At 36.6% G+C, this 123,481-nt stretch overlaps 3 protein-coding genes across 5 annotated transcripts; 2 read left to right on the top strand and 1 right to left on the bottom strand.

Moving 5' to 3' along the window:
- The first annotated feature begins 18,820 nt into the window (after positions 1–18,820).
- EED (embryonic ectoderm development) lies at positions 18,821–48,229 on the top strand. Of its 2 annotated transcripts, XM_081064956.1 has the most exons (13): positions 18,844–19,421; positions 24,189–24,341; positions 26,120–26,212; positions 27,953–28,018; positions 29,146–29,271; positions 29,930–30,011; positions 33,321–33,412; positions 35,140–35,273; positions 37,269–37,374; positions 38,683–38,757; positions 46,300–46,458; positions 47,193–47,266; positions 47,825–48,229. In XM_081064956.1, exons 1-13 carry the CDS (start codon positions 19,308–19,310, stop codon positions 47,949–47,951), a joined length of 1,401 nt encoding a protein of 466 aa, XP_080921082.1. In that variant the 5' UTR covers positions 18,844–19,307; the 3' UTR covers positions 47,952–48,229. The 2 variants fall into 2 exon arrangements, with proteins under 2 accessions (XP_080921083.1, XP_080921082.1); XM_081064957.1 differs by lacking the exon at positions 38,683–38,757 and having other exon boundaries at positions 18,821–19,421.
- Positions 48,226–64,749, bottom strand: LOC308504422 (N-alpha-acetyltransferase 10-like). The gene is made up of 3 exons (XM_081064960.1): positions 64,620–64,749; positions 63,929–64,049; positions 48,226–51,916 (listed from the first exon to the last, which is right to left on the bottom strand). Exon 3 carries the CDS (start codon positions 51,731–51,733, stop codon positions 51,044–51,046), a length of 690 nt encoding a protein of 229 aa, XP_080921086.1. The 5' UTR covers positions 51,734–51,916; positions 63,929–64,049; positions 64,620–64,749; the 3' UTR covers positions 48,226–51,043.
- Positions 64,750–64,831: 82 nt separating this feature from the next.
- HIKESHI (heat shock protein nuclear import factor hikeshi) lies at positions 64,832–104,549 on the top strand. 2 transcript variants are annotated; one of them, XM_081064962.1, is made up of 5 exons: positions 64,832–65,079; positions 69,511–69,748; positions 94,229–94,380; positions 100,722–100,840; positions 101,718–104,549. In XM_081064962.1, exons 1-5 carry the CDS (start codon positions 65,050–65,052, stop codon positions 101,770–101,772), a joined length of 594 nt encoding a protein of 197 aa, XP_080921088.1. In that variant the 5' UTR covers positions 64,832–65,049; the 3' UTR covers positions 101,773–104,549. The 2 variants fall into 2 exon arrangements, with proteins under 2 accessions (XP_080921088.1, XP_080921087.1); XM_081064961.1 differs by lacking the exon at positions 64,832–65,079 and adding an exon at positions 65,583–65,819.
- The last annotated feature ends 18,932 nt before the right edge of the window (positions 104,550–123,481 follow it).

Consider the following 123,481-nt stretch of genomic DNA (forward strand, 5'->3'; position numbering starts at 1 on the left):
GAGCTAAAATGGTGGCGCCAGCGGAGAGAGAAGTCCACAGCCTAAAGCCCCAGCCCACTTCCACATAACTCCCTCCAAGCCACACCCCGAGCTAATCACCAGATGACACCTACCGCTTCCCTGACTCAGCGAAGTCCCCAACATATAAAAACCTGCTCAAAACCTTGCTAGGGGCTCAGTCTTCAGGAAGGATTGCGCTGAGCCGGCATAATAAATCTGTTCTCCCTGATCTCTGCGTGCTGCTTGAGTTTCTCGGTCCTTGCCATTTTTCTGCAACAACCCTATTAAGAGTTTCTTATAAGTTGTGGTACATATACACAATGGAATACTATTCGGCGTTAAGGAAAGATGATATAGGAACATTTGTGACAACATGGATGGATCTCGAGAGAATAATGCTAAGTGAAACAAGTCAGACAGAAAAAGCAGAGAACCCTATGATTTCACTGATATGTGGTATATAAACCAAAAAGAACAAGACAAACAAATGAGAAACAAAAACTCATAGACACAGACAATAATTTAGTGGTTACCAGAGGGTAAGGGGGTGGGGGGTGGGTGATGAGGGTAAAGGGGATCAAATATATGGTGATGGAAGGAGAACTGACTCTGGGTGGTGAACACACAATGGGATTTATAGACGATGTAATACAGAATTGTACACCTGAAATCTATGTAAATTTACTAACAATTGTCACCCCAATAAAATTAATTAAAAAAAAAAAAAAGAGTTTCTTATATTTTCTTTCATACAAGTAAGTGCATATTATACACTGAATTCTACAACTTGTATTCCCATTTAATGTATTTTGGAGATTCATGTAGATACCCCTTATTCATTTTAAAAGCAACTATAAAAATATACTGTAATTTATATAATCAATACTCCATTGATAGGTTTATATTGTAGTCTTTTTCTATTATAAACAATAAGTCTGTCTGATTTGAAATCTTCAAAAAATCTATTAGGTGGAACTGCATCCTAGGCCTGCAAACTTAAACATCTATTAGTCCTTTTAGTCTTGGGGACAAATAAACCTGAAAACAGCCACTTGGAAATAAATATGTTCATAAGAAGAGAAGAATCTGCCTGGAAAGGGTCAATGTGGCGGAAAGACCAGCATGGAAACTCAATTCAAAATGATGGAGATTATAGAGGGCCTCTGATAACCTAAGGAATTGAACCTCCTGAAAGATAATGCAGAGTCACTGACTAGTTTTAAGCAGAATGACAATGACATGATTATAGTTATGTTTTTACTGTAACAACAATGAAGAGAAGAGATTAGAAGGCAACCAGAAAAAAGGTGGAAAGACCAGAGGAACTATTCAAGTAATCCAGAAAATAATTTAAAAATAATTTAACTAAGCGATGGCAGTGAGAATGAACAGGAAGGGATAGGATATTAAAGACCTATTAAGAGAGTAAAATCAGTACTTCGGATTGATTGGGTAGGGGCGTGATTGAATGAGCTGAATCTAAGATAGATAGCAAGTTTGAAGCTTGGCCCATTCATTGAATGGTGGTATTAGTCACCAAAATAAGATGGAGCAAGTACGGGGAGAAAAATGATTAGCTGAGTTTTGAACATTTGACCTTGACCTGGGGCATGTACGTGGTTATATCATATAGGCAGCATAATATACAGGTCTAAAGCTCAACAAAAGCACTGTACACCAATAGCAGACACTAGCATATATTTAATAGTTGAAGCTATGAGCATGAAATAGGTCACCTGAGAGTTACATATTCATTGATATGGGAAGAAAAGGAAGAAATGCAGAACCCTAAGAAAAGTAGATAGGTGATAGAGGGAGGCAAAGGAGCCCAAGAAAGATGTAAAGAACAGACTTTTCATGAACATTGGAAGATTTTTACTGGCATAACAAAGAATTCAAGTAATTTTATCTTATTTGAAAACCACGACAGCCCCAAGGTATTTAAGGTAGATGTTACTATGAGTGTCCCATTTTATAAGCAACTTAAGCTCATTTAGATGACTAGCCCAAGATTTCACAGCATTTATTAAACATCAGAGCTGGAATTTTAACTCAAGTCTTCCCCACATTCCAGACATCTTCCTCCCACCAGGCTGGCTCCAAATTTCTCATGGTTTGTAGATACACAGACTAGCAAAACCAGAAAAGCAGAAGTAGGAAAGAGATGATACTAATACAATATCAACCTCCCTCAATACACTTTATTCCCCAGCTTTTTACACAGCAATAAACTAAGGTTCAGAGAAGTTTAAAAAACATCTTCCCTTAAAATTCCAATCCTTACCAAAACTTAACCTAAAATTCCAATCCCTTCCTTTAGCACTCACAGGCATAAGGATACCTGTGTTCAGAACTTCCATAATGAAGGCATCAAAAACTAAGTGGTATCTTTTCTGTACTGGTATCATTAAAGAGAAAACTGGAACAATTTTTTTTTTTTTTTTTTAAAGGAGGGTGCAGCTCACTGGCCCACGCAGGGATCAAACCCGCAACCTTGGTGTTATCAGCACTACGCTCTAACCAACTGAGCTAACTGGTTACCTACCCTCTGGGACTTATTAAGGCCTTGCTCTACCCCACACAGTGTTCTTTATTTTATGCAAATGTACTGGCTGTGGCAGATGGTCCATGTAGTTTTCACAAGTATGACATGAATGAGTGTTAGAAATAAGTAGATCATCTCCTTATAAAGATATTAGCCAAACATTATTATTATGAGCCTGCAAAAGCTTAGAAATATTTTCACTATAATCCATCTCGTGATAGTGAAACCTGTTTTACCGGAATTTGACCTGAAAAAATAAAATTTGGTCATCAAGTTTCAACACAAATCTTATTGAAAGAGTACATTTATCCTGCTGACATGAACAGGGATTTAATAAAAAATTGATATGTATGCTATAAAACCAAGTTATATAAGTGTGTTGCATTTAGATAGATTCCAAATGCAAGTTTGAACATGATTATTTCAATGTCCCTTCCCATTCCCTCTCCTAAGGAAACAGAGATGGATATAAACATGTATGTGCATTTATATGAAAAGATCAGAAACAATTTAAATGCTGGAACAATTTGGTTAAATAAATTGTGGCTATCCTTATGACATAACACTATGCAGCTATTAAAATGAAGTTTTAGGAAAACAGGAAAATAGTTACCAGATGCTGTTGTAAAAATTGCTTACAAAACTATAACTGGTATTAGTTATATTTTCCAAATACGAATATATTCATGTTTGTGTGTGCACAGAAAAACACTAGAACAGAAGACTCAAATATTAATAGAAGTTATCTCTGGGTAGTAGGATTACAGGAGAGTTTTCTTCTTTGTGGTTTTCTTGTATTTTCCAAATTATCCAAAATGTACACGTGTTACTTTCATTATTTGAAATAAATTACATTTTTAAAAAGAAAGACCAAAAAGTAGTCTACTTCTTCCTATTTTGTAGCTCCTTTTGACAAAGAAGTTTCACCAAATTCCCCCAAGGACTATAACAGAAAGCCATTTTCGTGATGCCAACTGTGCCAACTCAAAACATTACTCACAGAACTTGTATCTAGACCCAAAGAAAAGTGTCACTTCCCACCCTGTCTGGGGCACACTCACTATTAGCTACATGGAGTCTTCTTACATCTCTTTTTTTTAATTAACTTTTTAATTGAGGTATCCCTTGGACCTCACAAGCAAAGCCAAAGCCTTGGCCAACTTTTCAAATATACTAGGTGGCTATGTGCAAACAGGATTATTGATGGCCTGCAGTATTATGCCAGAGTTTCTGAGACAGGCAAGTAAAATAGGTCCTGTTTGGAGATAGAACAGTATATCAGTTAGGACCACAGACTCTGTCATCTAACAGACCCTAAAAGTAGCTAGACTCCTAACACTGAAATGTATGAATTGTGTGATCTTGGTACATTACTTTCTTTGTCTCTCAATTTCCTCATCTGTCAATAAGATCGCAATAATCACTACCTTATAATGTGTCTATGACAATTAAAAATTATAATGCATGTTACGTACTTAACACAGCATCTGGCACATAGTACGTCATCAATAAATGCAAGCTACAATGTTACTATGATAAATACAATAAAGAGATAAAAATAAAGTGTTATGGGAGATCGAAAAAGGGCACAATTACTCCTGGTTGAGAAGATTACAAAAAGCTTTGTAGAAGGAGAAAACTTAGATATCTGAGATGAGAGGTAGAGGCATTTCAGATCATGAACATTAGGGAAGAGAGGTGAGAAAGCCACAACAGAGTTAAACAATTTTCCTGGAGCATCACATATACAAGTCTTGAGGAGACAAAAATGCCAGGTAAAGAAGCTTAGACTTATCTTGTGGATAGTAAAGACATGTTTCTTCTATTTATCATAATTTTATCCCCTAGTGATTTTTGCAATATCACACAGGAATCTCTTTTTGCAATTCACCTGAGTATTTGTAGGAGTACTTCGTCTGCCCATCCTCATGGCCCTCTACATTCTCTAGTTAAAACCAAGTTTTGGCTATTGGTAAGTCAAAGAGTCTCTGGCCAAAACATAAAATGGTCTCTTGGGGCAGAGGAAGAAACTAGAAATAACAGGAGAGAAAGCATGATCCTTTCTTTTTTATAGCTATATAGACACTTTAAGGCTAAGGGGATATGAAAGTTGCAAGGTTATATTTGATCTTGGTGAGTAGGGTCATCTCTGGGATGAATATTTAAAGGACATACAAATATATGTAGAAAAGAACAAAAGTTCAGGATAGCTAATACCTGATTTCAAGAATTACTATAAAACTACAGTAATGAAGATACTATTATATTGGTAAAAGGATAGACATACAGATCAATGAAATAGAATGAAACGCAGAGGTAGAACCACACATATGTGGTCAGTTGATTTTTGACACGAGAGTCAAGGCATTCAATGGGGTAGGAAAGATTTTCCAACAAATGGTGCTAGAACCACTAGATACACACATGGAAAAAAAAAAAACCTAATCCTTATTTCATATCATATATAAAAATAACTCAAAATGTCAGATAGATTTAAATGTAAAAGCTAAACTATAAAAGTTTTAGAAGAAAAATCTTTGTGACCATGGGGTAGGATTTCTCAGACTGAAGACAAAAAAGAAGAAATTTCTTTAAAATTGACCATTTGAACTTCATCAAAATTAAAAAGTTTTGTTATTTAACAGACATCATTAAGAAAGTGAAAAGACAGTCATAGACTACAGAAAACATTTTATATATATCAACCGAAAGACTCGTATTCAGAACATATAAAGAACTCTTACAACGCAATCAAAGAAAGGCAAACAATCCAAAGGAAAAAAATGGACTAAAGACTTGGACAGACACTTCACCAAAGAAGATCTATCGATAATCAATAAGTGTTCAACATCATTAGTCATCAGGGAAATGCACATTAAAATCATAATAAAATACTGTTACATAGCCACCAATATGGCTAAAATTAAAAGGACTGACAATACCAAGTGCTGAGAAGGATGCAAAGCAAGTTAACTCTCATGCATTGCTGGTGGTAATAAAAATATGGTACAACCACTTTGAAAATGGTTTGATAGCTTCTTATAAAGTTAAATATATATTAGCCCTATAATCCAGAATTCCACTCCTAGATGTTTACCCAAGACAAATTAAAACATGTCCACATAAAGACTTCTCCATGAATGTTCAAAGCAGCTTTATTCATAACAGCCCCAAACTGTAAACAACCCAATTATCCATCAACAGGTAAAAGGGTAAACAAATTATTATATATCTATACAATGAAATACTTACTCAGCTATACAAAGAACAATGCAATTCCAACTGCAATTTATGATGATGATTTCTGTGATGAAGAGAATATAGGATGTCGTGAAGTTCATTTGTGTGGTTGACAATGGCTTTCTGGAGAAAAAAACATCTAAGCTCATATCTAATGAGTGAGTTTTCATTAACCAAAACAAAGCTAATTGTCATCCCAGAAATGCTCCCTTTCAGTATGGATGGTGACATACAATATCTTCATGTATATTGTTTTGGATGAATGTTTCCCCAACTAATCAGCTTTTCAAAAAGTTTTTCAAAATTGGGAGGTAATTTATTCATGCTTTTAGTTTAATACCCAAAACTCACACATGTGAGTTTTTGATATAACTGAAATCCCTACCCAACTTTGTACATTATAATTTGTCATACTATTCGAAGCTTACATTTTAAACCTTATTTTAGGTAGCATAATTATATATTTACACATTATTTACAGCAAAATGGTCTGATAAAATTAACTATGCTGAAAATCAGGGAAAAAAAAGAGGGAAAGTAATAGTCTACGTATAAGATATGGTAAAAAGTAACCTTAGTAAATCTATTTCCTCCTTTAAAAGAGAGTAGAGGATAATTCTTAATGAAGCGTGTCACCTCCACCCTAGAGTATTTGGAAATCTGCAGGATGGTTTTGTGGTCGTCACAGTGAATTGGAGAGCTATTTGCATTCAGGCGTTAGGACCAGGGATGCTAAATGCCCTGCAATGCTCACGACAATTCCCAACATACGAAAATTACTCTGCCTCCAGTGCTAATAGCATCACCACTGACAAATACCATTATATGGTCTCCAGTGGCCTTTTCAGCTCTAAAAGTTTGTCAGTGAATTCTATTCATTCATTTGAACTGGCATTGCTAAGTATTCTAAATGTCAAATTTAATAAGCAGACAATATCAGCCCACTAGGCATCTATGATGATTAATGTGTCAACTTGGCTGGGCCATGGTGATCAGATATATGGTCAAATATTATTCTGAATGTGTATGTGAGGGTGTTTTGGATGAGATTAACATTTAAGTCAGTAGATTTTGAGTAAAGTAGAATTGCCCACCATAATGTGGGTGAGCCTTATCCAATCAGTGGAAAGCCTGAGTGGAACAAAAGATTGACCTTCCCGAAGCAAGAGAAATTCTGCCAGCAAATAGACTTTAGATTTTCAATGTTCCAGACTCCATAACTGAGGAACCAAGTCCTTAAAAGAAATACCTCTCTGTGTCTCCATATATATGTATATACTCGTGTGTGTATACATATATACTATACACACACACATACAAAAAAACAAAACAAAAGCTGTTCTGTATTTCTGAAGAACACTGACTAATACAATATGCTTGCCTATTCTTGGCCATAAGATTAGAAAACATGAGATAGAGAAACGCAATTAATGAGTATTATCACATTTACCCTGGATATGGATAGCCATGGTCTCATTAAGTACACACCTTAAATCTTAAGCATTTCAAGTATTTGAGTTTTAGAATGTCTCTGAGCATTTTATTGAACACATTTTCTTCTACACTTTTAAACTCATGTGCAATTTAAGGAGTGTAATCCATATATTTCTGATGCATTTATACTTAACTCATCAAAATCTATTTTCACAGTTGTCACTCTGAGCCTTCTGAATGCTTGAACTAGCTCTATTAAGTCTTTGTTCTAAGAAACACAGGTCACCTTTTTCTCTCTCAAAGAAATGAAATAAAGAATCTAAGTTAGAGTAAATTTAAAATGTGCAATTACTAATTTAACTCTTTACTCCCCTTTTTTAAAGCATATTTATTGATGAGACAAGTAAATAGTAGGAGCGGGCTTGTGAGCTGGCAGGTTGGGACAGGCAAAGAGTTAACAGCAGCAAGCTCATAACATTAACCGCTTGGTTCTAACTCCCCTGACTAGCACTGCACCTGCAAGCTGACAAGCACCTTACATCCATTGCACCGTGTTTCCACAAAAATAAGACCTAGCCAGACCATCAGCTCTAATGTGTCTTTTAGAGCCAAAATTAATATAAGACCCAGTCTTACCTTAACATAAGACCGGGTCTTATATAAGACCCAGTATGATATAATATAATGTAATGTAATGTAATGTAATGTAATGTAATGTAATGTAATGTAACATAATACAATACAATATAATATAATACAATAAAACACTGGGTCTTATATTAATTTTTGCTCCAAAAGACGCACTAGAGCTGATGGTCCAGCTAAGTCTTATTTTCGGGAAAACACGGTAGGTGGGAACAGAACAGTTCCCAATCGCAACAGCAACCCCCTGCACACTAACAAACACCCATCACAGATGGGAGCAGAACAGTTCCCAATTGCAACAACAACCCCCTTGTAAACTGACATCCATCATAGATGGGAACAGCACAGTTCCCAGGAGAAGACAATTATAACAGCAGCCCCCTGCAAGCTGACAAGCACCCTACATCCTGCATGGAAAAATATAAAACCCCTGCAGTCCTCATCAGTGCAACTTGTCCCCCATTGGACTCTGTCTTGGCTAAACTCCATTTGCCAGTATCTCTCTCTTACGCCTCTGTCTCTGCAGCTCTCTCTCTCCGACTGCCCTGGCAAAACTCCTGCCAGTTCCAAACAGAACTCTCTCTCTCCCTCTTTGACTTTCAGTAAATCTTTGCTTACTTTTGTAGAGTCTCATAAATTCTTTTTACATTCTGCAAATGACCAGGGGTTAATTCTACACAAAGACATTTATTTTTACTTATCACATCTTCATTTGTAAAAAAAACAAAAACTGTCTGGTATCTGAAATCTATTCAAAATTCTTCCTCAGACATATTTTAAAAACATCTACACATCTTCAAACCAAAAGCAGCAAGTAATTTTTGCATAAAATAAGTATATTTATTTTCTTGCCTTGGTAAGATGTACTGATGGTGGATTAGTGTCAATGTCACTGGATCCAAATGCAGCCTTTTTATTTTTTATTTTTATTTATTTTTTTAAGATTTTATTGGGGAAGAGGAACAGGACTTTATTGGGGAACAGTGTGTACTTCCAGGACTTTTTTCCAAAGTCAAGTTGTTGTCCTTTCAATCTTAGTTGTGGAGGGCGCAGCTCAGCTGCAGGTCCAGTTGCAGTTGCTAGTTGCATGGGGCACAGCCCACCATCCCTTGGGGGAGTCTAACCGGAAACCTTGTGGTTAAGAGGACTCGCTCCAACCATCTGAGCCATCTGATAGGCAGCTCAGCTCAAGGTGCTGTGTTCAATCTTAGTTGCAGGGGGCGGAGCCCACCATCCCTTGCGGGACTCGAGGAATTGAACTGGCAACCTTGTGGTTGAGAGCCCACTGGCCCATGTGAGTATAGAACCAGCTGGTTCTATACTCACCAGCAAACTTCGGAGTTAGGAGCACAGAGCTCTAACCCCCTGAGCCACCGGGCCGGCCCCCAAATGCAGCCTTTTAAGAGGCTGTTTTTTGGTTTTGGTTTTCCCATGAGTGCCTCATATTGTTTTACAAAGTCCCTGTAATGTAATATATGTAATTACCCTTTCGACATAAACACCTCCCTGAGGTTGCCTTATTCCAACAAAAACAGCACTATCCAATCCAACAGACTAATACTCCTGAGACATCACACAACAACAAACCAATATGGGCACAGGGAAAAGGAAAACCAAATATTGACCAAGAAATTAGAAATGCAATTTTGCACTTTTAAGGGGCTAACCTCACAGTTCTAAATTAAACATCAGGACTATATGGGCGCTGACTTTTAACTTACATGTAGGAATAAATTTCTTTCTTCTTCCTTTTTTTTTTTAATCTAACCAAAATTTTTTTAAATTAGTTTCAGGTGTACAAAACAATGTACTAGCTAGACATTTCACCCCTCATATAGTGATAACCAACACCCCAATCTATTGGGGAGTAAATTTCTTATTGCTGAATAACAATCTTTCAGACAATTTAAAGATTACGAATGTTTAGAAAAACAAAACAAACAAACAAACAAAAACCTCCTGTTTCTCTGGTTTTGATAGCCTAAGTCTTATTTCAGAATTGCGAAGTTACCGATAATATTCCAGACCCTAAGATAATGACAGTTAATTAACCTGTCAATAATTGTAGTCTATTTTTCAGAGAATTAAGAGCATAATATGAACCATGCATCAGACAAAACTTTGCCTTCGAACAATAGCAGATTTAATGCTTAAAATCAACTTAGATACAGAGATATTCTTTTCACAGAACGAATGAGAATGGCCTATTTATTATAAAATAAATTATCTGATTGCTTTTTAAATTCAAATAATCTTTTTTTTTTTTTCCTCAACCCACAAGTCACACATGCTTACTACCAAAAATACAGAGAGGCAGAAAGAAAGAAATAAGGAATATACTCAGGTCTACCCATCCGGAAATAAATATGTTGACAACTCACTATAAAGCCATATGGTACAGAGCTGAGAACTGTGTGCATTCAAACTAAGCTCCACTGCTTACCACCTCTGTGACTTTGAGCTAGTAATTTAACATCTCTATCGCAGCTTTCTCATCTGTAAAATAGAGGTGCGAGGATGTCATGAAGATTAAGTTAGATAAATTGCTCAATGTGGTTGGCATAGAGTCTTCAATGACTGTTAACTCTTAGTTCAACTTTCCAGATCCTTTTTTATTAGTGTTTTTTAAATAGGGCATTGCCGGTTTTGATCTACATTTGGAAAGCCTCTAAGAATCTCAGAAAATAATCATGTAATCAAAACATATTATTTGCATACTTTAAAAAACAAACCTGTAGAAGAGGAAAATAGTGGATAGTATTATTATTCCTAAAATTAAGACTGGTGATTTTAAAACAAGAGCAATGTTTCGTTTCAAAAACCAAAATAAATTTATCATTCAATAATTTTTCACGCACGAATAAATGTCTTAAGCTCTTCCACACGTATTATTTCATTTAATACTCACACAAACCTCTTCTGGAAGAACAAGACATTGGAATGGTGGACAAAAAGGAAGTCCTAAGCAAAGTAACCTTATAGAGTGATCTGATCATAAATTCCTAACTGGGCAGGTCATGGTGAGTAGTCATACCCCAGGCATACAATATACTTCTTTAGTAAAAGTTGCCTTACATTGTTTCTGGGCAGCCTCCATGTTTCCCCGAAAATAAGACCTAGCCAGACAATCAGCTCTAATGCGTCTTTTGGAGCAAAAATTAATATAAGGCCCGGTCTTAGTTTACTATACGGCCCCATCTTATAGTCATTCTTCTATTAATTTTTGCTCCAAAAGGAGCATTAGAGTTGATTGTCTGGCTAGGTCTTATTTTCGGGGAAACACGGTAGTGTTAACAGACCATAGAAAAGCTTCTTTTCAGATCCCTCCTTCTAAAGCCCTCATGAGAGGACATAATTTTGTTAACAATCTGTAATCGAATCCTCACCTTGCTTTCTTCCACCTTTTTGTAATCTTCCTTACATTCCTTCCTTAATTCCAAATGCATAAAAGCTGCAAACTGTCATTTCTTAGAAGCATTTTTCTGTCTGTTGAGATCTTGCTTCCAAGCGGATCCTCTGTTTGGCTCAAAGAAATTTTCATAAAAATACTCAGGAGGTTTGGACATTCTTATGTAGATATTATAGAATTGTCTCCATTAAAAAAACAAAAACAAAGCTCTTCTCTTAGGTTAACGATAGTCACTGTCATTTGCATTTATCCTTGAAGACCATATTTGGATTTGGGAAAAAGTAAAATTACATCAAGTCTATTTACTCCACACTAGAAGTTAAAAATTTCACCTGTTTCTCCTATTTTCCCTATCTTAGAGAGATAATTATCCAGAAATTTGGCCCAGCTATAAACCCAAGTCATCCTATGCCCCTCTCGCTTCAACCCTCACATACCATGTCTTGTTGATATTATTTCTGAAATACCTCTGGAAATAACCCCTTACTTTCCACCTTTGTTGGCACCACCTTAGTTCAGATCTGCGATGTCGCCAACAGCTTTGAAACTCATCTCGCTGTCTCCAGTCTTACGCCCTGACGTCTACCAAAGGAAAAAAACTCTTCTTTGGCCACCCATTACTTACAGACCAATGACATAAGGCTTTTCATGATCCATTCCCTTTCAGATTAGTAAGACACCTATTTACAAATCATATGCCAAAGTCCTAAAGTTATGCTGTGGAATATACCTATCCAATGACTAAAGTAACAAATGTCCACTCTTCAGCACACTTCCTTCCTATTACCAAGGAAACAAGAAAAGTTAACTAGCAATAAGAAGGCAGTTCTTCGTAAGCAAAGGCATTCCATAATCATAAAGGCAGATTTTATTTACTGAAATCTACAATAGATTTCCATACACTTTCCTTAATCCACAGTAAAGTGTACTTTTTCTAGTGTTTGTAAGACAGCATTTACATCCACTGGATTATCTCTGCCTCTCAGATTCTACTAGGGAAACACTGACCAAAAAACAACAAAAAAAGTGTGTGTATATATATATATATATATAATATATATTATATATTTATGTATATTAATTATTATATACAATATATTATAATATATATTATATATATATATTCCGATCTAATTCCCACCTCTTCATGAAGACTTCTCATCTTTCCACCCAGTTAAAATTATTTACTTCCCTACCCATCCTGTCCTAGTACCACATTCTGTGTTGAATATTTCTATTACAGGAGTTATTAGTATTTCTAGCACTGAAATTATTTATGAAGGTTGCCTTCTTCTAGAAAGCTTCAAGTGTTAGTGATGAAAAGGACCAGCAGTTGCATCAACTAGATCTGAATTTGAATTCTGCTTCTGCCACTGTTGTAGGGCCTTTGTCTAGTCCCTTCACCTCTCTGAGCTACAGTTCCCTCATCTGTAAACATGTGGATAATATGGGATCAGCTTCATGGAGTTAGAGAGGATTAAATGACATGCTGTATGGGAAGCCCTTTGCACAGTGTTAGATACAATAAAACTCTCCCAATAAAGTACATCTTACTGACCACCTTTGCATTCAGCTTGGCAGTAAGGAATCCTGTATGTAAGAAGGGATCCATTATACAGTCTTACTTTTCATCTTAAAAGCAAGTATTTTATCCAGTTTGGAAAACAAGAGCATTTTCTCTTTTTAAAGCTTTTTAAATGACTTTCTAGGACAACGAGAATCGCTCGTTTGGTTTACCCCTGTCTTCCCTGACCAGACTACAAGACACTAGAGGAAAGCCATGATGTTTTCAGGACTTTTCAAATCCTCAGTAGCTATAATAGAAGTGCCTGGTACATAGCAGGTACTATTAAAATAATGTTTATTAAATGAATAGATAAATTCGTAAGACATTTCTGATGTTATCATCTAGGCCAGTGGTTCTCAAAGCTCAGCCAGGATAGCATCGCGTTGAGTTGGTGAGAAATGCACATTGAATTGGTTAGAAATGCACATGCCACCTAGAATATCTGAGAATGGGACCCAGCGAACTGTGATTTAATGAGCTAACCAGTTGATTCTTATGCCTGTTACACTTTGAGAACCACTGATTTAGACAGCATTTTTCTTTAAAAGTTAACACCATTTTTAAACCTCAAAAACGTTATGCTGTGGGGGGAGGGGAGTTCACAGTGTGAGGGATATAAATGATGAACGTCTAAGTATTACCTTGTCTTGTACACCTGAAACTAATAAATTAAAAAAAAATAAGATAATACAAAAATTAAAAAAAAACACAAAAGAAAAAACGTTATGCTGAACAAAAGAAGCCAGAGACAAAAGAGCATACACTGAATTATTCCATTTATTTGAAGTTCTAGAATAGGTGAAACTAATAGAAGGTCCAAGAAACCAGAATAGTAGTTGCCTGGGGCGGGGAGAAGTTTGAATAGAAAAAGGCAAGGGGGGACTTTCTAAAATGCTAGAAAGTTCTATCTGTATCTTGATGAGATATAGATTACCTGGGTGTATGCCTATGTCAAAACTTATCAAACTATACTTAGGATCTGTTCATTTCACTATTATAAGTAAGTGAAATTCCAACAAAAAATTGAAATAAAATAAATGCCATTCTAATTCCTTCTGTGTAAGTTTTATCTAATTCTTTCTGTGCAAGACATATATTTTTACATCATAATCTTAAGATGGTCTACAAGGTCCTGCATGATCTGACCTCTACTTTTCTAGCATTACCTGTCACCAAGCTCCTGTCACTTTTTCAGTCCTTTACCAGCACTAACCTTTCAGTTTCCCAATGGCATATATTCCTACCCAGTCCCAGAGCCTTTACTCGTGCTGTTACCACTCCTGGAATGTTCTCTTTCTCTTCCCTTCCACCTGGTTAACTCCCATTCTTCTTTTAGTTCTAATTCTTCTGTCTGTTCCTCAGGGAAACCCTCCCAAATCTCACTTGATTATGTGTCCACGAAACTGTTTGTAGAGCTGCTATGTATGCTTGTGTAAGTTGTTCATCTAAACAAGGGTTCCTAGCTGAGGTGATAACAGCTGAAATCTAGCTTGTGCTGTACACACAAAGCCTTGCACATGGAGCAGCCCTGTGCCAACCTAGAAGAAGGGCTGCCTTTTTCTAATTCATCAAAGGCATTGTCTGCGCGCCACATACTGCCTACTCTGGATTGTTTCTATGGGGGCACCTTTTTAAAAATAGTAGAAAGATACAATGTTGGCAAGCAGCAGCCTGACCTTGTACTTCCCCATCATATTATAGTACTCACCACAGTTATAATTGTACATTTATTTGTGGGACTATTTGGTTAATGTTTGTTTCCCCCAGTGAACAGTAACCTATGAGTATATGACAATAGGAAACTGTCTGGTTTTGCTTATTATCAAGGATTCCCAGCACCTTGAATAGTGCCTGGCACAAAGTGGGTACTCAGTAAACATTTATTAAATGCATGAGGCATTTGTAGTGCTGGAGGAATATTAGGTTTTTTGAAGGTACTAGGGACTGTGTCTAATTTTCCCTTTTTATCTCCTCCGGTCCCCTGCAATTACCATACTGCTTTGCACATAAATGACATTCAGTAAATTCCTTCTGATTGATTTAAAAATGTTCAAAGAAGCCATATGATGTTCTGTTCATATGCTCACAGATCCACAGAAAACTGGATCTGCTAGCATATGATTACACACTGCATGAGTGATGATGAACAGCTGCTAGGAAGCTGAAAAGACAAAAAAATGTTGAGTGAATGAGAAATAGACTTCAACTAAAATGGGAAGGATTTAGTTTAGCTTTTGAAACTCATTTCCTAATATGAAGCTTAAAAGATACTAGAAGACAATACCGAGGTAGGCTGTGCATTTTCTTTTTCTTTATAAATAATTGATCTTTGAAAAATTTCCAAGGTAGAACAACCATTTATTTAAAGGCTAAAAGGCATTTCTGACTAGAGGTCTCAGCAGTCTAATATTAGATCCACTTAAAAAAAAAACAACTAAAGAGTTTTTTTGGGGGGGAGAGATAATTTTACAGAAAAGCTGCAAAGATAGTAGAGCTCTGTATACCCCTCACCCAGTTTCCCTCATTGTTAACAGCTTACATTGTCATGGTACATTTGTCAAAATTAAGAAATTGAAATATATACGTAACTATTCACTAAGCTGCAGACTTTATTTGGATTTCCCGTTTCTCCAGATATTTCCTCTTTCTGTCCCAAGCAAGACAGTTTTTATATGACCTTTGATAGTGTATGAAAGATTACATGGTCTAGAGATCAAGCTCTGAGAGTAGAATTCCATAAACCTAGAGCTGACTGGGTCCATCTTGAGGCAAAAGTACTTTGGTTTTCCAATCAATCACGCTTCAATAAGATCCCCAGCTACTTTGAAGAGCTGAGTTTGGGGGCTAATTGATTGATTACACTAAGCCATAGTTCACACATTTGTGAAATGTGGGTAGTTAATACCTCTCCAACGATGATGGCTCCCAAAATCCTTTACAGTAGAATTCAGTGTTAAAAATTTACAAATTTTTAATAGGTAATTAAGCTTTTGTGTTTATTAAATTAATACCATAAAGATAGCATGCCGAATAGGAAACCTGCGGTATTTTACATATGCGAAATTAGTAACAAAGACTCTCTCCTTGAACAAACTTGAGTCAGGCTCCTCTGAGTTCTCCTCTCAACTAGGCGTTGTGCCTGAGTCTTATGCCTGCCTAGTCCAGATATAGAAAGAATTCTGCTAAGTCAGTTTAGAGAATCATTCCCTCTTGTTATCTGATCAAATTCCTCATCCCCCACCCTGGATGTATCTGATCACCCAGGCAAGTTGGTTTAGGAAGAAGCCCCCTCTCCTTGATGTCTCCTCTAGTAAGTTTCCACCCACCAATCCCTGTAAGGGAGGAAAGTTTCCCTTTACCCCCTGAGGTTTGATAGCAGGGTCTATGAGATAAACTGACAACAGGCAGGTTACCAGGAGGAAAGGTATACAAATTTATTAATTTTTAATATTGCACGTGCAGGACCATCACAGGGGGAAAAAGTGAATAGCCAAAAAAAAAAAAAGCAGTGAGATTTGAGAGCTCATACCATCAAAATAGGGGAAAGCAAGGGATGTATACCACGTAAGGGAGAGTAAATGACATTTTGGAAAGACGAATGGGCCCTTAGATGAATGGGTGTGGTATGGACTTCTAATCTCCTCTTCTGTGATAAGAGTCAATTTTCCGTTTGATGAAATTCCTGGGGAGGGGATTTATGACAGTTGAGTTCCTTTTGGAGAGTCTGTGTTTAGGCAGATAAGGGGAGTTCAGAGCATACTTGTTTTTCAAGTACCTTAAGTTCAAAATAATCAATATCCAAGCAGCATATTGTGGTGGCACGTCCTGAACTCCTTCATCCCCGACTCTGCTCCTGGATTAAAAATCCTCGCCTTTCTGTATTCAGAGTAGAGCCTTATCTCTCTCTCTCTCACTGTAATAGTCTTGACACTTATTACAATAGTCCCCGGTAAAATTCCTTGCTGTTTTAATAAGTGTCAGAATCATTTTTTTAACGTTAGTAATAATGAATATTAACTGATTTCCACTTATGATCCCTGACTCATCAGAAACATTTAAAAATATCCAAGTTTTAATAACAATAGTTAAAAATATTTTTGCTTTGCTACCGATAACATGCTTGCTGAAAGGCATTATCCTTCCATATGTGTCTTTTACCCAAATATTCATCACTTTTCTAACTTTATGGCTAGAAGTTGTTTCCTACTTCCCAGCTCCCACTGATCTCACATTTTAATTTGGTTTGGAAATGCTTTAGTTGACTATCCTTTATTTGTAGAGATATGTTCACAAACATTCTTCTCAACAGACAAGGGGAGTATGTTTCTGTTTCTCTGCATGAAAATGTCATACAAAGGCACATTTTACTTTCTCAAAATTAAGAAACTATACATGTCATACGAGTCTGACACCATACCAGTCAGTCTCTCTCACCAACTGAGGAGTGCTTTGCAGTAACATTACTAAGACTTGAACTTTCATTTGTTTTTGCTTCCTTGTTTTTCTTGAGTCTTCATTGAAAAAAACCTCTTATTCTGCCCTGCCTTTGCTTCACCTTCCTTTTCTCATTCTTAACTGAGTTCTCTTAGCTCCAAAAGGAAGAATAACTTGCAATGTGCAGCTATTTTCTCTATTAAGGCATCTTGCAGAAGTGATTCAGCACCCTAGAATTTTATGGCTGGGGTACTCTATACTGGTTATCCTTTGGGCGATGTAATGAGGTCTAAAAGAGAAAAATATATATCCAACTGGGTACCTCCAGGAGGTCACTCCCAGGGGCTCTGTCCAAGTGGCGTAGGGGAACATAGGGCTCTGCCTCATGATGTACAGTCCCTTTCCACAACGTTGGAGATGAAGCTGAGCCTTGAGTCTGTGCCTGCGTATTCCTACAGCTTCTCAGTCTTGTGGACGATGACTGAAGAGACAAACCATGTGGGAAACATCTAGCATTTAAAAATAAATAAATAAATAGATAGATAAATAAATAAATAAAATTTAAAAAAAGAAAAAAATATAGTATCAAGTAGGTGCTCCAAGAAATGTTAGGTCCCTTCCTGTCTTCTCATTTTTACAGATGAGGGCAATGAGGCCCCCCAAAATAGTCACAACCAAATTATAAAAAAAGGGAGAGGGGTTCGTGTTTGTCATTTTCCTTTTCCTGCTGTTCATTCGGTTTTGTGGCTTAATGACCCATCTAACCAATCCACGAGGCTCACCAATGTCCTTGGCATCTGTCAAGCGCCTAGACGTGGTAACCTTTAAAGATAAACTTTTTTGGTGAATAGTTTCGTTGCCTACTTCTAAAATTTTATTGTATCTGGTGCGCCCAAAAACAGTATCCGTCGTTTTAAGTCTAACAGTCTCATCCGTAGTTGGAGATGAGCATTGATTTTTAGGCCTGGGCCTCGTTCAAGGCCTTGATGATCCCGTAACAGTTAAAAAGAGCCCTTTGGGCTGTAACTCATTGGAGTCTAGAATATAATTTTTGGATATTCCTCCTTAAACCATACCCAATGTTGGCACCAACGGGGTGAGGGCAATCATTCACCGCAACACACAGTCATCAGAATAAATATTCATCAAGAGTTTAGCCTGCGTCCATAGACTATGATTCGGCAGCGCTTTGAAATCCACCGCAGGCTACGGAAACCCGGTGGAAGACTACCTGGTTCAGCGAGGCTTCCAAGAGGAGGGGCTTGAAGGAGGCGGGTTCGGACAACCCAGCGCGAGAATGCGCCCCGGCGCAGGCGCACATCTTAGCGGGTAACTTCCATTTGCTAGGCGGGGGAGGCACAGGAGAAGCAGTCTGTAGTTTTTGAATTTCTATTCTTAACAAAAAATTAGGTAGTAAACAAGACCATGAATAACGTGAGAGCGTTATCCTCCGAGTTCAAAATTAAGGACACTCGACATACACCGTGAAAGCAAGAGGTGACTTCTCATATCTTCCCCGTCCCCTGGGACATTGGTGGTGCAGTCCATTCCACAGACTTTCGAGTCCTTGCAGCGGGTCGGGGATCGAAGGATTGGGCCAATTGCGGCTGAAACGTCTTTGGAAGGAGGAAGGGGGTGAGGGGACATCCCTTTGAGTTCCACCTCTCCTTTTTCGAGGCGGTAGTGGGGAAGGGGGACCTACTAAATACTGCCCTCGAAAGCCAACGGGTCACACCTCTCCGTGCAAACTGCCGGGAGGGCGGCGGGAAAAGGGCAAGACGGGAATAGGGAGAGGGAAGGAGCCAGGAAGCCGCGTGGGAGGGCGCGCGAGCGCGCGCCCCTTTTTCAGCAGTGTGGCGGGGTCGCACGCACGCCCGCCTCGGCGGCTGGGCGCGGTTTGCGACAGTGGGGGGAGCGGCGGCGGTGGCGGCGGCAGTGGCAGCTTTGCGGCCAGCTCCGGCCGGGCTTGCTTGACGGCGGTGTGGCGGAGGCCCCGCCCCAGGCGGCAGGAACCTGGGGGGAGGCGGAGGAATATGTCCGAGAGGGAAGTGTCGACAGCCCCGGCGGGAACGGACATGCCTGCGGCCAAGAAGCAGAAGCTGAGCAGCGACGAGAACAGCAACCCGGACCTCTCCGGGGACGAGAATGTGAGTAGAGCCCCGAGCAGTCCGGATGGGACTCTGGAGTGAAAGTTTTACGTTCTTTTTAAACTGTGGGAGCGGGGGCGGGCGGCTGTGGGGGGAGGGAGAGGTGTCACCGTCTCCTCGGGAAAACGCGGGCGTGGAGGAGCACAGCGGACTTGTTTCTGCGGGGGGCTTGAGTCGGGGCCGAGAGCCAGAAGAAAGTTGGCGGAAAGACCCTTTTGCGTGGACGGGGAGTGTTGGGGCCTTTGGGGCATTTGGGGCGAGTGCGGGGCTGAGATTCCCGTCGTTTAAAAGGCAACTTAGGTTTTCTGAGAAAGTTAGGAGGAGAGGCCGGGGTTGTGACGGACTCTTTTAAAGGCGTTTGGGGACCGTGCCACCCCTGGACCCTGGCAGACAGCTGCCTGGGAAGAGGGGCTCTTAGGGGGGTCGGTGGTGGTTTTACGGGGGTTTGTGTCTGCGCCGTCCTGCCGTGGAGGGAGCTCAGCCGGCGGGTCTAAGGAGGAGCGGCGTTGGAGGGTCGTCTCCGGCCTTTGCGGGGGGGAGCCTCCTTGAGGAGGGAAGGGGAAGGGTCCGCCAGCCTTTGAAAGCGTTCACCACGGTAAGATGTTAGGCAACGGTGGTGGAGGGACACGTCTTCACGCGTGGGCTCGTGGGTGGTTCAACGCGAACGCGTGCAGTCACCTGGGCCCCGCGGTGTTCAGGCGAGACGCAGGGAATACACGAATCGGCATTAATTTTCAGTTGCACGTTTTAAGTTTATATCCGATGAAGTCGGCAAAACGTCTTGACAGTTCGTTCAGAGAGGTTAATGGCTCCAAAAGGTGAACCCCTTTTCCCAATACATGGCGGTACTGTCTGAGTATCTGTTTAAAATCTTTTCAAGTGTTACAGGAGGGTGGTGGCCAAGTTCTTCATTTTCTCAGTTTGGCCAGTTTTCGGAATACATGTACCTAGCCTCTTACGCAGTCTTTAAATTCCGCGTCTCAATTACATCACTGGTGGAAGCATGTGTGTGGCCCGGTGGCGTGACCAGAATTTTCACTGAAGACGTGGAAAAGAATTCCTTTTGTAAATAGAAGAAAGCTATGTAGGGGATTGTCAGTTTGTGGGATTTGGACTTGAAATTTCTGGAAATCTTAGGCATTGAATGTTAAATTTTGTTTGTTTTTCCCAATTTTATATATGTATGTAATAAATAGCATTTATTTTTTATGCCTTTCATTCCAGTCCTTGGAGCCTGTTGTATTTCTGCCTTTTTAGGCAATTAGGTGACTAATTAGGAGCGCACACTGGATCCAAATGTTAAATTAAAATCTTAACTGGGCTACTTACTGGTTGCTTGACCTTGACTTGAGCTAGTTCCCTCGGTTTCTTAAAAATGGAGATAATGTGTTTACCTCGTGGAGTGTTTCTGAGGATTAAATGAAGTTAGTATAGGTAAAGTGCTTAAAAGAATGCCTCTCACAATACGTTTATAGAAGTGTTATTTAATTACTATTAGTTATTTTGTGATCACAAAGTATAGACTTCCACATAACAAATGATCAGGCAGAAATGTAATTCAGAAGTCAAAGTCAGACTGAGGAAAATTTCCAAGGACCAAATAAATTGAAAGTTTACTCTCTTTACACCTTAATGAATACTGTGAAGCCTTCTCAGAATAACATTTTTAAGTGTGTAAAGTATATAAGGTTACATACATACAAAATCAGTAATAAAATTTTAAAATGTTATAAAAATATTTTAAAAACAAATTTAAGATTTGTTTTAATTGAACTACTTTCATATAAAGTGTTCAGAGTGCTTCTAGCACATTAACTAGATCTAGCGGCACGTCTGATAGTAATGGGGATACACAATTTTTTGAGATCTGCAACAGCTTTATGATATAAAAATACCTGGTTTCCATTGGTGAGAGAGTCACAGCTACAATAACATTAGCATGTATGTTACCTCCATTACAATAGAAAGTGCTGAATTTCAGATAAAGGTGGTGAAAATTAAAATGCCTTTTTTTTTCTTTTGGATCATTTCAGTTCACAGGCCCTATGAATTTATCTAAGGACCACACAGATTTTGGACACAGATTAAGGGAAGGGAATAGAGAATGCTGTATAAAAATGACTTTAGGGGCTGCCGGTTAGCTCAGTTGGTTAGAGCACGGTGCTCTTAACAGATTGCTGGTTCGATTCCCACGTGGGCCACTGCGAGCTGCGCCCTCCACAGCTAGATTGAAACAACTACTTGACTTGGAGCTGATGGGTCCTGGAAAAACACACTTAAATAAAAGTTAAAAAAAAAATGACTTCGGAAAAAGCTAACAAGGGCAGTTTTACTCTTGAGGGAGCTGAATGATGACAAGAAGACCAAAAGCAAGTGGGGAAAGGATGTGGTGTTTTTGAGTTGGAGGTAAGGTAACCTGAGCAGTTGCTACTTTAAGTGAATCAGAATTAAAAGGACATTGGTTTTTTTGAGGTGTAATTGGCATATAACATCAATTTTGGGTATACAGCATAATGATTTGATATTTGTATACCTTGTGAAATGACGACCACAATAAGTCTGGTTAACATTCAACATGTTTGTTTATTATATATGTATTTGCCATTTCATTGAACTTTTTAAGATCGTATGACTACGGAATAGTTAGCTCTCTGGAAGAGAACTGATGGTTGCCTGGTGGTATCAGAGGGCTAAGTTTGAAGACTTGTCTTTTGCTTAAATAATCTGTGGCAAGATTAAGGGACAAATTACTTCGTTTCCTTGTTGGGCAAATGAAGATGATAGTGCTGTATCTGCTACACAGTATCATTTTATACTTTCAAGAGGGGCTAAGGTGAAAGTCAGCCTGTATACATACTAGACACTCAACAAAGGTTTGATTTTAATTTAAAGATAAAATGAAATGGTTGTGAATACATTGCATTTCCATTTGATTCCATCTTGATATGCCTTTGGAGAAGATGGGTAAATTAAGCGCTCAAAAATAAAGGAAGAAAAAAAATGCAGCGTGCCTTGTTATTGACAGTGTTTTGTTTGGCTTCTTGATTAGCAGTTGAGTTTAGCCAGAATGTAAAGAAGCTGCTGAAAAAATTTGTGCTAGTTTTATTATTTCGTTTCTGTACTGTTAACAGATAATTTTCAGAAAAAGGTAAGTGAACATGTTAAAATTTTATTTTATTCTTGAGGGAACCAGGCAAATGTAAGTCAAACAATACAAATTTACATGGATTAAAAGAATGTAGATGTGAAATTCCAAATGGAGACAAAACTAAATTTTTTTTAAGAGGAAGGGAAGACATTTTGAACCTCTACCATTAGAGAGAAAATTTGCATTACCAGTTATCTACAACTTAAAAAGAGATGAAAGATTGTTCAAAGGCATCTAAGAGGGCTATAATATAACATGGCCCTCTTATATAGATAATGCATAATTTTCCATTGAAATACAAAATTGTTTTCTACATTCGATTTTAACTGTAAATAAAATTGAAAGGTAGGGAGAAATTGGGAGAGAAAAACAGTGATTTCAACCTAGAAACTTTAAAATTTTACATTTACATTAAATTACAATTCAGATTTTTATTGAGCAGCTATCGTGTGCCATCTATCCACTTTATTCCTTTTTTCACCCCAGATTGTATGTTCCAGAATAATGGTGTATTTTTTTTTTAAGCATGTTATTTTGGTAGGTACCATTTGCAGTTTTGAAAACCACCCCAGGAACTACTGTATGATAACTTTTTGTTTTTAAGTAAAATTTTTATGTACTTTTGGCCATTCTAGTTAATTTTAACCTTTGTAATATAAAACCAGCTTTAGGAAGCAATAATTTAGAAACAGCTCCAAAGGCAGTGGTTCACAGGCTGTGTTAGCAGGCGCTCCATGAAAAAAACGCTACCTTCCGTAATAAATTTAGTAACTACTGCCCTAAGGTAATAGGTTTAAATAAATCTCTATTCCAAAGAACACATTGGAATATGTAATCAAAGGAGGTAGTGAAATCCTCTTCAGAGATTAGAGGGCCATTAATATATCTGGACTGGAAGATAAGGTGTAAATTAGGTGAAATATCCAGCGTTTTCTGTAGCCCTTTCTACATTTGGAAGGAATTTATAGAGTTTCTGGACTTCTAATATATTTAGAAGTATCATTATTTTAGAGCGATGAGTCAGATTTGGCTTGTACAGAATACGTAGGACTTTTAAAAAAGTCTAAATAGTTTGAGTGTTTTAAATAAACATTTAAATGATAAGAGGATTTTCAGAAGCTGCATCTAAAGTAGGAAGCACTAACACTCCAGTCTCAAATTGCCAACCCCCCACCCAAGGCTCCAAACTGAGCAGCAGTCAAATAAATTATGAATACATGCAGTTAAGTCAGATTTAGGAGTCACAGCTTTGCATTTGAATCCCAGCAATCCTAACTAGCAAGAGGCCACCTACGCCCTCTTACAAGTCCTCATCCAGCAGTACCTCTGTGAAGAGCTAGGGAGGACCAGGACCTTGTTATTTAAAGGAGGCATTTGTATTACTGTTATCATTCTGATTAGCTTTTTTTGTTTATATTTTTGATGAAATGTCAAATATCCACAAATCCTAATGTGTGGCTGGTTTGCTTTTTATCCTTTGGAAACAGGAATAAAATTTTCCATTTCTTGCAGAATTTATTCTTTCTTTTTGATGAAACAGCAGCTGTCCAGTACCGTCATTTGCTGCCTAAGTACAGTATTGCTGTTTTATGTAATTTTTTCTAATTTACTGCTTACAGGATGATGCTGTCAGTATAGAAAGTGGTACAAACACTGAACGCCCTGATACACCTACAAATACGCCAAATGCGCCTGGAAGGAAAAGCTGGGGGAAGGGAAAGTGGAAGTCAAAGAAATGCAAATATTCTTTCAAATGTGTAAATAGTCTCAAGGTATGTGCAGAAAGACAGATCCTGTGGGCTGAATGCTAGTATGCTTCAGAATTATTTCTCAGTGGTAAATATTTTATGCTCAAGATACCTTGTCAAGTTAAAAATATTTTTAAATTATAGTACTTTGAAATTTTTTTGTAGAGCAGAATGCATATTTATAATCCATTAAACATTTATTTAGCTTGTTTTGTTTTGTTCTAACTTATATGGATAATACTTAGTACTGCAGGCCGGTTTTTCTTTATTTGTATTCAAATAGAAGATTTTGGAAAATGTTACTCTTCACATTTTGGTAAAACTTAAAAACAGGCCACTTCCTGGTACCTGTTATTAAAAAGAACTTAATGTGACTTTGAACCAGCGTAAATTGAAACAGATGTCTTAGTTTCTGCAGTTTAAAAAATTTAACTGTTATCCTTTATTTGTAATTGTTTTCAAAGAAAGGGGTATATAAATTAAAACTTTTTTTGAGTATTCAATATTTGTGGAAAACAAGTGGTTGGAGTTAAATTACTGCTTCTCAGTAGTATTTTTACTTATAAAAAGGATTACTGGTATTTACATAAAATGTTTTCCTTTACATATATTCATTTTCTGTTTTAAATTTAGGGGTATTTTCCCTATGCTGACCAGAAATAGACATTACATTATCTTATATGTAAGAATCTTTTCTAAATATCTAAGTATACTTTTAGATAGTCTTCAGAAAGCATAAACGACTATAGCTATGTGGACATTATTTTTCTGTTTGTGTAGCAGAATTCATTGCTCAGTGTGTCAAACTATACTCTTAAAAGGAAGGAAATTAATCTCAATATATATTTTTTGAAAAGGCAGAGTGTCCATTATAGTTTCATGTTACTATTTAGTTATATTAACTTGTTTTTAGATAATATGTCTGGAAGGTGGTTTTAACTGTTGGCTAAATATTTCCATTAAATATTTCAAAGCTTAAACTGTGGCTTTTCAAAGAATAAGAAATGAAAGTTGCTACACTTTGAAAGTGAAAACAGTACCTTAAAGTGAATATGAAAATTAGTGTTAAATGCCAAGAGATTGCCAGTTAAATCCTAAGGTTGAAAAATAACTGTGAACAAAGCTTGAATACCTGTTTTTAATTCACTTCTTCAGAGCCTCCTAGTAACTGAAATTACATTGTCCATCGCCTCCACTGGTCCCCACTATTCAATTACAAAACTTGTTCGTTATAAAACTTCTTGGGATGTTTTACTTTTTGGACCCAAATTCAAGCTTATTTAAAATTACATCTTACAGGACTAATAGAAAGCAGTGATTTGAGTGGAGTCTGATATGTGTCATTTTACAAGGGAAAAACTAAACCCAATAAAGTTTAGTGAGTGCTAGAGAAGCTGTATTAACTCTTAGGTCATTTGTTAGTGTCCTCTTTCAGAGAAATAAATTGTGTCCTTATGTCCTGAGAGTAAATGCATCTACTACAATTACCCAGTTTTTGATTCAGAAAGATATGGTTGAGTGTAAGAAAATAGAAGGCAAATTTCAAAGTATTTTCATACATAAGTACTAGTTCCTAACTTATGATTTAAGTCTTTGGTTGTTATAAAACTTTACTATACACCAGCATTTTAAAATGTGAAAACTGGACTAGTATATAATCTTTTTAGTGTCAAAAATCAGTGGATGTATGATATTACAAAATAGTAGTGGTTTGAATTTTGGAAAAATTATTAAGGGGGTGGTTAGCGTACTACCATCTTTTGGTTTCTAAATTCTATTTTTATTTCATGATTATTTTTTAGGAAGATCATAATCAACCATTGTTTGGAGTTCAGTTTAACTGGCACAGTAAAGAAGGAGACCCACTAGTGTTTGCGACTGTAGGAAGCAACAGAGTGAGTGTTAAGGGATCTGTTTGGCATTTGGCTTGATTATCAGACTCGCGTGTTAATATAATACTTAAGTGTAACGATTTTGAAATAAATTTTGTATAGCTGATGTGACAGTTTTCCGTTATGTAAAAATGAAGCATTCTAGAAGTTGACTAATTAAATCCAGTATTCGTGACTGAAAACAACAACTTTATTTCATGTTATTCCCAGTTGTTCACAAAACAGGTTTCTATTTATATTTTATCTTCATATTTTGTTTTGAGAGGTAGAAATAATTGACTTTGCTCTTTGGAAACGATTGTAATAGTTGTTTATTATTCTAACTTGGACAAGAAGTCTGATGTCTTAAAAATAAATGTAATTAGTGGCTCTATATAAATGCAAAGCATAAATCCAGTGGATTTATTTAATAGTTATTGAAAATATATTAATTATTTGCAGTAGCATTTGTTTGTTTTTATTTAAGGAAGCCAAAAATATCTTGGAGAGAAGTGCATGGAAAAAAACCATGTCGGGCACATTTTAATGTAAACCATTATTTAACTTTTTAGTTGTACCCGAGGCTGAACACGTGAATTGCAAAGACTTACGTATTCCTTCCATTTACTTCTAAATAAATGGAGAACAGGAAGACTCCCTAGTGCTTTCTAGAGAGTCTCAGGAGTTTTCTATTAAATTGAAATCACCTCAGAAAAATTGTCCTCCTAAGTCTTTATTTACTAGGTAACATTCTGGGTATCCATCAATACTGTACTAGGAGTTATGAGGAATACTATAGAAATAGATTGGTTGTATTTAGAAAAAGAAAGATGGAGGAAACAGACTAATTGCATATGTATCGACAAACAAATCCAAGTTACTTACTCTACCTTCAGCCTAAGAAGGGAAGAGGGATTAATCTGAGAGATGTTTCTTTTTATTGAATAAAACAAAATTTTATGCTTTAGTAATTGCTAAATTTTCTTAGAGAAATTAAAAAACGTGATTTTTAATTCACAATGTTTCCTGTTACCTAATGGTGGAGCAAAGGTGTAATGGCCACCATAAAAAGAAGGTAAGCGCAGACCGAAAGATGAAGCAGACAACTCCGTAGAATATAACAAAATTCATTATATGATAACTTAACTTAGGAGGATTGGGCGAGAGCGGACAGCTAGCCCAGCAGTTTTGCACAAATTAAATTATTCTCTACTAAAGACTCCTGTTGCTGTACTGTTTTTGTAATATAACTCAGGTACTATTGATCAGTCAGATAAAGGGGCAAAGTGTATGCAGTAGTGCGGGGGCCATACCTCCTAGTGGTCAGTGCTATCATCAGTTTGGTATTTATTTATGGTTAAGATTTAGGGAACAGATAATCATTGACCAGAGGGCTTTGATATGTTTACTAAGGACAGTGAGGTCAGTCAAAGGTCACAAAATGGGGATGGTTTTCACATCTACGTTTATGCACCTATATTTGTTTTCAGTTTCTTAGTGTTGGTATTCTGTTCTCAATCAAAATTAACTTGATAACAAGGGAGTTGTTAGTATTACAGTATTTAATATATTCTGGACATTATATATATTATTATATATGTATATTATAAACACAGGCTTTTATAATAGCTTTCTAAAGTTAAAGTAGCTATTTTAAAGCAGTAGTTTGTGTAGTATCTTGAAGATACACTTGTGACTAAAATATTTGAAAGCTAATGTGTTTCTATGTTTGAGATGAAAGTCACTATATTTTGTTTCCACTAGGTTACTTTATATGAATGTCACTCACAAGGAGAAATTCGGCTGTTACAATCCTATGTAGATGCTGATGTATCCTTTCCTGGATTTTCTATGTCTTTGGCTAAAGAAGTTGACTTTCAACACGTATACTGAAACTTTTCTAAATTAATTAGTTCCCTAAAGTTATATTGTTGTTTCTTAATCTTAACCAATACTCTTTCCTTCACTACCACCCAGGAGATTTCTGGTATCTATCTATCCAGCTTTTCTGATCCCTAGAAATCCATTGTAGTGTAGATACGAGGGAGGAGGGTGTGGGTGGCTTGAGATGGGCAGTGGAAATCCAGTAATAGAAAATGATAAGCGAGTAGCCAAAACCTGTTTTTTTGACTTTGCTTAGAATTTGATCATTTCAGAGTAGTTACATTGACGAACTTAGGTTGATGAAAAGCTGTTGCTGGCAGTCATACCAAGTATATGATCTACTAAGCCTACAGGGAAAAAATAAACGTGCAGTTTGTTTAGGGAATAAAATTTTGCAAAACATGGGTTCATAAAAGAAAAAGATTAAAAAAGCCAAAAGGTTAGATAACAGTCAGCGCTTGGTAATAAGATGTTTCTTCTAGATCCATTTGCAAAACTTAATAAATGGGAAAACACAAGGATATTCAGTCTTCCCTAGATGATATGGAAGGAAGTGACCCATAGTGATACTGGGAAGGTCTCATGCAGGAAAGGTTGCAAAAACTGAACAGTTCTTCATTTTTATCTAGAAGCACATTGTCAGAGGTATTGGGGTATAGAGCAGGGGTCTGCAGAGTACGGTTGGTGGGGATGGCCATCATTTTTGTTTTTGTTTGTGAAGTCATGGGCCACCTGTTTTTGTAAATAGTTTGATTTGGACACAATCGTGCCCATTCATTTACATATTTACATATTGTAAATTCATTTACAATTTACATATTGTCTGTGGCTGCTTTGTAAAAACAGTTATACAAACAGTTAACTAGTAATCAAAATTCAGTGGAAGAACTGGTTTTGTGTGATCATTTGTTAATAGATTTTAGACCTAAAAATCTCCATTGTTTAAATCGGGTAACATAAAGGAAAAAAGGAAGTTCTATGTCAAAGACTTCAGCAGCAGTTCTTTGGAGATGTAATTGTTGATGTGTTTACTTTTCAAAAAAAAATTACATTTCTTAACTGGCATTTCTTAGGCTGATGAAAACTTTTACACTTGTGCATGGACATATGATAGCAACACAAGCCATCCTCTGCTGGCCGTGGCTGGGTCTAGAGGCATAATTAGAATAATTAATCCCATAACAATGCAGTGCATAAAGGTGGGTTTTCTGGGAAATTGTACTCTGCTTTTGAATGCACACCTGTGAAAACTTGGAAGTTGAATTTAAAACTAATGGAATCAATGTCTGTAAATTTCTAATATGATTTATACTTTGCTTGTTGCATCCCTTAGACGGTTGTTTGAGAACTTTTGTCACATTTAGGTAATGGCAATTAAGGAATAGTGGGAAAATATTATTTCCAATATTTTCTTTTTAAATTATTTCCCTCCTTCTGCCTTGCTTTATTCTAAAAGGCTCTTAATGAACAATAACAGAAAAGTGAGTCCATTTTCCAAGATGCCATAACTAGGCGTATAGAGTCAAGGGCATGTTGTGGAGGACTGAAAGCTGAAGCTTTGCAAGTTTGATACTATATTTTACAAATCACTTTCATTAAAAGTTTTGAACCTTGGGGGCACAATAAAATACAGGAGAATCTTTTAAAGCTTTGCCTTGCCTCAACCAATCCAATCAAATCAGAACATCTGCAGGTAGGACTTGAGCTTTTTTTTTTTTTCCTTCAAGTTTGTTGAGTGACTTAATATGCAGGGTTGAGAACCACTACTTTAAGTGAAACTCTTTCCATTCTCTTAAGATGAATGAAAAATAATTTATTATTTTTATATGAAATATATATATTTTAAATTTATTGTAGCACTATGTTGGCCATGGAAATGCTATCAATGAGCTGAAATTCCACCCCAGAGATCCAAATCTTCTCCTGTCAGTCAGTAAAGGTAAGAGAAGCAAATGTTACTTTAGTCCTATTTCTTTGGAAATGGCTTTTATTTTTTTAAGGGACAAACTGTTCTAAATAAAAAAGCCAAATTTATAAAGAATTTGTAACAGTAAGTTTTACTAAAAAAACACAGGCAATAACATTAGCTTCCCCAAACCAAGAATTGCGGAAAGGGACCATGAAATACACTTTTTTTATAATCCTTTATAAAGTATTATAAAAAAGTCACATGTAAATAAAATAATTGGTACTGAGGATTAGTTGTGTTGCTCTTCTTATTTATTATGTTGCATTATGATAGTTCTAGAACTTTATCCTCAACTGAATTATTATGTTAATCTTCATTGATTTTAAGGGGCAGATCACCAAAATTAGTGATATTTTTAAGTTTTTAAGGTAGTTTTATAAGTCAACTTACCACTCTGTCCAATCGTGTAATAAGAAATAATGCATGTGAAAATCCATATTGCCTTTATATGTGTCGCGTCCAGTGCAACATGGGCAGTGAGGGAACGAGAAGGGGCGGCATTAGGTTAAGTTTTTAAGAAAGAAAGAAACAGACTTAATGCAGTTAAATCACAGAGGGCCAAGGGTCTCACAGTCTTTTAAGGACTGGAGCCCCAAATCGGGCCGACTGGTGGCTTTTATTGATCATACAAGGAAGTAACATTGTTCTTTTCACGGTCTGTGAGTCTCATACATCATACAAGAAAAATGACTTAAACCAATCATCCTTGCCTGCAAACAGCCGAAGCAGAAAGTCCCATGATGACTTAATCAAGGTATGCACCCTCCTGGGGACAAGTCTCTCAGGTTGAAACCTTATTGTTGAGCTAAACAGGGAGAGCTGATGTTATCATGTTATCGCTCTCCTCACTTCTCTCACAATCAGAAGAGAGGGAAAGCCAGTGTCAGCAGTGGCTCTCTTTGAACAGGGGAGAGAGATAATGCCCCAATGCCCCTTTCCATAGTTTTCATGGTAGCTCATGGGGGTCCCCACATGGTTCCGCCTGTCTTAGGTTGTCTCTCCCGTGAGAAATCCTACCCGTCCTTGGCTGGCAAACCATCTTTTGGGGGCCAAACAGAGAGACATAAAGCATAAGCATAAAGATGAAGCAGGGTCCCAAGAATGCACAGTCTCACAGACTCTACTTTCCTTAAGGAAAGGCACGAGGAGACAGTCGCTAGGCTGCTGCCTGACAACATTTACGTATATTTTTAAAACTTTTGTTTTATAAAGGATTCCCTATAGAATGCCTTAAAATGCTAAATTCTCCTGCATAAGCCTTTGAAAGGTTTCCCATACTTGTGGTATTGCCTTGCTCTGCATGCTGTAATAGCATTATAAGTTCATTCTAGTTCAGACAGGCCTCTTAATAATTTCTGAGCTCTCTGAGATGATTTGGGTTGATTTTATAGCTACATTCTGTTCTTGATTGCCCTTTGTCTCATTTCTACGTTCTAGTCATCTTATTTCTACATGATTATTCAAGTTAAGTTTATTCTTAAAGACTTGTCAAGTCTGTAACTTCCCCCTACAGTCTGCTAATATAAAAAGATGTCCTCAAATTAAAATACTTACATGAAAATGTTTATGTTCGGAAATCAGCACCTAAGAAGAGCTGGCAACTTTTCCTTTTCTTGATAACAGTTGTTGGGCTCAGGTATTTACAAGTGACAGAGGCAGTAATGCCCCACTTATTCTAAACATTACAACTTTTTAACCCTGCTGTCAGCAACAGCATTTTGGGGGGGTGGGGAGGCATATTGGGGAATAGTGTGTTTTTCCAGGACCCATCAACTCCAAGTCAAGTCCTTGTTTTCAATCTAGTTGTGGAGGGTGCAGCTCACTGGCCCACTGGGAATACAGTGAGCTCACTGGCCTCACTGGCCCTGTCGGAATACAACCGGTGCCCTTGGTGTTATGAGCATTGTGCTCTAACCAACTGTGCCAACTGGCCACCATCATTTTTTTTTTTCAATCAAACAGCTTTACAAAATGAATAGGAATTTTTCTGCACAGCACCATTTAGAAAGTGAAAAGACAGCTTACGGAATAGGAGAAAATATTTGCAAATTGTATATCTAATAAGGGACTTGTATCGAGCTCTTACAGTTCAACAATAAAAAGACATCCAAATTTAAAAATGGGCAAAGGTTTTGAATAGACACCTACCAAACAACATACACAAATGTCTGATAAGCACATTAAAGGGCACTCAGTATAATTAATCATTAGGGAAACACAAATCAAAACACAATGAAATACCACTTCACACCTACTTAGGATGGCTATAACCAAAAAAGACTACCAATAATATGTTGACTAGAATGTGGAGACATTGGAACACTGCCCCCTCCCCACCACCACCACCATATTGCTGGTGGGAATGTCAAATGTAGGCATATTGAAAAACAGTTTGGCAGTTCCAGAGTGAAAAATACTTTGGCAACAAGTTAAACATAGAATTACTACTCCTGGGTATATGTTTATTCAAGAGAAATGAAAATAAATGTCCACCTAAATATTTGTACACAATTAGAATCAAGTAATCGTTTTGTCATGGCCATGCTAATTTCTAGTACTACTAACACAATGTATTATAATGTATTTAGTGTAATATGTATATTGTAATTAGTAAGTACATTGTAATTAGCATAAATGTACATTGTAATTGCTGTAATATGTAATATTCATGTACAGTATGAACATTGTTAATAGTTCAAGTTCTGCATGGCATTTATATTAATGCTGCATACTATTTTGTTGCTAATGTTAATTGGAAAATGAGATTGTTCAAGTTGTAGTTATAATTTTTAAAAGGCCTGTAATACTATATACAATTATGGCACGATGTATGTAAGTTTCAGCCCTGTTTTTGGATTTATTGTAGAAATCTTACAAATCTACTGAGTCTTCTTCAGTCTGTCAGTGTGGATGTGGTGGAGGACAGGAACCTCTAGTATCTTGTCCTGTGGCTCAGTGTAAAACTTAGGTCAGATCCCTAAGTGTTTTCTTATCTCAATAGCATATCTCCACCAAATTAGGAGATTTAAAGGAAATTGTGTGAGGTAAATAATTTATTTTAAGACCACATACATATTTCTTGAAAGTTAGAGCTCATACATGGCTAAATCTATATATAATGTAAATATTTTAAGTTGCCGTATAATATGGATTCCATTCTTAGTCTTTACTGCACATAAGTAAGTCCAAACTTTTGTAATATTTACTTTATTCAAGAGGTTTTGAAAGTCCACAGTAAATGAATGATATAAATTCATCTTATTTTTTTGTCTATACTAGATCATGCTTTAAGATTATGGAATATCCAAACGGACACTCTCGTGGCAATATTTGGAGGTGTAGAAGGGCACAGAGATGAAGTTCTAAGTGCTGTAAGTTGAAAGCTACAGGGCAGTAACTTCCATGTTCTCATAGTTGTGAATGATCCCAAAGGAACTCTTTCCTTATAAGACAGCATGTGCGTTTTTGTCATATAGCCTGTTAGACAGCCATTTCATTTACTTGTGACATGCAGAGTTTTTATTTTACAGGTGAAAGAACAAAGCAAGTCAGACTCTTTGTCTTTTATCCTTACTCAAGCACTTTTTTATACCAGCGCCTGAATTCTCATGACAATACTATGAAATTGTTCTTTTTCTTTACTGATCTAAAATCACCAGGTTACCCTTTGTTTTGCTGTTTCTCAGTTACTAAAAGGTTAAACTAGTTAGCAATTAAGGAACTTTGCATCTTTTCTTTGAACTTGAAATACGTTATCCATTTTTAGTAAGTGTTTTATTGTGCTCACACTGAATTTTAGGTAACTTTTTCTTTGATGGTATGGTGTTATCTTTATATTATAATCTTTATATTGTAATGATACAAATATTTCTGCTCGCATTTCTTTTTATATACATTATATTAACTTATGTTCTGTGTATAGCTTATTTAGTAATTTTACAGGTACACAGTTCTGTTTCATTAAACTATTTAAATAGGCACCATATTTTGAAGCTTATAGCATTTTTCTGTAGTTGGGATTTGTATGCTTTCGTGAGAATCATACCTACCTTAAGATACCTGCCAACTTGGATTTTATAGAAATTGCAGTAGCATTCTCCATCTGGCTCGATGTGGGAAAGCCAAAACTACCATCCTTTATTAAAAACCTCTAAATCAGCTAATGGCTCTAAGGTTGCCATGTTGCTGTTGATAGGTAGTTAGGAAAAGTAGCAGAAACCAGACTTGTGAATTCAATAAATACCAACCAAAAAGATCTTAGGCTCTTGCAAAATATTGTTCATGATTATTTCAATGGTTGAATTAACAGAATATTTAGATTACTAAGGAAAATTTCTTTAAGTATAGCTCTATTGTTATTTCTTAAAATGAGCAGAGACGGTCTGTATGTCTTCATAATACAGGAGGTCATTGCTAAAATAATTGATGCGTGAGATTTCATTAACACTGTGCACTAAATTAAATAGTATCTGTGTCTCAGTGTCTTATCTATGAAATAAAGTGGGATAAGGTTAACAATAGAACACCTATTAGGTGCCTTGTTAAAAACTAGTAAACAGCAAGTGACAAACTTTACATTATTTCCTTTCAGACAGTTGTTTTATTCACTTAAAAAGCGAACTCTGAAGCTAATGTACCTGAAGTTTTTGACATAGATGTACAGATAAAATTAAATTTCAGTTGTGTAAGGATTCATTGTAGTTTCACATATAGATGTCAGTTTCATTGTTTGATCAGGGCTAGACAAAGGAAAGTAATATAACTAGAACTATTCAGATTTTTGTCATACCTCAGCATTCTATCTACCTCCAAGTTCAAGCAAAACAAATATTTTAAAGATAACTGAATAGATAAAATGAAATTCAAACAGGATACTTTCTTGCCTTCTGTAGTATATAAGCTCATGTACTGTGGTGATGACAAAATCTTGAAAGCAGTAAAAAGTCTGTTTTATGTCCCACATAGATGAAACCCAAAATGTTAGTGTTGTGATTTGAAACCCAGTTTTCACAATACTATGCATCAGGTGAAATTTGGATAGTATAATTTGGAAAAATAATTTAAATATTTAATTTAAGCTTTTCTGTTTTACATACAGGATTATGATCTTTTAGGTGAAAAAATAATGTCCTGTGGTATGGATCACTCTCTTAAACTTTGGAGGATCAATTCAAAGAGAATGATTAATGCAATTAAGGAATCTTACGATTATAACCCAAATAAAACTAACAGGTAACATTTGTGGTATTTAAAACAGTTTTCTACCTCATGCTGTTGAATAAATGAGTTTACTTTTCCTGAATTATTATGTAAGTCCCCCACACTGAGTTTAGAAGCCCTTCTTTTAAACTTTAAAGTATAATTTACATATCATAAAATTCACTGATTTTCAATAGAAGTCATTTACTGTTAATCTTTTCGTGGTTCATTTTCAAAATCTTTAAATTCCATTTTTACTAACTTATTAGCACATTTATTTTTATTTGGGTTTGCATATGCCCCGCCTTTTAACATAAAAGTTGTAAACCTCTTAAACTTACTGTGGAATAGAGCAAAAGACCCTTCAGGATAATATTAGCATTATGTGTCAGCACTGTACATTCTAATTCAAAACAGTAAATCTTGTTTTTTAAATGGGTTTTTAGCTCTTAATGATATGATAATATAATAATTTCCCTTAATTGGTGCTCATTTCATTAAATGGAGAACATTCAAAAGCAGGAGCCTTGATCCATGGGACTAAGAGGTGGGAACTTTGCAGTTTTCTTAATGTATTTTCCCCCCAATTTATTGGGGTGACAATTGTTAGTGAAATTACATAGATTTCAGGTGTACAATTCTGTATTATCTTAATGTATTTTTGAAATGCCTCAATTCTTCTCTATCTTTTCTTAACTGTGTTTTCAATTCTTAACTATCTTTTCGGAATCTTACCAGATTATCAAGACTTTCACTGTAACTCATATGTCTATGTACGTTAACTTGTTTGCACTTTTATTTGAAGCAAAGAGCTAGAGTTTATTTTCTGGTTATCAGGCCAGATAATTAATAGATTGTTAGTTAAATTTGTAACCATCAGTAGAATTTCAGTACACTAATATTCATCAGACCTCAGTGGTCTCTAAGGTAGTACAACTTTCAAATTTTTATTTTAAAACACCAATTTATGTTTTTATATTTTCTGGAGCTCTGGAATACATGGAAGTTGTATTTTATGCAGTTTACAGAAAATAACAGTGAATTATGCTGGTCTTCTTGAGAGGTCAACCATAGATTATGCTATGTATTTCATTTAAAAGCAGTTAACATAATTATAGCAGAGTTAAGAGTTTATATCAGATCATTAATAACATTTTAATGTTTTAATAAGGAAAGGACCCCAGAATTTGAATTGGAAGGAATGTTTGAAATGATTCAGCCCAGCATCCTTTTTACATATGAGGGAAAAGTAAAGAGAGGACATGTGAGTTGCCCAAGACATAACTAATTCATGGCATATCAAACTTCTACAGTCATTTCAGAATAACCACTGAACTGCTTACAAAATGTTAGGTATACTTTTAATAAACTACAGAATTATCTGCAACTTCTACTTTATGATTTTTTCCACAAACATCTTTAAGGGAAAAAAAGTGGCACCATATTTTACTTTTCCTAAATACAGGAAAAGTCTTACAACTATTTATGTCAAATTCCTGTCAGATACTATTTTCAAAAATTGTTCCTCAAGGCAGGGCTCTCATATAACTCTCTCTAGCAGTAGCCTTTGGGTTGATGTGTCATTGTTCCTAGAAAAATGACTTATCTTTTGAAATAACCCAAGTGTGTTGACTTTCACAAACTAATTTTAAAGAACTGAGTAGGTAGCTTTGTATTTTCCGTATGAGAAACTTTTAGCTCTATAATCAGATGTCTTTGCTTCTCAATTGTTAGCGTAGCCAGAATTGAAATGATTAGATTTGGCCTACATATAGTAATGTAGGAAGCTGAATTTCTATAAGTGAAAGTTCATGGGATTAAACCAAAATTTAATTGAGAGCCGATGATGGAATAAAATATAGAAACAAAAATGGAAGGAGACTTCAGCTCTCAATAAACACACAAGGTATTCAGTTTTCTAGGAACACAAAAATCAACAGTTATATATTTAATTTTTCAAAGTTCTGTAAATCCAAAAATCGATTCTACGATACTTTTTTCTCTTAACTTTTGACATTTCCATTTCAGGCCGTTTATTTCTCAGAAAATTCACTTTCCTGATTTTTCTACCAGAGACATACATAGGAATTATGTCGATTGTGTGCGATGGTTAGGTGATTTAATACTTTCCAAGGTATGGTAACTGCTATTAAGCTGTAATTCCATTGTTTGTGTAAGTTAGAACTTTTTTTTTTAATTAAAGTTTATTGGGGTGACAATTGTTAGTAAAGTTACATAGATTTCAGGTATACAATTCTGTGATACATTATCTATATCTCACATTGTGTGTTTACCACCCAGAGTGAGTTAGACCTTTTTAGGGAGCACAGTTTTTTATGCAGTTTGGTAAATTGGATGGCAGATGGGAAATTGCTTTTTAAAAAAGTCTCATGATATTTTGATAGATTTGGAAACTTTGTTTTAAGCATAAAAACATCCCAATGGATTATTAAAATTTGTGTTCCAATAAAATGAAAAATGTTAATTTGTAAGATGATACTGTTCTCTCACATCAGTGTTAGTGTAAAATAACGAAGATCTAAAGCCAGTAGGGTTTTTTTTTCATGTTTGTGTCCATTTCATGAAAGTGAACTTTTATGTATAAAACAGACAGCTGGAGTTGGCTCATGGGCTGTAGTTTGCCAACCCCTTCTCTAGCATGTTTATATATATATATGTGTGTGTGTTTGTACATGTATAACATATATATACATATACGCACATATATATATATATATATAAATATTTTTTTTCTGATAATTTAGAGAAGTTGTTGGTGATGTCATCTGAACATTTACTTGGGACTGTCAAATTTGGAGAAATTGGTACCCAGTTTCTTTTCTTGTGTGGATTTCAGAACATTTCACATTTTCTTGGTCAGAGCCTAATTTATTTTTTTCTTGTAGATACAGTTTTACCTTTTTTTTAAACTTTTGATCTAGAGATTAGGTTCACAGGAAGTTTCAAATACAGTGCAGAGAGGCCCTTCATCCAGTTTCCCCCAATGGTTACGTCTTACATAACTAATGCAATATCAAATCCAGGAAATTGACATTGTGCGATGTGTGTGCGTAGTTCTGTCATTTTATCACATGTGATTTTGTCATTTCAAAAATGTTACAGTTTGGGGCCTTAAAGATTTGTTTTTTTCACTTAGTATAATGCCATCCAAGTTGTTGTGTGTATCAATTGTTTTCCCTTTTTATTGCTGAGTAGTATTGCATGGTATGGGATGTACCACAGTTTATTTAGCCATTCATCTATTGTAGGACATTTTGGTCAGATTGGGGCTATTACAAATAAAGCTGCTAATGAACAATCGTGTACAGGATTTTTGTGGACTTAAGTTTTCATTTCTCTGGGATAAATACCTAGAAGGGCAATTGCTGGGTCATGGTTAAGTTTGTTTAGTTTTTTAAGAAACTGCCAAACTATTTTCCAGAGTGGCCGTCCCATTTTACATTCCCACCAGAAATGTATGAAAGATCGAGTGTCTCGGAATCTTCGCCGGCATTTGGTATTGTCACTATTTTTTATTTTAGCTGTTCTGATAGGTGTGTAGTGATATCTCATCGTGGTCTTAATTTGCATTTCCCTGATGGCTAGTGATATTGAACATCTTTTTCATGTGCTTATTTACCATCCATATATCCTTTTCGATGATGTCTTCATATCTTTTGCTCATTTTCTAATTGGATTGGTTTTTATTTTCATTTTTATTGTTGAGTATTGAGAGTTCTTAATATATTCTAAATATGAATCCTGTGTCAGATATGTAGTTTGCAGATATTTTCTTCAAGTCTGTAGCTTGTCTTCTCATCCTCTTCACAAGGTCTTTTGCAGAGCAAATACTTCTAATTCTGATGTTCAATTGATTGATTTTTTAAAAAATTGTTTTATGGATCATGCTTTTGATGTGTTTGAATGCTCTTTACCAAGCCATAGATCCTAATGATTTTCTACTGTGTTCTCTTCAAAAAGCTTTATAGTGTTATGTTTTATGTTAAATATATCCATTTTAAGTTAATTTTTGCATGAGGTTTAGTTAGAAGTTTATTTTTTACTTAATAGATATCCAATTGTTTTCAGCACTTTTTATTGAAAGACTATTCTTTCTCCTTTGAATTGCTATTGCACCTTGGTCACAATTGTTTGGCCAGACTTGTGTGAGGTTGTTTCTGGTTTTTCTATTCTGTTCTCCACCAGTACTATATACACAGTCTTGGTTACTGTAGCTCTATAATTAGTCTTGGAATGGGTAGAGTGAGTTCTTCCATTTTATTATTATTCTTCAAAATTATTTTTAGCTATTCTAGTGGCTTTGCCTTTCCATATAAATTTTAGAATAATCTTGTCTACGTTTATAAAAAGTCTTGCTGGGGTGTTTTGGGGGGAGGGAGGATTTTGACCCGAATTGTGTTAAACCCATATATCGATTTGGTGGGGCATTAATACCTTGACTCTGCTTAGTCTTTTAATCCTTGAACATAATATGTCTCTCCATTTATTTAAGTCGTCTTTGATTTTTATTAACGTTTTGTAGTCATTAGCATACAAGTCCTGTACCTGCTTTGTTAGATTTATACTTAAGTATTTCTCTCTTTTTGAGTGATTGTAAGTGGTATTTCTAGTTTCCATTTCTATGTTCACTGCTAGTATATAAGAAATACAGTTGATTTTTGCATGTTAATTTTGGGTCCTGCAACCTAATAGAACGTATTAAGTTCTAGAAGTATTTTTAGTTAATTACTTGGGGGTTTCTACATAGACCATTGTGACATCTGCAAATAGGGATAGTTTTATATCTTATTGTTTATCTACATGCTTATTTCCTTTTTTTACCTGATCACGCTGGCAAACTTCTAGTACTGTGTTGATTAGCAATGTTAAGCCGTCTTTGACTTGTTTCTGTTATTTATGAGAGAAAGAAATTCAATGTTTCACATTTATGTTTACTAGTAAGTTTTTTGTAGATCTTGTCTATCAAGTTGAGAACTGTTCCCTTTTCCTAATTTTTTGACAGTTCTGTCATGAATGGGTGCTGAATTTTATTAAATGCTTTTTCTGCATCAGTTGATGTGATCATGGGGTTTTCTTCTTTAGTCTGTCAATGCAGTGGGTTGCATTGATTGGTCATTGAATATTGATAGAGTCTTGTATCCCTGGGGTAAGTGTATTTGGTTATACTGTGTAGTTCTTTCATAAGTTGCCAAATTCTCTTTGCTAATATTTTGTTTAAAATTTTTGTGTATGTATTCATGAGGTATATTGACCTGAAGTTTTCTTTTTTGTACTGTTTTGGTCTGATTATGGTATTGATAATCATGGCTGACTTCATAAAATGAATTAAATAAATTGCAAGTCTTCCCTCCTGTTTGCTGGAAGAGATTGTATGACATTTAAATGATTGGTAGAATTTTCCAGTTAAACATCTGGGCCTAGAAAATTTTAAGTGGAAGTTTTTGAAATCACAAATTTAATTTCCTTAATAGTTAAAGGGTTATTTAGATTAACTGTTTCATATTGGGTGAGTTGTAGTTGGTGCTGTTTGAAGAATTGGTCCATTCTATACAATATAAAATTTATATGTATAGAATTGTTTATAGTATTCCTTTATTATCCTTTTGATATGTGCAACATCTCTAGTGCGGGTTTCATTCCTGAAATTAGTAATTCATGTCTTTTTCTCAGTTCTGCTAGGGGTTTGTCAATTTTTTAAATCTCTTTTTATCTTTTGTTCCTTTTGTTTGCTATGGGTATATTTGCTCTTACTAGTTTTTTAAGGTGGGAGCTTATTGAGTTGAGATTATATTTCTTAGATTATTCAATTGAGACTTTTCTTAATATAAGCATTTGGTGCTATGAATTTCCCTGTCAGCCCTGCTTTAGCTGGATCTCACAAAGTTTGCTAAGAAGTGTGTTGTTTAGTTTACAGGTATTGAGAGATTTTCTTGTTATCTTTCTCTTCTTGAGTTCTAGTGTGATTCTCCTATGATCAGAACATACTCTTCGTGGTTTTGATTATTTTAAATTTTTTGAGATTTGTTTCGTGACCTTATTTTGGGTATGTTCCATGGGAGCTTGAAAAGAATGTGTATTCTGCTGTTGGTGTGGTTGAATTTGCCTTTATCTTTGTTGATTTTTCTGTCTACTGGTTTTATTAATTATTGAGAAAGGGGTGTTGAAGTCTCCAGCTGTAATTGTGGATTTTTCCCTTTTTTCTTCCAGTTCTGTGATATCTTGCACCTTTATTGGTTGGTGTTTCCACACTTAGCATTGCTATATATCTCAGTGACTTGACCTTTTATAATTGTGTAATATTCCTCTCTATCTCTGGTAATTTTTTTTGCATTGAAGTCTCCTTTCTCTGGTAGCCTTTCCTGCTTTCTTGATTAATGAATGGTTGCATGTATATCCTTTTACAAACTTTTACTTATTTGGGGGGGGGGCGGGTATTGGGGAACAGTGTGTTTTTCCAGGACCCATCAGCACCAAGTCAGGTCGTTACCTTTCAGTCTATTTGTGGAGGGAGCAGCTCAACTCCAAGTCCAGTCGCCATTTTCAGTCTTAAGTTGCAGGGGGCACAGCCCACCATCCCATGTGGGATTGAACTGGCAATCTTGTTGAGAGCTCGTGCTCTAAACAGCTGAGCCATCCGGCCACCCCATGGCATCTCAGGAGCAGCTCGTTGTCTTCCAGTCTGGTTGTGGAAGGTGCAACTCACAGTGGCCCATGTTGGAATTGAACCGGCAACCCTGTTGTTAAGAGCTCCTGCTCTAACCAATTGAGCTATCCAGCCGTCCCCTCCGACCTTTTACTTTTAATCTCTGTATATATTGTTATATCTGAAGTGAGTTTCTTGTGGGTGGTATATAGCTGGCTCATTTTTCCCTCCCCTTTCTTCCGCCTCCCCCACCCCCAAACACTCCGGTTCAAGCTGATGTTTCTCAGTCTAGTGTAGTACCCAGCTCCCTGGCCCATGCTGGTATTATGAGCCTTGTGCTCCCCCCAGCTGAGGCAGTCGGTGGCCCCTCGTCAGTCGGCAGCTCGTGGCAGCTCTTGCCGGCTGCCGGCTTCTGGCCTCTGGCCATTCAATGCCGGCCACCGGCCGCTCCTAGCAGCACACGGTAGCCCCTGGCAGCACTCAGCATCCCTCGGCCCCTCACGCCAATCTCCGGCTGCTCACAGCAGCCCAGCTCCATGGAGAGCCGTTGTTCACAATCTTAGCTGTAGAGGGCGCAGCTCACTGGCCCATGTGGGAATCGAACTGGCGACCTCGGCATTAGGAGCACTGCGCTCCAACCACCTGCGCCACCGGGCCCGCCAGGCTCATTTTGTAATCCATCCTGTCATATGTCTTACTTGGTATATTCAGACCATTTATATTTGAGCCGTATTATATCAGTTATTACATTGTCTTTTTTTCTTTCATTTCTTAATTTCTTAGGTTTTCCCCCTCCTAATTCTCTGTAGGTTATGTGAGCAAATATTAGAATTCCATTTTGATTTGTCTATAGTATTTTTAAGTATATTTCTTTGTGTAGGTTTTGGTATTTGCATAGATATTACTATATATGTGATGTATACATTTGACCGTTGAACAACATGGGAGTTTGGGGGTGTCAACCCCTGCACAATCAAAAATTTATGTAAATGTAGTTGGCCCTCTGCATATGTGGATTCCCAACTGCATATCGAAAACTTTTTTTCCAAAAAATACCTGCGGATAAGTAGACCCATGCAGTTGAAACCCCTGTTTAATGGTCAACTGTATATCAGCCTATTTAACTGTGTATCAACATTTTACCAGCTCAGGTAAGGTGTAAAAACCTCACTTTCCTTTACGTCACTTTGTCCTCCATTTACAATTGTCTTAAGTATTCCCTTTACAATTGAGAACTACTTAAATGGTGTTAGAATTTTTGCTTCAGCCATCAAACGTAATTTGAAACTCAAAAGGCAAAAGAGAATATTGTATTTACTCATTTTGCTTTTTCTGTTGATCTTCCTTCCTGATGTCCCAAGATTTCTTCTTAAAATTATTTCCTTTCTGTTCATAAAACTTCCTGTAGCCATTTGTTTAGGGTACGTCTTCTGGTGACAAATTCTCTTGGGTTTAGAGTCTGAGAATGTCTTCATTTCCCTTTCATTCTTTAAAGGTATATTCACTGAATATAGGATTTTGTGTTGACAACTCTTTAAACAGTTGAAAATCTTGTGGTCTCTGGTTTCTGATGAGAGATCTGCCATCACTGGAATTGTTTTTCCCCTACAGGTAGGGTGTTCTTTCTGTCAAAACTGCTTTTTGGATTTTTTTCTTTGTGTTTAGTTTTCAGAAGTTTGACTATACTGTGTTGTGATACAGATTTCTTTGAGTGTATCTTATTAGGGTTCACTCACCTTCTTGAATCCATAGTAGGTGTATGTCTTAAGTTTGTTTATAATTACATATTCATTGAAGCATTTTTATGATAGCTAATCCTTGTTAGATAATTCTAACATGTCTTCTCTGTATTGGCGTCTGTTGTCTTCTCATTGAAGTTGAGATTTGTTTTTTTGATATGGCAATGATTTTTTTTTACTGAGATCCGGATATTTTGGTTATTATGTAATGAAACTCTGGATGTTTTTTTAGATTGCCTCTACAGCAGGCTCCCTCGGATAAATTTTCAGCTGCAGAAGGGGAGTGCTGCCTCACTGGCAGGTAGCAAGGGAAGTCCAGGTTTCCCACTCCGCTGACTTGGTGATGGTGTTTCATTACTGCTGGGGTGGGAGTTCAGGCTTTCCACTCAGGTGAAAAAGCCTCAGGTGACACTACTCTATAGCAGAAGGGGCTGACATCACTTACTGCTGCTCCCCAGGTGGTCGCCACTATACTGCAGGTGGTGGGTAGTTGTGAACATCGTCCTGACTCTGCTAGGCCTTTTCACACCAGCCCAGCCAGAGAAAAGGAGGAGAGTCACCTCATTACCATACGGGGCATTGGGGAGTCAGGGGTATTGTGTACTTCAGGTGCTTGGTTACCACCTGAGAAGGGTTTCCTTCTGGGCCTTTGCTGGTTCATATGGGGCAAGTCCACAGTTTTTTCTGTATTTGGCTGTAGTAGAACATTTGTCTGAAAATTGTCTCTCTTCCTAGGTTGCTACTTTCCTGGTCCCTTGTGGAGAGCAGGATTTTGTTGAATTTTGGTTCTTTTGTTTGTTTTAGTCTTCACCTTCACCCGTTAGCATTGTTGAGTTGCTGCCTTCTCTAGCATCCAGTCTGAATTACATAAATGAGGGAAAAGAAAACCAGGGGACTCAATTTCCTTCAAGTCCCAGCATTCCTAATCAGTCTGTCTCCTCTCTACTTTTTAGACTTTTAGGCTGTACTTAGTGGGACAAATAAGGAAAAGAACACCTGTTTCGTCGTTTTGGAAGCATAAATAAAAAAGCTCTAAAATTTCTGTTCTTAGAACTTAATCAGATGATAGAAAGGGTTCTGCATTTTAGGTGGAAAGCTGAACTGAATGGACTATATTGGTGGTTTCAAATCTGGCTCTGCATCAGAATCATTGGGAGAACTTTGTAAAAAGAGATTGTTAGACCTTACCCCCAGAGATTCTAAATCTGGCACAAGGACTTAAGAATTGGTGATTTTAAAACGCTTTCTACATGATAACGAGTGCAGTCATCCGTCAGTGTGGGTAAATTCTTTTTACCTACCTAGGCTGTGTTCTCCATGAGGCGACTCTGCTAATTAAGGATACTTTACGATTATAGTCAGTAACAAGCACTTAAACAACTATTTTACAATTCTGCTCCAGCCTCCTTTCTCAGAGATTCTAATTCAGTAGGTGTTGGGGCCAAGATGAGTTGAGCAAACTACAGGCTATCGATTTAATTGTACACTTAGTTAAGAGTCTTCAGACTAGGTGATCTCTAAGGTATTTCACAGTAAAGAACTTGTATAACATATAGGCCTGGAAATTGACATAATCTAAACAAGGCAGAGAAGAAAAGCATGTGAGATCCCAGGTAGAAACCCCCCACAATAGTCTGTCAGTGTTTAGGGGGTGGCGAGTGTGTTGTCCCCCAATCTTCCTCTGTGGCTCTACTGTTAGGCTGCGTAAAGGCCAGTCAACCCCACAGGGCTGCCACACGTGGCTGTGTAGGCTGTGTCCTGTGAAACTTCAGGAGGCACTCTCTACCTACATCAGGAATGTTCAGTCCTGGCACCTATTGATGTGCATCGTAAGGTGTCCAGCAGTATCTCTGGCCTGTTTTCAGTAGAGGCTGGACACGTCGCCAAATGTGCTTTAACTGGCAAACCATTGCACAGTAATATGGATAATAGTGTCTGCGGTTTTGCAAATTTTCTTCCATTGTATTCTTTACCACTTGATGCTTAAGTAGAATGTGTGCAAAGATTTTGATTTTAGAGGATAGGGAAGGTACTGTATAGCTCGGCTTATTTCAGTCCCATATTGATGTCTTAATGTTAAACCACTGCTTTTTCTTCTACATAATCTGATCTCAAAGGCCCTTTCTGTGAATTTGTTAGCTTTCCTATGACATTTAGTGAGCGCCTACCATGTAGCACAGACACCAGGGATGAAGGATTAATTGTTACCCAGATAAAGGGAATCATGTAGGGTTAGAAGTGGAATGAGCAGCTGGATGGGGAAAGATGAAACTAGTAAAGTGAGCAGGGGCCATAGCAAAGAGCTCTGTGTTCTAATACAATGTAATTTTACTTTTGCTATAAAACACTTCTAGTCTCTGGACGCTAAAGTGTTCAGAGCTGAATTTGGTGTGGTTTGTAAGAGAAATTGTGACTTTCAAAATGAATGGTCTCCAGACAATGTAATAGTTTTGTATTGTCAAAATCTGTTGATAATCAGACTTCTGGTCCTTGTGTAGACAGTGACTGTAAATATAAATGTATGTATATAACTGAGTAGATGGATAAGCAGATTCTACGAGCTGTCAATTTTAAAATGTTAGAAAAAAAGCTTTGTTTCAATGTTTATAATTACAAGTAATATTTCTTTTTTTCTTATGTCTTTCTTTTTTTAAAGTCTTGTGAAAACGCCATAGTATGCTGGAAACCTGGCAAAATGGAAGATGATATAGATAAAATTAAGCCCAGTGAGTCTAATGTGACTATTCTTGGGCGATTTGATTACAGCCAGTGTGACATTTGGTACATGAGGTTTTCTATGGATTTCTGGCAAAAGGTAGCAACTTTTTTACTTTTTGAAATTATTTGACTTACAAAACCCATGGTAATTTTAGTTTTCTCTGCTGTATATCTGTGTTCTCTTTCCTTTAAGAATCAACCTTGATTTGTTTTACTTGCTTCAGCCTTTGATGTTATTTGTTCTACCCTGGTGGCTCTGCACGCCATCTGCAGTGCTTATTATAAATTAGGTGACAGGTGTCGTTGGTGGCAGTTAGGTGTTTACTTTCCACAACACGTTACTAAAATTTAATGATTTGGTAATTAGAGTGTTAATATTTTTATGTGGCTTTTTCCTAGAAAAACTTCAAAAAAAATCATATGGCGATAGATATAAAATACTAGTTACGTAAAATTTTAAACAACAATGTTAGGATTTTGTGGTAACAAATTACCTGGGTATTTATAAGAAAGCTTTGGAAGAGCTTTCTTTTAGCTTTTGCTACAGTTGTCTGTGAGGCAGAATAAGGTGTACGTGCTAATAGTGTAAATTGTAAAGCCCTTCATAAATTCATAAAACGCTTTCTTAGTTTACTCAAGACAACTGTGAAGCATTGGTTGCTTTGTATCCCCACTTACAAAACAGAAATATGAGATGCCAAGAAATAATCAAGCGCATAGCCAGAGGCTAGAGCTGAAGTTTTTTCGAAATAAAAAAGATGTTTTAGGATTGCTGGAAACCTTTATAGCTTATTTTAATAATTTGGTGTTTTAAAAAATACGTTTATACAGATGCTTGCATTGGGCAATCAAGTTGGCAAACTTTATGTTTGGGATTTAGAAGTAGAAGATCCTCATAAGGCCAAGTAAGTATTTAGAAATTCCTGTTCATAATTTCTGCCTTTTTCCCCAAAATGTTATGCCAAATGTGGAGGACATAATTGATACTTGCAATACCATCTTTAAATCATTTGTAACATTTACATGTCTCAGAGTATTTTAAAGCATTTCTTTTTTTCAATTCTAATAATTGTTTTCCATGAGTATCTTGGTAACAAGTTATTTTTCTTTTTATACAGTGCTTCTTGAATTTAAAATATACCCCAATTTATGAAATTTGAGATTGAGCTTTCTCTGTCTTGTAATAGCTATTCATTTTTTTAATTAAATTTATTGGGGTGACAATTGTTAGTAAATTTACATAGATTTCAGGTGTACAATTCTGTATTACGTCATCTATAAATCCCATTGTGTGTTCACCACCCAGAGTCAGTTCTCCTTCCATCACCATATATTTGATCCCCCTTACCCTCATCACCCACCCCCCAAATATTCATTTTTAATACGTATATTGTTTGAAGTTAGATACTGACAACATTGTGTCTGTGGGATATTTAATTTAACTTCTCATGTTTTCTCCCTAGATGTACAACGCTGACTCATCAAAAATGTGCGGCTGCCATTCGACAAACCAGTTTTAGCAGGGACAGCAGCATTCTTATAGCTGTTTGTGATGATGCCAGTATTTGGCGTTGGGACCGACTTCGATAAAATCCTTTTTCCTAAAAAAAATTAGTGCGTTTTCTGTGTACAATAGAATTAATGTATCTCGCTAGTAAGGGCACATAGAACATTTAGAGTTGTCTTTCAGCATTCAATCAGGCTGAGCTGAATGTAGTGATGTTTACATTGTTTACACTCTTTGTACTGTCTCCTGCTCAGACTCTACTGCTTTTAATAAAAATTTATTTTTATAAAGCCACGTGTTATTTTAGTTTGTGATGAAAACAAATGTTGAAGGTAATAAAATTATACTTTTCTTTTTGTAATCATCATTTTTGTAATTCGCTGAACTGGAGAAAGCTATATAATGTGATAAGTAATTATGTTCAAAATTTTACAGCACTGTGACAGTGTTTCAATAACCTATTTTTACAGTTAAAAAATACTGCCATCCAATTTACAACTTGGCCACTAAGTAATCTTAGTGGAAGTACTATCATTAGAGCAAGGGAGGATAGGACATAGAAACTTAAATGGAATGAGTTGAAAAATGAAAGAAAACCCAAAAAATAGAGAAAGAAAAATGGAAATGGGGAGTATGTTCATACAGTGAGTTCCTGTCCCCTTTTCTAGAAGGGTATTGGTTAAGAGAAATAAGTAGATTGCAGAGTCATGTAGGGTTGAGAGTAGTTGGTTATTTTGTTCCAAACATAGGATGTTTAGCTTATACTAATGGACAGGAAGCAGTAGCAAAAATGAAATCGAGATCTAAAAGACTAGAAAAATCCCAAGAGTTAGGACCCAAGATGACGTGGAGGGGTTAATCTGAAGCAGAGGGAATTAAGTAAACCTGGGTGATCATCAAGATAAGGGAGGTAAAATGAGGAGGGCCAGGGTAAAATACAAAAGACTGAATTTTGTCAAGTTTTTAGATTCATAAGACTTTTCCTATAAATCTTTCCATGACTATACCATTACTACCTTGTTGGTAAGTGTTTGCTATTATAAATAATATTTTAACAGCCAGTATACAAATCTTTGTGTATCTTTCAGCTTATTTCCTTAGGCACATTTGTCAGAATTAGTTATTAAGTGAAAGGTTTATTTTTATTAAGGTTGTACCAAATTCACTTGCTCCAACAGTGTGTTAGTTCCCATTTCAGTTTGGTTTTTAGTTCCTGTGTATATCTGTAGACAGAGGTCAGCAAACTTTAAACTGCAAGTAGTAAATATTTTAAGCTTTGTGAGCCATACAGTCTGTCACATCAACTCAACTCTACTATAGTGTGAAAGTAGCCACAATATGTAAAGGAATGGGCTCGGCTGTGTTCCAATAAAACTAATAAAAACAAGCCGTGGGCCACAGTCAGCCCCCAAACTATAGTTTGCTAACCCCTGTTGTGATTATTAGCTATTAAAACAACCCTTAAGGGGGCCCTAAGATTACTGAAAATGTAGGTCAAACAGCCTATAAAGATCACCAGATAAGCAATGAAACAAGCTGTCCTGAGACATGAAACAATAATACACTGAAACCACCAAAGACTTCAGAGTTCGGAATTAGAGAATATTTTAAAAGCCTCATTTAAAAATGTGCCCCGTCATTCCTTATTCTCCATTTCAATTACCACCTAATATACTGCATAATTAACTTATTTTGGTTTGTTGTATTTCTCCCACTGAGATGTAGGGTTTAAGATGTACTTTGTTTTTGTTTCACATACAACCCCAGCACCTAGAACAGTGCCTTGCACATAGTAGGTGCTCAATAAATGAAACTTAAAACATGGCAATGAGCGAGCAGTAAGAGACTACCAAGACTGACTAGGATTTGAAAAATAAATAGAACTTATAGAAATGAAAAAATATGATTGTTGAGATAAACTCAGTGGGTAGGTTAGACGAGATTAGAGGCTGATGAGAGATTACTTAACTAGAAGAAATCCTAAGACTTAGAATGTGGCATAGAGAATTGAACAAATGGAGAATACAAGGAGTTAAGAACTATAGAGGATAGGATGAAAAGGTCTAATACATTTAACTGGAGATACAGAAGAAAATGAAATGCAATATTGGGAGAAATCCTTTACTTGCTACTGTGATATCTAAGCACCATGTGGGTATATGTATTACAGAATTAGGAGATCGTTTGTGGTTCCAGCATCTTATCATCACCTTTCCTCCCACTTCCATTGCAATCATAGCCACTAAAATGTCAGTCTCTACCAAGCCCAGAACTTCACCCTGATCTTTTTATCATGTCCTGAAAAAAAGCCTCCACAGTTTACTTTAAGCTGGACAAAGGCCAAATGTGTGCCATCCGTATGGTAGTTTTTTGTGGTGAGGCAAGGTGCTCACCAGGACAGCAGGTTTTTCCAAGGCTGCCCACAGCACAATTTGAAGGACAATAATGTGAGAGTCCCTGGGTGGATTTGTTTCTTCAACAATGGGAGCCAAAGATTGGCATTCTGATCGTGTGGGTCTCCCCAGGGCCTGATGCTTGATCCAGACTCCCTCTTTCAGTCATTCACCACCGGTATTCAGTGCTGTGATAAGTCATGAGTTCTCCATTTATTTCATCATGGGGTCCATTTGCTTTTCTGGATTACAATTGTACTTTGGCTAGTGAGGGCACTTTTGAAAGGGCACACTTAGCTCACCAGGACCTCCAGCCTCCAAGTGGAGATGTCAACACCGTGACGTTGGCCCATGTAGGCCAAACTCAATGCTTACTGCCCCAAAGTCCACAGTCACGATACATGCCAGAGCTGGGTAAAGCACACTGAGGATTCTTGTCTGGATTTCAGAATGAAGTCTCTGGAGCTCCCTGTGCTTCCTGGACCCCACACCCAGCTCTAGGAAAGAAAAGTACAGGAATTCAAGAGGAACAGGAGGCTACTGGTCCTGTTTCTAGACCTGAAGACGGCCAGCTTCATAATTTGCAGGGCCCAGTGCAACGTGAACATGCAAGCCTCTTGTTTAAAAAGCAGGAAAAAGGTGCCATTAACGTCACTGAAATAAAAAGCTTTTTCCTTCTGTGATTTTTCCCCCCAAGGCCACTGGGTGAAGTTTACTGTGAAACCTTGAGGGGTGAGGATGGGGTGGGCAGACCAGGGTGGAGAGAGGAGTACTCGCCAGCTCTAGGAGGCCGAGTCTGGGCCCCCTGAGCTGTCCTTCACGTCGCTGCTCTCAGTGGTCTCGCTGACCTCGCTGGGGTCCTTGCCGTCACCACCACTGTCCTCAGCAGCCAGGCCCTTTTCCGCCCGACAGGCCTCTTCGGAGCTTGGGAGTGAGCTGCCGTTGCTCTCCACCTCGTTCTCCACGGAGCCCCGCAGCGTGTGCCCGCCCCTCTCTTTCAGCTCATCAGCCATCCGGGTGAGATCTCGCTTCATTGCGTATGCGTCTTCCCCATCTGCATAGTATTTGGGCTCCACTGCGCTGATCTGAAAGTTGAGGGTGTTGGAATAGAGGTGCAGGGCGACCCGGTTGCTCTTCCTGACATGCAGGGAGACGTATTTGGCATTGAAGTTCTCGATCATGGCTCGGGAGGCCTGGTCCATCAGCTTCTGAGCCAGGCCGAGGCGCCGGTGGGAACGCTTCACAGCCAGTGAGGTGATGTGTCCGTGGGGAACGTCATCTGGGTCCTCTTCCATTTTGGCCAGGACGTAGCCCACCGTCTTCCCGTCCTCATCCTCCGCGATGTACGAGAGCTGGGGCCAGGAGAGGCCGTGGTAGAAGTAGTATTTCATCTGGTAGTTCTCTGGCAGGCAGAGGAGGTTGCAGTGCTGCGTGTTCATCAGGTCCTCTGGCCTCGCGTTGCGGATATTCATAACGGCTGCGGGACTCCGGGCTCCCCGTGGGTCGTGAACGCGCCGTCAGCAGCTGCCACGCGCTCCAAAGCGACGCCCCCGGGCGGAGGGGCCAGGGCTGGGTCCAGGCTCGCGGAGAGGGGCCTTCTGTGACTTCTTTCTCAACTTGTCGTGGTATTTTCAAATTTGGTTTTTAATGCCATTCTAAGTAAAGAAAAGTTAAAATTTACTATTAGCCTGGATTTTACCATTCATCATATTGTACAATGACGATGTGCAGTGCAAACAAAAGCATTTCCCTCTATGCTGAATTATTGAAATTACTACATAATTGGTATTTTGTAGCTTCTATATTCATGTGTATTTTGTTCTTATCAGTACAGTGGCAATACTGAATAAAGGAACTTTTTATTTCACTTTTTGATACCGCATCTTCTACCAACATTCTCTTCATTTGACTAACTGATGTGTAAGGGCAATCTGAAAGGAAAATCTATGTCATCTTGAGCGTCAATGGTCGGCTAACACAAGGAAGTAACGTAAGCAAGAATAAGTTTCCCTGGCCCTGTCTTTGTTTAAACTAAGTTCTGGTTAAAGCTGAAAGCATGGCCTCTTGGGGCTGTCAGCACCCTTCCCTACTCAGTTCTAGATGTAACACACCTTACACTTGTTTGGAGTCTTACTGAAAATTCCACACGTTATGGGTCCAGTGGAATTCTGTGCTCACGGGGAATCACAAATGCTAATATGTGAATAGAAAGTCAAGGAACAGCAGACATACATGTTGCACACGTCCCTTCTATTCACACACATGCTTGCATTATCTCACTGGACTTGACTTACAAAATACAAAATTGTTAACAATGTCAAGTTGGAAACAGCATTAAACCAAGCATGGAGTCTCTCAGCTCAGTGCCCTGTAGTACTGCACAGGTCACGTACCCTTGCAGCTGACCCTGCCTGGGGCTGACCTGAGGTCCTGTGCCTTCCTTTCCCCAGCTGCTCCATCGGCACTGACATCTCTGTTGATAGGTTCTGATTTCCAAACTGTTTAGTCTTGTTATCAGTCTCTTTCTGGCTCTATCTTGGTTTCTTTGGTTTAAGTAAAATGAATAGAACAGTTCTCTACCTCCCCTTCTCCCCACATTTGCCCCCCCCCAAAAAAAAAATAACAATTTAGTGTTTGTTTCAGCAATGGGAAATAGGGGAGAAGCTGGGATCCATATTGTACACTGTGGGGAGGAGACCTGAATCTGAAATCTATGAGGCACAGTAAGTGGATGGTTGCTGTTGCCGAAAAGACAAGTATAATGAAGTCTCAGAGCATTCGGAAGGAAATAAAATGGGCTAAGAGAAGGCTGGGATGTGGCTTTGGGTGTATCATCCTATAGAACATTGTAAAAATGACTGGATAGAAATTAGGTGATTTTATAATTGTTTTTTTTAAGCCATAGCCTGAGAAGGGCAGAGGTCTAAAGAACTAATGGCCGCCACCTTGTTCAGAAATGCTTAAAGAATTAAAATGCTCATTGGAGGCAAAGGGGAGAGTCATTCTGCTTAACTGCATCTTCAAGCTTGGATGAGGTATCATCTAGGACAGTAATTTTTAAACTTAAAAAAAAATGCAACCCACAGTAAGAAATAAGACTACATATATCCCAATTTCACATACATATACAGAACTGAAACAAAAAAAAATTCCATGAAAGAATACACTTACCCTGTTTGATGTATGCTGTAAATTTTTTATTTTTTTTTGTGTGACTCACTAAATTGATTTCACAACCCAATCATGGATCTCAACCTGCAATTTGAAACACTGATCTAGGGGATATGAGTCTAGATGGCTTTTACAAAAAAACCTGGGAACAGGACTTTCAGAAATACAAGCATATGTAAAAAATGCTGTGTGGTCTCTAACCACAGAACATAGCTGTTAGGTTTGTAACTTCCCCTACTTTCATTTATCACCTGTGTGTTTCCCCTGTTATAATTTGTAGAAAATGACTATCATTTTGGAATTGAACTGGTGAATTTCAAAAACAATCTTAGTATTTTGTGGTTATTTTCTGATGCAGAACAAGACTTCTGATGAATGAAAGCAGACTCATTTCACCTGTCCTTGCTTCATTTACCCCCAGGCTGATGGTGAAGTGTAAAAAGTTGGGTGATTTCTCTTATGCTTTTTTTTTCTTCTTTAAATTTTTTATTAGTTTCAGGTGCACAAGACAAAGTAATATTTAAACGCTTATCATTTATATCCCTCACACTGTGTGAACCCCTCTCCCCCCATCCACTATCCCTCTGACATTGCACAGAGCCATTACATTTCCACTGTCTCTATTCCTAATGCTGTACTCCGCTTCTTGTAAGTACATACATACATACATATATATATCCATACACATATATACATAGATATATATATATGTAAAATTATAGTTGGCATTCATTATTGTTCAGCTTCAGGTGTACAGTGCAGTGATCAGGCATCTACATCATCCCTGAGGTGGTCTCCCAAATGGGACATGTGTCCATCAGATACCCTACACAATCTTTACAACATTATTGATTACGTTCCCCAAATTAATTTTCAAAACCCCGTGGCCATCTTGTGGTTACTGACTATTTTCTAATCCCCTCACCTTCCCCCTTATCCTCACCCCCCCCCCGCCCATCTAGAAACCCTCAGTTTTTCCTCTATGTCTCCAAAACTGATTTCTGTTATGTTTTGTGTAATGAATGAGGGAGTGTGTATTTGTGTTTAATTCTAGAACTGTTTGATTGTAAGTTGTCAGAAAATCAGTTTGTGAGAAATGTATAGTACTGAATTGGTGATTATTTGATTTTTTAATTTGATGCAAAGTTACTTTTTAAACTAAAATTTTGTATAAAAAAAGGATTTGCTTTATCTCTCTGAAAGATTGATTTGGAGTCAAGGCTTAATAATCCCAGTTCTGGTTAGCAACCTATGTAAGCATTCTGCATTGTTTTCTTCAAATTCTTGAGTAAAACTGGCTGCGACAGTATTTGTAACTCTCAGAAGTCAAAACCCTTTGTGAAGGGCCTTCCAAAATAATTTCTTACTGTTGCCTTAAAAAGTGAGCTAGTAGACAGGAGAGAATCATTTATTTATACATTTCATTGGCCAGGTGTGCAAAGCATTGCATTACTTAGGCACCTGGATAAACCTGTGACATGGCGATGGTTTCCAAATGTTGGTCTATAGAAAAGTGAGTGCACCAGAATTATTTAGGGAGCATAAGGCGGATAGATATCTGAGTCCCAACCTGAGAGATTTGAAATTCAGTCTTTTTTTTTTAAAGTTTTCCCTGATGATTCTGATGGACAGATTAAGTTTATTTTAGCCCAAGCAGCACAACTTTCCACAGTCATTTCAAACTTTCACACTCTGGCTAACCAGTGCCTCCCAAACTCATGTTCAAGGCTACTGGTGGGAGTGGTGGATAATTGTTAATACTTCTGCTGTCGAATCATCTGTGTGTCTGGGATTTAGCATTGTGTCCCAGGGCCTAGATCTGGGCCAGATTCCGCTTCCTGCCAGGGCTCCTCTCTGTGGCTTTCCTCTCTAGTCTTCTGGCCCATACCCCACACCAGGACATCCACGAGAGACAACTGCAAATAGACTGGGACTTGACGTCTATTCAAGGCCCCACGTAGCCTGGAGTCTCTCTCTTCTTCCTGTCTAGGGTCCCTCACTGGCTGAAGCCCCTGTCTCTTTCCTCTGGTAGAGCAAAGAGACCAGCTCCTGCCAAGCTGCCTCCCTGGCAGAGGCTTTCCAGGTAGTCAGGCTGCTTTCTGTAAGCACCGTATAGGGGCTCAGTTAAATGTTTGTCCTCTGAAAAGAGTTTCCACCTTTCTGAGTTACTGCCTCTCTCCCACTTTCCTTCTTAATATCTCTGGTCGAACCTGCTCATTTAACATCCCACTGAAATGCATGCATGCACTATTGTGGTTTATTTTCCTATGCTATAAAAATCAGTGCCAGACTAATAGCTCTTGAAACATAGAGCCTGTCCTTATTTTTTGAATTCCAGTGTTTAATACACTGGTTCATACCGTAGTAGGCATTCAACGAAATGTTGAAAGAACTAAAAATAAACTAAGAAATCTTTGCTTAAGTGAATTTCTGATGAGTTTCAGGTAGTATGGACTCCGCACGTGTGTGTATAGAGATATGAACACATCTAGGCCTATGCCCTTCTGTAGAGCTGTCCTGGGAAAACAAGGAAGATTTTCACCTTATTGGTCTTGATATTTTTAGCTCCTAGCACCCATAGAGTCTAGCCTCTTATACGTTCTTTAGCAGTGTTATGGGGACAGAGCCAGGAGTGCAGTTTCCAGGCTCTCAGCCTCACATGGAAAGGTGCTGGCTCAGATAGTAAATGGCCATCAACTGTGACTGGATGGCCATCAGCTGTGGCTAGTTGGCCGTCAGCTGTAACCCGTGAGCCACTGGCCACTAATGTAACTGCCGTGGCTACGCTAGCAGAAAGAATGGGGGCCAGCAAGAGCAGATTGCAGAGAGGCGGATGCCGCCAGTGAGAATATAGTGGTATGACTCCCCTGTCTATGGCTCCGTGGGTGTTCCTTTTTGGCCTCACCATGTCCTGAGTTCTTATGTGGGGAGTGGGAGCAGAGACCCCGCCTGTCACCCCGCACGACAAATGGCGCAGCGAGCAGGGAGGGTCCCCTGCACAACAACATCTTTCAAGAGTCATCTCAGATATGGTCACACTTAAGTTTCAGGCGTTTCTATCACCCAACTTATAATTACGTTAAGTATGTTTTTACTAGGACACTTCCAAAAAAACCCAGCAGAGATGCACTGCCTAAGTGCCTTAATCTGTGAGAAATGGGTAAATTCAAATGCCAAATTTTTTAGGCGAGTACTTACAATGCAGCATCAGCCTCCCCTGGGAACTTGTCTAGGGCTGCCAGACTTGGCAAATAAAATGTAAGACATCAAATTAAATCTGAATGTCAGATAATAAATTATGCAGTATTTGGGACATACTTATAATTAAAAATGATTCACTAATTATTTGAAATTCAAATTTAAGACATGGATCATTACGTATTTTATTTGACAACCCTAACGTCTTAGAAATTAAAATTCTTGGTCCCTAGTCTAGACTTACTGAATCAGAAAGTCAGGTGAGGCCCAGCCATCAGTATTTTGACATGCTCTACAGGTGATTCTGATGAACCTTAATGTATGACAACCACTGCCTTAGGCAGCCCCTTATTTTCCTAAAAGCAAGGCTTAGCCAAACCTGGCCAGCTGTCTATTCTTGTTAATACGTTTTTTTGGAACACAGTCATAAACATTCTTTCACTTATTCTTTTACGTATCTACTTATTAAGTTTCCTGTCCTCTTGGAGCTTATATTCTAGTTGTGGGTTGTGTTAATTATATCTTCAGCTACAAGTAACAATAAAGCCAGCTAAAACTGCCTTAAACAATAAAGGAATATGGATATCATCTTCCATAACCAGAAGTACAGAGGTAGAGTAGGCTCCACAGTTGTGGTTGGTTCCACAGTTCTTGGTGTTACAAGGGCATGACGGGATAGAGACCTTATGGCCCAGAAAGCCTAAAATATTTACTATGTGGCCTTCTACAGAAAACCTTTGTCTGACCTTGACCTAAAGAGAACTTCCTCTAATGATGGAAGCATGTTCTCAGCCCTCTCTAACAGGTGCTGGAAGCTGGGACAGGATAGACACTGAGGTTCTGAAAATGAAAAATTCCCTTCTGCTGAGCTCCCCATAGGCACTGCTGTCGTCTTTGGCTCCAAGTGGGGAAAATGGAGGGGAAAGCAGCCAAAAAGAGGCTCATGAGCTGATAAAGGACAGTTCCTGGAGCCCAGAACACCTGGTTGTGTGCGCCCATAGCCGGAGAGTTGGTAAAATTCTGTGACATAGAACATGTATTTAACAAATGTGTAGAGATCTACCGTATGCAGGGTACTGGGAGCAAAGATAGAGTCCTATTCTTAAAAGGCTCATAGTTGAGAGTAGTCAGGCTCCCTAATTAGATCTTTAGACTGTCCAGTCAAGTGTCAACTGCATATGTACTTAATAAATATTAATATATTTCATTCAGCAAGTAACTATTAAATGCTTACCAGGGGGCAGATGCTGGGCTAGACTGGAAATATAATGGTAAACAAAACAGACATGTTCCCTGCTCTCCTGGAGCTTATATTCTAGTGAGAGTTGTATTAATTATATATAACATCAGCTGTAAGTAACAACAGCCAATTAAAATTGGCTTAAACAATTGACAAATATATTATCTTGCATAACCATAAGTACAGAGGTAAGACATGTTTCAGGGCTGGTTGGTTCAACAGCACATTAAAAAGACTCAAGTTAAAATATACACATGGCCAAGAGACATATTAAAACCACAATGAGATATTACTTCACACCTGTCAGGATGGCCATCATCAATAAATCAAGAAACAACAAGTGTTGGTGAGGATGTGGACAAAAGGGAACCCTTGTGAGATTGCAAATTGGTGCAGCCACTATAGAAAGCATTTTGGAATTTCCTCAAAAAATTAAAAATAGAACTACCTTATGACCCAGCAATTCCACTTCTGGGTATTTACCCAAAGAAATCTAAAACATTAATTCGAGAAGATATAAGCACCCTATGTTCATTGCAGCATTGTCAAGATATGGAAGCAACCAAAGTGCCCATCAATAGATGACTGGGTAAAGAAATTCATATATACTCATATATATAAAGGAGTATTACTTGGCCCTAAAAAAAGAATGACATCTCACCGTTTGGGACAACATGGATGGACCTAGAAGGTATTATGCTAAGTGAAATAAGTCAGACAGAGAAAGACAAATACCATATGATTTCACTTATAAGTGGAATCTAAAGAACAAAATAAATAAACAAAACAGAAACAGACTCACAGAAACAGAGAAAAAACTGATGGTTTCCAGAGTGGAGGGTGGTTGTGGAGCTGGGTGAAAAAGGTGAAGGGATGAAGAAATACAAATTAGTAATTACACAATAGTCATGGGGATGCAAAGTATAGTATAGAGAATATAGTCAATAATGTTGTAACAACTATGTACAGTGCCAGGTGTGTACTAGGCTAATTGGGGGGATCACCTCATAAATTATATAAATGTCTAACCAGTATGCGGTACATCTGAAACTAGTATATTTCTAAAAAAAAAAAAAAAAAAAAGAAAAGAAAGACTCAAGTTGTTTCCATCTCTTTGTTCTGCCTTCCTGGTTGCGCTGGCTTTTATCTCAGGTTGTTCTCTGAAGTTTCAAGATGGTTGCTAAAACTCCAGGTGTCACTTTCAGCTACGTCAATGTACAGAGAGAGAAAGTGATCATCTCTTTGTGTAACTTTCTTAATACCAAGAAACCTTTCCTAGAATCCCCCAGTAGATTTTTCTCTCAGGTTTCATTGACCAGAATTGGGTTATGGGGCCAATCCTATACCAATCACAGCAAAGGGAATGGAGATTTGTTGATTAGATTAAGCAGGGGCTTCCTCTGGGGCTCCTGAGTCTCATGGAGAAGGGATGGATTTCTGAATAAAATTGGGATTCTGTTAACAAGAAGTGGGGAAGTGGATATTAAATAGATAACTACCCGTATTTCTTATAGGGAAGGAAAATAATGTAATCACAGGTTGTGAGGGAACTACATAAAAGTTAGCTTTTGCTGTATAATAAAACATCTCCAATTTATTTAGCTCATTTTGCAGTAAGTTTTGAAATTGGTAAGTGTTAATCCTAGTTTTTTTTTTTCTTTCCCAAGGTTGTTCTGGCTTTTCTTGGTGTCTTGCAATTCCTTATAAATTTTAATATCAAGCTGTCAATTTCTGTAACAAAGGCAGCTGGGATTCTGATCACGATTGCATTGAATCTATAGACCAATTTAGGGAATATTGCCATCTTTCCAGTATCAAGTCTGCTGACCCATGAACACGGGATGTTTTCCATTTATTTAGATCTTTAACTTCTTATGTTTTGTAGTTTTCATAGTATAAGTTTTACACTTTTTTTGTTGAATTTATTCCTAAGTATTTTATTCTTCTTGCTACTCTTGTAAATGGAATTGTCTTCTTAATTTCATTTTTGGATTGCTCATTGCAAGTGTTTAGCAATACAACTGAATTTTGTATATTGATCTTGTATCCTGCAACCTCAGCAAACTTGTTTATTAGTTCTAATATTTTTCTAGTGGGCACATTAGGATTTTCTATATACAAGATCATGTCACAAATAGATTGTTTTACTTCTTAATTGCCAATCTGGATGCCTTTTATTTCTTTTTCTTGCCTAACTGCTTTGGCTGGAATCTCCAGTTTATGTAAAATAGACGTGGCTAGAGCAGACATCTTTGTTTTGTTCCTGATGTTATGAGGAAAGCACTCAGTCTTTCAACATTAAGTATGTTAGCTGTGGGATTTTTGTAGATGCTCTTTATCAGGTTGAGAAAGTTCCATTCTATTTTTAGTTTGTTGAATGTTTTTTAATCATGAAAGGGTATCAGATTTTTAAATGATCCTTAAAAAGTGACCCTCCCCTGTGGATGAATTAGTAAAGGATATCTCTCTCTACATGGATGATACAGAAAATGGAATATCCTACCCTTTAAGTGGATGTTTTAGAAAAAGCCACCCCCACTTTAGGTTGTCACAGTCCCACATTGGTGTGTTTGGCTTGGTGAGCCAACTTCTCCTCTCTCACCTGGGCACCCTTATTGAGGACCTAATTTGTACATGATGGTCTTGTCCCATAATCACTTTTCTCACTATCTGGTTTACTGGTGCCTGGGAACACTCCTATTCAATTCTCCCCACCCCCCCGCACCCCTTTCTCCCCTGAGATTTCATGCCAATGGGTGAGGTGTGGGTGAGGGACAGATATGAAATCTCACATAGATTTTAAGCCCCTGGGATGAACCCCACTTGGTTGTGAGGAAAATTTTTTTAATGCATTGTTGCATTTGATTTGCTAGAATTTTTTCTTTATGATTTTTGCATCTGTATTCATCAGAGATATTGGTCTGTAATTTTCTTTTTCTGTGTTATCCTTACAGATTTTGGTATCAGGGTAATGTTGGTCTCATAAAATGAGTTAGGGAGTATTGTCGCTTCTTCAATTTTTTGGAAGAGTTTGAGTAGGACAGGTATTACATCCTCCAATTTACATTTTCATCAGCCATGTATGAGGGTTCCATTTTCTCCACAACCTCTCCAATGCTTATTATTTGTCTTGTTGATAATAGCCATTCTAACAGGTGTGAGGTGGTATCTAATTGTGGTTCTGATTTGCATTTCTCTAATAGCTATTGAAGTTGAGCATCTTTTCATATATATATATATATATATATATAATGGACTATTATTCAGCCATAAGAAACGATGAAATACTGCTATTTCTAACAACATGGATCGATTTTGAGAGCTTCATGCTAAGTGAAATTAGACAGACAGAAAAAGTCAAGAAGCACATGATTTCACCCAAAAGTGGAATATAAAACTGAAAGCAAGTAACAAACAAGATAAACAAGCAAAAACTCACAGACACAGACAACAGTTTAGTAGTTACAGAGGGTAAAGGGTGAGAGTGGAAGGTAAAGAGGGTAAAGGGGGTCAAATATATGGTGATGGAGGGAGATTTGATTTTGGGTGGTGAGCATACAATGCAATATATAGATGATGGATTACTGAATTATACACTTCAAATCTGTATAATTTCATTGACCAATGTCACCCCAATAAATTTAATTTTAAAAACCCTAAAAAAAAGAAAGAGAAGGAATGACTAATTATCAGATAGATCACGGAAATCTTCCTGAAGAAAATATTCAAGGAGCCGGCGCAGTGGCTCAGGTAGTTGGAGCGCAGTGCTCCTAACGCTGAGGTCGCAGGTTGATTCCCACATGGGCCAGTGAGCTGCACCCTTTACAGCTAAGACTGAACAACGGCTCTCCCTGGAGCTGGATTGCCATGAACAGCCGGAGGTCAGTGTGGGCTACTGCGGGCTGCCACGGGCTACCTTGTACTTCCAGGAGCGCTGGTGGCCAGTATGAGTGGCTGGCAGGTGGCGAGAGCTGCCATGGTCTGCTTGTGAGCAGCTGACCAACGACTGGTGACTGACTGCCTCAGCTGGGGGGAGCGCAAAGCTCATAATATCAGCATGGGCCAGGGAGCTGTGTCCTACACAACTAGACTGACAAACAACGGCTTGAACTGGAGTGGGGTGAGGAGGCAGAAAAAGGGCAAAAAAGAAAAAGAAAAGGAAAATATTCAACTCAGTTGGGACAATGTGTAAGAAATTGCCATGAATATTACAGGCATACAAAACAAGTTACATAAGCAGAGAAAGGTTGAAAAGTATGTGTTGCTTAGAGAGCCAAAAGTATGGTTAGGGTATGTAAAGGAAATAAACCTGTTTTTGCTCCCATATTTCTCCTTTACTTTTATACTGCTACCACATTTACAACATTTCTGACACCCGATGGTTTTTTGTTTCCACACTAAGCAATTCTATGACACCAGCTGAATGTCCTGTAATTTAACTCAATTCTAACACTACCCACCTGGAGATAGGCTAAGAGCTCAGTCCCACAAGACTGCCCCCCACTTCAGATGCCAACTGCAAGTAGTAGGGCCCCAGATTACCCCCAACTTCTGTCCAACATGGCTACAAATAGGAAGTTCCCATGACCTCCTCTGGCTTGAATTAGATTATTGACTATAACAGCTCACAGAATTCAAGGAAACATTTACGTTTACCAGTTTATTAAAGGATATGCTAAAATATATAGATGAACGACCAGATGAAGGGGTACATAGGGTGAGGTCTGGGAGGGTCCCAAGTGCAGGAGCTTCTGTACGCTCAGAGCTGGGGTACGTCACCTTTCTGGTTCATGAATGTCTTCAACCTGGAAGCTCTCCAAATCCCACACTATTGGGATTTTATAGTCTTCCTCATGCAGGCATGATCAATTAACTCCATTTCCAGCCTCTCTCCCCTCTCTGGAAAATGGGGGAAGGGACTGAAGCTCAATCTTCTAATCAAGGATTGGTCTTTTGGTGACCAGACCCCATCTAGGAGCTATCTAGGAGCCACCCAGAGTAGACTCAGAACAAAAGATGCTCCTAGTACTCTTATCACTTAGGAATTTACAAGGGTTTCAGGGACCCTGTGTCAGGAACACGGACAGAGACTTATATATCTATTTCTTATTATTTCACAGGGTACCAGGTCGGATGAATACATGGAAAATTAGTCAGGAAAGGTATAATGCTAAAGGTACTAAACTAACATTTTATTGAGCTATATTCTGGCTACTATTTCATACTTTACATGTAAGAACCTTCATAACAACCTTGTGATGTAGAAACTGTTATCCCATTTTACAGGTGGGGAAAAGGAGGCATGGAAACATTAATTTAACTTGCCTAAGATTATATAGCTAATAAATGAGACATGGGCTCTGAAGCCAGGCAGTTTGCCTCTCATGAAATGGTCTTATCATGAATGGCCTTTTTATTCTGAAAGTTCTGGGACACTTTAGGTCGAAAGTTGGAGATATTGGTAAAAAGAGCCTCTTCTATCTCTTCATCTTTGGGTTGGCTGTTTCAAAGGAGTATCTGAGATAAGATAGGTGGTGCAAGTTTATGGAGCCAGAGGTGAGGCCAGAGGACTGTTCCAAACACTCTTATCTTCTACATATAACCTGAGGCTGGGAGGACAGACATGCTGATGGCTGGTTTACTAAACTCTGATATTTCAGGTTGGGCAGAGACCCTCCTGGAGGAGATATCCTATCTTCCTACAGAAAAGGAAAGGGAATTGAAGCTCTGAAAAGTACAATAACTATTGGTGGCAATTGGTGCTTAATTCCAATTGTTTTGGCTATTGTTTTTAATTTCCTATGACCCTTTTCTGAAAATGACAATAGAAAAAAAATAAGACATTTTACAATAAAGTCCCAATTAATTAAGCACTGCCAGGCTCTATTCTAAGTATTTTGTATATACAGAGGATGCCCCCCCACCTCCAAAAATGTATACACATTTTAAGAAAGCAAAAAACTATTAAAATCGTAATACTTAATATATACCGATAACAAAAGATAAATACAGGTCACATTTGACTTCTGCAATTATAAGAGGTGTTCAAAATGGTTACCATCAGCATCCAGACACTTCTGATTACGGCGAACTACTGCTTGAGCAACGTTGACCAAAATGTCCACTTCTATACATTTTTTTGGCACCTTCAGTATAGTCGTTTAGTCCTCACAGCAACGCTAGGAGAAAGGCACAATAGTATTATTTTACAAATGGGGACATTATAGCACAAATATACAACTTGCTTACAGTATTACAGGAAATACCATGTTTTCCCAAAAATAAGACCTAGCTGGACAATCAGCTCTAATGCTTCTTTTGGAGCAAAAACTAACATAAGACCCGGTCTTACTTTACTGTAAGACCAGGTATAATATATAATATAATATAATATAATATAATATAATATAATATAATATAATATAATATAATAATACCAGCTCTTATATAATGTAAGACCAGGTTTTATATTAATTTTTCCTCCAAAAGACACATTAGAGCTGATAGTGTGGCTAGGTCTTATTTTTGGGGAAACAGAATGAGTGATGGAGCTACGTGAAGCTGGAAAGAACTACAATACAAAACAGCTGGCTAAAAATTAGTAATTCTGAGCTACTGTGTAGCAGAAAGAACCCTTAATTTGGATCAGAACTTGGATTCAGGCTCCAACCCCTAGTGCTGTGTAAAGATTTGGGATTGGTCACTCTGGGCAATTTCCTCTACTACAAAATGGAGATAGTAATACCTACCTTACAGTGCTTTTGTAAGGATCTAGTGAAGTGATGATTGTTAAAGCGCACTAGGAGCAACATCTCCCAGCACTGGATTCAGAATAGGGATTCCTATTATTAACCCCAACAAGTCCTCCCGGAAACTCGCGCAGGGCCCTCTGGGACTTGTAGTCTTGCACCAGCTGTGGCCCACCTTTCTCCTTTAATTGGGGAGGCTGGGTATAAGCCCCGGAAGTACTTGTAGCCTGAGCGGCGTGCTGTTTAGGAAGAAATGTCAGAGGTCGCGGGGGCAGAAGGCGTTCCTGCCCCTGGCATAGTCGCTATGTAGTGGCGAGGCTTGCCTTCTCCGAAACATTTTGGAAGGTTCTCGGCTCTACTAGCGTAGTAGCCCAAGGACTTCCAGTTGCGGTCTTCAGGTCCCTGCCTGCTGAGCGGAACCGCCGCCGCCATGTTTGGCTGCTTGGTGGCGGGAAGGCTGGTGAGGATGGGGCCGGGTGGTATCGGGAAGGGGGCAGGACACCGGGGGCAAAGCTCCGGGAGGAGGAGGGTGCGGTTTGAGGGATGCGGGGAGACCGTCCTCTGCTTTCCGGCTGAGAGTGTGGGGATGGAGAGTGCGACGCTGGGTGTTGGTTCTCCTCTGCCCCCATCCATCCGAGTAGAGTCACAGCATTGGCGGCCGTGCATTGGGTGTGCACGGTATACGAGGCGGTGCGCGCCTTTTGTCCATTTCCCGTCATTTTAGTCTACTGTCTGGCGCATATTTGGCGCCGCAAACTTGGGCATCGCACCACTTGTGAGGTTAATATTTCATCCTTTTTTGCACTCGAGAAACCGAAGCTCCATGGGCATTACAAGTACTTGCCTAAACTCAATACTTTAAATATACAATCATCAAGACAGTGTGGTATTGGCAAAATAATAGATCAATGGATCAGTGAAACAGACGTAAATTTGGCATTTACATCTGCCCGTTTCTCGCAGATTAAATGCGTCTCTGCTGGGTGCTTTTTGGAAGGGCCCTAGTAAAACCATGCTGAACGTCATTGTAAGTTGGGTGATAGTAACGTCTGAAACTTCAGTGTGACCACGTGTGAGATGACCCTTGCAGGCGGTGAACAGCGAGTTCCCTCATGGGTTAGCAGCGATGATAACCTTCCTTGCGGATCGTTAGAATTAAACGAGATCAGCACCTGGAGTGGTTCGGGAACAATCTGGAAGGTGAATTTTGCTTGTCTCCTTAGAAACCACCTAGAAGTCCAGTTCAGATCTGACCTCTTTCACTTGGAGTTCTTTTTCCTACGTTTTCCTCCCTGCTTGGTTAAGTGCAGAAACCCCTTTGCTGAGTGTTACATTTTTCATAAGTTTTGGACAACGTATTCTGTACACAGTTCTAAGGAATAAATTGGAGACACTGGCCACACATAACTTTTATTGTCTGTGTCCTGAAGGACTGGAAGCCTCTTTGGGTGATAGTGATGATTGCTAACACCGGTGAGATAACTTCGGATTGCCCCTGCTCTTGATAGGAAAAATCAAAGGGCCAGCCTGGGATGAGTGTGGGAGTCGGATTAATAAGTGTCATTAATGAGTGACATTTAAAATGTGTTTTTTCTTAAAGAATAAAAATGCCTTATGGAATCCATGTATCTCTCATACTGTCAGCTAATTTGGAAGAAATTTTAGTTTATTAACTATATATTATATATATTATATAACATATATAATATGTTATATATATATTATATATATATATATATATAACTATATATTTATTAACAATAGCTGTCTATTTACCTAACACCTAGTCTCAGTAATGGATATCCAGGAGAGGTTCCTTCCAAACAAGATTTTTTGGGGGGGATATTGGACTCTTTAATTCTGGAGTATTGGAACACATTAATCAAAATGAAGGGCAAATAAACCCAGCAACACCTCAAAACTTAACTACATTATTTTTTTTATTTTTTATTTTTTTTAAGATTTTATTGGGGAACAGTGTGTACTTCCAGGACTTTTTTTTTCCAAGTCAAGTTGTTGTCCTTTCAATCTTAGTTGTGGAGGGTGCCATTCAGCTTCAAGTTGTTGTCCTTTCAGTCTTAGTTGTGGAGGATGTAGCTCAGTTCCAGGTCCAGTTGCCTTGCTAGTTGCAGGGGGCACAGCCCATCATTCCTTGTGGGACTTGAGGAATTGAACTGGCAACCTTGTGGTTGAGAGCCCACTGGCCCATGTTGGAATCGAACCAGCAGCCTTCGGAGTTAGGAGCATGGAGCTCTAACAGCCTGAGCCACCAGGCCGGCCCCAACTACATTATTCTTTTACTAATAAAATCCACTTATCTAAAGTTATGAACTCAATTTTCATTCCTTGAAATTTTTTTCTTAAAAGAAATACTTTTAAAGTCAAGAATTAGTGTCATAATACGTGCTTATACAGAGTTGACATTTAATAGTTACTTTTCCAGATGATTAAGACTTAAATATACTGTGATTTTAGATGCCTTTTAAAATTATATGCATGCCAAAACCTGGTGAAATTGAATGTAATACCAGTACAGGTAATTTGGTTTATTTATGTTCTTCCTTTGTTTCTCTATATTTAAACCAGAGGGTTTTTAATTGGGTTGGAAAATCTCAGAAAATGGAATCAGAGCTTGACTTTAAGAACACTCATCTTTTAATGTGTCTTAGGAACACATTTAGAGCAATTGATACTTTATCACTAATACATAGATGCAGTTACATAGCAGTATATTTTTCTTAAGTGTCATTGTAGTAGTAGATAGGATATTATAGAGGAAAAAAGTAAGCATTTTAGTTATAATCAGCAAATAATTACAAAAGGAAAAGAAGTCGCATTCTGGGTCATGAGATTGACTAGAGTCTTCATAAATACTGATAGTTATACAGATTTGGTGGTTTGGTGAATAGAGAAGCAATAGCAATTAAAAAAACCAAAAAAACTTGTAGAAGGTAAACTCTTAGTGGCCTGTTGACCTGAGTGCACTCAGAATTGATGCTTCTTTTAGCTACCGTGTTTCCCTGAAAGTAAGACCTAGCCAGACCATCAGCTCTAATGCATCTTTTGGAGCACAAATTAATATAAGACCTGGTATTACACATTATATTATGCCAGGTCTTATATTAAAATAAGACTGGAGTCTTATATAAGATCGGGGTCTTATATTAAAATAAGACCTGGTCTTATATTAATTTGTGCTTCAAAAGACGCATTAGAGCTGATGGTCTGACTAGGTCTTATTTTCAGGGAAACACGGTAATGGATGTGGTATAGCAATTATCAGTAATTTTCTAAAAGTGAAAAGGAGTGGTCTGTAAAAGATTCCTCAAACTTTAAAATAAGACAAGATCTATTGTATAACTTGTTCAGTTCTAGAACAGAAAATTAGATTACCAAATGAGTTAAAAGGACACTTGTAAAATTCCCACTTAGCATATTCATGGTAGAATTTTTACATTTTATATGTAGTCTGTTCTCATGATTTGCGGTAGTTATGTTCTATAGTTGCTGTGAACACTCAATTGGTAAATACTGAATCATTAGGGGAAAGATAGGGTTAGGTTTTTGCAATTGTCTGATCACATTTTTTAAATCAATCTTTTTTTATGTGTGTTTCATTTTAAAGACACCTATTTAATATATATTGTTGATTGTTAACCCTGAACTCAGCCAATAGCACTATAACTCATGTCTGAAATGAAACTTACATATAACACCTATTTTCTCAGTTAGGCACATAACAGCCTTCTTGGTCTTAGGAACACTAGCCAGCCAGTATTTTAGCTTGGCCATTTTAAACAGATCACCAACAAAAAGCACAAAAATGCAAACATGGGACTCAGTAGACTGTGAAAAGGACTCTTGTTTTCAGTATGAGAGCTGAAACAAGGCATAGTGTAGCTTTGTTCTACCTCAGCTGGGAACATGTGCATCAGGCATCTCAAATGTTTTGCTGCTTTGCAAGTGCAATGAATAATGATTTGGGGGTTACAAATATATTTTAGTGAGTAGGCCAATTAGCAAATATGGAATCAGCAAATAGTGAGGACCCCCACACCCACTCCACTTCAGGCTGTTGTTTCTCAGTCTCCTTGTGTAGGACACAGCTCCCTGGCCCATGCTGGTATTATGAGCCTTGTGCTCCCCCTAGCTGAGGCAGTCATCGCCAGTTGTCACCTGCTGGCCACTCATGCTGGCTGCTGGCCACTCACCGTGGCTCAAGGCAGCATACAGCATCCTGTGCCGATCTCCGGCTGCTCACAGCAGCCCAGCTCCAGGGAGAGCCGTTATTTCATAATCTCAGCTGTAGAGGACGCAGCTCACTGGCCCATGTGGGAATTGAACCGGTGACCTCGGCGATAGGAGCATGGTGTTCCAACCACCTGAGCCACCAGGCTGGCCCGATTACCTGTTTTAATTAGCTGAGGTTCTTTATGTTCAAAGTAGAAGATCGATCTTTGGTGGTGTGGTGTTTTGACCAACCTTTAATTTTTATAACATTATGAAGCTGTAGTGGTTTACTTATGTAAGTAAAATCCTTTCAGGGAACTTCTGAAATTATTAGTTTCAGTTGTACAACATAGGGATTAGACATTTCTATAACGTATGAAGTGATCATCCCAGTAAGTCTAGTACGCATCTGACACCATACAATATTATTGACTATATACCCTTTGCTATCCTCTAAATCTCATTTTTATAGGATTCACTGTTAATATTAGCATTCTGTCTGGTATATTTGGTAATTCCATAATTAGAGTATCAGATCAACCCAGCGTTATACTTGGTATATGACTATATGACTATATGGGTATAACAGCTTATACCAATACTGTAAAGGCTATGAAAACTCATCAAACTACTGAACTAAGACCAGTTTCTTATTTTCTAGGTACAAACAGTTGCACAGCAAGTGGCAGAAGATAAATTTGTTTTTGACATACCTGATTATGAAAATATCAACCATGTGGTCGTTTTTATGCTGGGAACAATTCCATTTCCTGAGGGAATGGGAGGATCTGTCTACTTTTCCTACCCTGATTCAAATGGATTGCCAGTATGGCAACTCCTAGGATTTGTCACAAATGGGAAACCAAGTGCCATCTTCAAAATTTCAGGTCTTAAATCTGGTAAGAATAATATATTAAAATGGTTTCATAATTAAACTGTTTTCTAACATAACATAATGTAGAATATGGCTTTTTTTAACTTTTCATTGTATTTTGTTGGTTGCTAAAGTAATATGTAATATTTTTTAAAAAGATTAGATGACACTAAAACATTTAAAAAATAGTAAGTAAAGATCTCTTTAGCTCCTCACACTCCCATCCTCTACCCCTGGAGAGAACTACTCTCTGTTCTCTGTATGGTATATACCTTCGTAAAGGAATGTTTCTGATTTAGTGAGTATTTTAATAAATAATGAGAGGAATCTTCTCATAATATCTAATATGCACATCTATGTTCAAATAAACAGATAAACCAAGTAGACTTGTATAGGAAATAAAATGAGAGTCCTTTTTTCTGTGCAGATTTTTGAACTTTAGATTTGATTACCCCTTCAGTGTTCTTCCATTGGTTGTGTTGATATTGCAGCTGTTAAACCTTACAGGGACATAATTCTTCTTTGATGCTTTGGGTTATTTTGTGAAGAAATGTGAGAATGCAAGTAGGTACTATTTACTCCCATTGAATCTCTGGTTCCCTTGAAAAGCTAGATAAAGAAAGACAAAAATTCTTAGAATATAAATATACATTCTCCTAGAGATTGTTTATAGAGTCCAAGGAAAAATTATATTTAGGCAACATATTTATATATTTAACAAACATTGGGGTATCTACTATGGATATTTAAAGGTAATTAAGTTCTTGCCTGAGATAGTTCATATTCTTATAGAGTAAGATGGTTCTGTAGACCAGCCGTTAGGGTGTAAAGTAACAGTGGATGTTTGTATAAAGTGCTGAGATAGCGTAGGAAAAGGAGCAATTAACTCTTAAGTATGTTGGGAAAGGTTTCCTCATTTATCAGGCCTATGAGAGGCATTAAGAAATAACCTCAGATCACTTTTTCTCTTCTCTGCGGCTGTGCCTGGAAATACTAAATAGAAATCTATAAGTAGGAAAAAAATAGACAATTCAGTACATTCTAGTGAAAATTACTGGACATTAACTATAAAGAGAAAGTAATAAAGGAACCAGTGAAAGAAGACAAGTCGTTTATAACTGAACAGCAATTCGTCAGTCTAGCAGATATATCAAGAGCATGAAAAGAGGTGAAAAACCAATAGGTTAATATCCTCAGAGTGCCAAAGAAAAAAAAATAACTCTGAAAATGGTCATTTTGAAGTGAAGGAGAAATAAACGTATTTTCAGATGGAGATAGAGAGTTTACTACTCATAGACCATTACTGAAAGAATTTCTAAAGGTATTGTATTTACAGGAGGAAATTGAAGCCAGAATGTAGAGGAAGGTGCAAGACACAAAGTTAGCAAAGAAGTTGGTAAACATGTAGACAAATCTCGACAACTTGATTTTATAAAACAACATAATGAATGCACAAGAATTAAATACTGTGCTAGAAAACAATGCATATGACACGAAGGGTAGTGATCTGAGTTCAAGCTTTCTGAGGTCCTATTGTTTAGAAAGAGTAATAATAGATTGTACTTGCAAGTAGTTCTGTTAAAATTTTAAGGAAAACTAAAAAAGGTGAGAGGAAGCATAGTATGTTAAAAACAAAAGATGATGGAAATAATTTCAGCTATATTAATTATCAAAATAAATGTAAACAGACTAAACTTAACAGAGAAAACATAGAGACTGCAGAATGGGATTTTTGTTTTTTAAGGCAGCAAACAATCATATTGCTGTTTATGAGTAATGGGTCTAAAATACTGTAACCCAAAGAACCAAAAAGAAAACAAACAAACAAAAAAACTGTCATAGGTATATTAATATTAAGAAAACTTGGACTAAGGCAAAAGCATTATCAAGGATTAAGGGATTTATTTACTAGGAATGAGATAATTTACTAAGAAGACTTAAATATATCTAGGAAAAGGTAAATGTCATGAATTTGTGTGTATATATAACAACTTCAAATACATAAAGAAAAAATACAATGACAAATGAACAGCTTTAATATTAATATTTTAATACACCTCTTGATAATTAACAAATCAAGTAAATTAAATATTAGTAAAGATGGAAGACTTGAATAAAAGAGTTAGCAAGCTTGAACTAATGGACATTTATAAAACCCTGCAACTAATAATTAGATCATACACATTTTTAAGTATACAGAACATTTATGAAATGTCACCACATACCAAATCACAAAGCAAACTGCAGCAAATGGCAGACAATATACAGCTCACAATGCGTTATATTTACATGTCAAAAGATAAGGCATTGTCATGTTAGAAATTAAAAAATATTTTAAAATCGTGAGTCGTAGAAGAAATAATCATGGACATTAAACTTCTATAGAAACCAAAACAAAGTAAAACACGTATCAAACTTTTTGAAATCAGGTAAGGTAGTACTAAAGAGATTAATTCATAGACTTAAATGCATATATGTGAAAAGAGAGATTGAAATGAGTGAGCTAAGTATTTAACATAAGTAACCCAAAGAATGTAAAAGAAAATGATAATTCTAAGAATAGAAATTAATGATAGAAAGCAAAGAAACGACAGACTTAATGAAATAAAAATCTGATTCTTTGAAAAGACTAATAAAATAATGAACCACTGAAAAGATGTACTGAGGAAAAAGTCACAAATAATGTTACTAAAACTGTAAAAATGGAGACATAATCATAAATATAGTAGAGGTTCAGTACTGTTTATGAGGAATTTTATGCCAATACATTTGAGAATGACAAAGGAACGTGAAATTGGCTATTTTTTAGAAAAATATATGAAACAAACTGACTCGAAATTAAAATCGTGAATAGATATAATATCAACAAATTAAAATCAGTAATTAAAAATACACCTCTATTCCACATGCAATTGTCAGGCCTAGTTGGTTTTACAAAGTTCAACTAAACCTTTATGAAGCAAATTGTTCTTATCTTTTATAAACTGTCAGAAAATAGAAAAGAGGCAAAGTTCACCAGTTTATGTTTTGAAGCTGGTATAACCTTCATATCAAAAAGGACAAGACCAATATAAGAGAGGAAATTTAGCCTAGGCCACTTTATTTTGGATTTTTACATCTATGTATATAAAAAAGTTACGAAGTGAATTCAACAAGGTATCCTAGTTTTAAAAACTTTTCATTATAGAAAAATCAATCATATAGAAAAAAAAGCAGACCTAATGGGATATTGAACTCCTCTCTGCTCATAACCCAGCTTCAAAAATGGCCTACTCATGGATGTTATTTAATTTATATTTCCACTCGTATTATTTGAAGCAGATTCCAGAGTCACAACATGTAATGTGTCAATATGTTAGTATGTGTCTATAAAACGCAAGGTCTTTTTTAAAAAAACAACTGTAATAACTGTCATCACACCTAAAACCAAACCTTAATTTTTAATATCAAATTATCTAATCAGTGTTCTGATTTCCAAAGGTCTCAGAAGTTTTATGTTTATATATTTTAAAGTTTTTACATACTTTTCAATCAGCATCTGTGTAAGGTCCTTAACATTGCAATTGGTTGATAGCTTTCTCAAGTATTATTTATAAAAATAAAAAACTTAATATATTCTCTGTTCTCTATTTTCAGTAAATTAGTTGGAGTTAGAGGTTTGATCAGATTTCATTCGAATTCATTTTTTAAATTTTTTGGAAGGATTATTATAAGTAGTGGTGTGTTCTTTGATAAGGAAGTACATAAATGACAACCATTTATATGCAATGCCTAGATCTGTTAATTAAGAGTAGGTTCAACATGATAATCTAATTCTATCATTTATTAGCTGTAAAGAGACACTTGCGTATCTACTATTTGGTTACCCAGGGGTAGAGTCATTAAGGAAAGGCAGGACAAATACTTGACTCTTTCTCTTAGTATACCAGTGTTCAAAAAAATGAGTTGATCCCTAACAACCTTCAGAAGTAATCAGTCTTCTTTTTAAAGAAACATAAAATCATGGATATATACGTGTGTGTATTTATTTATATTGATGTATTCTAACCACTGGTATACTATCAGGATCCACTAGACCTAATTAAAATTTTTCAATTTCTTTTTTAGGCAGATATTGATATTTCATAATTTTTATCCTTAAGAAATTTTCCAAAGAACAGAGAAATTAACTTTTTTTGGCTATTAGCAATTTTAATAGCTTTATTGAGTTATAATTGACATACAATAAACTGCACATATTTAAAGTGTACTGTTTGAAATGTTTGATGTACGTATATACCTGTAAAACCATCACCACAATCAAGATAATGAATATATCTCTCACCCCTAAAATGCTTCCTAGTGCTCCTTTGTAATCTCCTCTCCTATCTTCTCCCCAGCCTTAGGCAACTACTGATCTACTTTCTGTCACTATAAAAATACTTTGAATTTCCTAGCATTTTATGTAAATGAAATCATAACAGTATGTATTCTTTTTCGCCTTCTTTCAGTATGGTTTTTAGTCATTCATGTTGTAGTGTGTTATCAGTAATTTGTTCCTTTCTATTGATGGGCAGTTTTCCATTGTTTGGATATACCACAATTTGTTTATCCATTTACCTGTTGATGGACATTTAGATTATTTCCAATTTTGATTCATTCAATAAAGCTGCTAGGAACATTTGTCTTCAAGTCTTTGTATGGACATATTCTTTCATTTCTCTTAGGAAATGCACTCTCAAAGAGTGCAGTGGTTGAATCATGTGGTACTTGTATGTTTAACTTTTTAAGAAACTGCCGAAGTAATTTGCAACGTGGTTGTTCCATTTTACATTTCAACCAGCAATGTATGAAAGTTCTGATTCCTCCCGTCCTTGCCAGTACTTGGTATGGTCAGTTTTAGGCATTCTAATTGTTGTGAAGTAGTACCCCATTGTGTTTTAAATTTGCGTTTTCCTAGTGACTAATGATATTGAGTATTTTTTCCATGTGCTTATTTGCTATCTCCATATCTTCCTTGGTGAGATATCTGTTCAAATCTTTTCCCTGCTTTTTTAATTGGGTTGTTTTCTTATTACTGAGTTTTGAAAATTCTGTATATATTCTTGATACATTATAAAATATGTGATTTGAAAAATTTTTTTTTTTTTTAGTCTTTGGCTTGTCTTTTAAACAAATGTGTTTCGTAGAGCAGAAGTTTTTTGTTTTGATGAAGTCCAATTTTTCAATTTGTTTTTTTCTGGATTGTGCTTTTGGTGTGTTTAGGAAATTTGCCTAATACAGAGTCACACAGGTTTTCTCCTACAAGTTTTTTAGTTTTAAATTTTATATTTATATCTGGGATGTGATTTGAATTAATTTTTATATTTAGTGCAAAGTATGGATTAGACTTCAATTTTTTTTTTTTTTTTGCAAATGGATATCAAACTGTTCCAATACCATTTGTTGAAAAGATGAAATAATGACAAATTTTTCTGCATCCGGCATCAAGCATATTCACTTAATTCTTGGGAGCTCTAAAACTGCTCCATTTTAAAGTAAAATATAAACATACAAATGAATATTTATGTGAGTATTTATGTACTGATTTAAAAAGGAAAGAAAGAAGTGGAAATGGACATTACAGTTTTTTAAACAATAAATCACTGGTTGGAAACATGCGAGAAGATTAGATAGATACGGGTAAATACAGTAGTAATAAGCCAGACAGGAAAAGGAGCAACTAATTTAAGGGACCAGAGAGATAATATTTTTGGTTTTGGTTTGAGAAGCCTATGGAACATGATAGCAGTGCCTTAAAAATAGTGGTAGGTGGTTTGTATAGTAATAGGGCTGGTAGTCAGCTGTTAACCTTTTGCATAGTGGGAAAGTATAGGCTATTTTGTACCCAGATCCTCTGCATTAATTAAGATTAATATTGGCCATGAATCAGTAGACCAGGACTCTGGTTGTTTTCCAAGATATACCAATTAATTGTCAGTTTCAGTGTCCCCACCTTACCGTTTCTTCCTTTGCCCCGGCTTTGGCAGCATTTTGAGTTGGGAAGGGGGTACAATGTCTCTTTTTGTTTCTATCATCACTATATTCCCTGCAGCAGATGCTTTAGGGAATAACGAAAAATGCTTTCTCCTGTCCTTTTTGCATTGCCTTTGGCTGTCTTTTTCCTTTTCTCTTGTGACACCCAAAATGTTGGGATCTGGAGGGGGGGTGTGGGGTACATTCTGAAATCTTAAGAAGATTCATCCAATCTGGAGAAATTTTGATTCAGCAATCAAAAATGAGTCAGTCTGATTGGTCTAACTAAAGCTTTAATAGTAATACTCAGTGAGGTGTGTTTTCTATTGTGGAGTTAGATAAAATAATCCAAAACCTAATCGCAGAGTAATACTTGATCTAGTACGGGATAATGGATTTATTTCCATTATGGTAATGACTAGTTTTTTTCTTTTCCTGTCTTTTCTCATAAATTTCTCATTTCCATTATTACATGGTGATTAATAGTTTTATTGATGAAAACAAAACAATGTCAGGGTAGTATTTGTAATGGGGAAATCACAACGCTTTATTAAAGAAAAATAAAGCAGCTTAAAATATTTAGAGACTTAGTCGATATCAACATTAAATGAATGATAAAATGTTAAAAGGTTTCTGGTGATTTTTTTCGTATTATGTTTTGGGAAAGCACTTTTTGGATGTTTAAATTACTAGAATTCTTAATTTATATATAAAAGATTGGACTTGTTATTCATACTAGGGTATGGTATATTATTAAAAATACAAGAATAGGTGGGTTTGTAATAGATTTATACTTATGAACCTTTGAGGTGCCCTTTATAAATTTTTATATTGAGCAAACCTAGCTAACTGGCACATCAAGGTGGTAGAGAGACTTATTGAAATAACTTTAGGCAGTTGTGATTGAACTGAGAATTTAAATAACAAATCCAGCAGAATTTTATGGGAGTAAGGAGGGTAGAAGATTAGGTCACGTGAAACTGACTTCATGTTAAGAAACTTTGGCAGTGTTTGCCTCTTCCATAAAGTGGAAGAGGCATTTAATGAAAAACAGTAAAAATTATGAAATACTGGCGGTTCTATATAAAGAGCTTCTTTGCTTTACAGGAAGGTGTATGCAAACTCAAATTAGCACATAAACAGCAATATTAACAAAACTAAAATTTGTATGGTACGGAGCTTCAAAAAGTGGATTACTATAGGTACCATAGGTCTTTTGCCTTACCATGATTTTTAAGTTGTTTTATTTACATTGTGAAAGCTTGGGATATACATTAGAAATTACTTTAGACATTTCCATTAAAAAATTACAGAAAAAAGTACCTGCCTGTGTAGTTAAAACTTTGTTGTATATTTTATTCCTCAAGTAATTATTGAATGTCTACTTCATTCTTAGCACATACTTTTCAAATTGATGACTGCTCTCAGTTAGAATATTGTATAAGTGTGTGAAGGTTAAAATCACTCCAAGACAGTGTTAAAAGGAAACAGATTAGTGAGCTGAGATAATTGAAAAATACTCTGGAAGATTATACTGGAGCATGAATTTGAAGTATGAATAGATTTGAATGGGATGGGAATTGCATTTAGAGAAGATCAAAGTTATAAAGTAATATGCACTGCACCTTAAGTGGCAATGAGGAGGAGACTTGAGGGTGGCATGATAGGCTCCCATTTGGGAGGTATGGGCAGGGGTAAGTTAAAGGTAAAATGGAGTTATGTGATGGTCATACAGTGTGGGGTTTAATTTTTTTTCTGGTAAGCAAGTGTTTGAGCAAGAATGTGATATTATTAAAAATGATGTTTTAGGAAAATCATTGGGATGGCTTGGAGAATCTTGTTGAGATTAGAGCCAGAGAAGTCAGTTAGGAAGATTTTATAATTGAAGGATGAAGGAAAGGGTAACATTGAATATTTGCTTGTGCGATACACTGTGCTAGGCTTTCATGTGTATTAACCTATTTAATCTTGAACAACATTTACAGATGGGTATTATCAGCCTCTGGTTTTTAAGAGGCTGGATATCAGAGAAATTTAATATTTTGCTCAGAAAAGAACGTCTGGTAACCTTCAGGCAGTATGGATATATGTACCTCTTTCAAACAGTTTTATATTGCTTGGTAATAACCATAATTTATTTAATAAATTGATGGAAATTTGGGTTGTTTCCATATTTTTATTGTTTTACCAGCAATGCTGCAATAAACATTCTTACACGTATCTTTGTACATATTTTCTAGCACTGTATTTCTGTAGAAGAAATTCCTAGAAGTGGAACTGAATTCCTGGATTAAAATGACCTTTAAAACAAATGTATAGGAACCCTGGAGAAAGGGTACTGAATGTGGATAATGGATCATGATTGTCATGGCAGTTTTTAGAGAGTCATAATAAAGGTACAGTGTACTTGGTACTACATAAAAAACTAATACAGCATATTCTTGCCAAGTGTAATAAGAGAGTAAGCCATGGAATATTAGAGTGGAAGGCCCTAAAATAGTTTAATCTAGTCCATAATTTTACTATTGAGACTCTTGAGATCGAGAAAGTTTTAGAGCAGGGATTAGATACTCATTTTTGGTTCAGTATTCTAAGTGTAGGTCTTTTCTCCTCCCAAAGTAAGTTTAAGGAGAAAACTGCATTCTAATTCCTTTCCAGTGTTTTATATGTATATGTAGTCCATATGTTTGTAACTGCTGTTTTCTGCCATTTTTAGTTAATATTATTTCATAGTGGGTTATGAAATTGGGATGTATTTAAAAAGTATTAAGTGTTTAATTTTCCCTTCTTTTCTTTCCCTGCTTTCCTATTAACCAAGTAAAATGAGAAACAGACACATTCAGATGGGCTGGAATGTGAATAGAAGATAAGCTTTTTATGTTTACTTAAAACGGAAAGGTGACATGAGTTTCAGAAACACTTAACGTCGACTATACATTCCATTTTTGTATGTTTTAAATGGTAGGATAGTATTACCTTTTGTTGATAAATTATGGTTTGATTACCTGTTTTTTGTCGGACATTTTGACTTTTCCCCCTAAAATGTGTGAACCTACTTTATATTTCCAGTTGTTTGTTGCTAGTATCTAGAAGTACAATTGATATTTTAAAGACTTTTTTTTTTAGAGCAGTTTTAGGTTTACAAGAAAATTGACAGGAGGGTACATAGATACCCTATATACCCCTGCCCACACACATGCATAGCCTTCTGTTATCAGCATCACCTGCCACAATGGTAACAATTGTTTTACTCGTGATGAACCTATATTGACACATCATAATCCCCCAAAGTCCACAGTTTGCCTTAGGGGTCACTCTTGCTGTTATACATTCTATGGGTTTGGACAAATGTATAATGACATATTTCAGAGTATTTTCACTGCCCTAAAAATCCTCTGTGCTCTGCCTATTTACCTCCTCCCCACCCACTGATTTTTTGTTTTGTTTCTACAGTTTTGCCTTTTCCAGAATGTTATATAGTTGGTATCATACAGTATGAAACTTTTTTAGATTTGATTCTTTCTCTTAGTAATACGAGGTCAGACAATTAAGTTCGTGAACTTGTTGCAGCGATGTTGCCAACCTTTTTTGATATCAGAGGGATTATTCATTATGAATTTGTATCAACTGGGCAAACAGTTACCCAAGTTTACTATTTGGAAGTGCTGAAAAGATTGCATGAAAAAGTTAGGTGACCTGAACTTTTCGCCAACAATTCATGGTTCTTGCATCACGACAATGCACCAGCTCACATGGCACTGTCTGTGAGGGAGTTTTTAGCCAGTAAACAAATAACTGTATTGGAACACCCTCCCTACTCACCTGATCTGGCCCCCAATGACTTCTTTCTTTACCCGAAGATAAAGGAAATACTGAAAAGAAGACATTTTGATGATCTTCAGGACATCAAGGGTAACACGACAGCTCTGATGGCCATTCCAGAAAGAGTTCCAAAATTGCTTTGAAGAGTGGACTAGGCGCTGGCATTGGTGCATAGCTTCCCAAAGGGAGTACTTCAAAGGTGACCGTAGCAATATTCAACAATGAGGTATGTAGCACTTTTTCTAGGATGAGTTCGCGAACTTAATTGTCAGACTTCATATGTTTTAAGGTTCTTCCATGTCTTTTCATGGCTTGATAGCTCATTTCTTTTTAGTGCGCACAATATTCCATTGCCTGGATGTACCACATTTTATCCATTCACCTACGAAGGACATCTTGGTTGCTTTGTTTTTGGCAGTTAGGAATAAAGCTGCTGTAAACATCCATGCGTAGGTTTTGGTGTGCACAGAAGTTTTCAACTTGGGTAAAAACCATGGAGTGCAATTTCTGAATCATATGGTAAGAGTGTTTAGTTTTGTAAGAAACTGCCAAACTGTCTTCCAAAGTGGCTATACCATTTTGCATTTCCACCAGCAATGTGTGAGAGTTCCCGTTGCTCCACATACTTACCAACATTTGGTGTTGTCACACAGTTGATTTTTTTATGTTGACTTTGTATCCAAAGGATGAAGGAAAGGTTGACATATAGAATATCTTGCTAACCTCCCTTATTAGTTCTACTAGCTTCCTAGGATTTTCTGTATAGATGGTCATGATATCTGTGGAAAAGACTTCTTTCCTTCCAATTTTTATACCTTTTATTTCTTTTTATTATTTTATTGCATTCCCTGGTTTTGGCCTTCTTTTGGTTTGAGTATTTTTTTAATCTATATTTTTTTAAATCTACCTTTGCATTAGTTTTTTAGTGGTTTCTTTGAGGATTATGATACATTATTAACTTTTCACAATGTACCTTGAGTTAATATTAACAAACATCTTTGTTTGACAACTATGAATCTGGATTTGGTCATTTTTATTGGGCCTCATCTTCAGTTTTCCTGGCTGTCTCAATCCACTTAGTGAAATTCTGAATATAATGACAAAAACCTTAGGGTGAAAATCACATGTTGGATTAAAGATACTTACAGTGTTTCCCCGAAAATAAGACCAGATCTTATATTAAGTTTTGCTCCAAAAGACGGATTAGGGCTTATGTTCAGGGGATGTCATCCTGAAAAATCATGCTAGGGCTTATTTTCCAGGTAGGCCTTATTTTGGGGGACTATTCTCATATCTATTTTCATCATCTTCGTACCAAAATTCAGCATTGCAACTCTTAATAGCATATGAGAAAGTCAGATATGGATAATAGGAAGCCAAAAGGACTATTATAAATACTCTGTATATTTTCTTCTAAGTTCAGAATTTTCACATTCTTCACAGCAGGTTGTACTCAGAATTTTCTCAATGGATTGCATTTTTTATTTTTTAAAACTTTTATTTATTTTAAGTGTGTTTTTCCAGGACCCATCAGCTCCAAGTCAAGTACTAGTTGTTTCAAGGTAGTTGTGGAGGGTGCAGCTCATACCAGCCCATGTGGGGATTGATTGGCAACCCTGGTGCTACAAGCATCGTGCTCTAACTAACTGAGCTAACTGGCCGCCCCACATTTTTAATTTTCTTAATGAAGTTTTTTGGGAGATAGGTTGGTTTTTTGAGGTCTGTCCATCTCATTAACATAAAAGGTATCTGTAATTATAATTAGAAATCCATTTTCCACATACACTTAAGTATTTCTAATTCTATGATATTAGTGTTGTCAGATTTTGCAGTGCTTTTTGAAATTTTTCCTTAAAATGTCTTACCTGACTTCTGAAAGTGGTATATAGCTTTAGGAGTGTCATTAAACTGTAAAATGTATAAGAAAACTTAACATTCATATAGTAGGTCAGCTGAATGCTGGTGTCTACTTATAATGACTTAAACGTCTATAATAAAACTTGTAACTATGAATTATAAGGTGCCATGTAATGTTAACTTTAAGAAGTTTTTTTGGTTCATAATATGTAACGAACATAAGTACAATATGTTTTAAATTATGGTTTAAATTTTTTATTCTGAATTTGGAAGGTGGAAGCAGTTTCTCTTGACCAAAAATATGTAACTGAAAGAATTTATATTACAATATTTATGCATGTTTATATGCATTTTTCAAAGGTAAATATTTGTAGAGTTCATATACTATTTGAAAAATCTGTTTAAATCACATCTACATACTCTTTCATACACAGAAAGTTCAACTTAAAACCTTCCTTTTCTCTGTAGGTTAACTATTTCTAAAGTGTTTCAAGAGACAATGAGGAAATGGCTCAATGCCTCAGTCAGGGAGAATTCCAGTGACATCTGCAGTGGAGAATTATGTGGAGATGGGAAACAGAAGAGGCCAAGATTGGAAGAGCAGGTGGGGGAGTAGGACATTAGGTCAGATATACTAAAAACACTTATGTGGAACTTAACAAATATTTTTTATTGTGTCTTTAGTACTTTAACATATGATTGTACTTGATAGAAGAATAAGAAAGACTTGATCAAATCACCTGTCGTCTCAAAAAGAGGGATTATATATTTATGTAAATAATATAGAGTAATGAATGTGGTAGAGCTTTGTAGTACAATTAGCTAGTATTTTATGTTTCAGGCCTTCAGGGCAAATTAGGCACCTTATGCTTTTTGTTTTTTTTTTTTTTTACCGAGGCCCTACTGTGACGTTGTGTTAGTTTGCAATGAAATTCTAACTAAATTCTGATATTTAAAAGAATGTTTTTGTATTAGAGATTTAAAACAACTTTTTTTGAAATAATTTTATAAATAGAGAAAAATTATAAGACTAGTATAAAAATTTTCTTATGTTCTCCCACATTCATAAATTTTACTACATGTTATTTATCATTCTCTGGAGATCAAAGTGTGCGTGTGTGTGTGTGTGTGTGTGTGTGCGCTCCTGAAACTTTTGAGAATAAGTTGTAGACGTGCCCCTTTACTCCTAAATACATCAGCATATATTTCCTAGAACAAGGGTGTTCTCTTATATAATCACAGTATAAATAATCATATTCAAATTTTTTTCTTACAGTTTTTTTTTGGGGGGACCCTGTTTGAAACTAGCTCACGCACTATATAGCAGACTATAAGCACTATGAGGCCAGCCTTAGTACTATTACTCCCCTTACAACCACCAAGACTGATGTTCAGAACCGATGGGAAAGGGAATCAGAGGGTTCATATTCAGCAAATTTAACATTAATACAATACTCTTGTCTAATATACAGCCTGCATTAAAGTTTTGCTAGTTTTCCCAATAAAGCCTTTTGTAAACAGTCACGTGTTTCCACCCTCACCCCTCCATCTAGGATCCAGTCAGGATGGAGCATTGCATTTAACTGTCACACTTCTTTAATATTTAGTCTGGTACAGTTGCTCAGCCTTTCTTTGTTTTTCAAGTCAGTGACAAAAATACCCGTGAAAAAAGGCTTAGCACCAAAGAGGAATTTTTAAGGAATGTTAAAATTAGAATTTGTTAGAAATCATCATTTGGATTTCTTCTTTATAATTCTGCTCATCTATTTTTGGGGTTGCTGCCGTTTTTAATGTCCTTGCTTTGGTTTTCTCTATCTATACATGAATTGTCTCCTCTCACTTCATCTAGCTCAGTTGCCAAGAAGATACTTTTACACTTATTCTGGTTTTCATTTTAAAATTGGGTTAAGCTTGTCAAGAGGATTTGGAAGGACAAAAGAAGCTCAAGATGCTAATGTTAATCTTTTCACATGAAGTGGAGCTAATGACCGAGAATGGGAACCTTTTACTTCCTGATATTTCTTGAATTGCTTTCTTGAATGGCTTATTGTGAAGTAAATTAAAATCAGTGAAGAGTTTGTGCCATAGAATTTGGTATGAACAGGTAGGATAATGAACTGTAATGAGCATCAGCTTTGGAGCTTGATAGATCTGTTTTGAATCCCGATGATACTCATTACAAGCTGGGTAGTCTTGACCAAGTTATTTAGAGGAGAATTCAGGTAAAATGGAGATGACAATATCTGTAGTGCAAGTGTTTTTGTGAGCGTTAGAGATAATGAATGCAAAATGCCTAATAGTGCCTGGTACATAGTTGGTACTGAAGAAATAGTTATGTTTTTATAAAATCACAGAAAGATAGCTCTAGAAGGGATCTTAAAAATCACCCAGATAATGAAACCTATTCACAAAGGTTAAGTGACTGTTACTGCCCCATTAGAGTATAAACTCCTTAAGGATACGGACTGTTTGTATCTTTTACTTTATGTTCTTTACAGTGTGTAGAAGCACAGTGATGGACTTTATATACTTGGAAAATAAATTGCTTGTTTAAATACATTTCAGACATCTAAATTCTAGACATAATGTCAAATAAGTCATCATTTTTATCTCTTAGATATTTATCCTCTTAGAATATGAAAAATGTAATTTAGTCTTGTCAGGCTATCAATAGAAGTGAAGCAAAGAAAGTTTAGAAATATATATATGTAATTACTAAATATTTATATTCAATACTAGGAAGATTTTTAAACAGGCATAATTAAGCTGTTTCTATATAGCTTTTTAGCATACATCATATTCAAATGGCACTTTATTGTGAATGACTTATTTTTGGCATAAGTATTTTTTCTTTAGTTCTTTTTGCTGCTATGCACACCTGTAATGTCTTGCCCAGTGGACTTATCTTTAGTTTTTCAGTTTCTTTTTGGGATACTTAAAACTCTTAGAGAGATTGATACTTCAGTACTTTTATTCTTTTGTGGAGATCTTCCAAACAACAGTTACTTGTGTGTTTTTTAAACTCATTTTATCTTGCAAGTACCATATGGGTGCTCTGGACGAGTCTATAAATCTTAGATGCGTTTGGAGGTATTAGTGACTTGACTTTACCTACATCATGCTGTTTCATCCAAAGAATTATTTCATCATTACTCATCAATTATTCTCAACTATGCAAAAAAAATGAAATAAAAAAGAATGATGGAATTACTTTTTTGTAAAGGGTAAGATATAAAGATAGTAAATATTTTAGGCTTTGTGGCCCACATATAGTCACTGTTGCATTTTTTTTTTTTTTAAACAACCCTTTAAAAATGTGAAAACCATTCTTGCCTTCCAGATCTTACAAAAATAGATTGTGGGACAGATTTATCTTATGCACCTTATTTTGCCATTTCATTATCCCAGTTTCCATATTGCATTGTTGAAAGGATTATGTCATTCAAGAAGTATAAAGGGAGACTGGAGACACCATCTTCATTATCTCCTTTTCACTTTTATTGAACAGAATTGGAAATTCATAATTTTTCATATTTTGTTCATAATGGCAAAGAGAAGAAAACTGACAAAGGAACAAGTTTCACAGTTATCACATGAATCAGAAAATGAATACAAAGAGAGAAATAGCAGCATTCCAGGTTCTGATGATGGCGAAGTTGATCATATAAGCAAAATCTCAGACTGAATTTTCAGATGATCTCTTAGGTGAATTTTCTCAAACTGAAAAAATTGATAATTGAATAGTATGTTTCTTCCTCCTTTCACAATTCAGCAAGGAAGAAGTAATAACACAATATTTTGTGACAAAATCTTGGACATGAGAAAGGATGTATGCTGGTATTCTTTTATCTCTTATATGTGTGCTCCAAAATTGGATACAGTTTATAAGTGGACATTGCTGAAAGTGGGTGTTTATACAAAGGTAATTAGAAGGTAATAGGTGTAGAAATGAAAGAAATTAATTGGATTGATTATTCTAAATAATGTTTATAAATCTAAAAATGATAAATTACAGATCAAAGAGATAGATGGCCATCCTTTTTTCAACAAATTATGAGCCCTTAGAAGTTTCACAATTTCAAGGTTTCAAGTATTGGCCTTTTGATAATGCGATTTCCAGAAAAATAACCAGAAGTAATGATAAGCTAGAACCTATTAGAGATGTGTTTAAAATCAGTAGTCAGATTTTATAAGACGGGTATCTTCCCCATTTATCCACGACAGTTGATGAACGTTGTAGTCAGAGAACTTGCTCATTTTGCCTATCTATAACTTAAATTCTTGGGGAATGTGGAATGAATATATGGGTTTGCTATATGTCAATACTTAATAAAAATTCTAATAAAGTTGTTTTTCACTGTCTCTTCTGAACTTTTAAAAATTTACTTAAAATGTATATATATGTACATATATATATACATATATATATACATATAGATATACACACACATATATATATATTTGATTAGTTTCAGGTGTGCAAAGCAACATAATAGTTAAACATTTAAACCCCTCATAAAGTGGTAACCCACCCCCCAAGTTAGTACTCTTCTACCATCTTATATAGCTGTTACAATACCATCAATTATCTTCCCTATGTTTTACTCCACATCCTGTAACTATATATACCTGTATATTTAGTTATAGTTGACATTCAATATTATTCTACTTCAGCTTCAGGTGTACAGTGCAGTGGTCAGGCATCTACACAGTCTATGACGTGATCCCCCTGATAAGCCCAGTGCCCATCTGGCACCCCACATAATCTTTACAACATTGTTGATTATATTCCCCACACTGTATTAACTACCAATTTGTATTTCTTAATACCTTCGCCTTTTTCGCCCTGCCCCTAACCCCATTCCCATCTATCACCCTGATAGATCTAGTACCTATCTGGCACCATACGTAGTTATTACAATATTATTGAGTATATTCCTTATGCTAATTGGTTGTGTAACAACCAATTTGTACTTCTTAATCCCTTCCCCTTTCATCCATCCTTAACCCCCCTCCCATCTTAGAGAAGTCCCTCTAGATTCCTTGTAGTACTGGTTTGGTGGTGATGACTCCTTCAGCTTTTTCTTGTCTGGGAAGCTGCTATCTGTCCTTCAATTCTAAATGACAACCTTGCTGGGTAGAGCAATCTTGGTTGTATGTCATTGCTTTTCATCACTTGGAATATTTCCTGCCACTCCCTTCTTGCCTGCAAAGTTTCTGTTGAGAAATCAGCTGACAGTCTTATGGGGGCTCCCTTGCAGGTAACTAACTGCTTTTCCCTTTTTTAAAGATTCTCTCTTTGTCTTTGACCCTTGGCATTTTAATTATGATGAATCTTAGTGTTGGCCTCTTTGGATTTATCTTGTTTAGGACACTCTCTGCTCTCTGGACTTGTATGTCTGTTTCCTTCAACAGGATAGGGAAGCTTTCTGTCATTGTTTCTTCAAAAAGTTTTTCAATCTCTTGTTCTCTCTTTTTTTGTACTCCTGTAATGCAAATGTTGCTACGGTTGAGATTGTCCTGGAGGCCCCTTAATCCTTAATTTTTTGGATTCTTTTTTTTTTGCTGTTCTGGTCGGGAGTTTTCTGCTACCTTCTACATTGCTGGTTAGATTCTCTCCTTCATCTAATCTACTGTTGATTCCCTGTAATATAGTCTTCATTTCTGTTATTGTATCCTTTATTTCTGACTGGTTCTTTTTCATGGTTTCCATCTCCATTTTTATGCTTCCTATCTCTCTGTTGAAGTTCTCCCTGAAATCATTGAACATTCTTATAACCAGTGTTTGGAACTCTGTCTGATAGATTGCTTATCTCTGTTTTGCTTAGTTCTTTTTCTGGAGCTTTGTTCTGTTCTTTTATTCGGGACAGGTTTCTTTGTCTTCCCATTTTGGCTGCCTCCCTGTGATTGTTTCTATGTATTAGGTAGGGCTGTGATGTCTTCTGGTCTTAGTAGAGCGGCCTTATGTAATAGTAGGTGTGCTGTGGGGTTCAGTGGCACAGTCTTTCTGGTCACCTGAGCCATGCATTCCAGGTGTGCCCCTTGTGTGGGTTGTGTGTGCCTTCCTTTTGTAGTTGAGCCTTGGTTGATAATTGCACATCAGTGTGAGGGACTGACCCTTGGGCTCACTTGTTGTGAGGACTGGCCTTGACTACAGTGGAAGAGTTGTGCAAGGGTTGACCCTACGGAGCAGGATCTGCCCAATCCGCCCCTTGGGTGTGTCGTTCTAGGAGGCAGTTGGGTAATGCTCCAGTTTGTTCTGAAGCTGGCTACTGGGGGCTCCAGCCCCAGCACCACTTTGGAGGGGATCCACTGTAGGTCAAGTTCAGCCACAGCCTTTGCCCCACCCGGGGCCACCTGGCAGGAGCCATAAAGAAATCCACAGATAGCTGCAGCCGTGCTGTGCTTGGAAGTGCCTTGAAAGGCCAAACCACAAACCAAGGCCGGCTGCCACTAGTGCCATCTTAGCGCTGTTCAGCTAGAGATACAGGACAAGCTCAAGCCAGATGCTGCTTGTCTTGGTTCCGCAAACCTTTGAGAGACCCTAGGAAAATCTGTAGCTTGAGCTAAGGTGGGCAGTTTGCACAGAAAAGCCACTGGAAGTGGTTTCTGTGTGCCCAAAAGTTGGCTGGGGCCGGGTCTCAAATCACCAGGCTGTGGGAATGAATGGCAGACTCAGAAATGGCAGTCACCTGCATTTGCATGCAGGGAAAGGGGAGGGCTCAGCAAAGAAACAATGGCCTCCACCAGCTCCCCTGTCCAGGAGAAAACCGCCTCTCCAGCCCTCATCCCAAGCTGGACAACTCAGTTCCCCACCATATGTCCCTGCTGCCTTTCCAGCTGCTGCTCCAGCCTTGGAGCTCATAGTGAGTGATTCCACCGATGGGCAGTAAGTCCGTGCACGCGATCCCTTTCAGAGGAGTGCCTGGGAGTGCAGCCACCCTCAGTCTCAGTCACAGTCTCCGCTGGTTTTCACAACCAGAAATTATGGGGACTTCTTTCCCTGATACTGGAACCCTGGGCTGGGGTGCAGCTGGCACCTCTCGCTCCTGTGGGGGTTTTGGGGGGACCCCCAGAGACGAAATATCCCTCCAGATCTTTAATGGTCACACACGGGTGTGGGACTAGCTCGTTCCGCAGCTCTGCCCTTCCAGTTTGGAGGTGGCTTCTTCTGCATGTCCTTAGTTGAAAGGCTTCAGTTCAGCTTGATTTTAGGTGATTCTCAGTGATGGTTGTTTTCTAGATTAGTTGTAATTTGGATGTGGTTGTGAAAGAAGGTAAGCACAGTGTTTATCTACTGCGCCATCCTGGTTGTCTCAATCAAAATGTGTCTATTTTATACACATAAAATTATAGTTGGCATTCATTAATGTCCAGTCTCTGGTGTACAATGCCATGACCAGGCATCCACAGCATCCCTGATGTAAAAATAAAATAGAATAAAATAAAACTATAAAAAAATAAAAAATAAAAATAAAACTGCTCTACAAAAAAAAAAAAAAAAAATGTGTCTATTTTAAAGAGTCCTTTAGATCCAGATAGTAAATGATGATGACTGCTTTTCCTTGTGTACTGACAAGTTTCCTGTAGGATTTCTTTCTGATTTGAGCCTTGTGTTAGGCTTTGACCTTACCTTGAGGATGAACACTTTGAGAAATAGCTTTGAAAAATTTGCTGTTGAGGGTGGCCGATTGGTTCAGTTGGTTAGAGCGTGAGGTCTGAGCAATGGGGTTGCTGGTTCTATCCCCACATGGGCCAGTGAGCTGCGCCCTCCACAACTAGACTGAAGACAACAATTTGAGCTGAGCTGCTGCTGAGCTGCCGAGGGGAGGCCAGATGGCTCAGTTGGTTAGAAGCGCATGCTCTCAACAAGGTTGCCAGTTTGACTCCTGCATGGGGTGGTAGGCTGCGGTCCCCCACAACTAAGATTGAACACTGCACCTTGAGCTGAGCTGCTGCGGGGCGGCTGGAGGGCTCAGTTGGTTAGAGCACAAGCTCTTAACAACAAGCTTGCCGGTTCGATTCCCACATGGGACGGTGGGCTGCGCCCCCTGCAACTAAGATTGAAAACGGCGACTGGACTTGGAGCAGAGCTGCGCCCTCCACAACCAGATTGAAGGACAACAACTTGGTTTGGAGCTGATGGGTCCTGGAAAAAACACACTGTTCCTAATAAAGTCCTGGGAATACACACTGTTCCCCTTCCCCAATAAAAAATCTTAAAAAAAAAAATTGCCGTTGCTTTTACTGTTGGAATGTTATTGAGGACTTTAATGTATTTTTCAAAAAGATCAGGTCACATGTTTTACTTTCTCAGCTGTTTTCCCCCCAGACAATGAGACTCAATATAACTAATCATAGTTGTCTTTTTGTTTTGTTTTGTTTTTCACTTCGGCTCTCATAAATTCAGTTCCAAAATTAAACACTAACTGTAAATTTGTATAATCCAGAGTTTCTTCCCAGTATTTTATTTTATGGTTTGCAAATAAGAACCTTTGTACTTGGAGGGTATCAGTTACTGTGTCCAGCCCATTTTGAGCATAAGAGTTACTAAAAGAATGATATAATTTCACAATAGCTCTCAGACAACATAGATTAAAGACTGCTGAAGACTTTTGAATCTCTTTTTCTTCCTCTTAAAATGAAGAAGTCAGAATATTTCCTTAGTTCCTTCTCTTACAATGCATCTTAGTGAGTTTTACTTAGGGGCCTTACTCATTTGCCGAGAGTATGTGTGATGCAGTATGAAGGTTAGAGATGACAAGACTGTCTGCTTGGGCAGATAGTTACAACTAAAGCAGTAGAAGGTTGTATTGAACCTCTTTCCTTGATTGAGATCATTGGAGACTTATGCAAATAGTAGTGCATATTCTGAACTTAGCAAATTCTAAGTTTAAAACAATAAAAATGGTGAAGAAAGGAACTACAAAAGTCTATCCCTCCATAAAAGCAACAACAACAATAATGAAATAGACCAAAACTGTCGGAATTAACTTTTCCAGGACTCTGGAAACTAACCCAAAGCTTGTAGCAACCAGGGGAACATTTAGTAAAGGAAAACCACTGAATCTTGAGCTTAGAACAGTAAGGTTTGTTGTATTTTGACTTAACCCTGCTCCCATCCCCTGTTCTTCAGCCTAGTGGTAGCCTTGAAAATAACAGCTCATGGTATAGAGGAAGCAGAATGGACCTCATTCACAATCAATTGTACTGAATTTGTTTTGATCTGTCTGGTGGCTCCCTGAAAGACTGATTCAAAAGACTTGCCTTTTTCTCTCCTAACTTGAAACTCTTCCAGGGCTAAAGTTATACCCTGGGAGTGTTTGTCAAAAATATTTATAGGCTGTTGGTCATTGCTGCCTGAGGCAGTGACAACAGCTGGGGCAAAAAGTAGACTAACCAAAAGCTTGGGAGGAAAGGCTGGGAATAAAGTACTTTGGGGAATAATGGCTTTCAAAATTTCGGATCTGGGAATCTAACCTGACCTCCTTCACGGCTGTGCACGTGCTTGGGAAGGTGCTGTATTCTCAACCTCTAGCTGACCTTGAGGTTCTGCATAAGCAGGAACTGAAAGCTAAGGCAGAGTTGTAAACTGCCTGCTTGTGTATTGAAAGCATGTGCCAATACACAACCCGTCTGCAAAGACTGGGAGAAGTTTTTGGTTCTAAACTTTTAAGGAAATCTCTCCAATCATTAGCTGACCACTAAGCTAATAGAACAGAGACTTCACTGATCACATGACAAAAAATACAGACTTTACAGTATTAGTTCAGAAAAGCCGTTAAACAAGACAATAACTACAGCAAACAGTAACAATAAACCCTGAGAAGGGGAAAACATGATTGCAAAACTTGCTACGTTGTAATATTTGACATCCAGCTTTCCACAAAAAGTTAATGAAGTATGCAGGAAACAAAGTAAGGCCATTTCACAGAAGAAATGAACAGAAACTGTCCTTAAGAAGCACAGGCATTGGACTTAATAGTTAAGGACTCTAAGTAAACTGTCTCAAATATCCTTAAGAGATAAAGGAAACCAGGAGAATGATGTATCATCAAATAGAGAGTATAAGAAGTTATAAAAGGAACTAAGTAAATTAGCTGAAAAATAAGTTACAAATGAAAAATTCACTAGATTTGAGTAGGCAGAAAGAATCAGTAAACTTGAAGATAGGTCAATTGAAACAACTAGTTTGAAGAGCAGAAAGAACAAAGAATTAAAAATGAACAGAGCTTTAGAGATTTACGAGACACAATCACGTGTACCAACATATGTATAATAGGAATCTCAGAAGGAGAGGAGACAGAGGAGTGGAAAGAATATTGAAGAAATAATGCCCCCAAACTTGCTAAATTTTATGAAAAACATTATCTACACACTTAAGAAACTCAATGTACTCCAAGAAAGATAAACTCCACACCAAGACATATAATCAAACTGCCAATGACAAAGAGCATCTTAAAAGCAAGAGAAGCAACTCATTATATACAAAAATCCTTAAGATTACAACTCATTTCTCATCAGAAACAGTGGAGTCCAGAAGGCAGTGGGATGACATTGAAAGTACTTGAAAGTAAAAAGCTGTCAATCAAAAATTCTCTTATCAAAGCATCAGAAATGAAGGTGGAATGAAAACATTCCCAGATAAATGCAAACAGAATCATTGCTAGAAAACCCGTCCTACAAGAAATGCTAAAGGGAATCCTTCATGCTGAAATCAGAGGACATGAGACAATAAATTGAATTTACATGAAGGAAAAAACACAGGTAAAGGTAACTACATAGGTAATTATAAAAGTCAGTGCACATTTTGTTTATACCTAACTTTTTTATTTCCCTATCTTATATAAAAGACAACTGCATAAAACAAAATCTGTGTCTTTGTTTATGGGCATACTGTGTGTAAAGATGTAATTTGTGACAATAACAATATAAAGGAGAGGAGTTATATAGGAGCAAAGTTTTTGTATACTATTGAAATTGGTGTTAATCCAAATTAGGTTGTTATAAATTAAGATATTAATTGTAATCTCCATTTCAACCACTAAGAAAAGAACAAAAAATATATACTAAAAGAAATGATGAGGAATTAAAATGGTATACCAGTATATTTTTAACATAAAATTAAACTTTCCAATTAAAAGGCAGAGATTTGCAGAATGGATAAACGTTATCTAACTTGATTCAAAGATACAACTTGATTGAAGGTAAAGGCTAAAAAAGATATATGCAAATGGAAACCAAAAGAAAGCTGGAGTGGCTGTATTAAAATAAAACTAAATAGACTTAAGAAAAAAATTGTTAGAGAGGTACAAGAAGGACATTATATAATGATAAAAAGAGTCAATCCATAGAAAAGATATAAAAATTACAAACTTGTATGTACCTAATAACAGCCTCAAAGTACAGAAAGCAGAAACTTGACAGAATTGAAGAGAGAAATAGTTCAGCAATAATAGTTGGAAATTTCAATGACCTATTTTCAATAATGGATAGAACAACTAGATACGACATCATCAAGGAAATTGAAGATGTGAGCAACACTATAAGTCATCTAGACCTAACAGATTTATATAGAACATTCTACCTAACAACAGCAGACTACACATTTCTTCTCAACTGCACATGGAACATTTCTTTGGATAGACTGTATATTAAGCCACAAAACAAGACTCAATATACAGAGGGTACCAAAAAAAATGTATACACATTTTAAGAAAGGAAAAAACTGTATTAAAATTGTGATAGTCAATATATACTGATAACAGAAGATGAATACAAGTCATGTGTATTCATTTCTTTGTCATCCCTGGTGTTTTAAAAGATTGAAATCATCCAAAGAATGTTCTTCGATTATACTGATAGAAACTGGAAGTAATAGAAGTAAATCTGGAAAACTCACAAATATGTAAAAATTAAATAAAACAAATAATTTAAAAATACTGAAAATATCCAAACCAGTCATGTTTAGTGAGGGGTGTATGCGTATATTTTAAATATAGAAAAAATACATTTATAAGTTTTTATTCATATGTTTGAAAATTTAAGAGTTTTGTTACTTGCAATGAGTGTTCTAGTTATTAAGAACGTGTGTTGTCCCAGATTTTTGTTCTTTAGTATTTGTTTAAATATTTTATAGTTATGTAAAAACAGCAGATAATCAAAAAATCTATTTATTGTATGATTCTTTTCCTCTCATCAAGCTAAATTTTCTGATGATGTCTTATGTGGAAAATTGGCCTGTATTTCCCATGTATAAGTTAGTTGGCACTTACAGGATCAGTTGTACACTTGATATATTCTAAAGGGGAAAATATAAAATATATGATATAAAAGGGAAACGTTATTAAATATCTTTCATGAATAAGTGCAGATTTCTTTATTGCCTATTTGATAACAGATCATCACGTATTTAGTGGGGTGATCCGTGACATTTAGTAAAATATGCCATGTTTGTCAGTCATAATGGCAATTTTAGAGGTGTTTCTTTAGTGGAATAATCAGAAGATGTTAAAACTAAATCTAAAAATCTTTAAAAACATCCTTCCCTCAGAGTTAGCATTGAGAATCTTTAATTAATGCTTATTCATTTATTTTTCTCTCATAAGTTTTAGAAAGGTAACAGCTGTTTATCTGGTGGGAAAATTTTCAGTTTTCTTATTCTTTGTTAATATAAAAAAAAAACGTAGCTTTTTACATTTATCTGAAAAGAGACAATCTTTCATGTAGCAGAACCTTTTAGATCATGTAGATCATAGGTTCTTCACATATGAGACATTTGTATGGATACAGGTTGAACTTGAAATATGTGGCACATGTTAATTTCTTTCAGGAGAAGGAAGCCAACACCCTTTTGGAGCCATGAATATTGTACGAACTCCATCTGTTGCTCAGATTGGAATTTCCGTGGAATTATTGGACAGCCTGGCTCAGCAGACTCCTGTAGGTAATGCTGCTGTATCCTCAGTCGATTCATTCACCCAGGTAATGCAATGTACATTTTGTCATTTTCTAAAATAATTTAAAAATCTTATTCTATATGTTAGAAATTAGCCTGGTAGAGAACATGTGAAAATGAAGATAAACATATATGACATAAATTATTGGCTTCCATGGATATTTTCAGTTTGTCTGTTTTCTCTGTTGGTATTTTCAAATTTGTAAATGCTGTTATGGAACTTAGGCTTTTATAATGATAAAAACTTTTCCTTTTTTCCTGCCAAAATTAGTATGCTAGACTATGAGTACATAGTTGTGAACCTGAATAGCAAGATCTTTGTCTTCATGGACTTTTTAAGGTTTTTTAAGGTTTGACTTTTAACCTCTGTTTGGCACAGGCCTGAGGGGAGGGTGGGCTAGGCAGAGGTATAGCTAGTACAAAGGCCCTGAGGTAGAAATCTGTTATGTTTGAAGAATAACGTGAAAGTCCTTGAGGCTGGAGTAATGTGAGCAAGAGTGAGAAATGGGAGATGAGGCTGGAGATTATGGGGGAGATGGCTGAGGATAAATCATATGGGACCTCATTGCCTTTTATAAGGACTTGGGCTTATATTCTGTTTGAAAGAGAAAACGAGAGCTTTGAGCAAAAGAGTAACATGATCTAACTTACGTTTTTAAAGGATCAATTTTACATCTTTGGAGAGAAACTGTAGTGGGGCAAAGATGGAAGGAGGAAGATCAGTTAGGAGTCTCTTGTGAAAATTTGTATGAAAGATGATAATGGTTTGAACCAGTGGGTATGGGGAGGTGGAAAGCAGTTGACTTCTGGAGATAATTGAAGATGGAACCAGTAGTGTTTCATAGCATGGATCACAGTGAGGTCTGAGATAGAGAGACATCAGCAGTTGCTCCAGAGGTGTTGGCCTGAGGACTGGAACATAGGAATATTGTGAAAAGAACAAGTATGTGCTGGGAGTAGAGTCAGGAGTTGGGTTTTGGTCATTGTGTTAGTGATGTCTGTTAGATATCCAACTGGATATGACAAGTCCAGAGTTTAAAGACAGGTCTGACATAGAGATCAATATTTGGGAGTCATCAGTATAGAGATGGTACTTAAAGTTGTAGAGGGGATGTGATCACTAGAAAAGTAACTGTAAATAGGAAAGTTGGCCAGTCACTGCAGGGCCATTTCACAGTTGAGAAGCTTAGGAAATGAGGAGAAATGAAAGAAAAGGAGCAAGCAGCCTGAAGTAGGAGGCCCCAAAAAGTGCTTTGAAAGCCAAGTGAAGAGTGGTTTTCAAGAAGGAAGAAGTGATCATCAATAGTATCACTGCTGATGGGTCAAGGAAGATGGCGGCTAAGAGTTAACCATTGGATTCAGCAGGTAGAAGTCGTTCAAGACTGGCAAGAGTTCAGAGAGGTGGAAGGGGAGTTTGCAGTGAGTTTGAGTGAATTGGGGAGGAGGGAATGGAAACAGTGAATATAGATGACTCTTGATGAGTGTTGTCATAAAGGACAGCAGATAAATGGTTTGATTACTTGAGGGCTGTGGGAAAAAGAAATTTTTCCGTTTTTTTTTTTTAATTAAATTTATTGGGGTGACAATTGTTAGTAAATTTACATAGATTTCAGGTGTACAATTCTGTATTACATCGTCTATAAATCCCATTGTGTGCTCACCACCCAGAGTCAGTTCTCCTTCCATCACCATATATTTGATTTTCTCCCGTTTTTAATGAGAGGCATTTCACTATGTTTGACTGACAGGAATAAAGCATTAGAGAAGAAAATGGTGGTGCAGAAGAGCAGAGAGAATGGCACAAGTGGTGGGTGTCCTTGCTTAGGAAATGGGAGCACATTTGGAGGTGCTGACTTTAGATAGGATAATGGACAGCGTTTATAGTAATGGATGGAGGCACAGATTCAGGAGGTTGGTAAGGGATTAGAACTTGTGTAGGTTCTCCCTTGATTCTTTCTCTTTGCTCAGTTGAAAGAGGAAGGAAGGTCATCAGCTAAGATTGAGGGGAGAGGAAATATTGGAAATATAAATTTAAAAGATTATTAAATAAAGTTCTCTAGGAGACGAGGAGGGTGAATGTACAAGGGAAACCACATGGGTATGCCGGGCAACGCACTTTGGAGGGTGTGGCCATGAATTTGAAAGTAGACTTGTCATGACATGATCTCTTGAGAATGTACTGAATTAAGAATGTCAGAGTCTGGGTTTTAACATTTTTTTCAATAATTAAAAAAAATAACTGTGCTGAAAAAAGAAAGCAGTGAAATATTTTTTATAGTATCCCATATAGACTGTATCAGAAAAATGTCTGGAAAATGCATACCAAAGTGATTTTATCCCTGGAGAGGGGCAAGAAGACCTTTTACTCTATATATTTGTAAATTATAGTAGTCCTTGTCTGGGGTTTTGGTTCCCTGTGGTCAATGGCGGTCTGAAAATATTAAATGGAAAATTCCAGAAATAAGCAATTCATAAGTTTGTGGGTTTTTAAAAAAATTTTTATTGGGGAATAATTGGGGAACAGTATGTTTTTCCAGGACCCATCAGCTCCAAGTCAAGTCGTTTTTGTTTTCAATCTAGTTGTGGAGGGTGCAGCTCACCTTCCCAGGTGGGAATTGAACCGGTGAATTGGGTGTTATGAGCACTGTGCGCTAACCAACTGAGCCAACTTGGCCGCCCAATTCATAAGTTTTAAATCACATGCTGTTCTGAGCAGTGTGATGCAGTCCCTCAGCATCCCGGTGTGTCCCGCCTGGGATGGGATGGGAATCCTCCCTTTGCCCAGCATAGCCACGCTGAATGTAGCTGTCTTGCTTGTCAGATTCACTTGTCTTGGCATCACAGTGTTCATGTCATGGCCCCAAAGTGCAAGAATAGTGATGCTGGCGATTTGGATGTGTCAAAGAGAAGCCGTAAGTAAGTGCTCACTGTAAGTGAAAGGTGGAAGTTCTCAATAAGGAAAGGAAAAAAAATCATATGCTGAGGTTGCTAATATCTATGGTAAAAGTGAATTTTGTGTCAAATTGCCTAATTTATAAATTAAACTTTATTATAGGTATGTATGTATAGGAAAAAACAGTGTATATACAGGGTTCGGTACTGTCTGCAATTTCCAGCATCCACTAGGGGTCTTGGAACTTTTTAATAAACATATGTATTTTTTATTAAACATATTGTTTTGAAATTTTTTAAGTATATTGTAAAGTACATTCCACAAATATTTATTGTGTACCTATTGTGTGCCAGGTGTTTTCTAAGCGTAAATATATAAAAAAATAGGAAAAATAAAATAATACCTGTCTTCATAGAGCTCTCTTTTATAGTGATTTATATATGAAGACTTCCCTGTAGCTTCCACCTAGATTTATATTTTGTCTCATTTATGATTATAGTTACTCTCATTTAATTTTAGATTTTATTGGTAGAGCATGTACATGGTTTAAAAAGTCAAATAGTTGTACATTTAAAACAACTATCCTCTGTTTTACTTTTTATATTCTGCTTATTCTCAGAAGCATCCCCTTCTAACTTTCCCCTTATTTTTTTAACTTATTTCTTCCTGTATTTTCTTCCATGTGTCAGAAAAACTTCATCTGTTCTTTATTGATTTGTCTGTTGTAGGTGTTTTCCATTGACTTACCAAAATGTAACATGATTTAGCTCTCTGCTCCTCAATGAACACAGACATCTTTTCTCCCCACCTTTCCAATATAGATTTTTGTTAAATTAATATTCAAAGTTTTCAGTATTATGATTAGGTAAATATTTTTCAGAGCTGAGCTGTGTGTAGTGCTATGATTACATTTCTTGTGTAACTTCATTTTTCCTGGTTAATAAATACTTCATTTTTCCCCTTTGCATGGATTTCTGTTTCCATTTCTAATTTATGCCCAGATTCTGCCAAGTGTAAATTCCCATTCAATATATTTATATAAATATAGCCATTTAAAATTTGCCTTGGAAACATATTTTTTGGAATGCTCCTTTTTTTTTTTTTTTTTGTCTTACTGTGTACTGATTATTCGACTATTGCCTAGCTGTCATCAGGATATTATTTTCTTTCACCGTCACTGTACAAGTTTCTTTTATTTCTTTTCTGTTTTGAATCCCTTGTTCTTTGGTCCTCTACTTTCCCTTCTTGTTGATTTACTCTTTTGTATGTTTTTAAAATGAATATAAATGGTATCATACTGCACAAACTTCTATAACTTAACTGTTGTTCACTCAACATTATTTGAAAGATTTATCTGTGTTGATACATGGCATAGATCTGGTTTGTTTTACTTATTGTATAGTATGTCACTGTATGAATGAGCCACAATTGGTTTTATTCATTTCCATATTGATAGATGTTTATGCAGTCTCACTAATATGTATCAGATCTTAAATTTTTCTCCAGCTGACGGGTGAAATGATAACTATTGTTTTGGTTTGTAGTTTTAAATTACTAATGAGGTTGAACATCTTTTCACATTTTGGTTTGCTTTTGTATTTTCTGTTACAGGAATTGACTGTTTATAAATTTTCCCCAATTTTATATTGTGTTATTTATTGTACTTTTTAATTTTACCTTTTTTTGGGAAGAGGCCTTTATGTGTTCTGGATGATAATCCTTTGTTATATATGTTTCAGATTTCTTCTCCTAGCATGTTGCTTGTCTGTAATATAGTTTATAATATCTAATGCACATTGACATGTTTTTATGTAGAGAGGGTTATCAGTTGTTCCCTTTATGATTTGTGAGTTTTTTTGTATTTGAAAAATCCTTTCCTTCCCTGATAAGTAAAGATGTTAGATTCTCTTATAGTTTTTAATTAAAGCTTTAATGTTTTACTTTTTGAATTATATTTGTGTGTGGTATGAGATGGTATCTAAATTCATTTTTCCCCTATGGAAAACTAGTTGTCCTAGCCCCATTAATTGAATAGTTTAGTCCTTTTCTTTTTTTTACTCTGAGTAATAGCATCTTTGTTATAGATATATCATCACATAGGCTTAGGTTTGTTTCTGGGCTCTCTTATTCCAACTAGTTTATTTGCCTGTTCCTTTGCCAGTAAAAGTCTTAATATCTGGTAGGCCAAGCCCCTTTTCTTAGTCATCAAAATAGGCTCAGGTATTCTTCATAATTTTTGTATCAGTTTGTCGAATTCCATGAAAAACCTTGTTGACATTGAGTTGGAATTAACATTGAATTTATAGGTTTAATTTGGGGAGAATTGCTGCCATTATCACATTGTCTTCCCATCTGTGAGCATGTTTTATCTTTCCCCCTGGACATGGTATATAGGTCCTTTCATTTGTTTTCTGTCTCTCAAGAGAGTCTTAGAGTTTCTATTTTCCACAAGTCTTATTATCAGCTTGTCTTAGCTTTTCTCCTAAGTATTTTACAGGTTTTGTTTCTATTCTGAATTAGATCTTTTTAAAGTTCATTTAAAAATTTTTGTTGCTAGTGTGGAGGGTTGTTGCTGCTGATTTTTATACCCCTCCTCCCCCCCGATACTGATCTTTTAGTGATCTTACTGTACTCTGGTATTAGTACAAGTACCTTAATGGTAGATTCTATTGGATTAAATTACTTTGATATTATTAAACAAACAAAAACCCTAATAAGACATTTCCTTTCATATACAATAGAGACAGCAGGAGTCTTATTGACAGTTTTATGTTTTTGAGAAAGTGGTATTGGGAAGATTATTATCGAGTGAATAGAAGGTAGTATTATCCTTAATAGTTTGTTTACTTTTGGGCTTAGTGCTTAAACATTTAGTTCTCAAGAAACATGCATCAGTTTACTTCTAACTTTTACCATGGAGTCATGAAGGATGCTAGTGGATCTGCCCATTTGAGGATCAATGAGAAGAAACAGGCCAGGAAATAGAGGAAATGGAATAGTGTTAACCTTTCTCTTCTTTACAATTGATGGCAAATAGCTAGTTGTTCCTTTATTATGTTTAAGTTTTATCTTTCTGGCAAGAAATACACTTCTTAGACATGGTTATTTGTTTTATATGAAGAAATAGGTTAATTTGAGGAGGGTGGTACTTGAGGAGATGGGCGTAGCTGATATAGAGATGGAGATAAAAGAAGATACTTTTGAAGGAAAAACCTTTTTGTTTTTTTTTCTCCAAAATGAATATGTTAGGAGCTTAAAATATTTGATACAGAAGTTCTTTGAGATATCAAGAAGAAAGTACTAAAGACAGATTGTTACGATTTTTGTGTATAATGTCATTTAACTTTCAACATTACAGTATAGAACTCAGTCCTTAAAACCGAGTTAATGTGGGAACATTTTAAATTTAAAATATTAAGGTCTAAATGGAGTATTTAGTATAATCCACTAATCTATTCATTATTAACTTTTCAGTTCACACAAAAGATGTTGGACAATTTCTACAATTTTGCTTCATCATTTGCTATCTCTCAGGCCCAGATGACACCAAGTCCATCTGAAATGTTCATTCCAGCAAATGTGGTTCTGAAATGGTATGGGGCACTTTTTATTGCTAATATTAAGGTTTTTATAGTAACCATATATTTTTTGCCTGTGAATGTATTTCTTCTTTGACATTTAAACATATTCTTTAATTGTGGACATCAGCATATATTAATATTTGCATGTCATTAAAAAGTATGTACTGTAGAGTTTAGTTTAGAAATGGTTCTTACCCTAAATATTCTTAGATAGTAGTCATTTTGAATTAATAAAAACAGGAAAATACAATTGCCTGTATTTTAGGGACCACAATTAAAGAGTGTACATTTTTTTATATTTTGAATTTATAAGTGTTACATACGAGGCTTGAAATAACAATCAAAATTTATTTTTTGAAAGTTTAGGGAGTCTTGATCTAAAGTAAATATGTAGTAAGGCATTAGGGTGGTTTATATAGCATCCTATACATGAATGATTAATACATATATTTTCCTAGCTTTCCCATGTTTCTGTTTTCTAGGTATTTCTTTTCACTTTGACTATCCAGTGGTGGGGAATGCATAGAGTATGTTGAGAAGTTTGTTGTACAATTTAGTTATATGACCTTGAGCTAATTACTCTTATCTACTCATTTATGAAATGAGGGAGGAGTTAACATTTGACTTTTTTCTTAGGTTCCCTTCTAGCTCTCTTATTTGAAGAAGAGAAAAATTAATAAAATTTATTATGATTTGTGTTGTTTGATACAAGCCAGTTATACTTGTTATCTTCTTATAAATTAATACTTAAATTTTAGGATTAACTTTTTAGCTTTTTAATCTTAGCTTTTTAGAAATGACATGTAAAATTGTTTGCTTTTGTAAGTCATTTGACAAATTATGAAAAATTCTATTTTAATTTTCTTCTAAATGTGTTTTTCTTTTGTAGGTATGAAAACTTTCAAAGACGACTAGCACAGAACCCTCTCTTTTGGAAAACATAATTTGAATAAAATAATTTTTAATGGATTCTGAAATTTGTCATGTTTTAAAGATAAAATTTCATTTAAAAGCATGAAATCAAAAGCATTATGAAACCTAAGTTTAAAAACTGCTTAGTGACTGTGAAGCTTAATTAAAATCTTTATAAAAAATTAAAAACATTGAAAAATGAAAATATGTTCCTCTTTAATGACTTTTTTCCCTTAAGCTGAAAATATTATTCAGAGGCAAAACATTTTGTTTTGGCTATGATTCATTTTGTACTTAAAAATAAAGCATATTCACAGCCATAGTGTGCCAAATGCCATTGCATTTATAATCTGTCATGTATTTTTATACTAGTTTGCTAGAGTAGTTAACTTAAAATCAGTTATATCAAATGGGGAATTTTTGAAAAACACGCAATACACATTTTTACATATGAAGAAATTATTTTCGGCTAGTATTGCTTAAGATTGTAAGTCTTTTTCAATTAGAACAGGTTGGCTGTCAGTTTTGTATCTGCAAATTCATGCAGATACATGAATACTTTGTATTTTTTTAACAAAATTGCCATGATTAGTACTGATGAGGTTTTTTTTTTTTTTTATAAGATTTTACTGGGGAAGGGGAACAGGACTTTATTGGGGAACAGTGTGTGCTTCCAGGCCTTTTTTTCCAGGTCAAGTTGTTGTCCTTTCAGTCTTAGTTGTGGAGGGTGCCGTTCAGCTTCAAGTTATTGTCCTTTCAGTTTTAGTTGTGGAGGGCACAGCTCAGCTCCAGGTCTAGCCTGTGCTCCAACCAACTGAGTCATCCGGGAGGCAGCTCAAGGTGCTGTATTCAATCTTAGTTGCAGGGGACAGAGCCCACCATCCCTTGCGGGACTCGAGGCGTTGAACTGGCAACCTTGTGGTTGAGAGCCCACTGGCCCATGTGTGAATCGAGCCGGCAGCCTTTGGAGTTAGGAGCATGGAGCTCTAACCAACCACCTGAGCCACCAGGCCGGCCACTGATGAGGTTTTTTTTTTTGTTTAATACTGGTAATGTTGTTAGGCATTTTTGTATAGAATACATAGAATTCATTATCTTGCATATGAAAATAAAGCTGTTGTGTCTCATTCAAAAGGGAACTCTGACTCATTTATACTGGTGACTCCCATTGACCTAAACTCACCAGGATCTCATGTATAATCAATCAAAGCTAGGTTTTATTAGCTTGCTGCACCAAATGAGTATATGAGGTCTGACATTTAAGTTCTCGAACTTGGTGCAACAATATTGCTAACCTTTTTTGATATCAGAGGGATTATTCATTATGAATTTGTACTAATTGGACAAACAGCCAAGTTTACTATTTGGAAGTACTAAAAAGGCTGCATGGAAAAGTTAGACGACCTGAACTTTTCGCCAATCATTCATGGCTCTTGCATCACGACAATGCACCAGCTCACACGGCACTGTCTGTGAGGGAGTTTTTAGCCAGTAAACAAATAACTGTATTGGAACACCCTCCCTACTCATCTAATCTGACCCTCAATGACTTCTTTCTTTACCGGAAGATCAAGGAAATAACAAGGAAATACCAAAAGGAAGACATTTTGATGACATTCAGGACATCAAGGGTAATATGACAGCTCTGATGGCCATTCTAGAAAAAGAGTTCCAAAATTGCTTTGAAGTGTACACTGGGCGCTGGCGTTGGTGCATAGGTTCCCAAGGGAAGTGCTTTGAAGGTGACCGTAGTGATATTCAGCAATGAGGTATGTAGCACTTTCTAGGATGAGTTCGCGAACTTAATTATCAGGCCTCGTATACACCAGAAGAACTGCGGGTGTCCTCAAAGGAAGGGCCTGGAGTTAATTTTGGATTGTCTTTAAAAACTAGAGTTACTGGTATAGTCAGTGTCTTTAGAATACATGAACTATGCAGATTTATTGTTAGATCAGTTTGTGGTCTTCAAACATGCATCTGAGCTGATGTAAAGAGTTTGAGCTTAGGTAACTTTTTGCGTTGTCAAAGGTTGGCAGACTGATGGTATTTTGCAAATTGTACATTTTTTGCAAATTGTAATTTCTCTTTCAATTCTCAGTTCTCTTCTGGTCTTCCGTTAGCCTAAGTCAAAGGGTAGGCCATTACCTTCTGGAGTTGTAATCAATCCAGATTGGTATTGCTGTTTACTGGGCGATGATTGTATACCAAGTATTCAGTGGCATTCATTAGTATCAGGTCTTTGTGTTAATAATGGTTGATCATTGTTGAATCATGTGGCTTGACAGTGGCTGCTCAATAGCATTTAAGACTCTGTACAGAAAGCATCAGTCAGCTGTAGTAACAGAAGCAAAATGATCGTTCTTGTACTAGAATGCAAAGCCAGGCTCCTAGGTTACCAAGTCAAGCTACGAAACCATGTCTCAAAGTCCAGCTGGATCTAATCTACAGTCAGGGAGCCTTTTCCTTTAGCCTAGTCAAAAACTGTTCCATTTGTCCAGTGGTCTCTATAGAGCTACAACAGAAGTGTTAACTAAATATAAACTGCCCCCTGGCCTGCCAAGAGGAAATAAAAGAGTGTGATTGTCCATGACAGCCCTGGGTAGTGAATTGAAACTGGTTTGTTGGGCTTCCACAGTAGTGGGTGAGTAAACACTAGAACCACCTTTTCTAATTGTATTGTTGCGGTTGGAGTAGGTAGTCTTACATAGTATGATTAAATGAGTCAGTTATCTCTTCTGAACGCTCTCCTGAGTAGCCAAGGCCTGTTTCATTTTGGAAGTCTCTGGTTATCCTTAAGGAAATACACTACAAAAAAGAAAAAAAAAAAACACAGGAGAGAAAATACTTGAAAGCTTCTTAATAATTATTTCATACACCCAAGATAGGTTTGGATTTATGAGGTGGTTGAAAGCCTCGTGTTGACATAAATAATCCCTGGTGAGTACACATAATTTTAGGAATATAAATATATTTTGTCACAACAGGAATGAGTTAATAATTGTTTCCTTGAGGTGGGCACATTCTCAGTGGAGTTTAGTTCCTGCATGGAAGTCTGGAAAATCTTTGGAGAATATGACTAGTGCAGGGAGAATATCTTCAGCATTTGTTCCCTCCTGGTGAGCTTGGTTCTGGGACTGTGCTGTAATGATTATAGCGGACACATTTTGTTGACTTAGAGTGAAGTTCCAGGTTTAAAAGAATGAAGATAGACAAATGACATGAGGAGAATTCGAACAACAGAAGGGAACTTTGGGAGGAAATTGACCCCAGGAGTTTAAAGGATCAACTATTACTTTTTTTTTTTTTTTTACGGTGGAATTGGACAGATTCAGAGAGTAGCTATGGTCTGAGAAAACTGCCGAAAAGTCTTGCATTTCTTAAAATGGCCAGAAAGACCATAGAGGATTAAGGATAAAATGATAAAAAATGTGGGAGCATGTTAAAAAACCATTAGGCAATCTCTAGGATGTGCCAAACCATAATAAGCAAAAGAAGCAAAAGGAATAAAAGGTATTAGAAAATTAATCTTGCTTTTCTCCTTGGGCAAAAGTTTTCCACTTTCTGTTATCTGCTTGACTTGAGGGTCTTCATCAGTGAGTACAGTAGACTGTACAAAAGGAAATGTACAGTCCTTTGCTCCAAAGACATTGGCTTCTGGAGGATTCCTAAGAATTGTTTGTTTAAAGACTCCTGAAGGAATGGTTGTCCAGCTGTCTGGAGAAGATATTTGTTGTTTAGTTTGGAAAATGAATCCAGGAGTCAACGTGTTGGAGTTTTACTGCCAGGCCAGTTATAGTATCTGATAAGCTAATTTTTCATTGAGGGCAGTTTTTCTCTGATGTCTCTTCCAAAAGACCAAATGTGCTGAGGATTGAGGATGTTACAGACGATGATGCTTTTGTAGAATGGAGGAGAGTAGAATCCACTATTGAGGTACAGCACAATTTATACAATTACTGTAAATTTATCATGATTATTATGAGGCTACAAACAAACATTATGGACAATGACAGTTCTCTAGGCCTGTGGTTTACTCCATACAATATATCTTTTTGTAGACAGTTACTGTATAAATCTTTACATAAACATGAGTGTGTTTCTTTTTACCTGAAATTTACAGTCCTTTGCTATGGTCAGAATGTATGTGTCCCCACAAAATTCATACAGTGAAATCCTAATGCCCAATGTGATGGTATTAGGAGGTGGGGTTTGGGAGGTGATTAGTTCCTGAACACAGAGCCCTCATGAAGGAGATTTAGTGCCCTTAAGAGGCCCAAGAAATTCTCTCCATGAGAATACATGGAGAAATGTGCAGCCTAGAAGAGAGCCCTCATCTCATCACACTGGCACCTTGATCTTGGACTTCCAACCTGCAAAACTGTGAGAAACAAATTTCTGTTGATTATAAGCTCCCCAGTCTATTGTATTTTGTTAAAGCAGCTTGAGTGGACTAAGGCACATTGAAACATTTTTATTAATGAATTTTACTCATGCCATTTAACCGAGGAAGGCTGAACTCTTGATTTCTCAAGATTTTGTCTTTTGAGTTTGATTTTTAGAAGAGCTCTTACAGTAGTTTTGAATTAATTAAACTTTGGAGAATGCCAAACAAACTTAATATTTCCTCTTCTTCCATAAAGTGAAGGAAACCCAAAGAATTCAGGCATAATAGACAACAGTTTTATTATGCTTGGATTGGGGAAAGGCAAAATCATGAGTTGTCAGAGGACACAAGAATATAGGTCAAAAATATCCAAAGGCAAGAAACAATCTCAGCCAATATCTATATTCAGTATACTAAGAAGAAATAACACCATTTGCCACCTGTGCCCAGTGGGTCCATTTTTAAAATGTTTATAAGTCACTTTTTGAATAATTCACTGAACAGAAAAGGATAGTAAGGGAATTTATTAGAATTTACAATAATGAGAAAATAGCAAACCCAAATATGTGTTTCATATCTTCATAGTTTTGATGATACATGTACAAGATAAGGGTGTTGTCTTCTGAATATAGCTGCATCAATCGTCATGTATGAACCTGGGACATACATGTCTTGTAAATGCTGATTCTAGATTTCGAATGCATTGCTGATAGCTTCTATCTTATTATTTATGGTTCTTGTACTTGTATCATTAAAGTGGAGTACATAAAAAATAAATTGAAAATTGACAGCAAATAATTTTGCTAAAGAGATGATATCTTAGCTCCATAGTTGTAAGACATGTTCATTTTAGGTTGTAACCATCAATTAGAATGATTACATTATTTTTCATTTCTTCATCTTTTATTTCTGTATTTCCATAACTTGTGTATATACACCTGCTTTCAGCATTTGCTTATTTAAAAAAAACCTTTATTGAGATAAAATTCACATATCAAATTCACTCAGTGTACAATGTTTTTTAGTATATTTACAGGTTTATGCAACAATCAAGACTAACTGTTCTAATTGTAGAACATTTTCATCCTACCTTAAAAGAAACCCTCTATCCATTAGTAGTTAATCCTCAGCACCTCGTACTCCACATACCCCCACTAGCTTCAAGCAACAAGTAATCTACTTTCTGTGGATTTGCATTTTGGGGTATTTTGGGGTATCATACAGTATTTGTTCTTTTATGGCTGGCTCCCTTCACTTAGCATAATATTTTCAAGATTTATCAATGTTATAGAACGCATCAGTAACCATTTCTTTTTATTGCTGATATTTGCTCAGCACAGTTTATCCAAATGTCAGTTGATGGACATTCGGTTATTTCCACTTTTTAGCTATTATGGATAATACTGCTATGAGCATTCATGTACAAGTTTTTATGTGGGTATATGCTTTCAATTTCTCTTGGGTATATATTTAAGAGTGGATTTAACTGGGCTATATGGTAACTATGTTTAATTTTCTGAAGAACTGCTAAACTGTTTTACAAAGCAGTTGCACCATTTTACATTCCCATCAGCAGTGTAGGACGGTTTCAATATCTCCACATACTTGGCAACATTACTGTCTCTCTAGATTATAGCCATTCCAGTGGGTGTAAAGTGGTATCTCATTCTGGTTTTGGTTTGCAATTTTCTGATGATTAATGATGTTGAGTATCATTTCATATGCTTACTGGCCATTTGTTTATTATCTTGGGAAAATGTCTATTCAAATCCTTTGTCTATTTTTTAGTTGGGTTGTTTGTCTTTTTATTGTTGAGTTATAAGCATTCATTATATGAGGTCTGACAATAAAATTAACAAACTCTTCCTAGAAAAAGTGCTACATACCTCATTGTTGAATATCACTATGACCACCTTCGAAGTACTCCCCTTGGGAAGTGATTCACCAATGCCAGTGCCTAGTCCACCCTTCAAAGCAATTTTGAGACTCTTCCTGGAATGGCCATCAGAGCTGTCGTTGCATTACCCTTGATGTTCTGAATGTCGTCAAAATGTCTTCCTTTCAATATTTCATTTATCTCCAGGTAAAGAAAGAAGTCATTGGGGGCCAGAGCAGGTGAGTAGGGATGGTGTTCCAATACAGTTCTTTGTTTACTGGCTAAAAACTCCCTCACAGACAGTGCCATGTGAGCTGGTGCATTGTCATGATGCAAGAGCCATGAATTGTTGGTGAAAAGTTCATGTCATCTAACTTTTTCATGCAGCCTTTTCAGCACTTCCAACTAGTAAACTTGGTTAACTGTCCAGTTGGTACAAATTCATAATGAATAGTCCCTCTGATACCAAAAAAGGTTAGCAACATCATTGCAAGAAGTTCTTGAACTTAATTGTCAGAACTCGTATATTCTGGATACAAGTCCCTTGTCAGGTATATGATTTGCGAATACTTTCTGCCATTCTGTAGGTTGTCTTCATTTATTTGATGAGAGTATGAGTTGCAACACAAAAGTTTTGATTGTATTCCAGTTTATCTTTTTTCTTTTGTCACTTATGCTTTTTGGTGTCATTTCTAAGATACAGGTTCTCCGGTGAATCAGATATTTAGGGAAGAAATTATACAGGTTATCTACAATCTCCTAGAAGACAGAAGCAGAAGGAATACTTCCTGACTCATTTTGAGGCCAGCATCACCCACATATCAAAACCAGACAAAGATATTTCAAGGAAAGGAACTATAGACCAGTTTCTCTCATGAACACAGATGCAAAAATTCTCAACAAAATATTAGCAAATCGAGTCCAACATTGTATAAAAACAATTATATATACTACAACCATGTGGGATTTATTCCAGGTATGTAAAGCTGGTTCAAATTGGAAAATCACTGTAATCCATCACATCAATAGAATAAAGAATAAAAACTGCATGATTATATCAACAGGTGTAGAAAAATTTTTTGACAAAATCCAACACCCATTCATGATACCTCTCATTAAACTAGGAATAAAAGGGAACATTTTCAGCTTGAGAAAGAACATCTATAAAAAAACCTACAGCTAACATCGTATGTAATTGTAAGAAACTAGAAGCTTTTCTGCTAAGATCAGGAACAAGGTAAGGATATCCCCTTTCACCATTTTTTTTCAATATCATACTGGATGTTTTAGTTAATGCAGTAAGACAAGAAAGGAAACAAAAGGTATGTTTTTGTGATTGTGTGAGAAGAAATAAAACTGTCTTTGTTTGCAGATGACATGCTCATCTGTAGAAAATCTGAATAAATGGACCAAAAAAAACCTGGAACTATTAGGTTGGTGCAAAAGTAATTGTGGTTTTTGCAATTATTTTTAATCTTTTAAACTGCGATTACTTTTGTACCAACGTAACACTAAGTGTTTATATCAAAGTTGCAGGATATAAGGTTAATACACAAAAGTCAAATCACTTTCCTCTATACTAGCAATAAGCAAGTGGAATCTGAAATTAAAAACACATTACCATTTACATTGACACCCCCCAAATGGAATAGGTATAAATCTAACAAAATATGTACACTATCTATATAAGGAAAACTACAAAACAGAAAAGAAATCAAAGAAGAAGTGGAGATATTCCATGCTTATGGATAGGAAAATGCAATAGTGTCAAGATGTCAATTCTTACTAACTTGATCTATAGATTTAGTGCAATTGCATTAAAATCCCATCAAGTTAGTTTGTGGATATCAACAAACTGATTCTAAAATTTTATTTTGAATTTGTATAAAAGTTTATTTGAGCCAAACTGACAACATATGCTGGGGAACAAGATCTCTAATGCTCCTGATTCTAAATTTCATATGGAGAGGTAAAAGACCCAGAAGAGCCAATGGAATATTGGAGAAGAACAAAGTTGGAGGACTGGTACTGTCCAACTTCAAGACTTACTCTAAATATACAATAATCAAGACAGTGTGGTATTGGCAAAATAATAGATCAATGGATCAGTGAAACAGACTAGGGAGCCTAGAAAATGGACCCTCATAAATACAGTCAACTGATCTTTGACAAAGGAGCAAAGGCAATACAGTGCAGCAAAGATAGCCTTACAACAAATGCTAGAACAACTGGACATCCACAAACAAAAAAAAAAGATAAAATGAATCTGGACACAACTTACATCGTTCACAAAAATCAACCTAAAATAGATTATAGAGCTAAATATAAACTACAAAACTATAAAACTCTTAGAAGATAACAGAGAAAATCTGGACCTTTGATATAGCAATGACTTTTTAGATACACCAAAATCATGATCCATGACAAAAATACTTAATAAACTGTTAGCAGTCATGGAGTAGGGTTCTGTTTTCCTGTTCCAAATAGGTTATTTTCTCTGAGTACACACTAGATCTTTATAGAACTTGAAGCTGTTTCCCTAACAGGTCCAATGAGTGTTTCAAAGTCATAGATTCCATACTCAGGGAGCAGGCATTTGGCCTTCGGTCTAGTTAACTCTCTTGCCTGTTCACTGCACAACAGTGGAGGACCTCAATGCACTGCATAAGCCATCAGGTGACAGAATATTTCAGGAGAGATCCTTCATATTTCTTTGTCTTTTGGACAAGATGCTCTTCAACTGACAGGGTAAACAGGTTTTATCCTCTAGTTTCTTTTGGTCTCATAAATTCCTTTGTATGATGTACTCATTGCATGCATACAGGTGTTCTTTCTGCTCCCCCTATTTGTCTCTGTAGGGAGAGAGGTTCTATAAAATGGGGGGCAGTAGAGGGAGTCCATTGAGTGCTTCCTAGCTGCAGCTGCTTTTCTCCTAAAATACCTCAAATTAGTGTGCTATTATGAGGGTTAATTTTCATTCCAGGATTATCTCATCTAATCTATATTAGAAATGTCTAATCTTCCTATTGACATTTACCCTTTTTCTGTTTTTCATTTCAAAGGACTCTCCCATTAACTGCATATGGCGTAAGCCACCTGACTAACTAAAGCTAGGGTTTAAGTGTTTCTCTTTAATCCTCAAGTTTATTCCCTGATAATGGAGTGGGAGGATGGGTAGCCTCATTTTATGCCAACACTCTAGTCTGAAGTTGAGTTGTTTTACAAACTTGTAAGCAGACAAGACCCCAGATAGTGACTTGGGCTAGTTTAAGGAGTAGGGAGTTACCGGAAGAGGATTAGGAAGCTCACAGAGCACTGGGGGCTGGGAGAATCAGACTTGGACATGGGCAGGAATCAAGGGGCTGTGGAGGGCTGGGCATTTGGAACCCTGACAATTAGAAAGGAGGATCGTGAGGAAAGCACGCCACCTGCAGTGCATATATCCCAGACTTTCCTGTTGTCTCTGTGTCACTGGCCCAACAGTCTGGGCCCTTTCAGAATAAGTGTGTGATAACTGAGCTTGGGTCACATGCCCCTGGGATCTGTTTTCTTCAGCTTTGGTAATAGAATGTGGTCACCAGGAATTAGTGCCCCACCAAAATTACACACAGTCTAGATGTGTAAATTCCAAAAGGAAATCGGATGCTCTTAGGGCAGCCAAAACAAAACCACTGCCAACCAGAATTGTGTTTTCAATGGACCCGTCGAACTGCAGGAGAAAGGGATTTAGAAGTAAGGATGGGAGGAAATGGGGAGGAAGGGGAAAAAAATTGGAGTAGATGAAGGAGCAGGAAACATTTCCTTAAGAAAAATTATGTTTTGGCAAAGGTACATTTATATACAAGTCATTATGGCTTTTTTTGTCTAACATGTTCATTAAAGCTCTCTGATAGCTCAGAGCTTGGAAAGCACCTCTTGGTGACTTACAAGTACAGCCATCTTTTTTCACCACCAGATGGTGCTTTAACATATAGATAGTATGACACGGGACCTGGGGACATTCCCAAACACCTTCTGTTTAAAAAGTGCTTTTGTGTAATAGTCATTCAAGAAATATTGAGTTCGTATTGGAAATGAGAAATGTGAGCCCAGATAACGGACACCTGTACAGATGCGGAGGGCAAGGTTTTAATAAGAGCTGAGACTTGGGCACCAGTACGTGATAGAAATTAGGAGGGGACTTCCCACTTAAGAACAACCAAAGAGGTAGAGAGGCTTGAGAAAGCACAGTGCCTTCTATGAGGAATTGCAAGTGGTGGACTAGGAATGGAGAGAGGGAGAGTGTTCCAGGTGGGGGAAACAGGATGAGCAAAGGTGGGAAATATGTATGCATACGTTTAGATTCAACTGTGGCTATTAAAAAATAGTTTATATAACAATTTATTACTATTTAATTGTTTATCTTGTCTCGCTCATCTCAATTTTTTATTAGGTTTTATTTTAGAACAATTTTAGATTTACAGAAAACTTTGAACAAAGAGTACAGAGGAACTATACATTTTCAACTAATATAAGTCCACCTTCAAATAACACTGTTCCATTTCCCGTATAGGTCAGGTAACTTAGAGTATCCTCAATTCCTTCTTCCCATCCCTTCTGGCATTGCTGTCATTCATTTCACTTATCCACATGCTATAATCATCCAATACATTGAGTTTCTAACCTATGTCATTTTACTTTTTCTAGAAGAAATTCTTTTAAAATGTTTTTGTAAGGCAGGTTTGCTGGTGATGAATTTTCTCAGTTTTTGTTTTTCTGAGAAAGCCTTTATTTCTCCTTTACTCTTGAAGGATAATTTTGTCATCTCAATTTTGTATCCTATGACCCAGATTTGGAAAAGTGAGCTGTCTGATCAGAATAACTACTCTGACTCTATTCCACTGCTTCTTTATCCAATTCTTGTATCCAATTCCCCAATTTTCTCGTCCTTTCTTTTTCTGTGGTAGAGCTCTGTTGGAACAGACTCATTGCAAAAACAGGTGTTACATTCAAATACTCTGAATCTAAAATGTTTATAGAAGAGTTACATTGCATATATAAAAGAATAAGAAAAAGCCAATATACTGTAGCGCTGATGTACTCATTCTGTTTGTATCTTATTTTATGATTTAAACAGTTGTTATTTATTGTCCTTGTGATATGTCAGATACTGTGTTAGCACTTTACGTATGTTATCTCAATCAATCCTTAATACAACCTGGAGTTATTGTCATCCCCATTTGACTAACGATGAAACTAAGATTGAGAGAAATTAAGTAGCGTGTCCAGGGTTTCCAGAATAGAAAATTAAAGGCCTACAGGTTAGTTTTTCATGGCAGTTTTTTTTTTTTGTTATTGTTTTTTTACATCATCCCGTTCTCTGTTCAAATGTAATCTCGGAGAAACCTTTCTAAAGTAGCCTCCTCACCCTGTGTCCAGTTGTCCTGCCTTATTTTTCATTGTAGTAACTACTTTACATTATTTATATTTTGTTTTCTGTGTCTCCCACTAGACTATGATCTCTGTGAGGGCGGGGTCTTGGTGTGTTGTTTGCTGTTTATTATCCCACTGTGCAGAGCAAAGCCTGCCATATAATAAGGAACTCAACAAATTTTTGTTGAAAGATGGACTGTCAAACCCAAATTCTTAGCCTCTATGCTATCTTGTGTCCCTAGATAGGATTAAGAAGGTTTAATTGTTAAATGCCCTGATACCAAAGGGTGGGCTGCACAAAGCCTGTGCTTGCACTATTGGCCCATAGTTTTAAAAAATTAGAGATTAATGTACATACTGTAAAATAAATCTTAAGCATGTGTATTTTTTACAGATGTATATACTTGAGTAACCATCGCCTAGATCAAGATGCAGAACATTGTTAGCCCCCAAGGAAACTCTGTGTTACCTTCTGGTTGACACCCCTTTTTCCAGAGGTGAGTTTCTGTCTTCTATCACATAAACTAGTTTGCTGGTTCTTCAGCTTCATATAAACAAATATATAGTTTTTACTCTTGTGTTCCTCTTCTTTTGCTCATCATAATATTTTGGAGATATACCTATGTTGAGCATATCAGTAGTTTTTTCTTTTTTTATTGTTGTGCCATGTTCCATTGTATAAATAGACCATAATTTGTTTATCCATTCATCTGTTAATGGATGTTTAGGTTATTGCCAGTTTCTGGCTGTTAGGAATAAAGCTGCTGTAAACATTCTCGTGAAAGTTTTTACAGACATACGCACTTGATACGTTATTTAGGTGAGGATGTACTAAGGAATGGAATTGCTGTATCATAAGGTATGTTTAACTTCCTTTTCTGAAAAGTGCCTGTTCAACTATTTTGCCCATTTTAAAAGATTTCTTATTGACCTGTAAAGTTCTTTGTGTATTATGGGTACAGATATATCAGATATATCAGATATGTGTATCGCCAACATATATATTCTCCTAGTTTGTGATTTGCCTCTTCATTTTCCTACTGATGTGTTTTGATAATAGAAGTTCTTAATTTTAATGAAGTCAGATTTATCAATTTTGTCTGTTAAGGTTAGTGCTTTTTCTGTCATGTCTAAGAAATCTTGGCCTACCCCAGAGTTGTCAAGTTACTCTGTTTTCTTCTTGAGCTTTATTTTTTAGTTTTCACATTTGGGTCTATGATCCACCTTGAATTAATTTTTGGGTTTGGTGTGAGGCAGGGCTTATTGTTTTCCCATGTGAATACACAGTTGTTGGAGCACCACTTAATGACAAGGACTATTGTTTCCCTGCTGAACTGTAGTGATACTGTTGTCAGAAACCAAGTGACTCTCTAAGTAGAGGTGTATTTCTAGACTCCACGTGTTTTTTTTTAGGGAGGGCATAGCTCACAGTGGCCCATGCGGGGATTGAACCGGCAACTTTGGTGCTACTAGCACCAGCCTCTAACCAACTGAGCTAACCAACCACCCCCTAGACCCCCTTTTGTTACACTGGTCTATGTGTCTGTCCTTAGACCAATACTCCATGTCGTAATTACTGCAGCTTTACACTAAGTCTCGAACTCTGATAGTATAAATCTCCCAACTTTTTTTTTTCTTTAAGATCGGCTATTTTAGGGTTCTTTGCGTTTATTTGCATTGTATAAATTTTAGGTTCATTCTGTGAATATCCACCAAATAAATAATCCTGCTGGGCTTTTGGTTAGGTTTGCCTTAAAACTATACATCAAATTGTGGGAAATGGACATCTTATCAACACTCTGTCTTTTGATTCATAAACATGACATAGCTCTCCATTTATTTAGTCCATCTTTGTTTTCTCTCTATAGTACAAACACAGTATTTTGTAGTTGTTAGTATTAGCCTTATGGAACTTGTCTTAAATTTGTTCTAGATATTTGATTCTTTTGATTCTACTCTAAGTGGTATTTTTTAAATTCCATTTTTTGGATCATTTCTTGCTAGTATATAGAAATATAATTTTTAAAATACGTTGACCTTTTATGTAGAGAGCTTATTGCTAAATTTACATATTGGTTCTAAGAGTTGATATATTTTCTTTTCTTCCTTTATAATCATGTAATATTTAAATGAAAACTGTTTTACTTTTTGTTTCCAATCACATACATTTTATTTCTTTTTCTAGTCTTACAGCACCATCTAGGGCTTTTCCAGCACAACGGTGAATAAATACTGTGAGAGAAAACATTCTCATCTTGTTTTTGACCTTGGTGAGAAAGCTTTGACTATTTCACCATCTAGAATGATGTACGGTTTTATTACCACATAACCTTTTTAAGATCAAGGAAATTTCCTTTCATTTCTACTTTGTTGAGGATTTCTTTTTCTTAAATCGAGAATGCTTGTTTTATTAAATGTGCTTCTTTTACCTATTGATAGGATCGTGTTTTCCCCCATTGCTTTATTCTGTTAATGCTGTGAATTACGCTGATGGAATTTAAAAATTTTAAGCTATCCTTTTATTCTAGAATAAACCCCTCTTGATTATGATGTAGTATGTATTTTTAAATTATTTTTTATTATATCTTAAGTGATGAATTAAAAGTTTATATAAAAATAGTAAGCAATAGACATGTCCTGACATTAAGAAAATTGAAAACTGATAATCCCCAACTTAATCAGTTTTTGCTTCATGTATTTTGAAACTCTTGTTATTAAGAGCATAAATGTAATAGAATAATACGATGTACTAATTAGGATTTTTATGTCTTCTGAGTTGACCTTTTATCATGATGAAATGACACTCTTTATCTCTGGTAACATTCTTTGCTCTGAAACCTAATTGGTCTGATATTATTAGAACCACTCCAGTTTTCAGTTGATAGGTGTTAGCATGGTATATTTTTTGTCACCCCTTTAGTTTTAGCCTATTTGTTTGTGTTTAGGATGTGTAACTGTGGTTAATGTGTTTCATCAGTTTGGTAACTTTTCAGCCACTGTTTCTCAAATGACTATATCTTATTCTTATTCGCTCTTACCTCTCTCCCTAGAACTTCATTTGTCTCACATCTCTTTCTCTGTTAGGTTCTTTTCACCCATCTTCCACTTTGAGATTCAATTTAGATAATTTCTTCAAGTTCATTAATCTTGACATATGCTGTTTGTTCAGTCTGCTGTTAAAATCCTCCAACAAGTTCTTCATTTTTAGTTTACTTATGAATTATTTATTTAAGCTTACTTCCTCTAAAACTCTGGGTTACTTTTTTTAAAATTGGGGAACAGTGTGTTTTTCCAGGACCCATCAGCTCCAAGTCAAGTCATTGTTTTCAATCTAGTTGTGGAGGGCGCAGCTCACTGGCCTGTGTGGGAGTCAAACCTGCGACCTTGGTGTTATGAGCACTGTGCTCCAACCACTGAGCAAACCGGCCGCCCCTGGGTTACTTTTAAAAAAATTCTCGTTGAGATATATTTTATATACAACAAACTGCACCCATTTAAAGAGTATGTTTTAATGAGTTTTGACTGTGGTATAATCCTGTGAAACTACCACCACACTCAAGATACAGAATATATCCCTCACACCCAAAAGATGTCTCATTCCTCTCTGCTATTCATCTCTTCTTCTGATCCTGACCCCAACCAATCACTGGTTGAGCTTGAGTTATTCAAAATTAGTTTGCATTTTCTAGAAATGTATATAAATGGAGTCAAACAGTATGCATTCTTTGTGCCTGGTTTCTACCAGTCAATATAATGATTTTGAAGTTCATCCATGTTGTTGTCTCTATCAGTAAGTTCATTCCTTTTCATTTACTGAACAGTATTACATTGTATACTACCTGTTGTTTATCTATTTACCATTTGGTAGACACATGGGTCATTTCACATTTTTGGTTATTGTGAATAAAACTGCTATGAATATTTGTATATAACACTTTGTGTGAACATTATGTTTTTATTTTTCTCAGGTGAATACTTAGAACTTGAATGGATGGGTCCCATGGTAGGTGTATATTTAGTTTTGTAAGAAACTGCCAGGTTTTCAAAATACATTGAACCACTTTGCAGTCTTACCTGCAGAACTAAGTTCCAATTGCTTTACATCTTCACCAACGCTTGGTATATCAGTCCTTTTAACTGTAGCCATTCTAATGTTGTAGTGGTATCTCTTGTGGTTTTAATATGTGTTTCCCTAACAACCAGTGATGTTGAGAATCTTTTCATCTGCTTATTGGCAATTTGTAGATCTGCCTCTGTAAAATGTATGTTCAAATATTTTGCCTATTTTAAAAAAATTGAGCTGTCTTCTTATCATTGAGTTTTAGGAAGATTTGAATATATATATATATATATATATATATTCAAATCTTCCTAAAACTCATGTGTGTGCATGTGTGTGTATATATACATATACATATATATGTATATATATATTCTGTATGCCACTTCTCAGATATTTGTATTGTGAATATTTTTTCCTGTTCTGTGTCTTTCCTTTACATTTCTTAATGGTGTCTTTTTAAGAGTAAAAGTTTTAAATTTTGATAAAATCCTATTTATCAAATTTTTAAGTTAATTTTTTTTTTTTTTTTTAAATTGGGAAACAGTGTTTTTCCAGGACCCATCAGCTCCAAGTCATGGTCCTTCAATCTGGTTGTGGAGGACACAGCTCAGCTCCAAGTCCAGTTGCCGTTTTCAATCTTAGTTGCAGTGATTGCAGCCTACCATCCCATGCGGGAATTGAACCGGCAGCCTTGTTGTTGAGAGCTCACGCTCTAACCAACTGAGCCATCCGCTTCCCCAATTTGTAGCTTTTATGATCCATGCTTTTTGTGTTCCAAGGAAATATTTGCTTAACCTCAAGATCACAAGATTTTTTTCTTATATTTTATTTTAGAAGATTTATAGTTTTTACTTTTAGATTTAGATCTTTGATCCATTTTAAGTTAATCTTTGTGTATTGTGTGAGATGATTTGGCTGACCAACTTATCACATATTACCTAAAATCACCTACATTTTAGTTTTTTGGAGTATGTTTATCAATAGTCTCCATTTAAAAAAAAATAGTTGAGGTATTTGTCTGTAGAATATACATTTTGTTTTGCCTGTGCAGAATGGTATAATATAATGGTGAAATTGGACGAGTAACTGCAGGTTTAGAATTTTGGGGAGCCAAAAAATCTTTCTCATTTTAACTTTTCCCGTTGCTTCTTTAAGTATAGTGGAATTCCCTCTGTTAGCATTATCATCATTATTCCTATTTTAACCAATAAAAAAATTAAGGCTTAGAAATATTAATTTTTTTCAGTCATCCAAATTATTTATGCTAATATCAGGTTTGAACTCAGGTCTTCAAATGCCAAATTTTCATTTTAGCATACGTGAAATGGGAAAAAGATGCAAAATGCTTATAAAAGGGGCAGGTCAGATGAGTATGGCATAAATATTGTTTCTATTCATAAATAAATAATGTTGTATATACATGGGTATCACTATCATATTTACTATTCATTGAGGTCACATCTATGTAACATGAAAAAGTCTTATTGTGTGACTTTTATCCTGCAGATAGTTCAGGCAGAATAAGACAGCGTGCTATCTATTACTTGGTATGGTGTATTTTTAAATAGTCTGACTCGAGTTTTCCTATATTTCTTCCTTGGTCTCAAGATCATTCTATAACTTACTCTCAAAATATTCTTATTTGTCACATTAGTTATCTTTATTCAGTGGGGATGTATCTTGGCTATTTCATCCGTCAAAAGTTTATAAACAGCTGTCACTCTCAACGACATTCATCATCCTGTGGCCAGCCTTCCCATAGCTAGATTTATCCTTTTAGTTATTTGGAAGCTTTCCCTCACCTCTCTCAGAAATTTCTGATTACAGTTCAACTTCGGTGATCAACTGTAGTTGAACTTCAACTACAGTTCAATTACGAGTGGTCTGCAGGATAAGGTGTTGCCTCTCGCCACTGTGTTGAATGAGCACCTAATAGAGGATTCAGAGAAGTTGCAGGAGGCAGTTCGAGGTAGTGGGAGAGCTGCAGGTGAGGCCGCTGGGCCATGCGTACACAGTGAGCCTTTGGATGTGTCAGACCCTACAGTAATCTGCAGAGCATAAAATTGTCTTTTGCTTTACTTCTGCATTCCAAATCTCACACAAATTTCTCTTTTAACTAACCCTAACCTAGAATTATACAGGGAAGGGAATTCTGGGAAATGCAGTTCTGTCTTAGTTAAGTTGATGTGGAAAAAAACCCCAAGTCCACTTCTGCATAAGCCCTTGGTAGACAACGGATTGAAGATATGCATTTGGTATATTTTCAGTCTGTCTCGGTTCCCAAGTACTTCTCATAATATAAGCATCTCACAATGGTGAGTGCAATTCTACTATTTGGTTGAGTATTTCAAGCAACACTGGTTTCCTAATCGCAAGCTGACCGTTTCATTACGTGCTCACCTGAAGAAAGTGGTCTGATCCAATGCTGGAGGGAAAGACCGTCTGCATTGGGTCTGTGAAGCAACAGATGCTATGTGGGTCTCCCACGTGGTGCCTTCCTAAGAAGATATTCCTAGAGTAATTTTGCCCATATCCAATTTTCAATGTACACTTTAACTTTGGAACCCAATCCTGGTTTTAGAACCTTCTTTAATAACTATTGTTAAACGGTGACTGCGTTGTGTACTTTTCATGTGTAGGGATTTCCTACTGCTGTATTTCTCTTAGCAGATAAATAGCAAAGTGCTCGACACAAATGATACTCAGTAGACGTAGGTTAAATTATGTATTACAAATTTATTTTATTTTATTTTATTTTATTTTTATTTATTAGTTTCAGGTGTACAAGACAAGGTAATACTTAGACGTTCATCATTTATATCCCTCACACTGTGAACCCCCCTCCCCCCTGTATTACAAATTTTTATTTCTGATCTTGTGTCATATCAAAACAAGAGTATTGTAAATGTTTCTTTTTCAATAGGTTTCCAAGTTACCCTTAATATAAGCCACTGAATATTGTGGCCTGGGGCTTTGGGGCCTGGGTAAAAGTGACTGCCTATTCAATGTGGCTTTTGCAAGGCGAGTTGGAGCTTGCAGAAAAGGATATGTACATTGAAGTACTTTGGCAAACTTAATGGCAAACAAATAAATTGGCCCAATTTATTTCTTTCAGTGCTTGCATAAATCCCTGTACTCTGTGCCCATCCTGCCCCCATCTCTTATTCTTTGGTAAATTAACTTTAAAATATTAAAGTAATTCATCGTCTTGGTTAATAGTAGATAAAGGGGAAAAGTGAATGTAAAAATTCTGTGAACGCCTACACCTTCACACACAATTTCACACTATCCAAAAGTAACCACTACTAATATTTTTGTGTCTCTTTCCTCAAATATTCTATGTATTTACAAACATATGTAGGAATATGCATGTATACTTACATATGCATGTATATTTGAAACAAATAGGTTGTATTATTAATACTATTCTGCAATAGGTGTTCATTTAATATATTGGGAGACTTTTAAAATATCGGCACATAAATGTACAGCTTTAAGCAAATTCTCAAAAATTAATTCTAAAGTATGGATTTACAATTTACCCACTTCCCTATGACAATTATTTTAGGTGAACTCTAAGATTTAGCATTAGAAACAATGTTGTATATCCATGTATCTTTGCATGTGTCATGCAGGTATATCCAACAAGTGAATGCCTAGCAGGGGAATTGCATGGTTTGCCTGTGCTTTGTTATCAACTGAAGGGTAAATATTTTCAGGATATGTAATGTTTATAGCTCATTGGAAGTTGCTAATAAACACAGGGTCATATGTATCTCCACAGTCTCTTTTGTCAAGAGGCCTTTGACAAAAGGAAAAGAAGATTGAAAGAAATGTCTTTGTCTTTATTATTTGTAGATCCTCCTTTGGCCACTTACATTTCACTAATAATTAGCAGTCATTTATAACCATCTTCAGAAACTGAAGACAGCTTTTCTACAGACTAAAAGTGTCATCACCATATTTAATTCAAAATCTAACCCATTATTCTAAGAAATGAATATACTTTTATAATTTCACGATTATCTGAAGATAGAATGATAATGGTGATTTTGCCACTAAAAATTAACTGGCCTGACAGTTGTTGTCAAGACAGTGTCTCAAAGCGTTTGCCCATTGCTTGCTGCTGATCCAGTCAACAATATTCTCTGCCCATTTCCCCAAAGGATTTGAGACAGCTTTCTCCTCAAGGACATGTGCTTCCAAATTAAACACCATCAACAGACTAAAGGACAAGGGCAGGTGGTAAAAGGGAGAGTGGGAGGAAATTATTTTTTTAAGAAACTAGCTTAAGAAAGGCCCCAAACTTAGTTCTGACCTTCTTAGTAAACAAGATAAAGAGGCTGAGTTATAGAGCTTTGCCATATTTTAGCACAGAGGTTCTCAGTCCATTAGATACAATGTTTTCTTCAATAACAAATATTTTGTAATGCTTTGTTATTATCCTGAATGTATTATCTACCCATACTATTTAAAAATGAATATAAGGTCGTAAGTCTAGTGTAATAGAGAGATTAAAGGTAAGTAAAATAATACATATTTTAACATGTACTGGGGGTGCCCAAAAAATGTACACATTTTAAGAGTTGTTATCCATGTATTACTTTTGAAGTTGAATTGAATTATAGTAGCAATGTGTAATATGACGTTTGCTCAAAAGATGGGGTTAATCAAATGAATGCTAATATCATTCATTGTATTGCAATTTTAATACAGTTTTTTCCTTCCTTAAAATGTGTATACATTTTTTTGGTATCCTCTGTATATGTCCAGGTATGACTATGCTGGAAGGGAAAGGAAGTCAGCACATGCCTCTACCTATAGGAAGAGCCACAGTGAATGTAACAGCTACAAAAGCAGCGTGGGTCAGGTACGTTGGCTACTCAGCTACCACCAGCTTCACCGATGGTGACGATACAATTTTCCTAAGTGGTGAAGAATTCTTCTTAAATCCTGAAAAAATGCATAATCTTGCCCCAATTTATTTGGAATTGAGTTCTTAGGAAATTAAATGATACTGAATTTGAGCAAAAACTTCTTCATATTTATAAAGTGGATTTTTTCCTAGACTCATAAATAAAACTTCTTTGTATTAATAAAGTGGATTTTTTCTAGGCTCATAAATAGCCTTTTCTTCTTTTTTTTTTTTTTTACACGGAAATCTGATGAGATGTTTAAAAATGGTACAAAATGTGGAACAATCTTGACTGTGTCGAACTGTCCTGTACATTGAAGGCAGTTGAGCATGCCTGGTTTCTGTTCACACTAAGTTCCAGAAGCTTCCCTCTTCTACCACCACCACTGTGACAACCAAATCTGCTTGGCATTGTCTGTTAAAATCACCATTGCCCATGACCTAGCAATCTGCGTCTAGTTAGGTGCACAGCAGAAATGAGGACAGATGTGCATCAAAAGTTTTGTTCAAGAACGTCTGCAGGTACATTATTCCTAATAGTCCCAAATGCAAACAACTCTAATGTCCCCGCAGTAATGCAATGGATACATAAATTGTGCCATAGTCATACAAAGGAATCATATGCAACAATGAAAAGGAACAAATGGTTATTACAGAAGTCATGGAGGAATCTCACAATATTGAGTGACAGAGCCACACTCAAAAGAATACGTGTTATATGATTCCAAAAGTTCAAACACAGGCAAAACAAATTTATATTCTTTTTTGGCATAATGGCTGGAGGGGGAACGAGGTGTGTTTCTGTGGTACTGATAGAGTTCTGGTTCTTGACCGGAGTGGGGTTTACACGTGTGTTCATCTTGTGATAATTCGTTATCAGCAGAGGGGGGTGTATGAAAACAGTTCTGCAGGATGAGATTTGTAAAGTGTATAGGAAAGGGAAAAAAATGACTGTGATTTTTAAAAAGTTAGCTCCCTCCCCAATTTTCCAGCTTTCCATTTCGTAGGAGGGGAGACCAGGAAAACCTGAACGAGAGAAACAAATTCCAGCTCAAACTCAAATACTCAAACAGATCCGAAGATTCGAATGT

Source organism: Rhinolophus hipposideros, assembly GCF_964194185.1.
Source record: "Rhinolophus hipposideros genome assembly, chromosome: 10".
Lineage (NCBI taxonomy): Eukaryota > Metazoa > Chordata > Mammalia > Chiroptera > Rhinolophidae > Rhinolophus > Rhinolophus hipposideros.

What these genes read in the sequence shown, in the direction of transcription:
- EED (XM_081064956.1), top strand. Translation starts at nt 19,308, where the DNA reads ATGTCCGAGAGGGAAGTGTCGACAGCCCCGGCGGGAACGGACATGCCT. An exon ending in TAACAATGCAGTGCATAAAG is followed by an intron (nt 29,272 to 29,929) that starts GTGGGTTTTCTG and finishes AATTTATTGTAG; the next exon opens with CACTATGTTGGCCATGGAAA. An exon ending in AACCCAAATAAAACTAACAG is followed by an intron (nt 35,274 to 37,268) that starts GTAACATTTGTG and finishes TTTCCATTTCAG; the next exon opens with GCCGTTTATTTCTCAGAAAA.
- LOC308504422 (XM_081064960.1), bottom strand. Translation starts at nt 51,733, where the DNA reads ATGAATATCCGCAACGCGAGGCCAGAGGACCTGATGAACACGCAGCAC.
- HIKESHI (XM_081064961.1), top strand. Translation starts at nt 65,697, where the DNA reads ATGACCCTTGCAGGCGGTGAACAGCGAGTTCCCTCATGGGTTAGCAGC. An exon ending in GTTCGGGAACAATCTGGAAG is followed by an intron (nt 65,820 to 69,510) that starts GTGAATTTTGCT and finishes CTTATTTTCTAG; the next exon opens with GTACAAACAGTTGCACAGCA. An exon ending in AATTTCAGGTCTTAAATCTG is followed by an intron (nt 69,749 to 94,228) that starts GTAAGAATAATA and finishes AATTTCTTTCAG; the next exon opens with GAGAAGGAAGCCAACACCCT.